Source organism: Vigna unguiculata, chromosome 3 (genome assembly GCF_037176805.1).
Source record: "Vigna unguiculata cultivar grain cowpea cultivar isolate G323 ecotype 2 chromosome 3, ASM3717680v1, whole genome shotgun sequence".
Classification (NCBI taxonomy): Eukaryota; Viridiplantae; Streptophyta; class Magnoliopsida; order Fabales; family Fabaceae; genus Vigna; species Vigna unguiculata.
The window spans coordinates 43,485,709-43,607,604 of NC_140794.1; the positions used below are offsets into that span (position 1 = coordinate 43,485,709).

General features: G+C 31.3%; 9 protein-coding genes, 1 long non-coding RNA gene and 1 pseudogene across 13 annotated transcripts; 5 read left to right on the forward strand and 6 right to left on the reverse strand.

The window, feature by feature from the left end:
• Positions 1-17,842: 17,842 nt before the first annotated feature.
• Positions 17,843-19,846, reverse strand: LOC114177229 (protein TORNADO 2-like). Its single transcript, XM_028062496.2, has 2 exons — positions 19,250-19,846; positions 17,843-18,393 (listed from the first exon to the last, which is right to left on the reverse strand). Exons 1-2 carry the CDS (start codon positions 19,745-19,747, stop codon positions 18,082-18,084), a joined length of 810 nt encoding a protein of 269 aa, XP_027918297.1. The 5' UTR covers positions 19,748-19,846; the 3' UTR covers positions 17,843-18,081.
• A 5,270-nt stretch (positions 19,847-25,116) lies between these two features.
• Positions 25,117-26,390, forward strand: LOC146887888 (uncharacterized). Its single transcript, XM_085670732.1, has 3 exons — positions 25,117-25,178; positions 25,277-25,534; positions 25,608-26,390. The coding sequence occupies exons 1-3, from the start codon at positions 25,117-25,119 to the stop codon at positions 26,305-26,307; spliced, it is 1,020 nt and encodes a 339-aa protein (XP_085526858.1). The 3' UTR covers positions 26,308-26,390.
• Positions 26,391-37,098: 10,708 nt separating this feature from the next.
• On the forward strand, positions 37,099-38,851 carry LOC114176645 (RING-H2 finger protein ATL52-like). The gene has a single exon (XM_028061755.2). The coding sequence runs from the start codon at positions 37,603-37,605 to the stop codon at positions 38,680-38,682; it is 1,080 nt and encodes a 359-aa protein (XP_027917556.1). The 5' UTR covers positions 37,099-37,602; the 3' UTR covers positions 38,683-38,851.
• A 14,261-nt stretch (positions 38,852-53,112) lies between these two features.
• On the reverse strand, positions 53,113-55,321 carry LOC114179643 (transcription factor bHLH71-like). The gene is made up of 3 exons (XM_028066057.2): positions 54,469-55,321; positions 53,625-54,035; positions 53,113-53,472 (listed from the first exon to the last, which is right to left on the reverse strand). Exons 1-3 carry the CDS (start codon positions 54,865-54,867, stop codon positions 53,374-53,376), a joined length of 909 nt encoding a protein of 302 aa, XP_027921858.1. The 5' UTR covers positions 54,868-55,321; the 3' UTR covers positions 53,113-53,373.
• A 1,226-nt stretch (positions 55,322-56,547) lies between these two features.
• LOC114179642 (transferases, transferring acyl groups) lies at positions 56,548-61,453 on the reverse strand. Of its 3 annotated transcripts, none has more exons than XM_085671268.1 (16): positions 61,259-61,453; positions 61,106-61,169; positions 60,978-61,023; positions 60,378-60,499; positions 60,128-60,201; positions 59,923-59,998; positions 59,750-59,839; positions 58,993-59,066; positions 58,609-58,696; positions 58,016-58,138; positions 57,828-57,924; positions 57,580-57,706; positions 57,412-57,463; positions 57,279-57,323; positions 56,872-56,970; positions 56,548-56,782 (listed from the first exon to the last, which is right to left on the reverse strand). In XM_085671268.1, the coding sequence occupies exons 1-16, from the start codon at positions 61,312-61,314 to the stop codon at positions 56,630-56,632; spliced, it is 1,386 nt and encodes a 461-aa protein (XP_085527394.1). In that variant the 5' UTR covers positions 61,315-61,453; the 3' UTR covers positions 56,548-56,629. The 3 variants fall into 3 exon arrangements, with proteins under 3 accessions (XP_085527394.1, XP_027921855.1, XP_027921856.1); XM_028066054.2 differs by having other exon boundaries at positions 57,828-57,932; positions 58,012-58,138; XM_028066055.2 differs by lacking the exon at positions 61,259-61,453 and having other exon boundaries at positions 57,828-57,932; positions 58,012-58,138; positions 60,461-60,499; positions 61,106-61,175.
• Positions 61,454-74,956: 13,503 nt separating this feature from the next.
• On the reverse strand, positions 74,957-76,773 carry LOC114177613 (uncharacterized). Its single transcript, XM_028063031.2, is given in 3 exon segments — positions 74,957-75,521; positions 75,709-76,395; positions 76,398-76,773. Coding segments are annotated over 3 exon segments (1,101 nt in total). The 3' UTR covers positions 74,957-75,483.
• LOC146887889 (RING/U-box superfamily protein) lies at positions 74,957-78,765 on the reverse strand. Its single transcript, XM_085670896.1, has one exon. It carries the CDS (start codon positions 78,435-78,437, stop codon positions 77,493-77,495), a length of 945 nt encoding a protein of 314 aa, XP_085527022.1. The 5' UTR covers positions 78,438-78,765; the 3' UTR covers positions 74,957-77,492.
• A 1,296-nt stretch (positions 78,766-80,061) lies between these two features.
• On the reverse strand, positions 80,062-83,967 carry LOC114178851 (Zinc finger (CCCH-type) family protein). Of its 2 annotated transcripts, XM_028064973.2 has the most exons (5): positions 83,816-83,967; positions 83,619-83,667; positions 83,380-83,522; positions 82,425-83,268; positions 80,062-80,760 (listed from the first exon to the last, which is right to left on the reverse strand). In XM_028064973.2, the coding sequence occupies exons 4-5, from the start codon at positions 83,245-83,247 to the stop codon at positions 80,480-80,482; spliced, it is 1,104 nt and encodes a 367-aa protein (XP_027920774.1). In that variant the 5' UTR covers positions 83,248-83,268; positions 83,380-83,522; positions 83,619-83,667; positions 83,816-83,967; the 3' UTR covers positions 80,062-80,479. The 2 variants fall into 2 exon arrangements, with proteins under 2 accessions (XP_027920774.1, XP_027920775.1); XM_028064974.2 differs by lacking the exon at positions 83,619-83,667 and having other exon boundaries at positions 82,425-83,522; positions 83,711-83,824.
• A 1,700-nt stretch (positions 83,968-85,667) lies between these two features.
• Positions 85,668-94,202, forward strand: LOC146887890 (uncharacterized; annotated as a pseudogene).
• Positions 94,203-98,060: 3,858 nt separating this feature from the next.
• Positions 98,061-99,743, forward strand: LOC114175741 (uncharacterized). Its single transcript, XR_003602899.1, has 3 exons — positions 98,061-98,151; positions 98,265-98,342; positions 99,486-99,743. It is a non-coding gene; the product is annotated as an uncharacterized LOC114175741 (long non-coding RNA).
• A 20,129-nt stretch (positions 99,744-119,872) lies between these two features.
• On the forward strand, positions 119,873-121,655 carry ITPK1 (Inositol 1,3,4-trisphosphate 5/6-kinase family protein). Its single transcript, XM_028060547.2, has one exon. The coding sequence runs from the start codon at positions 120,244-120,246 to the stop codon at positions 121,267-121,269; it is 1,026 nt and encodes a 341-aa protein (XP_027916348.1). The 5' UTR covers positions 119,873-120,243; the 3' UTR covers positions 121,270-121,655.
• The last annotated feature ends 241 nt before the right edge of the window (positions 121,656-121,896 follow it).

A 121,896-nucleotide genomic window follows, 5' to 3' on the forward strand; every position in this document is an offset into this window, starting at 1 on the left:
CGTAAAAATAATATATGATTATTGATTATAATAAGAAGAAAAAAAACCACCATGAGGAATCTTAATAATCTTTGTGAATATTAACAATTAAAAGAAAAACAAATTATATAATAACAAAGCAAAAAGAAGAAGGTTTTTTAAAAAATTAATAGAACAGCGAAGATGATAAATTATTTAGGTTAACCATGAATGTTTCAGAATATGTTTGATTATTTAATTAAGAAAATAAAAAATGACAGAAGATTGCGAACCTCACATGTTCAATGAGGAGAAATGGTTTTATAAAATGACTTCTCCGTACTAGCGTTTGGCTTTTTCAACTTTCTTTCCAAATTTACCTCTTAACGCAAAGTCCATTCATTCACCGCGCTTTGGGTGTCCTACTTTTTTATTTTGACCTGCTTTCTCATTTTTGGGAATCAGATTTTACTATTTTTTACCTCAAGGCTCAATCCACCAACCAAGTGGTGTTCGTACTTGAAACAAGGGTTTAAGGAAAACACAATCTTGCAAGTGGTTTTCCATGAAAGCTACTTTTGTTTTTTCCTTGACCAGATTCATAATGAATGTAACAGTGTCACGCCACGATATCATTTTTATTTTATTTTTATGTTAAGACAGGCGTGATCGTGGCCTTATTATATTTTTTTATACCCTTTTATAGATATGTGCTAGATTTTATTTTTTTATAAAAATGAAATAATTAAATATATGTTTTATTAAAGGTATGTCGTAAGAAAAATAATAATTATACGTAATATGTGAGTAGTTACTTTTTTTCTCAAATTTAGGCGAGAGTTTCTTTCTATTATTAGTTAGTTATCTTCTTTCCTACTTTTTCTGTTACCTAATATTATTTATTTATTTATTATTTTATTTTTCTTTTTTACATTGATGTCATTGTAAATTTTATGAAATCTTTTTTTTTTCTCTACTACTGAATTAATATTATCTTCTCAAAATTATGAATAAATAACATTAAAATTATATTTTGAGATAATATTATCTTATGTTTATAAGTATTATCCAATTAACTATTTAAAAAATGATTTTATTTAAATTTTATAAAAGGACTTTAATCTTATTTTAAAATTTAATTTGATGATAATAGTATGATGTTTATTCCTTATTTGCAACTGCATCCTCATGCAAGATTGGTATTAGAAAGTTTCAATGTTTTAATGAAATGTAGTTATTTTAGTTGCCACTATGTCATCATCATCTAGTTAGAGAATGGTCATTGGTGATATTGAAGTGGGGGGTGGTTTTGTACTTTCCATATCTCACAAGTATTCTTATACTGGGAAAGAATCTAACCCTAAGTTCAGTTTCAGAAAAGTAAAATGGTGACAACATGTTCTTGAGAATAGACACATGAGAAAAAACATTAATGGAAGTGTTTGGAGAAAATGTAATTCATTTCCAATTAACAACATCTGCATAAATAGTTAGCAAGATACTTTCCTTATATATTTATTTAAACTATATATATAATTATAGTTCTGCTAATTTCCATTTTTTTTCTTTTTTTTATATTGGTAATTCTTACTAAATATAAAGAAACAGTTTTATTAAATATAAAACTCGTTAGTTGGTTGTTATTTTTAATGATTAATTAATAAAAACTTTGATTATGATTGGTATTAATTAAGCAGTTGACTCATGCAATATTGCCGTTCTTAAATTTGATTAAAATCTTAGAAATAAACTAACCCTATTCTCTGTCCCTTGGTGTGTTTGTGACTGTTACAAATCTATGCCACAACATGTGAAATAAAGTTTGAGAGTGAGAGATAACCAAACACAGCGTGTTTCAGTTGCAAGAGTCAAATAAAACCATGTTAGTTCCACAATTCCTAACTAAAAACCGTCACAAATCAGTTCACACTTTTCCTGTTAAGTGATTCTTTTTATGTGGATTGAACTTAGGCTTTGTTCATTGTCCAAAGTCATAACAATAATATTCGGAAAAAGAAGAGTTAATAAAAGACAATTTCTCCACTCACAGGATTATATATATATGCTTAAAAAACCCATCTTACTATCTATTTATGTTATGTCTTATGGGATTAACAAAAGTAAAAGCTTAAAAACGTGATTTCACACGTCAATAATATAGATGCAAAAGTTTCTTATGTATCATATAACTAATGTACTTTGTAGTAAAATTAACGTGCTTATATTTATGGATTTTCTCTTACCCTCGTTCCCTGTAATGGAAAGTTGCTGCTCTGCTGCAAAATTCAGATGTTTAATGTTTTATAGGAATTTTCATTGTTGAATTTGAATTACTATTATAATACAAAAAGGAGAATATATAGGAATGCTTCTATTGGGGAATTACAACCTACATTTTTCTTTTAATTTTAAAATACACCACTTTTTGTTCTTTAAATTATTTAAATAACGTTCCATAAAATAATAAATATTTTAGAGGAATTAAAAAAAATTGTAAAATTATACAAAAAGAAAAATAACAGACAAATTTGAAATTAATAATGATAGGTTTTTAGACATATTTTATCCGTATATTTTAATGTAATAAAAAATTTGTAATGAAATTAGGTAGTCTTTTTCCTCATATTTATTTAGAAATCAAAAAGCCGAATCCATAAATTATTTGCATGGTTCACAAAATTTAGATTCACTTCATTGTAGTTATGAGATAATTTATACTTTTTGGATGTACAAAGAAACTCTTTTTACAGAGTAATTGAAAATAGCTTCTAAATGGGTTAATATGTTTGATAAGAAAGAATATTTTAATTCTGCATAGACCCAGTTCAAAGTAAAAGAAAATATTTTCGAAGTAGACTAAAGAAAGTATTAATACTAAATTTTCTAAAACAAGAATTTCTAAAAGAGTCCAATAAGTTTTAAAAGTCTTTTTGTGAATAGTGAATGAATTAAGTGGGTTAATTTTTATTGGTGTTATATTGATTTACTTTTTTTCATCTATGTATTTATTTAATTTTTTTATAATAAATATTTTTTGCCTATGTTTAATATATATTTTATCATAGGTTTGGTATCATTCCCATGTTTTTGTTTTTTTTTTCAATAAAATCTTGTTATAACACTCGTGCGTGAGTTTATCAGGTAAAATTATACATATTTAAATAGAAAATTCTGTGTATTAATATTTTAGAAGTTTCACACCTCTTAAAACGTTTTTCAAAAGTAAAATTATTAAAAAGACACGAGACTCTAAAAATAACAATACTTTGAATGGAGTCACGAAGTGGAATGATGTTACTTTAACAAACTTGACATCGGAAGAAATAGTAAATATGAGCAATGGTGAATAAGAGGAAAATGTGGTTAGAAGACGAATTAAAAGTTAAATCATGGAAGAAATATTCCTTGATGATTATGGATGTGCCCAAAAAGAGAACCTTCAAATAATGAAAAATGCAAGCATTTCACATTATGTGGCATATGCGAAGAATAATCTCCACTCCAATTATTTTTTTTCTTTTTTCTACCAAGTATGTGTTGGCAGCCTCGTAAAAGAGCACATTATTAGAGTACCAAAGTAGTGGGTTGATGGATATTTGTATATCTCACAATCCACCTTCTACACTTCCCTACTACTATTAGGATCATAATCTATAACCTTTTTTTTTTCTCTCTCTCTCTCTCTCAAAAGTGTTCCCCAACTTTGCACAACTTATTTACCATCCCCATAACCTTTTGTCTTCTTTTTCCTTTAGAAAGAAAAATACTTTGAGAGTGTGACATGGAATTGCATTTCTCTACCATGGTGTGCTACCCAAATATGAACCCTTGGTTAAAAGATAAAGACCTAATTTTTTTAAGGTGGGTCCTACTCCTTAATCAAATTGCTTAAGCCATGATGTCATTCATTTACTAACTCTTAAAATATGAACATGGTGGGTAAAGCAAAAGAAAAGAAAAAAAGAAAAAAAAAAGCCTCTTTCATGGCCACACCATTATCTTATATTTATTCATCATCCTTGTGTGGGTCCCTACTTTGTGTTTTCTAGCTATGATTGGTTGTTCTTGTTTCAGGTTGCCAACAACACTCACTTTACTATATACATAGATTACTATCAAAACTGCGTACATATTTGAAAATCCTCGGTGTAGTCATTTTCCATGACACGTTTCTGACATTATATATACACAGTTCTATACCATTGAAATTTTTCTGTGAACTTCTCCACTGATTAATTAAAAGCAATTAACAAGAGCCAAAATCAATATTCTATAACCCAGATGCTTATTGTGAACATCAACATGATGTGGACGCTTCGTTGAGTGTTTCATAATTCATTATGATAGGTCCCTTTATATTATTCTATAGTTAGGTTGCATTTTCTTCCTTCTTTACTTTAATTCCATCCACAACTGGGTTAATGTGTAGTTAGACGTATTATTGAGTTAGTTAATGTATGTGCATTATTTATATTACCCAAATGATGTAACATTATATACTATTTTTTTAATACATACATGTAAAGTAAATTACTTCTTTTTCTTCTAAAGATATGAGAATTATTCTCTTCCGTAATAAGTTATAAAATAATGTAATAAAAAATATATTTTTAAATTTTTTAAAATATAACTTTAGTTTAAGTATATAATAAAATGTTTTTATTTATGAATGTATCACCGATAGAGATATTTATGTATTAGATTCAATTTTAGTTTGATAGAGATATTTATTTTAAAAAGAAAGTAAAAGATTTATTTATTTTGTATATATAAATTAAAAAATTAATTATTTAGTTATATAATGGCCAATTTAGATACCAATTTACAAAACTAAAATTATTGATTATTAAATAGTGACTATTATAAATAAAAAAATATAATTGATCACTAAATTAGTCACTAATTAATTAGAGACCAATTAAACAACTAAGTCATTTTGGTAGTCAAAATTTAGATAACTAACTTTTAGTGACCATCTTTTTGTGTAGCCAAATTTATGATAGCTAATTTTAAAAAATAATATAGGGACCAATTATAAGTTTTTATTCATAATGGTGACTCTTTTAATAACTAATAATTTTTAGTTTAGTAAATTGGTATCTAAATTAATTACTATAGTTACTAATAATTATAAGTCATTAAAATTAATCATTATTTAGAAGTTTTCTAATAATGAATTTTGACATAGTTAGAATTTCAATAAAGTAGGGTAGGGTTTTCTTTTTTCTTGTATCTCAAATTTATTTTTCTTGATTTGCTTGCACGCAGAAGGTTTTGTTACCTTACGTAAGACCAAAGTCGAATGAATGAAATTTTGCTAGACTAGATTCATAATGATATGTTGAGTTTGTAAATATGGAAGAAGTTAGGACTTATTTATCTTTTCTAAGATTTTAGAGCAATTAGTTACAAAACACAAGATTTGGAGGATTGTATTAATAACTATTGATTTTATAATTTGTTGTTGATAATTGCCTCTTGAAATAGTCATATTTGAATCTTCTAAACATATTATAACGGGTGCTTTAGTTAAATTGATTTATGATAAATGATAGCATGTTTAAGCTACTTGAGTTATGATCAAGTTGTATGGTTTTTGGGTTTGTATAGTCATTTTAAGCTAGATCAGTTATATAAGTTTTGAAACATTAGTACGATGCGTATTTAACTTAATTAAACCAATATCCAAGAATCTCCAAATAACTTGGATATATGAGACATATTATTTCCTATAGAATTTAATTATTTTAATAAAATTGTCATAATGGATATATGTTAACGTTGTAGTATTAATCATATTGGTGACATATATAGAAAGTTGTGGAACAGAGATTTTTTTTTTTTTTTTTTTGTGAAAAAATGGAGATGTGGACATAACTTGTTTCTTGGGATAGTAGAGAATAATTAATTTATATATTTGCAAGGAAACAAAGTAGTTGAAAGAAGTTTAGAATGGATAAAGAAAGAAAATGTAAACTGAAGTGGATAAGAAGGCGAGTAACTATCATGCATTTGCTTGGCCCAACAACTCTTTGGTGACACATTGGCCCCAAAACATAAAATCATTCAAGCAAATTCAAGCACGCAACTCAAACAACACTTCCACTCGTTACTGTTGCTTTCACAACTTTTGTCGTCACAATATATATCCAATACTTAATTAATGTTAGCTACGCTTCCACAAAACTCTTAGCAATCGCCATTTCAGCCTCCACAAACTTCTCAAACCAGTTTAAGACTTCACATCAATACTTAATTTAAGACTTTTGTTTCTGTTATGATCGGCTTTTTAGAGCAAGGAGCAAAAAATTTCATGGAGAGGTTTCATATGCTGATGAAAAATATGTTGTGTTTTTAGATATGTTTTCTTGGGTATATTCAGTTTTTCATTTTTGTTCTTGTATTTTGTCGTTATGGTTCTTGTAAGGTCCAAAATTGCTGTTTTTTTTTTTGTTCTGATACAAAAGTACATAAGTAACTCTTCCATCCCATGTTGTCATTACGAAAATAGTTACGATGAAGTCAGGTTTTTCACTAACAGAAAACGATAAAAAAAGAAAAAGAAAAGAGAGGAAAGGGTAGTTTGGATATTCAGAAATCATAAACATATTTTTCCAAGGACAAAAATCGAAAATTTGGTATATTGTTAAGGACATAAAACCTATATAACTATTGAACTTTGAACATTATCGTTTCATTTTTACCATTCCCATAAATGAATGTTGATTTGTCTGAATTTTGAGTGAAATCTTTTAATATATTAGAAAAAAAAAGTTAAATATATTAATTATGGTTGAGAATCTAAATATAAGTCTAAATTATACATTAAATAAAATTTAAACACCGTATCAAGACAAAAAATCATAAATTTATTGTCTTTTTCTCGATTTTTCTTTCTTGTAAGATCAAAAGGCTTCCAAGTACTTATTCTGTACCCCACGCTCACGCTTGCGGAATGGATCAGAACTGAAAATAATGCTGAGTGCAGTTTGCACTGAAGAAAAGTTCTGCAAGTTGATAGATATGCTCATGAATAATCAGTTCTCCAATAAATTGATTAGAGTTTAGATCAACCAACTATATAAAAAAATGATAAAACGATGATGAATATTTCAATAGGAAAAAAGTTATACTTTTCAGGACCTTTAATGGCAATAGGTTTAGACTAAGGTACCAAAAACTGATGTTCTAATTGGATTGAATGAAAATATTTAATTGTTAATAGTTGTCAATAGAATAAATATAAAATGTTTTTTTAGTTATTGTGGTTGTTACTTAATGCTGATGTTGGCTTGGAGGATAAGTACAAAATAGTAAAACAAAATGAATGCAAAAATCAAGCTATAAATGTAGCATTAAAAAAGTTTATAAGTCTAGGAAAACCTAACCCAAAAATTCTGTATGTCCCCTTCTCCCTCTCCATTTTCTTTTATTATGCAAAAATGAATATGGGTCTTGGTGTTATGTTAATGTAAACTTTATCCAAAAATATTGGGTAGGCAAGATTCTTTTGTATGAATGAAAAAGCTTTACAGATAAGTTTTGAATAATATAGGTCATTTTTATTGTTCTTAAGTGAATTTTAATATAAGTGTCAATTGATTTTTATAAAAGAAAGATATTGATATGATCAACTTTAGAAAGAAAATGTATACAAATATGGTTAAAGGTTATCATAGAAAATTATTGTGAACCAATATCTGCCTAATGATTGTACTCATATATATCATCATGTTTGCACACTATCACTTTCCCTGCTTTAAAAGCATAAAGTACACCATTAAAAAGTCATTGATGATATAATAACAAATGGTAATTTATAGTAATTGTTTTGGTGTATATATTTTCATTTTTTTAATTACTTTTTTCATAATTTTATTTAAATTCTCTAAATCCTTTATATAGAATATTATACCACACTACAAGCCCTCTTTTTATTTATTGTTTAATTGTTTTCTCGTTAACTTTTTAAAATATATAGAGTTATTTGGTGCCTATTTTTCACCGATATTCTATATAAAAAAAATCTAAATACAAATCTTAATATATAAATTTATTATTTGTAAGCAAGTTATGTATCAAACATTTCTAGTAAAATTCTGTCTAGGCCGCTTCCTTGCTGTGCTGCTCAAAATAAAATAATGATATATTTATGTTCGGTAGTGTCATTTATTTTTATTAACGTTGATATAAAATATTTATGTTTATATATTTCTATGATAATAAAAGTAAATGAATTCAATTAAAATGTTTTATTTATCTATTGTTACAATAAAATGTAATTACTAAAAACATAAAAGTAAAAGTGTGATGAAATATGTATAGAAAAATAGTTACAAAAAAAAATTCTTACTAATTGTTTTAATTATAAAATAAAATACTTTAAATTTTTTATTATTGAATATCTTTTAATTTATAAGAATTAAAAAATTAATTAACCTAATATAGGTACAATGTTAAAAAAAAGATAAAAAAAATAATGTATACGAAAAAATAGTTACCAAAATTAATCATGCTATATGCAATTATTTTTTATATTATTTTTTATAATTATTATTTTCACAAGGACCAACACTGATACGAATTAAGGTTATGAGTTTGCTTTTCTACACACCAAAGTTAATATAAATTTGCCTTGGTAACCTGTTTTGAAAGGACAATATATATTATCAAAAGTCTTTCTACTAGGATTTTGGGCAAGTATATTCTATTATGGTAAATATTGCTATAATTAATAATTACCTTTTTAAGTATCATGGTCAATGTTTTCCTTTGAAAGGAAGTTTATTCAGGTGGAAGGAACTCAAAATTTTAAAGATGTTTAAAAATTTAAATATGAGGTTAAATCTTACATACGAAAGTTAATAATATGTAAGAAGAAAAACTACACAAATTTATTGTCTTAAGAATTTTGATCGAGGATGTTTGATCTCTCCTATAAATTTATTCATGATTCATTTGTGTAAGGTCCTGTTTTTCTGCTGCCTTAATTTTTAAGGGTTGCCCCAAAGTTAGTTGGGCCTAGGGCTGGCCCAAAAAGGAAACCAAACCCTAAGTATGTCCTAATCTAATCCATTCACTTCACTCCGCAAAAAACGCAACCGTCAAGTTCCCTATCTTCTTCCCCAGAGCTTTGCTAGGGTTTAACCCATATCTCGATCTAGTGAGCTCAGTTCATCTTCTTGATTCGTGTAAGTACTCTACGACTCATACATCCCTTTTCCGTTCGTATGTTCATTTTTCTAGCTAGGGTTTCGTTGTGAGCTTGTGTTAAGACTCGTTCCACTTTTCTTTTCTAGCTCGTTCATCTATTCCTGGAATTGTTATGTCCCGCTGTTGAAGTTGAACTCTCTTTCTAGCTAGTTCCAAGTAAGGGAAGCTAGGACTCGTTGTTTTATTCGATTTTCTAGGGTTTTGGTTCTGTTCATTGTTTGGAAATGCTTGGTTACTGTTATAATGGAGTGGAAAACTGTTTAAACCTTGTTTGATTCGAATACCTGACTGTGCCTACGCGAACACTGGAGGGTTTTGGTCTTCTCGCCCGAGCGAGCCTGTCTCGCTAGGCGAGATTAGCAGGAACTCGCCCAATTTTCTGCTCGAGCGCTCGCCCAGGCGAGGGGCTGTGTTTTTGAGCGACAAACTGTCTCGCTCAGGCGAGGCAGCCTCGCCTAAGCGAGAGCTCGCGAAACTTTCAGGGATACTGTTGCAATCTCGCCTAAGTAGCTTGAGCGAGAGCACTCCTCTCGCCTGAGCGAAGGCTCCCAGCTTAAGCGAGACCTAGCTTGGGTTCCTGCCGTGCTTCATTTCATGAATGTTGTTGGTTGTTTGATTGGTTGATTCACCGATTTATTATATAAAGGGAGTGAATATGCATGTACTATGTATGTTATGGGTGAGAACTAATAAGTTGGTAATGAGCTTGGCATGAGATAGGATTGATGGTTGGTTATTTATACTAAATGACATGTTAATGGTATGCATAGGAACTTCATGATTGATTGATAAGGTATGAGTAAGGTTTGAGTAGGACGTAATCCCATGACCCTTGTAGCGGGGGCTCGTGGTGGTGCCTCATCATATGGATATAATTATGTGGGCCCTCCTAGGGGGAGTCCATGGTGGTGCCTCATCTATTAGACTTAATTCCATGAACTTTGAGGTGAGAGTTCATGATGGTGCCTCAATATCAGGACGCAATTCCACGAGGGTAATGTGGTGGTGCCTCAAGGCGAGGATGTAATTCCACGAAGGCCTTGTGGTGGTGCCTCATGTAAGGATGTAATTCCGCGAAGGCCTCGTGGTGATGCCTCACTGCTAGGATGTAATTCCACAATCTTGTGGTGGTGCCTCATTGTACGTATCCAGATAGTCAAGTCTAAGAGTCTCAAGTGGTTTGGGTATAGCATGTGTGGATGTCTACCATTTATGTTTGATTTTGAACTTACATGTTGAGTGTTATGATATAAGGATCTTTTACACTAGCTTACCCTTTCGCTTACTTGTATGTTGTGTGTGGCTTTCTCCATTGCAATGATCATCAATTTTATTGATGTGAGCAGATGTGAGAACCCCTGACAGTGGTAATGATAGTAGAGATGCTGCAGCTTGATGGTTATGGACGGGTAATGGGCTCACTATGGAGCCTACAGCTGAAGGAGATTTAATAGTTTACGATTCTCTTGTCCTGGACAGGATCTTATACTACCTTTAGAACTATTGTATTTATGTTAGGCAGTGTGGTGCCCTTTTTCTTTTGTTATGAATAGGTTTGGGGTACTCTGTACCTTCATATCCACATTTCTGTGCTCTCTGGATATTTATGTATGTGACGTGTTATTAAATTGAATTTATCTATTTAATTGGGATGTTACAATTTGTTTTAAACTTTCTAGATATATTGCCTACAAAATGATTGAACATAAAATTGAGATATTGTATATTCTGATGTGCATGCATTGTGACCTGCATTACGTATTAAATGTCAAGATCTTTTTATTTTATTTAATTTTTCGTTTATAAATGTTTTATTTGTACATTTTCTTACCCATTTTTTTGTTATATCATTAGATTACCTTAATTTCTACTTTTTGCAATATTGCTTTCCATAGTACTTGTCTTGTAAGCGAATGTCTTTGTGGTGGAACATTACTCTCTTTTATTCTCATAACTTTGCTCTAGTTTGTGTGTGAGTGGAGATCATTTAATCATGTTGATCCTGTTTGAGTTCTCTATAACGAGTGTTTTCTCTAGTCCATAAATATCTTTGATTTCCCATTTTTTTCTTATCTCGTGTTTAGTTAAACTTTTACTAGTTGTTTAACCTTGGTATAGGCCTATAGGGCTTGTGAGACATAACACTGATAAGTTTTTAAAGGAAGTTCTCAATCCCGCTCAAGAACAAATATTGATCGTGTTATTATGTACATGTAATTATAATATTGTGTGAAAATAAAAAATTTAATTTATTATGATAAATCGTCGAGAATCAACTAACCCCATTAATGTCATTGCATTATGATTGACCGACAATAATGACTATAACTAAAAAAAAACTTCACCGAGAGAAAAATAGACTCATACAACTGAGGTATACTTGATAAACACAATTAAGACATGATTAAAAATAATTGAGTCATGGACTATTGCAAGAAAGACTTTTTATATTGGTTAAAAAAATCTTTCTATATCCGTTATAGATCTATTGATGTTTCAATGCAATTTATTTTATAACAAGCATACTAAATAGTTTGCGATACAATAAATTTCGTATCCATAGAAATTTGATATACACAGTGTTGAAACTGGTTTGATTTGAATAAAATAGTGGTTGGATTGTGCAACAAGTATGTAAACATATTTGTCATAAAAAGTTGAATAAATTGTAGTCTATACTACCCTTAAATAGTTTAACCTAAATTTTTACTTTGCTCGTGAAAGTCACTATTGTCTCCCATTGCTGTTAATGCAAACTTTTCCTCCTTCGCCACGAAAGACAAGCTTTTCTCTCTTCTTCTCCTTACTTTTGTTTGGTATCACCCCATTGCCTTCCTTTCAAGTTTTTGTATCATTCCTTCTCATTTTCTTCCTCTTTCAATTGTTTTTCTCCACTCGCATAACCCTAAACCCTTGTTTGTGTTTAACTATTTTTGCCATTGTGACCCCACACATTGTTTCTATGCTTTTGTGTAGTTGTATTGCTTCAAACATTGTTGTTGCTCAAGCACACTCCTAGGATTGCATTCCTCTTTTCAACTATTGTAATGCATTTTAAAAAAATTATATGATAATATTTTTGTTATTACCTGAATTATTATGTGTTATTTAGATAATATATTGTTTTAAATGTTGTTTAGTATAATTATACTATAATTGGTTTATCGTATGTATAAATTTAATTTGTTTTATGTAGAGATTAAGTTGGTGTGGGTCTATTCTAGTGTTATTTCTATCCAGATTGCTTAATTAGGAGTAGAAAAACTAAAAGGAAACAAATATAAAAAAATTCAAAAGGATAATTGTCCTACTGATTTTATGTACAAGTAAAAGTAAGTTCTTAAAAATAATGTTGAACCACACTTGAAGAAATTTTATTTATGTTAACAGCCACAAATTCTGATTTTATCTCGAAAATTTTAATAATTTGCCGGCAGAGGAATTTAATATGATAATCTGCCTATAAAAGAAGTAGGGACTACAACAGAAAAAAAAATAAAAAATCATAACTAGTTATAGCTACACCTATATTATTGGGAGTCACAATTGCTTGGCATATATAGGGAAATAGAGAGACAAAGATGATGACATCGCCTCTACAAGTTGCTAATTTGACAATTGACAACGCATGAGTCAATTTATAACACAGTGATTCCTTTCTCGCATTTCCACTTTCTTCCATAAGGATAACACAGTTCCACAAATAAACCTTTCACTGTTTCCAACCATCAACCAAACCAAAATATCGTTGCCCTAATACACTTTCAACATTACCTTCTTCAAACCTTTTGACTTCACCTTTATACAAACAATTGTTAATCGAAACTAAAAATACGACATAGGCTTAGTTTCTTAGTATTTTTCTAATAAAAGTTGGAACCAAAGAAAATAATATGCAGATATATATGTTGCAGAGTGGACGTGGAAGGTTTTGTCGTACTCAAAAACAAACAATGAGAGTTGAAGATGACCTCTAAGGCAATGCGAGAGTGGCATGTTCAAGTCATTGGTTAATTAATGGGATGATGAGGTCACAGGCACAATTATTCTAACCTAGTTAACGTAACGTAAGAGAAGAAGGAAAGTGTGGGCTATGGCTTCGAGTCAACTCTCTTCAATATATATATCAATGAATGATTTGTTTTTGTTGCTTTGTTTAGATACTTGTCAAGGTCCTTCCCACGGGCCACGCCACTAAGATTCCAATAATCATCATCCACTTTTAGGGCTCTCACCCTACCACACGTCCTACAATTTTCCTTTCAACCTTCCAACCTTCCAACCATGTGATTCATGGGACAATTTACGCGTATCCCTTCAATCAAGAGACTTAAACAAAGCATTTAAATTTTGTTTTGGTGTCTTAAAGTTTAGTGAGTGTCCCACATGACTTGAAGTGACCATGGGATTGTTGAACCTAAATTTTGTAGGGCCACGACAAGTTCACACACTTACGCGTGAAATAGAAAAGGGTTCCCGAGAGGTTTCATTTTTTGGTGTCTCCACTTGAAACTTTAGAAATGACTTGTATCTGATTTCCATGTTAAGCATTCCTATTCACATCATTTATGTCGCTCTTTTGTCAGGGAAAAGCGAAACTCAACATATGTACTCACACTCATTAATTTTTTTGTTACTAATCACAATTTTTTATTTAAATAACTTTAATTAATTTGATACTAATTCATTCATTAATTGTGCCTACACAAAATTTAATTACATGTCACATTTCGCTGGTTTTTCAGGGAAATGTTGTGCTTAGAATAGAGAAATGTACAAATATAGTGAAATAATTAGACAGGGAAAGGATACAGTGACCTGAGTTTTCATGTGATGAGGCCAATAGCACAGTTCCTTTGGTCAACACATATTAAATATTTTGGATAATATTGTTCTATTTCCCCCTTCTTCACACTTCTCCAAAGTTGAAAATTAATGTACAAAATTATTTTATGTATTCCCAAAACTGATTTTCAAAATATAAAAATGATAACAAAAGGTGAAAAACGAGCGAAATGGAATTACCCATGAAAAAGGAGAAAAATTTAAAGTGTTATGAGTAAAATTCTTCCCTTTTTTCTTTAGCTGTCACTAATTTTTTAACAAGAAATTTCAAAATGGACAAGTCTAATTATTTAGTCCCGTTTCGTCCATAGAAAATGAGTTACCAAACGTAACTTGTCTCGTCCGACGGATTTACCCATAGAAAACTACATTGTTTATTTTATAAAAGTAATGTAAATATATATATATATATATATATATATATATATATATATATATATATATATATATATAATTTAGTCTAAAGAATGTAAGTTTTTTAAAATAAATTACAATTACCAAGAATATATTTCATTTTTCTTTAATGTTCATTTTTACTTTTTATTTATTTTATAAAAGGAAATATCGATTATTAGGCAATATGTAGGTAATTTCATATATAAGACCATTAAAAAGGACTGTACCAACTGATTTGGCAGCCTTAGTTTTCATTTAAATAAAGTGGGTTGGGCTTTGACAAAAACTAGTATGGGCTCATGACCAGCTAGAACTGGTAACTATTCTCAATAACAAGATTTTCCTCAAAACCGAATTGGAAACTAGTTTCTGCACCCCTATCATTTTCTTCTTGTACCCATCATTTCTAGAATTTATTTTCTGGGAATAAATAATTTTGGAATTTTCTTTTTAGAAGTCAAACATCCCCTACTTCTACGGAAAGTATTTTTTGGAAGTTTTTGATGGGGTGAGAATTTATCTAGTTGTTTAATGTTCGATTGATATGATCTGTCATTGGAGCTACTCAAAACCAGTACACGGGATGAATTTGGATTTTTATCGGGATATTTTATGCTGTTTTTTTTATTGTGTCTTTAAAGATAAATTTGGATTTCATCTGATTTGTTTTACGCTATTTCTTTTTATTATATCTTTAAAATATATTGATTTACAGTAATTTTGATATTTTAAAATATATTAAAAAAATTATAATATTCTATCGTCAGTATAGTTTTAATGCATATAAGATAACACTAAAAAATCTCAATAAAAAATGTAGACTCAAACCGGACTAGTTTGCCTCCAAACCGCTGCTTAAGACAAAAACAATACGGATATAGTGGGGGCGTAATGGTTATCTATATTTCAAATTACACATTTAATCGCAAATATGATTAATTTTCTTATATGATTAACTATTATTTGACATTTCAACAGTCCTATAACATTATTAATTACTTACGAGATATAAGATTTTATCAGTACATATTTTAATAACATCAAAATATTTGACTTGATTACTAATAAGCCGCATAAATGTTTTGGTTCAATTACAATAGTTTACTATTAGTTAATTAGGAAGCAAATCTAACCATATTCACATATAATTAATTAGTTATTATTTTATGGCTTTACCACAACTAAATTATCTTAATAATTTCATGATTGTAATATTTATACATTGATAATTATACAAACTCCTTAAGAAAAACCTTTTATATTGGTTATTTGAGACATTTTAGAAAGAGTATTTATTAATGTGCATGTCTTTCGGTTATTATCAAAGATTTATTTTTTTAAATCCATTCAAACAGTTATTGTTATGCTCATTAAACAAGAGTCACTCATTCAATTTTAAGTTATTGGTCTTTAACATGTAATGACGTGAAAGAGTTTGCTTAAGCCTCCAATTAGCAACAAGTGAGAGGCATCGACACAAATATACCTCTGAGGGAAGCTCCATGACTGTGAACATTGAAAGTAGAAGTATGTAATAGGGATGTTAATTAGTTTATTCACAAGGACAAGATAAAGGGGCGAATTTTCCTTGGTTATTTTAAATAATTTTCCATGTTAGTTATTTAATTATCGGATTAAAAAAATTAATAAACGTTTACAAATTTGTCATTGTCAACTTAGAAGTTTGACTTACCTTATTTTTTAATAGTGTTAATAATAAAATAAAATGTTGGATTAATACACATTTTCTTATCCACACATATTAATGTCACATGTAATGATATTCATCTTAACAATTAACGACCTTCTTAGAAAGAAATTTGTGACTTTAGCTCTAATATTAAATATTGAAATGAATGCTTATTAGTAGACCAAAATCTATAACTTATAATTAGAGTGCAATTATTGTTATCTATAACTTGATAAACTTTTAAATAGTATGTACATGGGCAATCCACCCTTATCCAACAATTCAAAATTCCTTTGTTTCTTTAACATGTCATTTGTTTATATTTACTAGAATTCCTTCATGCATTTGCACAACTAGTTAAGAACAATAAAAGAAAAAGCAGACAATCAAGAGTTCTTGAAGAAGGATAATCAATCATGGTTATTGATAAGTGAGAAAAGAAAAAGTGATTATGTTCATATAAGTTTTTAAGGTTTTGTAGGAGAATGTCCCTACATGTGTGGTCCTTTGGTCTCCTAGGGAAGCTATAAAGTTGGAGGTACATGAAGAGCAAAATCAGTTGATTGAAAATGTAAGCACGAGATACCTTTTTCTAAATAGAGCATATATCACTATAACTTAATTGGATGTGAGTGTAATGTCAATGTACTAGTTTGACTTAATGTTTGTTTTGGTCTATCTCTAATATATCATTTGCGTTATAAGTTTATTGAAACTGTAGGCTTAACTTTGTTCAGCTCTAATCCTTCTATAATATAGTTATCTAATTTAATCCTACTATAATCCTTTCCTTTATAGTTGTTATTATGAGACCAAGACGTACTTTCTAAATTTACTTAATGTCCTAGTATCTAGTTGTTGGCTGATCTTTTATTGTTTCAATGATTCTTTGAGGACGGTGCAGGGGTGCCTGCAAAAGATACTCTGATACTTAAGTTAGTACTGGTGATGTCAAGGATTCAAAGAATATTTTAATGCATAATCAGAGTATCTTTTGCAGGCATAGAACAATGTGTTATTTATATCTTTTTTACCTGTGAGTCTTACCTAGAATGGGAAATGGGCTTTTAGGTCCAAATACCTCTTTTAACTGCTTCTGGATCCAGTGACAATTGGTGAAATTATCAGGGGATCCCTCGATAATTACTGGTAGACGACTGAGTTGATAATGCCAAATACCGCATACTCCATGGGGTATTCTGAGTATGCAATACCCAGTAAGCGGTCATGTGGGTTTGAGTTGTTGGGTACTTCATGGGTTGCCTAGTCACTTGAGTAGTTATAATTGGATGTGGGGTCGCTTACTCTATACTAAGGACTTCGTTAGTACATAGTAGGTGGCCTAAGAGGATCGTTATTGGTTGCTTACTCTGTACTAAGAGATTCCTTAGTACAGAGTAAGCGGTTTAAGAGTGTCGTTGATGGCCGCTTACTCTGTATTAAGAGATTCCTTAGTACAAAGTAAGCGGCCTAAGAGTGTTGTTGATGGTCGTATGCTATATACTAAGGGATTCCTTAGTACAGAGTAAGCAGCCTAGGGGGTTGTTGATGGCTGTATATTATATACTAAGGGATTCTTTAATACAGAGTAAACGGTCTTGGGGGTTGCTGATGGCTGTATACTATATACTAAGAAATTCTTTAGTGCAAAGTAAGCGGCCTAAGAGGTTGCCGATGACCGTATTTTGTATATTGTGTGCAATTGCCCTTGGTTCGAGATATGGTTGAGACAATAGTGTCTTGAACATACTCAAAAGTTAAATGGAAAAACAAAAGTCTTGTAAAATTTAACATCAAAGCAAATAACACAAATCAATACATTTTACGGATTTCTTCGTTTCTCTAGAATAAAAAAAAAAATCCAATAATTAAGAGAACACAAAATGACCCAGTTCCACTCTCCACCCCAATCAACATTTAGTGTTCATTATCTAACCCTAAGATTTCCTCAAATTATGAAACATATTGGATGTTCTGAATCAAGAGTAACCTTGCTTGTATTTGCGAAAGAGGTCATCCGTTTTGGTATTCCTAAAAGCAAAGCAGCCAACCAAATACAGTGCAATTAAAGCAACAAGAGTAACGATCAATATCACATTGGCCCTTCTCCACTCCACCCTTAGGGTTGCCAACAAACCAGCTTTGCAGGAGTCACAGTTGTAGCAAAGTTGTGCTTGGTCGTTGCTCCATTTCGTGCAATCCATGTCTTCTGCCATGTTGATGGGGCTAATCCAATACGTTGGGTTCACAAACGTGTAACCACATTTTGTTGGGGGCTTGCAGCACCCTGACTGCATCAGATCAAAGTGCAAAATAATAAAGCTCAAACATGAATAACATGCAAGGGGGCAAAAGCTGAAAGAACAACACGTGGTTGAGGAATCCCCGTTAATTTATTCTTTTAACCTTTTCGTTCTCTCGTTTTTCCTTTTTATCAGAAAACCAGATGGTTACTTCAGAGCTTGCTATGCTTCGTGAAGAAGATTGTGTTTGAGGGGAATATAAACGGTTTAATGCTATATAAATGCGAGGGTACCGAACTTTAAACTATGCAGTTGCATGTTTCTAGAGAAATTATGTTAGAGATCCAACCTTGAGATAAGACAATTTTATATGAATGAGTACCAATCTCATCTTACAAATTAGTTTTGTAGGATTGAGTTAAACTTAAAATTCACTTCTTAACATGTTATTAGAGTCATAAATGTAAATCTATCTAACAAAATTTATCATTTATTAAGTTTATCATATCAATCGCTATATAACTACCCATTAATATTAAGTCTTATATATGAGATGTGTTGAAAATTACACATAATTAAAAATAATACAATTTCTTAATATATAATATATAAATAGGTGTAAATCTTATTTTAGAAACTGATTTTATACAATTAAATCAAACTTCACGATTGAATTAGAATTAAAGTTAAAATTGAATGTCCTATTAGAAGAAAAAAATTACAAAAAGGCAAGGATATATATGGAGGATATATATGGAACTATTTTAACCCAGAAAATCATGCTTGCTGTATAATTCAGAAAAGGTTTAGTACTAATAACTGAATTAACTAGTTCTTTAATTACAACGAATTAGTGAACTGGGATGTCATTGGAAAATGAGAGTTCGTTTATTTAGTTAATTACCTGAATGGGGTTTAGGTGTGCGTTGAAGAAGTCCTGCGCCGTTCGGTAGCGTTGATCCAACTCAGCACATATCTTTGACGACATAAGACAGCTTCTAACGTTGTCCCATCTGTTGGAGCTTCGTACTCTTCGGCGAAGCCAAAGTGAGAAATCATCGATACGATATTCCAAGTAAGAACGATTGGGTTCAATGTTGCCATGGCCTCTAAGGGTGACAGCATAGGTGAAAACGACCAAGCTAAGAAGCAAGACAATAAGGAGGAACATGGCAACGAGGTAGAAGACGAGAAGCGAAGGGATTCTCCAGAAGGCTCCTACAAACCCTGCCAGAGCCACCAGAAGTATGAGAACCCCCAAGATTATGACAGGCCATTGAAGGATTTTGACGCAGGAATCTGCTGGCTCTGTTGTTAGCCAGATCCCTGCAGCAATGATCGGAATTGAGAGAAGCACCGCGACGAAGTTGATGGCCCCTATCACGTTGTTGCTGAGTGCCATTATGGTTATAATTACGAGGATGTTATTTGGTGGTTGATCTGAGGTTTAATTAGATACCGATATAGATGAGTCATGGTTACTAATTAACCCCACGTGAATTTGTTCCTTACCTTCGATTCTTGCATGCTTCTTTGGCAAAGTTATGGCATTTTAATAATTGGGTTTTTTCATGTTAGGTCATATTCTAGGAAGACTTTTGGGAAAGGAATAGCTTGTACATTAGTGCAAAGGAGAAAGAAAGTAGAGAGGCATGAGAGCAATGTAGGTCTTTTTTGGACAAATATAAGAAGAAAGAATCCACTCGTCATCGTGCCTTTGCAGCAGCAGCATGGGTCTAGCTATTCTATCACTTTTGGTATTAATATTTTATTTCAACTTTTTCAGCAGCATTACTGTCGAAATTTTAAGTGTTAGGTTAAGTTACACATCGTTCTTCAAAATTTAAATCTCATTACTTGTCAATCCTTTGAGGCATTGCGACTTTGCCCCTTCTTTAGAGAATTTGAAACTCATGTTGCATTATTTCATTTGAAATAATTTTATATGTTATTTTATTTATTTTTAATAACGAGTTAAATGTAATTTTGGTTTATGAAAATCTTCATATTCCACAAGGATATTGTTTATCTTTCATATTCTTTTTTTCTGTACAACTTCCAACGTCATGTTTACCTTCGTATTTATAAGAGAATTAGTGACACGTGTTCTGAAGATTTCACATAAAGCATAGTACGTACTAGAGGTATATGAAAGTATATCATTGAATTGAATGAATGGAGTAGATATACAAGGTTGTTGTTAGTGTAAGTTGTTATTGAACCCGAACCTAAGCGTGACCTATTTTTCTATTACAAGTCTTTTTTATGACTTAGCTTGGTATATTTAATATTCTGGCCTTGAAAACATATGTAAGGAATGTGTTTTATAAGAAGGATTATAAATAAGTCAACAAAAATAAGAGAAATTTAATAAACAATACGTTTTTATGTAAATAAATAAATAAATATTCATAAGTTTTCATCTTATTACATGATAAAAAAAATGAGAAAATTTTTATAAGTAAAAATAATTAAAATAATATATAAAATAAAAAATATTTAATGAAAATATCAAACCTATGTAACCTTCCGTTATTAACAACTAGATATATGATTACATACTCTCAAAATTAATAATTTTTTTTTTAATTTTTTTTTTAAATTATAGTAACTAAATTAATTCAAAAGAAACTGAATTTAATTTTATAAAGTGCAATATCAAATTTGAGCTTTATAAATTACAGATATAATTTTAAAAAGCTGGTTAAAAGTAATAAATTATGTACAAACGAGAAAATATTTCTTATAAATTATTATATAAAATAAATTTATTAATTTTTAAAATTATTATCTTTAAATGTGTAATAATAATTTATAATTGAATAATAGTATAAAAAAAATACGGTTCCATTTCTTTTTATATTTTGCTTCTTTTTATTAGTTATTTTATTTCTTCGTTATATATATGTGATATTTATATCAAATAATTTAATAAATTATATTACCTCTAAGAAAGGTGGAAATACAAGTCATTAGTAGCGAGAGCATGAGTCAATTAATAATTAGCTTAAAACTTTAAAATTATATTCAAGTAGTTATGATGCACAGATACGATACGTGTATCAGTGTATCAGATACGTATCCGATACATCAATACGTTTATTTTTAAAATACTAAAAGTTACGATACGTGATATATGAATATTGAAAAGTATACAATAATTTTTACAAACATAATAAATATATGATTGTTAATGTGTGAATCTAAATTTTCTAAGACCAATTATTTGGGGAGCCAAAACCTGGTAGCTAATGTTAGTTACCAATTTAAAAACCAATTAATAATTGAAATTATTTTAATTATCAATCCAAAGACCAATTATAATTTTTTGGAACTATTTTAGTTGTCAATTTGGTCACTATATAGTGAATAATTATTTTTTGTCACTACAATTGGTCATTATTCAAAGATTTTTTTTTAGTGTACTATGACTTTATAAATTAGATACTTCATTGATAAATATCGTTAAAGTATCCTAAAGTATCGGACACGATACATGTCGAACACGGATATATATATATATATATATATATATATATATATATATATATATATATATATATATATATATATATATATATATATATATATATATGGTATAATTAGTCGTATAGTACCCAATTTGGTGCTGGAGTTTCTAATTGGTACCCGGTTTAAAAAAAGTGTCAATTACGTACCCAAATTAGTTTAAGTGCACCAATTGAGTCCATTTAAGTTGACGTCGTTAGAAAGGTTAACGTTGACTGATACTGGTTGATCTCTGAATTAAATTTGGAACACGTGGAGATTAATTTTTAATGACGTGGAAAGCTGGGGAAGAAAATTAAATATGTCTTGTAATGAAAAATTAAAAAAAAGAAAAGAACGAAAATTTAAAAAAAAGGGCGATGAAGTTAAAAAAGAAGTCGCAGAAGCATGTGATAAAAACGTGAAATTGGGGAAAGGTGACGCAGGAGAGACGAACTGGTGGAGGATTCTTCGCGAAGTGGTGGAGAAATTGAAGGCAACTTTCGAACACTAAAGTGGAGACTTGAGAGCGACTTGCGGGCCATTGATAACGAAAGGTTGGTATTATGTTTTTTTTTTGATTTAGTGATTAGGGTTTTGATGTTACGGTTGATTTTTGTGAAGTTTTGTTGATTTATGTGTTTAGGCGCAGTGTATTTGAAGCTTTTTTAGTTTCAATGTTGTCTTTTTTGTTGCCTTTGAGTCAGTATTACTTTATTGGTTTGTCCCCCATGATATGTGACGGTGACGGTGTTGAGTATGTGGTGTGGTCCCTTTTTCTTAATTATTGTCGGTGTGTTGGTTTGTTAGTGGTATTGAGTGTAAATTGTGTGTTATTGTTTGGGTTTTTTGTCTATTTGGCAGGGATATAAAGTTAGGCATATAATAGTTGCCATGAACGACGCAAATTTTGAAGTAGTGTTTCACCATGGGGGAAGGTTTGTCAATGAGGGGTCACTGAAATACGGGGGAGATAGTAGTACTTTGTTGTGTGATCCTAACAGATGTAGTTTCTTTGAGATTATGTCAATTTTGAGGGAGATGGGTTATGTGAATGTGAAGGAATTGTGGTATTCAGTGGGTGGGGGTCTGTGTTGGAAGGAAGGTTGGAGTTGCTCAATGATGATAGAGGTGCGTGTCATATGGTGAACATAGCCACCCTGAATGGTCAAGTGCACCTTTATGTGGTCCACTTTGTTTGTGAACCTCAAGTAGTTCATATGATAGAGGACCAACCTGTTGTGGAGGGGGATGGTGGGGTTGCTGGGGAAGAAGTTGCTGTCTAAAGTGAAAATGAATCAACTGATGGGGATATTGGAGAACAGGTTGTTGTTGAGTGCGAGGATGGAGTGGCTAATGAAGATGTTTGTGTTGGGGATGGTGAAGAGGAGTTGGTTGATAAGGAGAATGGTGTGGGTAATGAAGAAGGTGTTGGGGATGGTGAAGAGGAGTTAGCTGATAAGGTGAATAGTGTGGCTAATGAAGAAGTTTGTGTTGGGGATGGTGAGGAGGCCTTGGCTGATAAGGTGAATACAGAAGACCATGTTGAGGCTGAAGACATTGTTGGGGATGGTGAGGATGAAGTTGGTGGAGAGACGGACAGTGAAGAGGATGATGAGTACGAGGTTAGTAGTTGGACTGAGTATGAAGGTGATGTCATGAATGAGGACGAATTATATGATGTCAGGATTGATAGAGATGATATGGAGGACGAACTACATGAGGTTAGTGTTGGATGCCATGAAGTGCCTGGGCCAAGTGGTAGTACTCGAACAATGTCACAGGATACAAATGTGTATGCCAGAGGGATTTCTGATAATGAGTGGGAGTCTGAAACATTAGATAGTGGTGACCATAGTGATTCAACAGATGACGATAGAGACAACTATGATCACTTTGGGACTTTTTCAATGCCTAAAAGCATGGAAGACTACAAGTGGGAAGTTGGGACCTATTTTGCTAAAAAGTAAGAATTTACAGATGCAATAAGAACTTATGGTGTCCATAGTGGGAGGAAACTTAAAATATTTAGAAATGACAAAAGAAGAATATGTGTGAAGTGTTTAGGTGCCAAAGGTAAGTGTAAATGGTATGCGTATTGTGCTTATAAGGCTGCACAAAGTACATGGCAACTTAGGAAGATTATCAACACCCACACATGTTGTAGAGAATTTAATGTACGTTTAATGACTTCTAAGTGGTTAAGTGGGAGACTAGAAAAGACATTAAAAGAGAACCCAAATATTAAGCTAACTGATCTGAAGAACAAAATAGGGAGGAAATGGAATATTTGTGTTTCGAGGTCTACAACCTTTAGGGCTAAGAGTATGGCATATGCCAACATTGATGGATCATTCAGAGAACAATATAAGTGAGTCTATGATTACGCTCATGAACTTCTAAGGTCAAATCCAGGTTCAACAGTTAAAGTTCATGTGGATGAGAATGAAGGCAATCCCATATTCAAGCGGTTGTATAATTGTCTTAAAGCTGCCAAGGATAGCTTCATTTCTTGTAGACCTATAATCAAAGTGGATGGGTGTTTCTTAAAGGGAAAATATGAAGGGGAATTGTTAACGGTAGTGGGCAGAGATGGCAACGATCAGATGCTACCATTAGCATATGCGGTAGTTGATGTAGAAAATAAAGAGAGTTGGACTTGGTTTCTTGAATTGCTCATAGAAGACCTTGGTCGGCCAAATGAAAAGAAAATGCAACAAAGATGAAATGCAAATGTAGCTTGGAGAAGAAGCTTGATTATAGACCATGTGATGTAGTAGATGATTCTAGATGGTGCCAAGTGGCATATCACACTCTCCTTGCCCAAGTCACACGCACCATGCTTCCATCACATGCTCCTTGCTTAGTTCATGCTTTGCTTGCATCCAAAAGGAGAGCCACTCTAGTAACTCTCAGCCAATGGTAGCACATTGGGCTCGGCCCAAATGATCCCAACAAGTGTTCTAGCTTTTATTGAAAGCAAAGCCTAAACAATGGCCCAATTTAAATCTAGACTACTTCCTTCATGCATCATCTCATATTTTAGAGATTTCTTTAGCCCATGTAAATAATGTAAAAAGCCCATGATTGACTTGATCATCTTGTGAGAGGCCCATGTGAATCTTTCTCATCATGCTTCTAGTGATTGGGCCTTGATATGGGCTTGGGCTTGTTGATGCACTTGAACTTGGGCTTGTTGGGGTCACATCACGGTTACTATGGAAAGCAGCATATTGCACACACCCTCAAGCATGGGAGGCTGTCATGAGGGAGATTAAAGAATTGAATTTAGATGCTTTTAAGCACCTGATCCATATTCCCCCTAGGCAAGTGTATAAAATACATGTTATCATTTTCTATTTGCTAATGGTATTATCATTTTGTCTTATTGCTTATGGTGTTATCATTTTGTTTTTGCAACTAGATTTTGGTCGAGATCCAAGTTTGTATCAAGACCAGCTTGTGATACTGTTGTGAACAACATGTCTGAGGGTTTCAATAGCACAATAGTGGATGCAAGGAGTAAGCCCATCATAACCATGATAGAAGAAATACGGATTTATCTCGTGAAAAGATGGGCATCAAATAGAAAGAAGATAGCTGCAGTTGAAGGTCCCATTTGCCCAAAAATTAAAAACAGACTAGACAAGGAGATTAAAAAAACTAAGTATTGGATACCAAGGTAAGATCTGCATTGTTTATTTTTCATTTTTCGTTTGTGCATGAATTTCATTTTGTTTTTTGTTGATTGGCAGTTGGTCTGGGGAAAAGCTGTTTGAGGTCAGTCATACTTGCATGACTGGGGAAAAGTTTGTAGTAGACATAGATAAACGAGAATGTAGCTGCTGGAAATGGAGCATAACAACAATTCCCTACTGTCACGCTTTGACTGCCATGAGATTCCTAAATTTGAATGGAGAGGATTACTTGCCACATTATTTTCTGAAGTCAACCTATGAAGAGACTTATTTGTCAATGATATACCCCGTCAATGGTCCTCACCTATGGGAAATGACATCATATTGTGATGTATTACCTCCTACCAAAAGAATCCTTCCTGGAAGACCAAAAAAGAAACGCATGTTGGAGTCTTGGGAGCTGAGGAAGGATGACACACAAGTAAGACAGGGTGGCACACGTAAAATGTGTGCCATATGCAGACAACTTGGACACAAACAAAATAATTGTCCCCAAGCACCTCCACCCCAGCAGCAACCAAACCCAACTCCATCTACTACACAACAAGGAGGCACACAACCAACTGAAACTCAGGCTACTCAAGCCCACCAAGGGCAACCAGTGCAACCCACTAAATCTCAGCCAAGACAACCACTTGAAGCACAACAGGGAACTGGAAGTGCGCCTATTCTACCATCACAACCACAACAGGCTACTCAATCACAGATTACTGGAAGTGCGCCTATTCTGCCATCACAACCACAACAGGGAACTTAAATACCTATGCAAAGTCAACCAACTCAAATTTCTTCATGCAATGTCATTGACCCACCAACAAGGCCCACCTTCAGAGAAAAATTATCATATAGGAGGGATCCAATTTTGAAGCAATGAGTTTAATGTGTAATTGCAGCAACTTTTTGGAAGAACATGGCTATTTATTTTGGTGTAGGGGTTATGTATTTTCAAGAACATGGTTATTTTGTTTGTTAAGTTTAATGTGTAATTACAGTACCTTTTTAGAAGAACAGGGTTATTTATTTTGGTGTAGGGGTTATGTATTTTCAAGAACATGGTTATTTTGTTTGTTAAGTTTAATGTGTAATTGCAACAGCTTTTTGGAAGAACAGGGTTATGTATTTTGGTGTAGGGGTTATGTATTTTGAAGAACATGGTTATTTTGGATTAATACCATTTTGGATTACTTATATGGTTCATTCGTTTCTGTTCTGAAGATGGTTCATTTTGGATTACTTATATGGTTCATTTGGATTACAAACATGGTTCATTATAAATCTATAATACAAGACAAACAAAATAAAATTCATTACTCAAACTTCTCATCCATTTAAAAACACTTCATTACAAAAGCAAACTACAAAATACAGACCAATTACATAACTTCTTATTCACTACATAACTTCCAAACCAATATTACATTAATCAAACCCAAACAAATTATAATCCTACTTAAAAACCTAACCCACTTGCCAGAAATTACAAGTGACTTTTCCATATGGTATATCTTTCTCCTTTGTCTAGCAATGGTAGCATCTTTTTATCCCCATTATCTTCGTTCAACCATTTGAAGTAATTGCACCCTTTAAATACATCATTGCCACCACTCCGCTGCTTACAAAATAAAAACAAAAACACACAGCCTCTGATTACAATCCACCATTGTAGCATGAATAAAAAAGAAATTAAAATCAATATACAAACCTTGAAGTTGGTGCAGCCCCAAAACTCTTTTCCAACATTCCTAATAGTTTTTGTCACTCTCAACACAGCTACCTCCCCACAATAACACATTGGTCTTTCACCCAAACCCCTATTCCAACCACCAGGGGAGGAGACGCTCTGCTACTATGAACCCCACGAAGAACACGAACACCCTTCTTTACGAGACATTGTGGAATTGAAAAACGAGAGGAAGAACAAACTGAATTAGGGCAGAACAAACTGTCCGGATATTGATGAAGAAGAAACTGGATTAGGGCAGAAGATACGAGAGGAAGAAGACAATGAAAATGAGGGAAAATCTTCTTTAAATGTAAATACCACGTGGAACACTGTACAATTATAATTTCAACCAGTCATGTGTTATTATTTGACACGTATCCCTTCTACACTGCCACCTCACCACTTTCTAAACGTCGTTTGGGAAAATTTAATGGTATGGACTCAATTGGTGCACTTAAACTAATTTGGGTACGTAATTGACACTTTTTTTAAACCGGGTACCAATTAGAAACTCCAGCATCAAACTGGGTACTATATGACTAATTATACATATATATATATATATATATATATATATATATATATATATTATATAAAATACTTAATTACATAAATATGTTGGTGAGGCTTTTTTGAAAACTTACAAGTGTGAGTAATTTTAGTTTAAATGACATTTTAAAAACGTTTAATTTTAGCCTTTACATGTGTCATTTCCAAATTATAAATGATTAGAACTAGGGGTGTCAAAACGGGCCAGCCCGACCCGTTTTGACCAGGCCCGTTTTTGGCCCGTTATAAATGGGCCAGACCAGGATGGCCCGTAAGTGAAAAACGGGTTCGTTTATTCAACCCGTCCCGCGGACTGGCGGGTTGACAAGCTGGCGGGTTAGCTTTGACTTCTTTTAAAAAAAAAATTTGGAGGTCCAATCATTTTTTATCAAATCATTTTTTTCATCAATTATTTGTGTTAACAATGTTGATTTTAATTAATGTAACGACAAAATCTGAGATAGTAATAAAGATAGACCTACATGCTTTTAGATATGGAAATGTTTACCGCAAAAACAAAAAAAAAAAACTTGAAAATAGTTCTACCCAATATTTAGTGTAGGAAAAACATTACAATCATTTAATAAATATGTAAAACTTAAGAAGATTCATACTACAAAAACAAAAAGCAAAACAAAAAAAAAAACTTTTGTTATGATTGTTGGTCAGTGTAGATAAAATACTAAAAAACTTATACTTGAATTGAATGTTGTAGTTGTGTACATATATAACTCCAAATGAAAGGTATTCCTAAATTTAATTGGCATAAATGAATATTTATGACATTTTTTTGCCCTTTAGCATAGAGTGTTCTTTCTTTGAACCACATGTTGCATGTGCACTTTTTTTTAACTTAAAAGGCCCGCGGATTGGCCCGTCGGCTTAACGAGTTCTATTTTTTTAACTCGGCCCACTTTTTTTTTATGGACCAACGGGCCCGTCAAGCCTGACCCGTTTCGACAACCCTAATTAGAATGGATAAAAATCAACTTTTTTTTTTTAATTTTTGATAGAATTAACATGCTCGTTACTTTTATGTTATTTGTTCTGGATTTTGAAATTCGTTTTTTAAAAGTATTTTTCAGATTTTGAAAATTATAGAAAAAAAAAGTTAGTAGTCATTAGATTTGAAAATCTGATAAAGAAAAACATCAAATTTAAGAATCATGTTAATTAACCCATCCGATTTAGGAACTCAACAAATTTTGAAATTAGGTTTAGAAACTCTTCTTATTTTAAAACTCGATTTAGGAATTCTCCGTATTTTAATATATATATATATATATATATATATATATATATATATATATATATATATATATATATATATATATATATATATATATATATATATATATACATATATATATATATATAATATTGTTTTAAAAAATTTAATTAATTTTATTTATTTTGTGTATTCTTGTTTTGCTTTTTTATTATATTTAAATTTCTTTATATGTTTGGTGGTTAGATTGTAATGTTTGTTTGAAAAACAAATAACTAAAATTAAAGAGAATAAATAAACAAAACAAAAACACAAAAAAAAAAACCATAAGCCTTTAAATCTAAATTAAAACAAAGATATAAAAAATAATCCAGTAGAGTATGTAATTGGATTTTGAAATAAGCTTAACCAGATTTCAAAATTCGTTAGAAAACTTAACTAGATTTCAAAATCATTTCAAAATCTGAATAAAAGTTTAATTGGATTTCGAAATTCGATAGAAAATTTAACCAAATTTTGAAATCCGGTTAAGACTTGTTTTGAATTTTGAAATTTGTTGTCTTACTACCAAATCTAATAGCGCCAACACCAAAATTTGAAATTTGGTAAACTGGATTTTGAAATCCCATTTTAACCCTCCAAATCCGGTACCTTTGCTTGAGATCACACCTCCTACTACAGATTTTTAAATCCGTTTCAACTATCAATCCTATGAAATTTGATAGCTCGTACATCGAAATTTGAAATTCGGTAGCCTCCTAAACCGGATTTCGCAATCCGCTTTTAACCCTCCAAATCTGGTGCTTTTGCTCGAGATCTCACCTCCTACTACGAATTTTTAAATCTGTTTCGACTATCAACCAAAACTAACCATTTTAACCGTTAGATTTAAAAGTTTTCGAATTCTGTTCGTTAACAAATTATTTCCAAATTATAATAAAAAAAGTTAAAAAAAATAAAAAATCAACTTACTTCGTTGCTGCGCTAATAAGACAATGCGTGGGGGAGAAGGGTTGTAATTGTGGAGTGCAATGTTATAAAGTGAATGAAAGGGTTATGCGACGTTAGGGAAAGAGGGTTGATGAAAGAGAACAAATAAAAAGAGAGAAGTGAGGAGAAGAAATAAAGAGATGTGACCCTAGGCTAAGGTTGTGTTCTTTTGAGAGGAAGGATTAGAGTGAGAGAAAGAGGAAGAGATTGAAAGGATTAGAGGGTGAAATTGATATTGTTCTTTTTAAGGGATTAGGAGGTGATTTTAGAGTAGATTAGAGAGTGAAATTGGTGAAAGTTTGAGATTGAATTGAGTGATGTGACAAATTAAAAAAACTTTTAATAGATAAAAAAATGAGATTACCAAAATATCCCTAATGTTAAAATTAATATAAAATACTATATAAATAATTTAAAACAATTTAAAATAATTTATTTAATTTGTATTGATTGTTTGAAATAATAATAAATTTATTTTTTAAAAATGAATAATAAATTTTATTTTATTTAGGAATATGCTATGTGTAGTGCTATGGGGTTTGTATGTTTTGCTCTTGCTTGGATTGAATAGCCATCTTGGTGAGGAAGTTATTAATTTCCATGTGCAGTGTGCAGAAAATATAAAATAATCAAAGGGTAATTATGTAAATATGCATGTGATCCCTTCCAATCTCTTTATGTGCAGTGTGATTGTATTTTTAACGTATCCCACTGATCATCGCCTATCATCACCGCTTATCACCTTTAAACGAACGTAAAAATAACCTTTCAATCATCGCTCACACTTTCTTCTAAACAATAATTCCATTCATAAGAACACGGCGTAAATGTAAAGAGACGAGGGTTGGTGAGGGAATAAAAAAGTGAGAGAAAGTAATTATGTTTTTGCCAAGGCCTTCAAAGTCAAAGGGGAGTCCAATACATGGATTTAGGAAAGTTTGTGTTGCAGGAAGAAAAATTCGAGGTGCAGGAAGAAAGCTTTATGATTTTTAACCTAGATAAGTTCAACTGGACTAGAAAAAGTTTATATTCGCACCACGTAGAAATACTAATTCTATTTCTCATCTGTCATCTCCGAAAGACGGATTTTTATTTTGGGTTACCAATGCCCAAATTTAGATTTATGATCTTAAAGCCCATCTTAAGAAGCATGAAATGTAGATTGCAAACAAAATCAAACAAGTTTATTTAAAAAAAAATATATTATTTAATTTTTTTATGTGAAAGAAATACAAATTTCATAAAATAAAATTCAACTAAAGGATATATTCTTATAAGATGAGAATTAGTTTAATAGTGTAGGCACTGACAGATCTTTAACCAATATTTTGGAGTGTCAAAATTTTAATTCAATTGCTCTTTTGTTCCATTTTTTTGTTCAAAAGTGTCAATTTGATCCCGATTTTTTTTAAAATTGATACAATTTGATCTTTTTCGTTAAATTTCTTGAAGCGGAGCACTGATTTTTCATAAAAATTGATCCTTTGATTACGTCAATTACACCAATAAAGCAACACATCCTTATTCACAACTTTATTTTTTGATGAAAAAAATCTTGATCTGATTCAATAAATTTAATGAAAAAAGACAAAATTGTATCATTTTTTCAAAAATCGGGACCAAAACTGCAAAACTAACTTGATATTTTTGAACGAAAACAAGAAAAAAAAAAGTAATTCCAAAATTTTTATATAAACTATTAAAAAATTGTATTTACTTTTTTTATGATAATAAAAAATAACAAAATTATAATTATTGTTATTATTATTATTATAATTATAAAATTAAACATAAATAATTTTTATAATTTTATTATAATTAATTTTCATTTATAATGATTAATTTAAAAAAAATTAAATAAAAAAAATTAAATTAAACAAATAATCATTTAAAAGATAATATTAATAAAATAATTTTTTTTATATATAAAATATTTAAAAGATAAAATTGAAAAATAAATATAGACAAAAAAACCTTTTCTTATATATAAATATAAATGTATAAAAATTTATTAAAATATCAAATATATCAAATATTAAAAATATTAAATTTTGAAAAAATATATTTGAAATTATATAAATATAAAAAAACAATTGGGGGCCAATATGAAGGTCCGCCGTTCGTCCAAAGGTGATGCTACAAGGCTGTCGTAACAAGGAAGTGTAATATTATTAAAATATATAGGATTTTAAGTATGTTTCACATCAATTCAATTAATAGAAAATCTAGAATACAGTATATTTGATCTCATTTTAAATTTATGTAGCATGGCAAAAATGTTAATTTTAAAAACGTTACGAATTGTTTTTTCATAACAGTTATGTTAAAACTAGGTAAAACATCACTATAAAAGGACATTTTTTTTTTCACTAGTGGTGACAACAAATAAAAATATTGAAAATACAAGTGGGACTCTTGAAAAAAAAAATATTTGAGACAAATGAAAAAAATAAGGTCTAAAAAGGATTATGAATATAATTAATTATTTAATTCGTTTCAGGTTGAATTAATTGTCATATGGAAAAAAGATGATATTCATAATCAGATTGCTATGTTTGAATAGAAATAATTACTTGTAACTATTAATTATAATATTTTTTTATTTTTTTTGGGCTAATACTTAGTATCAATTAAGAGTTGATTATATAACGTTCCAATTAAATGGATAAAATCAATTTAAATAAGACGCTACATATAAAATTATCCAGAGAATATAGAAATTTGGAATATGACGTACACCGTATCCCAACATGTTCATAACAAAAAGTAAAAGGCTCCACATGGCCTAAACGAAGTACAGAGTCTCATCAAATGCGAGATAAACTACTACTACTAAACTCCAAAGCTGTGGGTCCCCAAAGTGAGCCCGATAGACGTCCAGGATTTCATCAAACTGCGGCATCTCTATTATCGTTATCACTGCCAGAGGTTCTCACGTCTGCTCACATCAATAAGGTTGATGATCATCGCAAAGGAGGAAACCACACACAATCATACAAACAAGCAAAAGGTAAGCTAGTGAAAAAGTCTTCACATCATACACTCAACATACAATTACATATTCAAGCATAAGTATTGGGAAACCACACGTGATATATCGAACCAGTTAAAACTCCAATACTAGACTATCCGAATACCCTTAATGAGGCACCACCACGAGACAGTGGAATTATGTCCTAGTAGTGAGGCGTCACCACGAGGACTTCACGGAATTACACCCCTACAAGAGGCACCACCACGTGGTCTTCGTGGAATTACGTCTTGGCCTTTAGGCACCACCACGTTACCCTCATGGAATTACGTCCTGATCTCGAGGCATCACCGTGAACTCTCACCTCGAGGTTCATGGAATTAGGTCCAATAGCTGAGGCACCACCGTGGACTCCCCCTAGAAGGGCCCACGAAATTATGTCCATAAGATGATGCACCACCACAAACCCTGCTACAAGGGTCATGGAATTACATCCTACTCCAACATTACTCATACATTATCACCCAATCATGAAGTTCCTATGCATACTATTAACATGTCATTTAGTATGAATGATCAACCATCAATCATATCTCATGCCAAGCTCATTATCAATTCATTTGTTTCCACCCATAACATACATAATACATGCATATCCACCCCCTTCATATAATAAATCAATGAACCAACCCATCAAACAACCAACAACATTCATGAAACGAAAATAGCAAAAACCCAAACGAGGTCTCGCTCAAGCAGGGAGTCCTCGCTCAGGCGAGAGGGGTGCTCTCGCTCAAGCTGCAGACTCTCGCTTAGGCGAGACTACAACAGTGGCCCTGGAGAATTTCGTGAGCTCTCGCTTAGGCGAGGCTGTCTCGCCTGAGCGAGACAGTTCGTCGCTAAAAAACATAGCCCATCGCCTGGGCGAGCGCTCGAGCAGAAAAACTAGGCGAGTTCTTGCTATTCTCGCCTAGGCGAGACGAGCTCGCTTGGGTGAGAATATCAGTTCTCTCCCACTGTTCCGCGCGTGTTCAACCAGGAACCCATTCACAACAACACCAAATGCATTTGTACAGTATCCTAATCAGTACACTATCACCAGAAACATGAAACAGAATTGAAAGCATGCAAAAAGTGAATTAAAACATGAATCATAGCTTCCCTTACCCGAAACTAGCTAGAACGAGGTTCAACTCCAACAGCGGGACGCAACAGTACTAGGAAGAGGTGAGCGAGATGAATCAAGAAGATGAACTGAGCTCACTGGATTGAGATTGAGTAAACCCTAGCAGAGCTCTGAGGATGGGTTAAGGACTTGACGGCTGCGTTTTCTACGAATCAAGAGAAAAGATTAGGCTAGGGCAGACTTAGGGTATGGTTCTCCTTTTTGGGCCAGCCCTAGGCCCGACCAACTTTGGGGCAGCCCTTAAGGATTTAGGCAGAAAATAAATGGGTCTTACAGATTATCAATAAAACAATAATCGGGAGGAAAATACTTCCAATTATATCAAGCCTTTCCGTTTAAATATTATTTATACCTTTTTGACATATGGAATTAAGGTAAGAATTAAAAGTATGTGACAAAATATCAAAGCCATTAAAACCATATAGCAAGAAAGAAAGCTTCTTATACAAAGAAATAAAAATGTGAAATATCATTTTTGTAAAAGTGATGATAAGATTGTTTGATCAACTTGGATAGGTTAATTGATTTTGTTGTATGAGTGTTCAAACTAAACCGATCCAAAAATTTGAGAATAGATTAAAATAAAAAATAGGTGGATTTAAATAATTTTTCTCATAACCAAATGACTTGTTTTTGAGTATGTGTTTTGACACTTTGAAACCAATTCAAACAAAACCAAAAACAATTATTTAAGTATTATTATATTATTGATTATTTCACTTACATACAAGATATGTGTGTGCGAGGAAAATACTTAATGTATTTATCTTAATTTATGCTTATAAATATGTGACAAAAGAATGACAAAGAATCTTTAATATAGAAACGAGGTACAGTAAACATTCGTTTAAATTCGTATTTTGATCTTGAAAGTTTTATATGGATTTAATTGAAATATAGATTTATGAAATTTTAAGAGTCATATTATCGTATGAAATATTATTGGTTATATAATTTCAGAATGAAATATTATGAGTGTTGAGAATTTTAGATATTGTAAGAGAAATATAACATAATATAAAGTCAATGTGATTTTTTTTTTAAAATAAAGTCATAAAATTATTTATCTGAAAATTTTTTCTTTTTAATTGTGAATTTAGGGAAATACGGACTCGATGAAGAATTATATGTTAACTCTATATTATTAACATTGGGAAGAAAAGTAAAAACGTATGGAATCCCTAATAGAAGGTTTTGTACTACATGGTGGAAGTTTCACCTTCAATTGAAGTTCAATTTTGCGCTCTGACTGTTGTAGTGGGAAAGTAGGGTTAAGAGTTTCGAATTCGAGGTGGGCTTGAGGATGGGCTTGGACGTGTTTCAGATTAAGGTTTATCAGGCCCAAAGATTTCACTTTTTTAATACACAACCCAAAGTTATAATTATTTATTATATTTCTCGTCTTTACCACTGATACGTTTTTTTCACCCTGCTAAAGATACCCGAACAGATATATTCACGAAAAAGAAAGAAGCAGCTTATAATGGACATGAAACAGAGGATCTCTTTTTAAATTGATCTGCAACATACTCAAAAAGGGCTCATATCAAGAATTTCTTGGTTTTTGTGCACATCATTGGGCTACTCGTTTCTAACGACGGCTGGTTATAGCATCAGGATGACACACATTTCTAACAAAGTAACACTTCAAAACTATATCTATCTATCTATATATAGATACATAGTACAACTTCATTTCATCTAACGGAAATCCGTACAAGTCTTACTGTATTATACATGGACATTTTTCTGAGAAACCAATGTTCTGCTTTTTTAAGAACAAAATCATGTCGACATATTTCATCCAATTATATCATTGAGACAATGTTTGTACTAACACCAAGTAGATCTTCTTTCATGAAGTGTGACATAATGAAGAGTTAAATGCAGTGAAAGAAGATAAGATCATACGTGATATTTAACCACAAAATACCGTGACTTCCCAGATTGAAAAAGGAGAAAATTTATAGGGTCCCTTGTTTTAGAGCAAATGGTTGGTTAAGTGCTTATTGAAAGAAAAGTGAAAATTATAATTGATCACAAGCTTTAAAACAGACCATAATTTTACCCTTTTTTTTTTCTTACTGCACCTTTATTCCGTCATGAATATATGCATCATGATGTCAAATGAAGCAGCAATATAATTAGGTTACCAAATGAGTAAAGGATTTGTTGTCGTGTAACACAAGGTTTGGTTTATCGTTATCTGTATGTGTTTTAGATGATAGGGTACCGTTGAAGATTACACATTTTAATATTGGAATATTTCCTTACAAAGAAGTTAATCAGTTGTTCAGAAGTTATGGAAAAAAAGATATTTACTGAGGAGAAAGAATATACATATGCAAAGTAAAATAGGATATAGTCATAGATATAAAGTTCCCCAAAGGAAATATGATGAATAGAGAAAAGACAGTGGAGCACCATGTCTTATTAAATAGAAAAAGTGCAATTGTTCCCAGCAAAATAGATTCGTTGCTACTTTTTGTGAAGTCTTTTTTAAAGAACACTGTGATTTTTGCTTACATTCAAGTAAGTATTCACCACAGAAGCAGCAAGTTTCTTTGTGTTTTTTTACAGGGCTTATGCTTAATAGGCTGAGTGATAAACAAGTTAAGAAATTTATAGCATAACCCCACTTCCATGTGAGGTACAACTAACTTGGCGGCCAAATTATCTCCTCCCATAGCTGTAGGCATTAATGAACTCTTGTTAATCTATAAGGTTTTTGCTTCACAATTCATGAAGAATTTAAATCTCATTCAATTGGATGCTACTATAGGACAAAAAGAAAAATGAAAAAGCATTCATCATTTTAATAAATTCCCAACCAACATCACCACCCGTACTTCTCTCTCTTGGTCAACAAAACAATTTCAACCAAGATATATAAACTAGAGGAAAAAAAGAAGCTATGAACAGCAAAAGAAAAAGAAGTGGGAAAAAGAAAAGAAAAGTTAAAGTCTTCCTTCCAACCAGAGACCTCCAATTTTCCTTATCGTTCCCTTGCTTTCCATCTAAAAGCATTTGGCCTCTCATTCACGTTTTCTCTTGTCTTCAACCAGACGTGAGTTCTGCTATCTCTCTCTCTCTCTTTCTCTGCATTCTCTTCTTTCCCTTTCTCTACCACTCATAAGCATTTCCCTTTATTTTGTACCTATATGCTTCTTTTCATTGTTTTGACATAAAACTTTTTCACCCATTAATTTTCCTTCCTTATAATGTAATGTACAAGTCTCTTCTGCTTCCTGCTATGTTATTTAAGTCGTGTTCTTTCGTCCTCAGAGCTGTTAAACTGTCATTAATATAGCATCTTTCTCTTGTCGGAAAATGAAAACCATGATTCCTAGATAATTCATGAGTTAGTATATACTCTTTATAGTTAGTGTGTGTGTGTGTGTGTCCATGGCCGCTGTTGGAAACCCCAGAACGTGGATTCCATATATGAACAGCAAAGACTGTTCTCAAGGATTTTGCAGCTTGTACTGTCCACAGTGGTGTTACATAGTGTATCCTCCTCCTCCACCTTTTGAGTACCCTGATGATGATTCAAGCCCAAATTTCTCCCCTCTTGTCATTGCAATCATTGGTATTTTGGCCACTGCTTTTCTTCTGGTGAGTTACTACACTCTCATATCCAAGTACTGTGGCCCCAGAGGGTCTGCACGCAGAGACTCAAACGACGACTTCCAACCCACTCACAACCCCCCTCTCCAAGAACCATGGAACGCTTCAACCACGGGTCTTGACGAGGCTCTCATCAAATCCATTGCAGTTTTCAAGTACAAGAAAGGGGATGCAGGTTCTGTTGGAGTCACGGATTGTTCAGTTTGTCTCAGCGAGTTCGAAGACGACGAAAGTGTTCGACTTTTGCCAAAGTGCAGCCACGTTTTCCATGCCCCTTGCATCGACACTTGGCTCAAGTCTCACTCTAGCTGCCCCTTGTGTCGTGCTGCCATATTCACTTTCAACGCTTCTGTTCCTCGGGCTCACGCCCCAGAAGAAGATGCCCCTTCTTCGAGGAATGAAACTTCTTCTGAGAATGAAAGTGTTGGAAACGAGTACGGAGTGGTGGTGATGTTGGAAGAAGAAAGCATACACCATTCTCGGGCTTATCCAAAGCCTGCATTGCGTGCTTTCAGTGACTTGAGTAGTTTCCAGGGCAGACACAGAGTGATTGAGATAAGAGACGAAGTTTGTGAGTGTGAATCCGTTGGAAGGTCAGTGTCCATGGATCATTCGTTTCAAAGTGGTGTTTCTGTTGCTGATGTGTTGCGAATGCATGAAGAGGAAGATTCCCAAGTTGAAGGGTGTGGTTCTTCTTCTACTGAAGCTGGTCCATCAAAGAGATCACGCGGAGAGAGGTACAAAACAAGGGTTTTGCATTGTGTGTTGAGTCCAATTGCAATGAAGAGATCGTTTTCCAGCGACAGATTCTCAGTTACCAAAAGTAGCAGAGCAAGACAGGGAACTATACCCATCTGAGAATTTCGTTTCTGTAAGACGAGTTTCATCAAGTTTCTGCATAACAGAGGTGATTAATCTGCTTTGGAACGTGATAATTTACAGTAATATCTTTTTGGATCCTTGAATTAACAAATAACGATTTTCATTAAAGATATCAAATGCCATGTTTTCCTGTTTGTTTACATAAGCTCTGTCGAGTTAGAATGTTCTTAAAATGTTAACGGAAGGTTATTTTCCGTGGGAATTCAACGTGATATATAGAAAATTTACATAACTACCTTAGTTAGACTCGTTGAAAAGTGTAGCACCCTAAATAAAATACTTCAACCTTATAAATATACACTCCCTCTACTCAAAATAAAATAATTTCATATGGTATATCATACAAAAACAGATAAATATCAATATTAAATGCATCCTCTTTTGTATCAATATTCAAAAATCATCGTGATAACAACTTTTCTTAAGACTTGACTTTGCTCTCCAAGTCCAACATTTCATGCCACATTCCACACACCTCACACTCACATCACAAAGATATTTTGTATTTGCCATGTTGTCATCCTCTTCGACACTCATAAAGCCATTGAACACTAACTTTTTATTGATTGGACAATTTTTATAACTTAGAAACTCAATTTTGTTCATCATAAGAATCTTGATTAACTATCATCAATTGATATTTTTCTATATGATTCTAGTGGATAATAAAATTAGTCGATATCCCAAAGTAAATGCATTTACTACTACACATTACATATTATTGCCTCCTTCATAAATATATGATTATATCACATCTCAACACTTAATTCATCCCCAATTACACTTCACAAGTCATCCATCACAACTATATTTTCTACACATCATAATTCATTTAATAAAATTAAACAATTCAATTTTTAATGTATAACTCAATATTTTCTATAAAAATATATAAATAGCAATCATATTCATTTAACAAAAGAAATACCTTTTCAAAATTTCTAAATTAGTTTCTTTAAGCTATTTTAGCTAAATTAAAAATTGCCTTTATTTGAATGCAAAACTCTCATTTGAGAGAAAATTGACTAGAGACCAAGTTTATTGTAAGATTTAAGACTTAATTTTTGTTTAAGCAAGATGTGTTTCCTAGAGTGAAAATTTAGTTGAGAGCACGTTTAATTTATTATCTAATTTTTTTTCTTAAGCAAGATATATATCGCTTAAGTAAAAATTAGATCGAGTGCAAACCCAACTCATTATCACAACTTTACTTAAGTGATATATGTCTTGTTTGAGTGAAAATTCTTGCACAACCTGATTATACGACAATACCAACTCATTTATATATTTCATGCTCAAATTATTTTAATCTAATTTGATCAAATAAAATTTAATACATTCTTAATCCTTCACCATTTAAACCAATCTTCCTTCCATCAACAATACAACCACATCTATCACTACAAGAAAATTCATTATCAACAATTAATTTTAGTAACCAAAAATTGTTAGTCATTATAGTGACCAATTTAGATACCAATTTATAAAATAAAAAATTATTGGTTACTAAAATAGTCACTAAAATAACATGTGACAGTTACTATTTACTACCGTTAGTTATTTAAACAACATTAGCAAAAAAAGACCAAATTAAATAAAATTGATGAAAATTGAGACCTATTTGAAAGAAAAAAATAATATTATAACTAAAATGACAAAATTGAACGTAAATATGGATCAAATATATATTTTAAACTAGCATAAATTAATCTTTACTCGTCAAATCACAAATTCAAACACCTATTTCAATTCTCCATACAAATAAATTATCCTTTCCAAATTCTTTATCCAAACATTATATAAGGTTACTCATTTGCATAATTTTTTGGAATAAATAATTATTTTCAAAAGTAACCATTTGTAAAACTAAGTTTATTTTCCCAAATGAGCATATTCAAAAATTAAAAACGTGGTTCTTATCCAAAACCATACAATGCTAGCCAGCAAGAATAACAAAACAACAGGTAAATGTATAATTATCTTTTAGTATAGAACATTATGACAAGTAGACGAAATAAAATAGACAAGACACACTGGTAATGTATTGTAATTTGTTGTGATAACAAATTATTAACGTGACCTTATTTGGAAAGTATTATAGAGTATCATAAGGAAATTGGATTTCAATTTCAAGTGCTTCATATCTAGAGAAGGAGTTGGTAATTTCAAAACGATCATGCTAAGAAGGAATGATGAGTAGATAATGAAAATCATGTTGGATTTGAGATACGTCTTAAATTAAATATGTCACATTAGTAATAATAAAATTATGTTTATTATTATTTATTTTATTGTCATATTTATTGATATCATATGATAAGGTCATTGATTAAAATTGAAGACATGTTATTATAATAGACATTATAACAATGAGAAATAAGTCTTATATCATTTTAATTTAAATTGTTTTTTATCATAGGATTATTGAGGATAAAACATCATTAATCTATCAATATATGCAGTGATCTTTACCGGATAAAGATCAAAATATCTCATTTTTTTTTTAAATTACAGGTATAAAGATATGATCATTGAACTGACTCTAAAGGAGAATTCCTAATAGCTAATATTACCTTTAAATTGTTAATGGAAAGTTCTTTTGAAGAAAAAAAATTAAACTTTCCTTAGATTTGAGATGATCATGTAATTAACAAGTTATTTATTATATTTTGATATCGAACATCTAACATTTCATTATGTTGGTTGAATGATTATTAGATATGATTAAATTATTGTGGGATTAGTGATTAATTAAGAAAAGATCCATTAACTATTAGTCATGAGTTTGAGTTATATAGAAATAAAGTTCTTGGTCAGGGTGGGTGTTATGAATAAATAAATAATGAAGTTTCTTAAATCATTCATTATATAACTTATTAGAATTTAAAGATTATACCATATTCTAGAGTTAACTTAAGAGTAAAAAGATGGAAGAAAATAATATATATATATATATATTTTTTTTTTCTGATTCTAAAGTAAAAGATACTTCATGTTATACGACTATTAAAGAGTGTTGCTAGATATCCTTGATTAATGAATTAATTAATCTATTTATTACCGGTTTAGTAATGAACATGCATATCACACACAAACAATGTTGAATAAGAAAATATTTTCATCAAATAGATTTTAATTTTATATATTTTCTTTAAGTTTAATATTATTATATTTTTTACTAGTAAAAAAAAATAATTAATATAAAATTTGAGAATTTGTAAAATTGATTAAGACAGAATCAATTAAGTTAGTAAGGAAGTAAATATTTTTGTTTAAAAGCGATTTAATGTTGTAGTAAAACAACATACTTGAAAAAGAAACCAATGCAATGAGAATATATATATATATATATATATATATATATATATATAATCTCACATATTTAAATTTTTTATTGATTAATTAATACTTTTAATTGGATAAATTAAAATATTATTATATTTACCTATTAAATTATTTTATTATAATTAATAGGACATTTGGTTCTATTTTTGTTGTTTTTATTTAATTTAGTTTCTATTTTCGTTTTATGTTCAATTAGATCTTCATTTTCGTTAAATTGTGGTCAATTTGTTCATTTTCATTAACAGTGTTTAAATAGTTAACGTTTTTTAACAATAAATGTCATGTGTCAATTCCTGGTTTTTTTATTTTCTTTTTAATTTTCTTTTTAATTTTTTTTAATTTTTTAATTTCAAAATATTGTCCACGTGTCAAGGCATCATTGTGCCACGTGTCAATACTAGTGTCACGTGTCAGTTTGTGATTGTATTATTTTTTTTGTTCAATTTAGTTCCGATATTCGTTATTTTTGTTCAATTTAGAGTCAATTTGAAAGGGACAAAATTGATTTATTTTAACAAAAATTACAACTAAATTGAACAAAAATAACGAATATAGGGACTAAATTGAACAAAAAAATAATAATACTACCACAAACTGACACGTGACACTAGGATTGACACGTGGCACAATTGTGACTTGACACGGAAACACTTTTTTTAAAATTAAAAAAATTTTAAAAAAAAATTAAAAAAACCAGGAGCTAACACGTGACTTGTATTGTTCAAAAACGTTAACTATTTAAACACCGTTAGTGAAAAGGACCAAATTGACCAAAATTTGACCAAAATGAAAACCTAATTGAACACAAAACGAAAATAGAGACTAAATTGAATAAAAACAACAAAAATAGAGACCAAATGTATATTTAAGCCTAATTAATAATTAAAACTTAATATTTAAGTATTAATGATTTAATTTATAATAGTATCATATATTTACATTTTATATATAATTAATTAATCTTTTTAATTATTATTTTTTATTTTAAAAAAGAAAACAAAAAAAAAACAGTTTGGTGGGATAAACAAACTGAGCCATAACATATTGATGAATTGAAATTTTCAACTTGATTGGCACTATTTTAGTAAGGTGTCAAATTGACTAGTGGATCAGAACCCGATTAACTTGTCCTAATATTGGTAATAAATTTGTGAAACTCGTACAACCACACTCATGTCATGTCCTCCGATTGATGATCGATATGGGAAGTAGAATGTTGAGATTAAAATACACTCGAAATGCTTAACAATTTACCGTGACAGGTCAATGATCTATAACTATGTAAAAAAAGTATCACAACTAAGATACTATACTATCCTATTAATTAAGTCAATTTGATATTGTCTTTCATTCAAACCGTTAACACACAATAATTTCTTCCTCTGATATCTGGTGTAGTTTTTAAGAAAATTGTACAAATTTTCTAACGTCGTTATCATACTTTTCACTTATTCCACTTAAATTCATTCTTTTATTTTTTAAATTGTGACCACATGTTTATAATTAGAAAGAAATTATTTCATACTTCATTAAATTATGTCTTGTTTTAAATTTTGATGAAATTTCAAATATATTTTACATTGATATTCAAATACATGACAAAAATAAAATAAAATCAAACCATTACACGAAAAGAAGTGGAGATCAAACCCTACAATTCAGTATGTAGTCAAAAGGACACATGACGTTTTATATACCAAAATTTTATTAAAATTTAATATGAAAAAATAACCTTAAAATATTAGTGTAGTAGATAAATATTATCTTTCCCAAGAATTCAAGATTCAAGAAAAAAATATTTAATTAAACTATTATATTAAATTTCAAAAAAAGTTAAGATAATTCACAATACCTAAAGATCTTGAATATCTAAGAAAGATTTAGTAAATTTTCTTTTATTTCGAGACTTTTCACATATCAAAATAAAATTACGATAATATTAGATCAAACAAAATTAACATATGCATATTTATAATGAGACCAATGCAGAGTTTAAACTAACCAGCCACATAACATCACTATAGTTAACTAAATAACAGAAGTCGTATATTAATTCAATGGTTTTAAATTTCTAACATAATTAAACTTACTATATCATGTTTCTAAAGATGATAAAGGTGGAAGCCACAAATTAAAACAGAGTTCAAACTTTTCTACGAATATTTAAAAGTTATAAATTTGTAATTTTAAAAAAATGAATAATATTTAGATAAAAAATATTTCTAAATTCAATCAAGTTTTAGATACATTATGTTAGACCAATCAACTTCATTATATTAATAGTAATTAATTAAATCTTACTATAATTTAATATTTAATTTGTAAATAATAAAAAAATTATAATTATAATTATTATTAAAAGATATATACAAGCTTCCATGGAAAAGTGACACGAGTGAGAAAAGGGCCTTTGAATACATGGCAGCGATGGAGGACGTGGAGTACGTGGCGTGAGAATAAGATGTCATGTGACAGCAACAACTTTGAGAAAGGAAGACAGAGACATATTCGTTCGTAATGAGAGAAAGAAGAAAATGACCACATACATTGTCTTTGCATCTAAACCTCATTACATACAACATCAACTATTGCTAAATTTAATGTAACATGTATTTTTACTCACTTAGCATATTATTTACTACGATAATTAAATGTTTATCTTAATGATGTAACTAGTGTTATGTTTCTACACAAAAATATATGAAGATAAAATTAGTCCAACCTCTATTAGCATCTATTTATATTGAATCCATTTAACAGAGAACTTTGTCTCTGTGTCTGTGTTGTATAAATTGAGAGATACCAAAAGATTTGAATGATTGGCGATGCCAGAATTGCAATTATGTCCCACACCGCTTTCATTATCACCTTAGCTCGTGGAACATGTTTTCCTTCGCCCATCCACCTCTTCTCAGGCCAATTCTTTTTTCCGAAAAAACATAAACATAGCATGTATAAAGTGAAATCTTTTCATGGAGAAACTGCTATATATAGAATATTCATGACTATTTCATGTTTCTAATTTAGTATTTGAGAAGTTATAAACCATCTTCTCACCCACATATATTCTTTTAAACTCTTAAGTATTATAAAAGGTATATAGTCTCATTATTTAGATTCACTATTTTGAAGAATTTGTTTATCAAAATATAAAGTGGGTAACAAAAGAGGTAAGTTTTGGAAATTACGAAGTCGCCGCTCTCATTCAAAATTCTTTTACTATTGAGATTTTTTTTCCCTTTAATTAATAAAAACCTTAAGCCTTATTTGGATTATTTTTTATATATTTTGGCTTTGGGAATGTGGGTTTACTAAATGGGTCTTGTATCTTAACTTTATTTAACCAAGATTGTGAGAATATTTGTGACTATGTAGATCAAGTTTTCACTTTTTATATTTTTATAAAAGGTGCCTCATTTCTATTCCAAAACATACATTCACTTATTCCGAATTCTTCACTTTTACGAGTTTACTTCCTAGTTTTGTATTATATGATAATATAGAAGGTCTTGGATGAATACTGCAAATAAGTTCTAAAGAAAATATTATCCACGGTTCAAAATATAATTTTGTTTGTGTTCTCAAGCAACCTATGACAAGCATTACAATAACAATAAAGATAAATTATTTAATAAGTCTTAGAGATAATTAAACTTGAATGAATGTTCAAAAGAAATATATCTAGCACAAACTCAAAAATATAAAGGACTACTAAAAAAAATAATTATCGGCAATCAGGTTTATAGGTAATGTCCAAAAATCTGTTAATAAATCAAAATTTCAGTAATAAATCAAAATTTCAGACAGATTATTAATGACAAAAAATTGTGTCAGTATATTTTATCATGAATTTTTCATAATCATCGATAATTACCAATGCTCAAAACTCTGTTGGTAATTCATAAATATACTTTGGTAAATTCCGCAATTTGATTACTCATTTTCTTTCTTGATGTTTCAATGCAATCAATTTCTCAGCAAGTAGTCTGAATAATTTGTAGCAAAACAAGTGTCATATCTACATAGATTTGGTAAAATATGCAATGTTTAAACGAGTTTGATTTGAATAAATTTGGGTTGTGTAACAAGTATATATAGAACAAATTTGCTATAATAAAAAGTTGTACAAAAACGTGCTGAAATATATTCAATTAAAAAGGTTGATTTTAATATAATAAAGACGTGTTGAAGCTAGACTTCACTTGTACCAATCTAATTATTATTTACAAATGCGTAATTGTTAATGTTTTGGAAGTACTCTTAATGTAACTCTAGGTCTCCTAACATAGAGCCTAAGATCATCACATTTCAGTATGATTTCTTAGTGACTACTTGAACGAATCACCTCCATTAAGATTTGGACTATGTAGCTAATTAGAACGTTAGATCTATTCCTAGCATCTAAAAGCAGGAGAAGAATCAGTTGGACCACAACTTGGAACCAATTCTCACTCAATTCCAAGCCAGTAAAATAAGATAAGTGATCAATTCATCTAACGAAGAGCACAAACTAATTCACAAACATGTAAACAAAAACAAACTTTAATAAATAGAACAGTACCAGTACAAGAGAGTTTCAAAGGATTACATCTTAACCTAAACACAAGAGACTTGGCTCCTCATAATGGATGCAAACACTACAATAGTCACGTCCTCTTATGTTCTCTAAGAATGTTCAAAAAGAAAAGGTGTTTACAAAAGCTCCCTAAAAAGTATCTAAATGGTCTCTTAAAAAAGTTTGTCTAAAATAGGAGTACAACTCTATTTTTATAAACTGTCAAGGGCAGTGCTCAACAGTGCACTTGTGACTTGCTTTGATGACCCAGCCTCGTGCTCTAATGCTTAACTTTTGAGATAACTTTCTTGAGAAGGAATCTTCATGGCTTAGCCTCAGGTTTGGTGCTTGAGGTTTCTTCTTCGAAAGGATTTGTTCTTTGTGGCTCAACCTCAATTCTGTTGTTCAACCGCATCAATCAAGTTTGTCAAAAATTGTTTGAAATTCATCTAGTTTCACTATATTTCCACTTTGACTCTTTTCCGGTGCTGGAAACTCCAAAAGTATCTAAATAGGGATGAGATTAACAAAAACTTAACATAATAAAAAACAAGATAAGTGAACATTTCAAATTTAACTCAAATTAGACACTTATCCTCCTCCTAATTATAATTTATGACGCATTTATCAACAAATATTTCTTTCAGAGTTTTACCTATAAAAAAGATTTGCTAATAATAAAACTTTTAATTTATTGATAAATTTTATATATATATTTTTTTTATTGAAAATTGAAATTCTTCGTTGATAAAATTTGTTGATGATTGAAATTTAACAAAAAAATTATTTTCATCAGTAAATTTCTATCAATAATTCTGAAAATCTTATAATATATATACACATCAATCAATCTTAGCTTAATCTTAACTTAATGATATAATGATATATAGCATACTTATCTACACCACAATATCCAGTTAAGTGGTATTGGGGCAACACTTATCATAATCCTTTATCACATGATAGGAAACAGTTATGAGTGATTTGATACAATAAGTATAATACTTTTCTACTATCAACTTCTTAAACCTACTTCTAAACTTAAAATTCCAGTTATATCTTTAACATTACACAAGAAACATATAAATTCAGTCCCATAATTTTGACTTAATTCTAAAATTTTGCTAAATTATTTATCCTACTAAACTTTTACAGTTGGACAAAAATCCTCACCTTTGAGATTTGTTCATACGCCAAACTATCTACCTTTTGTCGTGAACTAGATATTAAATAGCAAGTTTAAGTTGATTCATGATTGACTACTAATCTAGTTTATTTTTACAAATTAATATATATATATATATATATATATATATATATATATATTATGTATGATTTTTAACTTAAAAGAAAATATAGAAAAAGCGGAATTAAAGATGCAGAAATTTCTGTGACATCTACTTTAATTCATTGTGTTTAACGTGAAGTCTTCCCTAGTGGTTGAATAGCGACAATTAAACATTGAATAGTATAAAACAAACAGAAAAGAAAATTGCTAAGAAAAGCTTATGGGACCAAATATTTTTCCCTTCTTCAATGAAAATCAGATAAAAGTTCAAGACAACTTACTGACATTTAAGCAAATTCAAATAAAAGTTGTTTACTAAAAGACAAAAATGGATTTAGTAGGAGTTAGCTTCTCTAAAACTTAGGGAATTAGGTTTTGAATTTTCTAGAAAGCATGTTCGCCTTTAACATCGCATCATCAAATAAAATTAGTTTCACAAGATAATGGAAAAAAAAAATCACTACAATTACTTGTCAAATATTTCTAGAAATAGTTGTTGGACCACTTCCATTTTTCTATTAGTCCATGCCTAAATTTATATCAACACATGAGTATCATCATTTAATTTTTGAGAAACAAATATTATTAATATTATTTTTTAATTTTATGAAATGATATCAACTTAGGTTTTCATCATATAGAAAAAGGAGCGATTTTTTTTCTCTCGAGAAATGGACAAATAAAAGAATATGCTGCACCATATGTATACATAACTTATGTAAACTAAGATTATGTTATGAAAAACAATGTTATTCAAGTCATAAATACATTTATAATATTGGGAAGTAACTCAACCAACACACTAACATATAACAATTTTCTTTTTATTTTATTTTTTAAAATATTTTAAAATTATAAAAAATCATTCTTTGATATACACGTCTAGTTAAGCATATCATAAATAATTTCAAGAAACATATTTTTTTAAGTTGATTTTTTACTCGTAAACCAAAATTATATATTGAAAAAAGAAACATTATATTATATCAATTTGTATAGTTTGTCGAACTAAAATGTTGTAATTTTTTTTTTCCTTATTTTGAATCCAATTTATATTTTTTTTAAACTTTAACTTCATATTAACCTTAATTTGAATTTCTATTTATTGTGAGACTTTCTTTGTCTTCACCTAGGATAAAGGAAGTACAACATTAAAAAAGATGATATAGAGCAATAGCTCATAATATAACTTAACTAAAGTTAGCTACACAGTTTCAAGGTTTCTATAAGCCACTATTGCCTATTTTGTTCAAAAGCAATCAAATAGCTTACTAGGATAGGAGTTATGGAAAATCATAATAAAGAAGTGAGTCCGTATTATATTATTCAATAAAAAAAGCTCACTCTAATGTCTCAAGAAAGATAATAATCTAAATTTAAACTTAACTTATGAAAAGATAATGATCTAAATTTAAACTTAGCTTATGAAAATATAATGATCTAAATTCAAACTTAACTTACGACTAATATTAATACAACTTATTAGATATAGATCTAGTTCAATCGTTAAGAATTTTTAAGTAGGAAAATCAAGACTAAAATTGTTATCAATATCAATTTATTGCAATCTTTATGCACTATAATATATGTAATTAAGTAAGTTCAAAAGTTTTGTGTTTGTGCAAAAATGAGCATTCTTTTCCCTTATCACCATTCATTATTTGGCTTCTGTCTTAATTTTTTCCTCTTCCTTTTTCTACAAATCTTAATTGAATTATAAAATTTGTTACCGACCATGTATTATATACTTGGATTATAAAATATGTGATATTATAAAATATATATCATACTTGAATTATAAATTATAGTTTTAGAAAATTTATTTGAGTGTTAATTTTGAGGTTTCAAATGATACATTGATTTTTTAGTGTGGTTAATTGATCTAGTGATTGAGAGTTTGTATGCTTTGAATATTTGATTTTAGGATAAGTTATTCTTAATTTAAGGCTAAACAAATGATAATTTTTCGGAGGTTGAAGAAATTGTTATATTTTGTATTATTAAGGAATTAGTACTGTTGCTAAAACTCTGACTGTTAAAGTAATGCCAACTCTTCAACATCAGTTTGGTGGAATAATTAGTCTTAGGTTCAATTAAGATCGAAAATGAACCAAACCAAATCAATTATATGTATTTATTGACCAGTTGAATTTGGTTCATAAACTAAATGATCTAGGTTCAAGTTAATTTGTGAGTCTAGAAATGAATTTAACTTTGATTATATACGATAGGAAAATGATATTTTGATAAAAATAATTATTTTAACAAAAGTTAGACAAAATTTATTTTTTAACACCCACCAAATATTTTTCTTTTCTTTTCAAATCATATTAAATCCTCTTTTTATTTATTTATCACGTGTATATTATAAAAATTTATCAACAAAATTTTGTTAAAAAATAATTTTTTTTTTATATAATATGACTCAATTGTTCAGTTATATATATATATATATATATATATATATATATATATATATATATATATATATATATATATATATATATATATATATATATATATATATATATATATCATATCGAGGTTTGTGCAGTGGTGATAATATCTTTAGAATTGAAGAAACCAGGTTGATTGGTTGAAGACATTACCTTCTCCTCGATCTTATCTATCCACTGCAAGAAGTTTTCAATGGATGGAAAACGTTAAGATTGCATAAATAATACGCCCACAGTTTTCATTGTAATGAATAGATGCCTAAGTTTTCACTTCGCAACCTTTATATAAAGCTCCACCTAACAAAATTTATCTACAAACACAAACACTTCTTTATCTACAAACTCAAACAAGTGTGACAAAATTCAGAAATCGACATTTTCTTTATAGTAATCTATGTTTCCATAATATTCACGAATCAATCATATATGTTATCTATCACCTAGTTCCCCCAATACTAGCTTATTCAAATCCACCACCTATTTGTTTCGTATACTTATAATATTTTGATCATGTATATTATTAACCTCTCAAAAAATAAAATAAAATAATTAGAAACAAAAGTATACTTTTAATCAATGTCTTTTGGGGATAGGAAAGGTAAAACATGCAGATACATTTTTTTTACATATTGGTTTCTGTCTTATTATATTTAAACTACTTACTTCAATAAATATTTTTACATTTTAACAGGTAAGCTTAACCATTACCAACTTTTTCCGCATGAAATAGTTTCGTGTATCCTTTTAAGTTCTTGAGCGCTTTGTTTTAGGTAAATTTTGTAAAGGTTGACTATGACAACCGAATTGGATAAACCAAACACTGTTAGGGTCCCATTGGTCCCACAAGGACCATGCTTTCTGCATTACTATACTCTACTTTTTCAGTTCTTTCTTATTATCTTGTCTCTCTTTGCCTTCATATATACTTTTCTTCTTATCTCTATTGTGTAATATAATAATTCACACAGAGACGAGGCATCGTTTGAATCGAAATTAGTTATAAATAACAAAACAATTAGTTTTTTATAATAATTACACTTTGAAATATATAAAAAAGTAGTAACATTTGATTAGCGAATAATTAATAATACGAAGAAAAAGCATTGAGTGACACAAGGTGGTGTAGAGTTGCAGAGAGAGCCTTGAAAGGCGTCCCCACAGAGCAGAGGGCACAGAGATGTGTGTATAGAAAGAAGAAAGAGCAAAGGGGTAATGCAGTTGAATTTGTTTTATGGATCTTCCATGCATGTCCATTTCTCTGATTCTTGCTTACACTAACGGACACAACCTCTTAATGAGGATATTGATCTATCGATCACACACAACCAAACAAATCTGAAACCCTTTTCATTTACAACAACAGTAAAATCAAATGAAAAAACCCATCACAAACCCCAAGGTCATGAAAATGACTCATACCATCAAATTTACTTACTATGGCTTTGGCAATGGAGACCACTAGTTCATATCAATCAACTCCAAAAAATGTTTTCCTTTATACTCTTTTCTACCACATTACTTTTGATTTTTCCTATCACAATTAACTTGCACAAAATTCCCAATCCCATGTTTGGCTTGCAAGTGCATCACAATAGGGTAAAAGCACCAAAATGGTGCAATCTTACCTTCAAAATTACCGAAATGATATAATTTTGAAGAAGACGTGTAGGGTACGATTTCAATCTATTCTAATTTTTCTTTTCTAGTTTTAGTAGAAAATAGACCGATATATATTAATTGAAATTTTGTTAACTTGACTTCACTTGAGTGTACTGTGTTTAAATTCAAACTTTGTCGGTATAATATAACTTCACTTTGCAATAATTTTTTTTTTAATTTTAATTAAGATTGTATTAGTTTGGTACGATTTTGAACGAATTTGTATACGAATTCAAACTTACACCGTTAGTAATTTTGAAGACAAAATTAAATTATTTTAGTGTTTTTTCTCATAATTCAATTGGCTATGACAGCTTATATATTTTTTTTTAATAAAGAAAAGTTACCGACCATTCTAGTGCTATTGCCTCATAATTCAATTGGCTATGACAGTTTATGTTTCTTCTTTACTTAAGAAAAGTTACGGGACATTTCAGTGGTTTTGCCTCATAATTCAATTGGCTATGACAGTTTATGTTTCTTTTTTTACTTAAGAAAAGTTTAGGGTGGGGAGAAGCTCTTCCTTCCTTTCATGTGAAGAGTCGTCAGAAAGTATCGTTCATGATTAAATTTTATATTGAGGAAACTAATCAGAACCAAGATATCAGGTCAACCATTTATCTTTTCTTATCTTAATTATCAATGTTCCTAAGTAATGTTCGTAATGAGGGTAACCACGAACCCCACTTGCAAGTTACAACCTCACGTAAATCCAAAATGATTGTCTATAAAACTAACCTCACATACATTTGCATTATATTATCTTGTGGCAAATATGGCTCCATAAGTCTTACAGGTTCACTATCTCTCATCCATAACTGAAAAAAGAACAAAATTTATAAATGTAGCCACGGCACCAACATGGGCTAATTTTGTTTTCTTTTACCTTCCCCTTATATAGGATAGACTCTTCTTTAAGTGTGTTGACACTCAAATGCATTTTCGTCCAAACAAGTATTAATCCACGACTGTGCGTGATCGTTCTAAAGTAGAAACATGATGGTGAAAGTTTGGCTCGTGTTTGCCTAAAATAATTTGGTTAAGCATTCAAAAGGATCGATCCCTTAGTAACATAAGAGATGTTTCAAAAATAAACAGTAAAATTTTGTCATGAAGATAAACTGTATCAACATTTTTTTCATTAGTCTGTCGAAACTTTGTGAAAATTATTCCCGATCAAGTTGTACTTGAAGAAGCAACCTAAAAAAACATCATCTACTGCGACTATGTTTTAGCATGAACACATCAGTTGGACATAAAACAAAAACAAAAACTACAGCAATCGGCATATATTCCTTTTTCTCTCTCTTGAGAAGGGTGATTTGGTCGTTTCACTAAAATCTCGTGCTCCCATATGAACCTGATCAACAGCAAAGCAAAGCCTCATCTTCGATTCTTGCAAGCAAATGATGAACTGCCGATGCAATACCATCTACCGAACCAAGTTGGAATCCTTCTTCAACCTACATAAAAAAAATGCTAATATTTCAGCTAAGCAATCTCTCGAAACTTTCAGGACATTATACAAGGCATCATGATTTTATAACTGAAAGAATATGGAGTTGAGGAAGGTGGAAAATGGAAGACAGTAGTGAATGAATAGTTAATGACATACCTTAGCACTGATGGAATAGAAGACCAAAGGGTCTATGGTGGTGACATTAAGATGTAGGACAGTGAGGTAGAGAGTTTGGAAACCAGATACTAACTTGGTTAGTTGGACGGGGCTTTTCCTAGTGAGAATTCGAAGATTTGCATGGGTCTCGATTAGAGTGACCTCGATATCAGCTATGGCAGCTTTGGTCTTGGATGTGTATTTGTTAGGACTCTGGGACCATGTGTACTGAGGATACAAAAAAAATTGTGCAAAAGGGGGTTGCATGAGTTTGGAAATGGCCGTATTTTCATTGGTTTGCACCGCTTCTTGCTGCAAAAGTTGCAGCTTTCTTGCTTCCAGTGTTTGCAGGAGGTGCTCCAGCTCCTTCACAAACTCTATGGCACCACCCACTATAGAGGCCTGGTCACCCTAAAACATCAAAATTTCATCTTCAAAAAGTTAGTTGCATTTAGCACGACTTTAGTTTATACATAAAGTAAGTACATGGAGTGACCTAAGTGCAGAAAATGTTATATTTCGAAGTTTCAATTATTTGGCAGCACTAGTAGCGGATTACAATTTAGGCACAGTACTGCTTCTTTTGATTCACCTTACAGTGAGAAGTCAAAAAAGCAGTGTAAAGAACATTATCTTTGATTCTGCATAGTTTAGATTATTGGGTTTAGTTTTTAGCTTTGTCCTGCTTAGCATTATCGATAAAAGAGAATCTCGTCATCTCTACTATAATGGGACCATAACATAGTAGTGATTTTGAGAAAAATCCCAACTACATTTGTTATGAGAAAGAAAGAGGAACTAGATAGAGACTGAAAAAGAAAAAAACAAGAAAGAAAAAACAAACCCTCTGGACGTAGGACTCAGGCATGAGTGAACGAAGAACAGCAAGATGCTCATTCATCTGCTTTCGGCGGTTTCTTTCCACTGTAATGTGAGTGATTCTTTGTGTCTCGGCCTCTTCCTTGTTTTTGCAAACCCTTGGCCTTCTTCTCCTCTTCTTCCTACCTTGCACCCCCGCCACATTCTGCTTCCTGCTGCCGATGGCTTCTGGTGGCTCGCTGGCTTGGCGCTTTCGGGTCCTCATTGAGCTATCATTCAATGAAGGGTTGTGTTCCTGACAGTTCACAAAACTTTCCAAGAAACTAGTCTCTGAAGAGTCATGGCTGCTAAATGGAGTTGCAGAGATAGTGTCGTAGACGATGAAGTTGGAAAACTCGTTGGATGGAAGAGTTTCTAAAGCCATTGTTATTCTCTATTGAACTGAAGTTCCCTACTTGGTGAGAAAAGTAAGTGACGACCAAAGGTTTCATGCGTTTCTCATAGACATGAGAGGCATATATAGAAAATCTCACTAACTTGGTTGAGGCAGTTTGAGTGACAGAGGAAGAGGAAGCTGAGAGTTAAATATGGGAGAATGAGTTAATTTAGATTAGAGGATACGCAGCACGTGAGAAGGGCAGAAAAGGTGTTGTGCTTTTCAGGAATCAGAAAGGTGTAGTAAAAGGAAACAGGCTCCTCACACATCCATGCTTTGGTTTCCTTCCCAATTTCATAGATGCTGTCAAAGACTGGCACAGCTTATGCCAATGAAGAGTAGAGTGGGGGACCCAAATCTATATAGAAATAAGCATAAAAACAACAGAACAAGCTGTGCAATAGCTACCCATCACATTCAAATCTGTGTTGGGCTTTGCAGGAAATGAATGCCTCACGCACCCGAGATTCCTATATAAATAATTTCGACATAGACTATGCATGTATTTGACAATCCACCGGTACAACATTCTACATGTCAAACCCATACCAACCTTGTGTTGTAGACCAAAATCTTATGGTACATATTATTATTCCAGGTTACGGACTAAACAGTATCTAAAATCGTTGTGTAGTTAGATCTTCATCATTATATTCTACAAAATTATTACTTACCTAAAAAACCATTTTAACGTCATCTATAAATCATTCTATGAAAATAGTGTTTGCTATAACTTAATTTCTTATAAAGCAAACGCATTCGTTATTAATTACTTGTATTGTACAATGGGGCTACACTGGATGTCATACGGTATACAAAAAGTGAGAATGTCCAGGACCACCACGAGAAACTTGGCAAGGAATATCTTTCATGTCGCCCCTCTTTCAAATACAGGAATTATAAAGTTGTAGACGTAAGTGCATAAAACTAAGCAAGGCTTAGGACGCAGAAGTTTATAGTTTATGACAATTACCACAATATTAATATCCTTGTGGCCATAGTCTAGACCTCGATGTGCATGTTTTTGTAAAGATCAGAACTTTAGCCATATGCGCTGATGAGGACACACGAAAGGACAGAGGTGGAGCTAGGAGCGTGGTCCAAGTTGTCAGAGTCTGCTGCATTAACCATGTGACTGTAAGCTACCCTTCTCGAAAAAGTACATCATCTGCAGGTCCACATCACATAGGCTACATTCAAATCCCCAGAAGTCAGTTTCAACCTTTCTTTTTCCATTGTATATACTGTCTAGGAAGATTTATGCATCATTTTACCACACTATTTCACTGTGCAATCATGTATAAAAACTACCAAGGGTTTGCCAAATCAAGATGCATGAAAATGAAGCATGGGAACACAAAAGCATCCAAGTATGAGTTGTAGGTTGCATTTGCTCAGTGGTCAATTGGTATCTATGCCGAGATACCATACAATTGCATGTGCAGGAAAATGGCTATCCTTTTTTCGGGTCAACTAAATGGCCGTCAGTAAGTGCCATAAAGATCACCTTTGTCCAGTCTTCGTCATTTCGTCATTTATAGAGTACATATGCATTCCTAAATCTTATGCTTGTTAACCCAGACCGAGTTCAACGGCAGTAGAATTTTCATAGTGTATACCTTTACAAATAAACCACAACTGCCGCATGATTTTTATAAAAAAAATCAATTGATGATTAAAAGAAAGAATTCTTATTTGAAAATAAATAATAACACTAATAGAACAGACTAGAGCATAGCAATTGACTGCTTCACCAAAATTTTAATTTAATACCAAAATAATCTAGAATACCAATTACAATTGATAAAATATAAGCATAGACCAACAAGATAATAAGGGCTTTGATTGATGACGCAGACAGGGTATCGACAGACAAGTTTACCAACCCTGTGAGAATATTTGCCTGCACAAAATTGTCCAGAAAAATTATAACTGATGATGTCTAGAGAGAGAAAGCATAATGTTTGTAAGCAAGGAATATCTTGTTTTCACCAGTAGAAATGTAGCCAGTAAGTTCCGACTGAACGCTTCTTCTAGTACTGAAGTTTTCCTTCCAGGAACAAGATCAGCCAGCATTAGAACTGATAACAACTGAAAAATGGGTAAATATTCAGATTAAATTGCTAAATCCGTGATTAGATTTCAAATTAAAAAAATACAATGTCAACTATAACTCAAAAATACTTTGCTGTGGAATTAGAAATTGAGACACCATAAGCTGCATTTGATATAAACTAGATAAAAAAATTTAATTGCATAAATAAAATTCATACGCACTACCAACCACGATAGAACCTAAAAAATTTTAAAATGTAGCAACTGCAATACAAACTACAAAGTCAATATGTCCTATCATATGTTAGACACCGATCCATATAATAGAACTCAGTAAGAATGACCTGTAGATTGTCAGCCAATACCATAGTAACATATGGAAGGTTGCACTGCACAAAAACATCAACAGTTAGTTTCCAGCATTGGTGTTAAAGAATGCCACCTCTAATTAAGAAACTGCAATATAGCCCGACATACTGTTCTCCGTGAAACTCTTTCAACATGCCTGTCCAGTAGTACAGTTAATAACCTGACATGGGCATAAAAAAAAAGGAATAAGCTTAAAGCTATAGGCAGAATAAACACATCTAGGATCAAAACAAGATTGCTTAGTGCAGGATAAACAGGTTTTGGATCAAGCTTTACCAAAACAGTATGGAGAGAGCCCAAACCCTCATCCGTACCCATCTGCTACTTCTAAATCCAGAGGAATGGCTCCCAAAGATAAGAGAGTTTCCTATATAAACACCCAGAAGATACATACCCCAGTATCCTGGAGACAATAACATTGCTTAACCAACTTTTATACATAAAAAATAAAACGGCTAGATGTACTAGTCAACAAAATGATAGCCTTAAAATCAAGACTGAACAATGTGGGGTGCAATTCTCACCAAATATGCTAAAAATTCCCTCCTTGTTTTGACTTAAAATATCCACTCCTCTTTCATCAGAAAGTAAGTAATGGTTTAAACCTTGCACCAAGCAGAACTGGTACCCTTGGAAACAGAAATTAAACTATATAAGAAAATCAGATTTCAAAGACAAAGCGTAAGAATAATGCAAATAAAAATGTACCTACTAGTAGAAGTGAACCAATAACTCCACAATATTGAGGAGAAATATTAATAAAAGAAGTAAGGATTGACACAGCAGCAAGTGTGAAGAAGAAATTCCAATGAACACCATATTCACCGACATGTACCTATAAAAAGGAAAATTGAGAATGTTTTCACTCTTGGATTAGAAAATTATTACTCAAAAACAATAATGAAAACCACAAAATGATTACCGCCTACCTTAAGAAATTAGATTCTATAAATAGGTCAGAACACATACAAACACCAGTCATAATCTTAATTAAAGATAGGAGGAAATGAAACAATCCTGCATACTGCAATCAATAACATTAAATTTCATTTAGAGGTCACGTTTCCAGAAAAAACTTTACCACCCACATTCCACGGCCTTCCAAGTTTTCAGGCTTATGGGCTAACAAAAACCCTAGGATTTGACATAAGTCATACTATCTAAAAGATTATTATCCATAATCTTCATTTCATGCATCAAAAACATATAGGTGACTAGCCTTGTTAAAGCTTTAGATATGCAAGACAAGTTAATCCATTTGAGTTGTCACAGATCATTCTAAGAATACCAATGAAAAAGTCTCACCTGATAATCCACACCAGTTGTTGTAACAAGACGGAGAAATCCTAATAGAATCAGTGGACTAGTTGAAACTACTGCAGTCTTCCAGCTTCTGTAGCATTAGAAAAGATGACATAATCAGGGAAATACAGAGTGCCTATATCTGAGCAAGAATATTTAAAAAAACACCAATGTTATTATAGACCAGATAAATAGAATGAGAAAAGGAGAAACTTAGTTTTAAGAGATTGTCATTGTCAGCAAGGTTCATTTTGTTCACATTGCTTCAGTCATTATTATGATTGTCAGAGAAGTTCTCTAAGTCATTCAAGTATCACACTAAAAAACAAATTTACATCTTACAAACAAAAACTAATTTCCAATGGGTCATAGCAATAAATGACTCACACTAATGCAATATTCCGTGCTTGCCGAGAAACTAGTGAATTTGCTAAAACAAATGCTCCAACTCCAAGATCCATCTAGAATACAAAATAATCTCAAATCATAACAGAGAAATCAAATTATTGAAGATACTGAGTGTTAGAAATATTGTGAAACAAAAATTTAGGGGTCAAGACGACAATAAAATAAATAGCTGAACTGAGAGAGAGAGAGATCAAAATTTACAACTTAATGTAATCCGGATGAGAATTAATTTATATGTTGAATTAAAAAGCCCATTTTCTCCAACTCCACACCCACACAAACTCTGAATCTACTCTAGCCATAAATCACCCAGGTGATAAGTAATATAGTAACATATTACCATTATAAGGGAGGAAAAGAAATCCTCCTCAATCGAACAAAATACACATAATTTGTTTGGATAAAGTTCTCTATAAGAACTTATAGGAGAGGAAAATAAAAAGACCAAAAAAACTGGGTTTCTCCGATAAGCTAAATTCAACTTATGTACTTCAGCTTTTGAAGATGTGCGAGAAGTGTTGGGCTAGGAAGTATAAGAATCATCTTAAATGAAATCTCTTTTCCTGTATTCTTATTTGTAAAACATTTGTTTCATTGTCATAGAATCATATCAGAATTGCAGAAGAATCATACCAAACTTCCATAGGTTAAACGAAATCTCTTTTCCTGTATTCTTATTTGTAAAACATTTGTTTCATTCTCAAAGAATTATATTAGAATTGCAGAAGAATCATACCAAACTTGTTCCATAGGTTTCAGTCTTCGCATATCTTCTAGGAAATATTTTGAAGTCAACAGCCAAGATGCACAGGAATGTTATAATCATCTGCCAAAAATAACTTCAATCAACATGAAAGCAAAAAGACAATCAGAGCAACGGGATAAAGAATTCTATATGGCACTTCATACCACAAGAACCCGGTAAGAAGTCACGTATGCCCTAAGAGAATTGGGTTCTCCTTCAAAAGAAGATGAGCCACCAGACCTGCAGTTATGTGTACAGAATCAGCCATTATCTACTTTGGTTCATTTGAAACTTTCGGCCTTAATTTTCTGTTTCATAAAAAAAATAATATCCCTTAAGAAAGTTACCCATACAAGATTGCAAAATTACCTCTTGGTTGAAATAAATAGTAATGTCAAGATAGTCAACGAACATGCAATGATATAGGTCCAGTTTGCAAGTACCTATCAGCAAGTTCATTGTAGTAATTACAAAATAAACAATGAGGGGAACTTGCAAAAAGGTTTGTTACTACAGAGTAGAGCTACACATAAACAAGCTGTCACAACTTTCAAGCCACAAGTTTTCAATTTGTTGGAAAAACATCAGATGCTATTGGTGCTAGGGAGGGAGCACTTACGGTGAAGAATAAAAGCATAGGAACAACAATAACAAGAAAGTCCAGAGTCAATGTGGCTAAGTATGATTTGAAATTCCTTTTACCAGAAGGTGCATCGTCATTTTTCTTCTTCAGGGAGGCACCTATAATTAATAAAAATAAAAAAGAAAATCAAGCAATTAGTACGAATATAATAACGAGCTTGCATTGAAGCAAACAACAGAAACATAGACCAGAGATTATAAAAACATAAAGATATATAATACCATTTGGGTCCTTAAAAGGTGTATACCAGTGTTAAATTGATCTTTGAAGCTAAGAAAAATCTATGTAAGTCCTGAAATTTCTAGGCGTAGAAGTCCATAAACTTGACCATTTATTATCATTCTGAACACTGAACATATGTTAACATTATACTTCTCTTTTCTAATTCTAGACTAAAGTGTCATGCGGATTAATTGTACTTTACGAGACTTCGTTTAATTTTCATATTTTCAAACACTAATGAGACAGCCTTATACACTAACAGTAACCCAAGTTCTGCCCCCAAAATATAACTATTAAGAAAAAGAGAATATACAAATTTAAAATTTTTAAATTGAAGTGTTGTAAGGAACTGACCGGCAATGGAAATGGACGAGATGGAGTGACGAATAAGAACCAGAACCTGTAATGGGAGCACAAAACAACCACGACGGCGTCACATTGAAGCTGGTATGAATGGGCATGCAAATGGGAGAGTCACTCACCGGAACAGACACTGTAAGTGCCACGATTTCGGGCATAGAAGATCCGGTCAAGTTGCTGACAAATCTGCGAAATTGAGAGAAAGGAAATACGAGATCAGAGGTGAAAAATCGAGTATTATTGTTACAGGTGAGAAAGGTAAAGAAAAGAGTAACTGTTCTTTGAGATGCTTGTTGGGGTTGAGGGAGGGTTTAGTCATAGGAAGATCCATCGATGAAATCCGACGGAGAATCACACCAACTGAGAACGGAACTGGGGAACAGTAATCACACTACCTCCCCTCAGAGACCCATTCGTTCGGCCGTTTCTTTCTTGCTTCAGTCCGGTTCGGCTCAACCTATTAGGGGTCGGTAATTCAGTAGGTCTGTTAATTAAATGCGTTGATTTACCGTTCACTTATTTAAAAAAATTAAATTAAAATTTAAACAAATTTCAATAAAATTCAAATACAATATAAAAGGACGTTAAATACAAACTATATAAAAATACTAATGTGTTGATTAAAAAAAATAATCTAACCTGACGTAAATATAAAACTCAACATAATAAAAAATATTTGTATAATAATTTATTTACGGGTTGGTGAACCAATCTGACTCACCACAAGTTCAACTTAAGTCAGATTTTAAGTAGACCGGATAAAAAATAAACATGTATACCAAATCAAAAATAAACTCAAACTAAAATTTGTAAAAAAAATTTCAACTCAATCCAACCCGAACCCGTGGTAGACTCGCGGATTCCAACCCCAAGAATTTTTTATTTTTATTTTACAAAGGTAATAAACTCAATTAAAAGTAACAATTTTGAAATTTAAAGAATAAAATAAGATAATAATTTATAGAAATAAAAGTGGTATATATATATATATATATATATATATATATATATATATATATATATATATATATATATATATATATAAAAGCAGACTAAAAAATAATTATTTTCACTAATAATTGTAGATATATTAAATTTTATTTTATTTATTTTATTCTTTTCGATACTTACCGTTACTGATTAAAAATTAAAGATAAAATTGTAAAATTAAAAATTACAACAATTTGAATATCACATATACATGTGCGTGATATAGTCTTACTACATTAATAGAAAATCTTTTTAAGCAATTATCTTCTTATATAATTGATTGTCTTCATCCATTTATAGTGTATTTGGTTATGCTTTAGAGAATATTTAGAGAATAGAATGTGTGATTGAATCGATCATTGATGGAGATTGTTGATTCTCTTTAAACGTGAATTTTTGACATTCAAAATAATTTTGAAACTAAATATACAATGATTCTATGGTAAAAAAATTAATTCTACGTCAAAATGAAGCGAAACCAAGCACACACTTATGTTCGTCTCAACTCTCATTATCATGTCATCTTCATCTCTTTTAGTCATGACACCTTACCTTTTCACCTCCAACAACTGCCTTTCTCAATGTAGGTCCACAAAAACATCCTCCACGAGTAGCAACTTCTTTCAAACGAAACTTCACAAACCACAACTTACTTGCATTTCGCAAAAACAACAACCAACTTTGTCAAGGAAAAGCAAAAGTGTGAAGCTCTACCAGGTGCATTCACTAGTATTTGATGGAGTTTTCAAATGCTTATTTACCATGGTCAAAAGATTTTTTCAAGAATCTCTACATGCATGAACAATATCCAAACCATGAATATCTCTCATGCATAGTGTAAATTGAAAGATATTTTTGTTTTCTTAAGCAGTGACAGATCTTGACCAACATCATTGGGGGAGCCAAAATAATACATCCAAAATTTATATATTTAATTATTGTCACTAATACAATAAAAATGAATACATAACTTAGTATAACGATAACTAAAAAAGAAATCACACATATCTAAAAGATTGTCATTCGTTCCTTCAGATCCCTGAACTCATCAATAATTGAATCAGACCTAAAAATTTCAGCTATTTCTTTTTCAGTGTAAATAATCATATTGTCAGCAAGAAATTCATCTTCCATTTTATTCTGCAATGTTGTTTTGATAATCTTCATTGTAGAAAATGATATTTCTGTTGTAGCTATAGAGACAGGAAGAGTTAAAATAAGAGGAATTAAACGATCAATCAAGTAGAATGTCCTTGACTTTCCTATTCTTGCCAAAGATTGACATAATTCAAGCATGGTTGATAAATTCTTCAAATGTGGATGGTTAGGAGCATCAATAATAAAATGGCGAAGTTGAAATTTTAAACTAATCTTCTCTTGCTCACTAAAATCTAAAGTATAATATTTGTTCACAAGAGTGTATATATCCTCAATGTTATTAGCTTTATAAGCATCCTTAGGAACTAAAGCATTGCTTAGAGTTAAAAGTTCCATTGTTTACTCACTAAACCTGTCATTTAATTATTGCAACTGCTTGTCCACTGTAACAAGAAATATGTTCACCCTAAAATGATGTTCCTTAGTGACTTGATCTTTTTTATATCGAGAATGACCATGACGTGCAACATAAGTAGAATTAAAATCAGGAATATCAATGTCATGTTGTTCACAAAAGAATACCACACATTTCAATAGATTTTGCCAACCATCCTCCCTCAACTTTTGAATCAAAATTTTAGTAGAACAAACCAATTGCATAGCATTCAGTATATCCTCATATTGTTTCTGCAAAGCTTGGCAAAGACCGACAATAATTCTCATAATCTTTTTCATCATGTGTAAAATTAATATGAACTCAAATGAAGACAACATATTAAATGCAGCATCAGCATCAGCATCACCCCTTTGAGAATAAGTTGATCAATCAACAATAATTTTTTGAAGAACCAGACAAGATGCATTATATAGCTTCATCATACTACAAATGGAATAAAAATGCAAGCTCCAACGAGTATCACCAACTCGTTTTAAAGTGTCAATTTGATTTTTTCCTTTACCAATTTCAAGTTCACCCATTTCTAACAAGTGAGTTATTCCATCTAATTCAACAGTTTTTAACTCATCATGACGTTTACTAGAGGAACACACAACATTTACAATAAAAGCCAAATTTGAAAAAAGTTGATGAAATGGAATAACCTCTCTTGAAGCAACCACCAAAGCAAGTTGTAGTCTATAAGCAAAACAATGCATATAATAAGCATAAGGATTATCATTGAGAAATAATGCTTGCAATCCATTCCACTCTCCCCTCATATTACTAGCATCATCATACCCTTGACCGCAGATATTGGAAACATCAAGATTATGCCTAGAGAGAACGACACTCAATTCTTGTTTTAAAGTGGCGATTGTTGTATCCTCAACATGCACAATATCAAAAAATCGTTCTTTTACATTACCATCCTTATCTACAAACCTCAAAACAATAGCCATTTGATCTTTTTTTGATTTATCATGTGCTTCACCAACAATTATGCAAAATTTAGAATCTTCAATTTCTTCTCGAATGTGACTTCTTACTTTTCTAAAGAAAATGTGCAAGATTTCTTTCTAAATATGATGAGAAGTATACTTAGGATTATACGGAGCATTTTCTAACACAACTTGTGCCACTTTATCATTATATGATGCTAGAAGTTTAATCAGTTCAAGAAAGTTACCTCTATTACTTGACTCTGGTGTTTCCTCGTGGCCTCTAAATGCACAAGCTTGAAATGCTAGCCAACGAATCGTGTCAATAGAGGTTTTGAGCCGTAAACGATTCTTGTAGACTTGCTCTGAACTTTGAATATTTATAATGTTATTAATGTGCATAGATTGATTCAACAAGTCTTCAGAAGCTTTCATTGCATTATTATGCGGTAAGCAAGGACTATCTCCAATGTGGTTGAGAAATGCACATCTTTTTCCTACATTAACCTTTTTCCATGATCTAAAACCTTGTTTAGTAAACACATCTTACCCAAAACAACCATCTGGCTTTGAACTAAATAGATGACATGCCAAACAATAAGTTTCATCATTAGCCAGAGAATACTCTAGTCAAGAAGGAAACATTTTAAACCAATTAGATTGAATTCTCGTTAGATGTTTTTCCTTAGAATAAGGATAGTTTTCAAGTTGAATTTGATATGGACCCCATTTTAAATAAGCTCTTCGAATCTCATCTCTTTGGTTCATTAGATATTCTCATATTTGAAGACGTTTTCCTAGATCACATTCCAAAAAATTAATATGAAACTCCTCACCTATAATCCTTTGAACCTTAAAAAGGGACTCCTCTGATTGAACAATTGGATCATTAGTATCATGTTTCAGAATATTTGGAAGAGGATCACTTCTAAAAAATGAATATATTCTTTTATTCTTTATCTATATACCTATTTAAAAAAAAGACTAAAAAATAATTTATCATAATCTAATAAAAAATTGAGAGATATAAATACCAAAAGAAAATTCGACGATAATCAAACCACACTTAAAATCCAATTATAAAAAACACACAGTACAATCCTTTTTTTCTTCTATGTTCATAAAATAAAAAATTAATATAAAAGAGACTCATTAAATAAATTATTAAACTAATATTTCACAATCAAGTAAGACAAAAGAGAATTACCTTCTTTATTTCTTCGAGAATGGAAGACAAAAATTGAGAGATGAAAGCAAAAATAATTTTTCTTTTTCTTTTCAGAAACAAAAGAAAATAGGTAAGAATGGAAGATGAGAACAATTTGTAAAAAACTCAAGGCATAGACATATAATAGAACCACAATTAAAATATGGTTATAAAAAACACATAGTATAATATTTGTTCTTCTATGTTCATAAAATAAATAAAAAAATATAAAAGAGGCTCATTAAATAAATTATTGAATTAATATTTCACCATCAAGTGAAATGAAAGAATTACCTTATTCTTTACTTCCTCGACAATGGAAAAGAACAAAAGAGAAATAAGAGAAAAAATAATAGATTTTTTTTTCTTCAAAAAGAAAAGAAAACAGATGAAAATGAATTATGAGAACAATTTATGAGAAACACAAACTATAATGAAAACAAATAATAAAAAATATCTTGATAAATCTTTTTAATCTTTATTTTTTATTATATTTTATTTTATATTTTATTATTTATTAGCATTAATTATTATGTTTATAAAAGAAATAAAATATTTGATTTAATATCTATAATAAAAAAGGCTTAAATATACATTCGGTCCCTATTTTTATTGATTTTATTCAATTTGGTCCCTATTTTCGTTTTATGTTCAATTAAGGTCCTCATTGTCGTCAAATTGTGGTCAATTTGGTCCTTTTCACTAACGGTGTTTAAATAGTTAACGTTTTTGAACAGTACATGCCATGTGTCAGCTCCTGATTTTTTTTTTAATTTTTTTTAATTTTTTTTAATTTTTTAATTTATTTTTTTAATTTTTTTTAATTTCAAAAAAAGTGTCCACGTGTCAAGTCACAATTGTGCCATGTGTCAATGCTAGTGCCATGTGTCAGTTTGTAGTTGTATTATTTATTTTTGTTCAATTTAGTCCCAATATTCGTTATTTTTGTTCAATTCAGTCCCTATATTCGTTATTTTTGTTTAATTTAGTCCCAAATTTTGTTAAAAAAAACCATTTAATTTTTAAAATTGACATTATTATTAGTTATTTTTTAAATTTAATTATAAATTATAATATTTAATTATTAATTGACTATAATTCTTAGATTCAATTGTTAAATAGAATATAATTATTTAAATATTATTAAAATATAATTATTAAAATTTTAAAAATATATATTAACATTTGTAAAATTCACATTTAAATTTAAAATATTTAATATTTTTTTGCATTTTAGATATTAAAATCTAAAATATTTTATATGTAAATGTTAATTTTACAAATATTAGTTTATTTTTCTAAAATATTTTGAATATTTAAAATATTTATATATATATATATATATATATATATATATATATATCAATTTTAAAAATATTTTAGAATATAAATATTAAAAAAATAATTATATTCTTATAATATTTTAAATAATTATATTCTATTTAGCAATTAAATATAAGAATTTATTCAATTTATAATTATATTTAATAATTTATAATTGAATTTAAAAAATAATAAATTCAAAGGTTAATTTTAGAAAAGATATTAATATAATTTGTATAAAAGATATTAAATTTAGTGTCAATTTGAAAGGGACAAAATTGATTTATTTTAACAAAAAATGGGACTAAATTGAACAAAAATAACGAATATAGGGACTAAATTGAACAAAAAAAATAATACTACCACAAACTGCACATGGTACTAGCATTGACACGTGGCACAATTGTGACTTGAAATCACACACAAGATCATGGGAAGGAAAAAAATGAAAAGAAGAGAAGAGAATAACAAAGCATAAAAGAGAAGGTTAGGGAAACCATCCACTACATCTAACCTCCATTTCTTGTTCATCCTTTTATTTATATTTCATATTATTCAACTCCATGAATGACTAAATCTTCTTTTGTTGGCGTTAGATGTAGTCATCAAATTCTCTTGTATATTTTTATTATATTTATATACAATGTTGTATTACTCTTTTTCATTTACGTTTAATCTTTATGTTTATTATTTATTGTGGCTTGATCAACCATAAACCAGTTGAAGTTTATAAGAGGTTGAAAAATCCTTTGAGTTCTTAAACTAAGATAAGACAATCAATAAATCATTTTTCTGGAGATGAAAAATGACTTATTGATCGTCTTTAAGTCCTCAACCTTTATGCGAATTTATTTTATTGAGTTGACAATAAATTGTAATTTAATAAGATAACTTTTCATGATAAGAATTAATGATAAAGTAAAGAAAAATCTCCATTTTCAAAATTAATGAAACAAGAGATTGAGGTGGTAAATTATAATCCTAGCAATATCTATATCATATATTTCTATCCAACTAGATTTCTCATTTGAAAAATACCAAAATATTGTAGTGTTTAGTTTTAACTTCTTTTAAGTTTTATTATATAATCTCACTTCATGCTTTGTATTTTATGTCTTGTAGTATAAAGCTATTGTGGTTTACACCAAGTCATTGTGAATTTGACACCCTTACTTTTAAAATTATTGTCGACAATGGTACACTTGTCAGAAAGTCAACAAGATAAATTTTATTGAAGTTACCCTAAAACCTCATCCCCAAATATCATTTGTGATTGGAAGGTTGTGTAAGTCTCATTTCAACTTCTAAAGTAGTTGGTCACTATGATTCGAGAGTTGTATCAAATTAACGTAGCTAAACCTCATCATTAAGTATAGCTTGAAATTAGAGGATTGTGTATCATTTAGTATGATGCTTATCTATAAAGCCTTTGGAAGTTTTATACCAATTCATAATATTTAAAAGTATATTCAAACTACAAGACAACACTAAGGACATGTAAGATAAGAGAAGTTTGAAGTAATTTCTTAAAGGAAAATGATTTTTTGACTACTAAATTTTGACAACTTTCTCTTACAATCTTAGGTGTCATCTTTTAAGTGGTTTTTCATTTTTTCTTTTTCTCATTTTCAATATTCAAAAATCACTTAAAAGATGACACCCCATGTTGTAAGAGAAAGTTGTCAAAATTTAGTAGTCAAAATATCATTTTCTTTTCTTAAATATAGATGTAAGTTGAAACAGTTTCCTAAAAAGTAGTGATATCTTAAAGAAGAAAAAGATAAGACTTCAACACTTCACCCTGAAAAGGTGGTTAGCAAATTAAGGATTTAAAAAGACCAAAACTTATAATGGTTAGCAAACAAATGAATGTTTTATCTTAAGTCTTGGAAGTCATTCACAGGCTTAAGCTAGAACAAAAGCAAACACCATGAGTGATCAAATTGTAGTTCGATTGTAATCTTCGACATATTTGAAGCCACAATCATACAATAGTTTGGAATCTTGCTACAACAATGTAATCATACCAACTTTCAAAAAGGATATTGTGAAACAAACAAAAGTATGGTAGTTGGTGTTGTTCCTCCTTGTCCATATTGAGAAGTAAATCATTTTCATCTTCTAAGTAACTTCGCTTAGACATATCTTTACAAATTATTGAAATGAAGTTTTACTTTTATTTTTTTTATCATAAAATAACATATAACAGTTATAAAAAAGGAACATTGAAAGGTTCTAACTTGGAAAAAACTAGACATCTTAACTTCCATAAAACGATACGAAGCAGGACACATGAAACCATATAATAAAATCTACAAATGGAGTTTTTTGTAATGATAAGGTTGAGTTATTAAATTTTTTCATTTTTTTTAAGTTGAAATTGTAGAGGATAAAATGTAAAGAGGCAGTTCTTTCACCAAAATGGTGTAGTTTTGCACTATATTTACGAAAATAGAAATTTTTTTAAAAATATGAATTTTAATAAGTCATCCTTGAGTAAAATGACTTCACTAGAAGAAATCCTGTTGCATGCACACAATTTCACTTTAAAAATGAATTTTTGGGTCATAAAAATTGTAGCCTTTTTTTTTTCTCGAAGGTTATGGTTATCTATTTCAACCATAGTCTATCCCCTTTATCCATTTCTAAATATATTTTGAATGGTATTTTAGGCGATTATATACAAAAACAGTAGTTTATAGCTCTCTTTGAAAATGGTTATAGGTGACAGTTATCTGATGGAACCATAGTCTATTATGTATTATATGTTATAGTTTATAACTCTTCATTTTTTTAATACGTTTGAATATACAATAGTTTATAAAGTGTAGTTTAATATCAAAATTAATTGTAGTCATATCCATTTGTTGCACTACTGTAATAAAAAAATATAAGTTAAAGTGAAGAAATTGTATTTTTTACATACAATTTATATAGTAAAAATATTGAAAAGTTAAAAGTTGTAAATAATATAAAATTGAAAGTCGGGATCTGAAGAAAAAATTGTAAATCATATAAGGAGCGCATGATTTACTAAAATCGTGCTAATGATACATGTTTGCTCACAACTTCTTTTAATGAAGTTGTATTATCGAACACAACTTATCTAAAATTCGTAATTTTTTTAAATTTGTCCATTTTTGTAAATGTTGTTGAAAACTACACTGTAATGGTAAAATACAGTAAAAGGTTGATTATATAGTTAACAATAAATTGGTTTAGTTGCAAGTGAAGATTTAATCTGGAAGGGTTGATTATAAGCCACAAGGATGAAAGAGCTAGCATAAGAACATTATTTTTAATGGTGGTAATTGCAGAAATAACATAGTACATAAAATAATACATATAATTTTAACATGTAAATTAAAAAAAGAGTTTCTACATTATTAAATAATTTTTATAATATATTATACTAAATTTATAATAAATATTTACAATATATGGAATATGCTCAAAATATGCATATAAATATAAAAGTAATTTAAATTATGGCATAAAAATATTTCAATAATTGGTGAAAGAGATGAAACCAAGATTATATACACATAAAAAATGGTCATTTGAAATGATTGAAAAAACAATTTTTGATTCCTCGTAATAATAGATAATATTTAAAAATACACATAAAATCAAAGGAGAAACAAATATTTAAAATATTTAATTATATAGTGAAACAATATCTAAATTATGTAGTTATTTGTTATAATGGTACATGTTACTCGAATTCTCTAAATATAAAAAATTTTTGTCAAGCAAGTGTTAAAAAACAAAAATATTAGAAAAGTCCTACTAACCTTCAATTAATTATTAGTGAAAGAATTACAAGAGAGTCCAAATGAAGTTTGGAACTTCTTCATAGCAGCTTAACCCATATTAGACTGCATGGTTCCTCATAGTTGAAACGTAGGGGGAAGAAAACCAGCAAGGTGCTTGGTAGAAGAACGTGATAACAGAATGGTGATTAGAAAGAGCAAAAGCATAGAAAAAGATCTCTTATTACTGGTGTAAGTGAAAGACGGATACAGATCGATATCGTTTTAGAGGTACGAAGTTCCTTATATACATAGAAGACAAAAAGAAGTAACTGTAGAATAGAAAAACAGAAAAACTGTTTTAAAACATATTAACAGATTTTAACATATTCTAAGACCCCCCCGCAAGCTGGCAATATATATTAAGATTGCCAAGCTTGGAGTTGAGCTGAGTGAAGAGTTCAGGAGGAAGAGCCTTTGTCATAATGTCGGCAAGTTGATGATTGGTTCTGACAGGAAGGAGTTTGACCAAGCCTTGGTGAATCTTTTCTCTTATAGTGTGGCAATCGATCTCTATGTGCTTAGTATGCTCATGGAAAACAGGGTTATTGGCAATTTTGATGGCAGAAGTGTTGTCGCAGTAAATGGTTGCAGATTGTGCCATTGTGATATTCAGATCGTGCAACATATGAGTAAGCCACTGAACTTCACATACAGTTTGTGCTAGAGCCCGATATTCTGCTTCAGAGGAGCTCCTAGATATGGTGGCCTGTTTCTTTGATTTCCATGCTATGAGGGTGTTCCCTAGATAGACCAGAAAGCCTGTTACCGATCGTCGTGTGTCGGTGCACCCAGCCCAGTCAGAATCACTATAGGATTTGAGATGAATATCACTCTTTGCATCAAGAAAGATCCCTTGTCCGATGGACCCCTTTAGATAACGAAGGATTCTGAACACCGCTTGATGATGATCCATAGTTGGTGCAGAGACATATTGACTAAGATGGTTGACAGCATAAGTGATGTCGGGTCTTATGTTGGTCAAGTAGATAAGTTTCCCAATGAGTCTACGATAGGTTGTGGGATCAGGAAGGGCTTCACCATCTGCATGATACTTGACAGAGAAATTCATAGGAATGCTCACAGGAGAGCAATTTAACATGCCAGTTTCAGATAACAAGTCGATGGTGTATTTTCTTTGAGAAAGAATTATTCCTTTATTGCCTCGGGCAATTTCAAAGCCAAGAAAGTAGTTCAGATTTCCCAAGTTCTTCAGTTTAAAACGTTGATCAAGTAAAGCAGTTATACGATGGGTATTTTCCACATTATATCCTGTGACAATTATGTCATCAACATAAACTAAGAGAAGTGTGATTTTACCTTGATTATTATGAATGAATAAGGAGTGGTCAGCATATGATTGTTTAAAATTGTGACTAAGAAGAAAAGATGATAGCTGAGCATACCACTGACGGCTAGCTTGTCGGAGGCTATGTAGAGATTTGTGTAAAAGGCATACCTGCTGAGGATCTGTTTTCGTCATTCCAGGAGGCATATCCATATATATATATATATATATATATATATATATATATATATATATATATATATAGTTTCATCTAACTCTCCGTGCAAGAACGCATTATTGACGTCAAGCTGGATCAATTGCCAATTTTTAATGGCAGCCACAACAAGTATCATGCGTACTGTTGTAAGTCTGGCCACAGGCGCAAAGGTGTCATGAAAGTCCATTCCTTCGAGTTGAGTGAATCCTTTTGCGACTAAGCGGGCTTTATATCTCTCTATAGAACCATCAACTTTATGTTTCAACTTGTAGACCCATTTACAACCTATAGAAGAGCAGTTGGTAGGGAGCTTGACTAACGTCCATGTCTTGTTTTGTTCAAGAGCTTTTAACTCCGTATCCATGGCATTTCTCCAATTAGAGTCTTGAACAGCTTCGTTGAAGGATTTTGGCTCACTGTGACTATCAATGTTGAGAGTGACCTATTGGAAATGAGAAGATAACCTAGATAGAGAAACATATGATTGAATGGGATATTTTGAAGACTTGACACAGGCTAAATCTGTATGATAATCTTTCAAATATGCAGGAATATTTTTAGTTCTGTGAGATCTTCTATGACTAATGTCAAAAGTACTAGATTGTTCAGGGTTGTTAACTTGGGTAATGATTTCAGAATGTGCAGACGTGTTAATTTGTTCACTGATATCAGATTGCTCAACACCAACAGTATCACTATATGCATTATCGGGCTGATCAAAAGTAGAGTTGTATGATTGATTAACAAACAAGCATATATCAGTTTTGCTAACAGTAGAATCATCAATGTTAATGCAGCTAGGAAAAACATCTTCATAGAACAAGACATTACAAGACACTTTGATATCATGATGTTTCAAATCAAACACTATGTACCCTTTTGTATTAGTTGGGAAACCAAGAAAAATGCCAGGTTTTGCACGAGGATCAAACTTAGAACGTTTAGCAGATATAGTTTGCATAAAACACAAACATCCAAACACTTTAAGATTTTTAAAATTATAAGAATCACCATGTAATTTTTCATAGGGGGTGGAATTTTGGAGGAAAGGAGTAGGGGTTATATTAATCAAGAAAGCAGCATGAGTGAGTGCATAAGACCAAAAATGTGTTGATATTTTAGATTGAAAAAGTAAAGCCCTAGTTACATTGAGCAAGTGTTGGTGCTTTCTCTCGGCAATCCCATTCTGTTCGGGAGTCTCTACACAGCTGGTTTGGTGTATAATGCCCTTAGAGCTAAAGAACTCATCCATTTTAAATTCATGGCCATTGTCACTCCTAATCACTTTCACTTTGGTTTCAAACTGATTTTCAACAAAGTTAATGAAATTAGTGAGATGTGTTCTGGTTTCAGATTTATTATGCATGAGATATATCCAAGAGTACCTACTAAAATCATCAATGACAGTTAAGAAGTAGCGATGACCATGTAAAGAAGGAGTGGGTGCAAGACCCCATATGTCAACATGGATGAGATTGAAACATTTATCAGCACGAGATTGACTATTGGAAAAAGAAAGTTTCTTTTGTTTTACCATATGGCATACATCACAGTGTTCATTTCTGATATCTATATAATCATGTTTACTTTTCAAGATGTGTAACCTTTAATCAGATAAGTGGCCTAGCCTTCTGTGCCACGTATTACTACAAGCAGAATTAACAGAATTCTTGGAGTCAGACAAAATGTATAGTCCTTCATGAAAGCTAACTGAACCAATCATCTTTTTGCTCACTTGGTCCTGAATGAGGCAGCCAGAGTTAGTGAAAACAACATGTACTTGAGAATCTACTACTAATTTTGAAATAGATATCAGGTTATAGTTGAAATCGGGTATAAAGAGAACATTATGCAGCATAATACCATTATTCAACTTGATATCTCCTTTGTGAGTGGCACTAATACAAGTACCATTGGGAAGGTTTATTTTGACATGATTAATCCTTTTATATGAAGTAAAAGAATCAAGGTTTATGGCAACATGATCTGTAGCCCCTGAATCTATAATCCATTTCTCATTATTATGAAAGAAACTACGACAATTAAAGATATTACCTGGCTCAATGTTAAGACTTTGGCAAGTGTACCAAGTCGTGCAAGTAGTAACCGGTAAGACCGGGATATCGTTTCCCAAGAGACTCGTGTATACTAATTAATTGCGTAATTAGTGACTAATTTAAACTAACGAATAAATCCATATTTTGAGTTTTAATGTATGAAATTAAACTTTGCATAAATAATTAAAATTGAGCTTTGGAAGTTAAAGGCACTTAGTGAGTGGAAAAGATTAGAAATGATATGACTTGATATTGCCGGGGTTAGAATTCACCAACTATGCTCTCATGCAACTACAATTTAACATCCTCTTCATTAATATGCTAATGCCAACCCACAATATTACTCAAACCCTAATTCCTTAATAGATTGAGCCTAAATTTCCTTATTAAAAGTCAATTCCTTGAACTCTTAATAAGCAAATTTGCTTTATGCACAAAGGTTTTAATGCAACCCATGGGTCAAGCCCCATTCCTAGGTACAAGCTCCATTGAGTTTTCTTATTTCAAATCTAGGTTTCAAAAGATGTTTCCACACCCAATGAACCAAAAATCATGCAAGAGATGGCTAAATCAATGCAAGCTTTAAGTGAAGAAATAAGAAGACTAGCAATTAATGAAAGAGTCATATATATAATCAAAACATTTGCATTTACACAAGAGTTTCGTGGCTACATCTAACCCCAACAAAAATGGGTTTAGCTCTCCATTGCCATGGAGAGCTCAAGCTTAAAAATGGAAGAGATGGAAGAGAAAGAGATACAAAGAGGAAGATGGAGCTGTTCCCACAAGCCCTAGCACTCCTCCAAGCTCTCCAAAATGTGTTCTTCGTGCCTCCAAAATGCCAAAGATAAGTTTCCTTCCGCGAAAACAGAAGAAAAAGGGTCACTTGACACATCAGCGAAAACAGGCGCCTGGCGGAAGGGTCTCACCGCCAGGCGCAAGCCACCAAACAGGGGGCAAGTCTTGCCGCTACCGCCCGGCGGTGTCCAGTTACCGCCAGGCGGTTCGTAACAGAGGCGCCTGTCTGGCGCTTGGTTGGCGCTTGACTGGCGGTCTGTTCCGCCTGGCGCTTGCTTCGTGTCGCCAAGCGCTTCCTGTTGACATTTTCCTTCTTCTCCTTGCTATTTCGGGTCACTCATTAATCTGGATTTTTGGACAAAGCTTCCCATCTACAAAAAGGACACAAAAAATGGGGATTAGTGGTATATTTAGATAAATGTAACCCAAAATGTATTTATTTACAAAAGTAAGGTAAAATTGAGGATTAAGTAGGTTAAAAGCTTTGGAAGAGATGATTTTGCTAATGAAATATAGCTTGTTAACATTATCACTCAACAGTGTTAGAGGAGATGCTACCAACGTGACTTTGTTTATGAGTGGTGTTGTCAGAATCACCCTCAGGTTTGATTAAAGCCATCAAAGCTTGATACTGTTGTTGAGTAAATTTCACCTCCTGGTCATCTTCATCATTCTTGGGTTCGTTGGATTTGGCTTTAGTAGTGAAGGTTTTATGACCGGTAGGTGGGAATCCATGCTTCCTATAACAAACATCCACAATGTGGCCATTTTTACCACAATGGGTGCAGACACGCTTTCCCCCTTTATTATTAGGAAACCCATTCTTTTTGTAACAAACGGATTCAACATGACCGCTTTTCCCGCAAAAGGAGCATGTGGTTGCTGAATTATTTGCAGCGGCCACAATTTTATTCTCTTGATTACCAATCATATGATTCCCGAGCAATTGTCTTTCTTGCTACATCACATAGGAAAAAATTTTCGAAATAGGAGGTAAAGGATCCATTAATAGAACGTGAGATTTGATATTACCGTACTGCTCATTCAAGCCTCTCAGAAACTGCATCGCACGATCCTCAGATTTCCTCTGGATGACTAATTTTGAAACCTTGCAAAGGTCTTTGCAGCTACAAATGGGATCCGGACGAAAGTTCTCAAGTTCATCCCAGATGACCCTTAATTTTGTGAAATAATCACTAACAGTTTGGTCCCCTTGTTTTAACTGTGACGCGTCTGATTAAAGGTCGAAATGCGGAGTAGATCATCTTGAAAGAACCGAACCTTGAGATCTTTCCATATTTCTTCAGCATTCTCAATCCACAGAATAGATTGCCTAATTTGAGGTGAAACAGAGTGCACAAGCCAAGAAACTACCATATTATTGCATCTTATCCAGGCATTATGTGAAGGATCACCTTTTTCTGGTTCTGTAGCGACCCCGTTTATGAACTGTAGTTTGTTCTTGGCACTCAAAGCTGTTAACATAGACCAGCTCCATGAATGGTAATTTCCAGGATCTAATACTGGCAACACAAGAGCAATCGCTGGACTTTCTCCAGGATGTAGGTAAAGATGACTTTCACTGGTGATAGACATTTTTTCAGAAATCTCTTCTTTAGTCATAGTGATGAAAGAAGGAAGATAAAATCGTGAAAGAAAAAAAAGGAAAGAACAGCAAGACAGATGAAAGAATCAGAGTAAGCAAACCGGGCGCAGCAGAGCTCTTCAATCGAAGAGCTCTGATACCATATTAGACTGCATGGTTCCTCATAGCTAAAACGTAGAGGGAAGAAAACCAGCAAGGTACTTGGTAGAAGAACGTGATAGCAGAATGGTGATCAGAAAGAGCAAAAGCATAGAAAAAGATCTCTTATTACCGGTGTAAGTGAAAGACGGATACAGATCGATATCGTTTTAGAGGAACGAAGTTCCTTATATACAGAGAAGATAAAAAGAAGTAACTGTAGAATAGAAAAACAAAAAAAACTGTTTTAAAACAGATTAACAGATTTTAACAGATTGTAAGAACCCATGACGAGACTTTCACAAGGTATAGTGTGAAACAAACAACAGTATGGTTTCCCTTCATATCCATGGAGGAAGTTAAGTTATTTCACTGAAATGGCTCCCAACTTTGCAAAAACCAGACATCCTAGTTTTGGTCAAAGATAGAGCAGAAACACATGAAAACCTTCCAACTCAATAAATATATGGCTTACCATAATGCACAATGTACCTATATCTACTCTACAACAAACCATTTACCTCAAACTATCGCATTCTATCTCAGATTACATATGCAGCAAACAGAAGAGAAAACTCTAAATTTTAAGATGCAGTGTTCAAGATCTCTGAGTATGAGTTGGGGAGGAGGAGCAACAGGGTGATGGGGGTTGAACAAACCCACAATTACTGCAAGGTACAGGAGGAGCATCAAGCTTGGTCATATCCTTAAAACTCGCACAGCTCCTCGAAGAATTATGCTTGCCGTTCACTCTCAAAACATGCTCCGGCAATCTCAACGTGTACTTGTCATCATAGTCCTTTCCCTCATCAACCCCCTCCCCTCTAATCATAACTATGGAGTGCCCCGTGGAATGCGACCGTACAAACATCTGTTCCTCGTGTTCATCGACCACCTCGTCATGTTCCAGTCCACGACCACGTTCAGGTTCATGTTGTTCGTGTTGTTCATGTTGATGTTGATGTTGTTGTTGTTGTTGTTGTTCGTGGTTGCCATCACAAACATGTTGAGGAACTTCTTCTTCTCTGACATCAACGCGTATCTCGCCGCTGTGCGAGGAAACGACGACGTCGCCGGGTTTGAGAGGTTGGTCGAGGTCTCGGCGACAAACGGGGCAGGTTTTGTGAGAGCAGAGCCAGAGGTCGATGCAGTCCTGGTGGAAGACATGGCAGCAGAGGGTCAAGAGGCGGAGCAAGCTGTCATCCTCAAACTCCACCAAACAGATGGCGCATTCCAAGCTGTACTTCTGATCCTTCCGGAGCTCCTTCACGGAGGAGTAGGGGAAGGTGGGGAAGACCTCCAGCAACGAAGGGTCAAGGCCTCTCGGAGGAGATCTATGGGGCGTGAGACGAATGATGGAACCCGAAGCGGTGCGTTGAAAGGCCCAGGTTTGGACCACGCTGGAGAAACAGTATTTGCACAAGTAAACGATGCTGAACGCCACGAAGCACACCACCAGCACACCCAGCGTGAAGGCGATCAGCGCTGGTGGGGTGTTGTACGGCGGCGCCACCGGCGCCGGGTCGTACTCCAGCGAAGACATTGCCCGGAGGAGGAGAGGGTGGTTGAGTTCGCCGGAGAGTGGGTTATTCCGGGCCTTCTGTTCTTGGTCGTTTGCATGGATGAGAGAAGTTGGAGACCATGCAAGGCCTGGAAAACGAACTTTCCGATCGTAAGGTAAGGGCTCAGATATTTTTTTGTTTTCGCTGTTTGATTTTTTTTGTTCTTTTTTTTTTTTTTTTGAAGGACAAAATCTAAATGGAGAATAAATGAATGAGTGGTTTTAGTTTTGTAGGAGAAGATACGCAGAGGTGATGAGAGAAGGTGGAAAGGGTTGGTTTTGAGCGAGTCCTTATGAGAAGGACGAAAGGACTAGTGTCCGAACATCATTTCCTCTTTACTTATAGACATAAGCAAAATAAAACAAATGATAATTATTTTATATGATTCAGGAAATAATTTTTTACTTATTGTAATGCTGAATGTATTTAACAGTATTTTTTTAATGAGTTCTTAAATACAGGAGAATTAGAAGTCCTAGATATCCTCCGTGTGAGATTTTTTTTATTTTTCTATACATGTAACTGATATAAAAAAAATATATTTATTAAAATCAAACCAAATCAGCTGGGACTCAGTGGATATAGAGGCTGATGTTGATTCCACAAATAAATTCAATACGGTTTGACTTCATTGGGTCAATAAAAAAACTCAGTGGCCTATTTTCTCCTCTGTTTTTCAACATATATATTCCTTTGAATTTATTTATGAAATTTTATTATTACATTTTTGTTTATGGTTTTATGTTGCTATTAAAAAATTATTTTGAATATTAGTTATTTTATTACAATGATGTTTTAAAAATTGAATAATGGAATCATGATGTCTTAAATTTTATTTATTAGTTCATTTATTAATATTTCATTATAATATAAAATGAAATTTTAGATTAAAGTTATTAAATTATGTTATATATATTAATAAAATAAAACCTTTTAGTAAAATTCAATAAAAAATATTCTGAATTTATAAATTAGGTCAACCAATCCATAAGAAATTCAAAGAGTCAAATTACTAATCCATCGATTTAATATACCCACCATCGATTTTCACAACACTAGCGACGAATATTTTGCTAGCAATAAATTCACATTAAAAATTGCTAGGTTAACTGTCACTATAAAAATTATTTTTAATGAATAATTTGATATATATTTTTCATTTTTCCATAATAAAATAATTAGTAGTACCTCTTTATATCTTTTAAATACATTAAAAAAAGGCTAGAAATAAAAGAGAAAACAAATTGATATCAAGTATACCATTTTACTTTAAATTATAAAAATTTGTAAAGAAAACATTGATAATCTATAAAGTCATTTTGAATTATTTTCCTGTAACATTATATATTTTGTGAAAGCTTGAAATATGTTTTAAAGAATAAATACTATAAATTATTTCTTTACCCATCGTGTGAGCACCTATATCAAACACTTATTTTTCAGCAAAACATGTACACAATCAAAAACAGTGTGGATATCTCACACTGCATGGAAAAATTCTGTCTGAGAAACATCAGTTACATCACATTACCAGGAATTTGATTAATCTTCTTTCCGGAACTGAAATGGTCTCACACCAGAAAAAAAAAAAAGATAGTAAGAATATGGTATGAACTACTCAAAATTTTAGTGAGTTCAGTTAACAGAACTATTGTCTGGAAAATTCTAAAATGGTTTTTCATTACATCTGAACAAGGCAAGCAAAACAATCCTAATGAACAAGATCTATCTAAAATAAGAACTATGCCATACTATCTGATGCAAATACATAGAAGCTGCTGCCACATTCAGACACCAGAGAACCAGCGTATTAAGGAAGGTGAATACACCACCAAACATAATCGTACAAGACAGTTATCCGTGAAACAACTAAACTGTTTTTCCGTTACAAGTTAAGGATCATAAGAGAAATTAGCTAATAAAAATATAACATGGGAATGAAAAATCATTGCGTATTCACTTTTCTTCATGGTACATAAGCCCTCATCAGTGGTTTCTTCCATCCATGACTGGGATTGTAACTCTATTCAATGTCATCAATCCAATCACCGTATATCCTACTGATTTTATCTGGACCTTTCCACTTCTGATGAGTTCTCTGCCCTGGCCTCTGAATCACAATGGAAGGCCTTTGTGAAGGGACTCCAATATGGTACACATCAGAATGGGCGACAGGAGTAACAGCAGCAACAACGTTGTCAGCAGAAGCTTTTGTTGCTGCTCCTTTGTTCGTGTCACTGCCAACCACAGAAGCAGCATCTCTGCTTTCTCCTTCCATAAGCCCCCCTCCATATCTGTGCAACTCTGTCATCACAATATCAGAGTAAGATGAGTGTGAAAATCGATTACTAGTTACTACTAAATACATATCTGATAGATAATCAATTCAAGCCAACAACACACTTGTATGTGCCAAGAGATGAGGACAATTTTTTTGTCCTTTTTATGAGAAACACAGAACCATTTCCAAATGTTTTATTATTAATTTTTTTTTTATACTCTTAGTGTATTGGAGAGTCTATTAATGAGATATGCACTCATTTCCCATAAGTGTGGATGCATTTATTGAGTTATCAACAAAAATAATAACTCCCATTGGTTCAGAAAACTTATTTCTTGAATTCTGAGTAAAATCATTGAATATAACCAAACACTTGAGTCATTTAATTCTATACATGTTTCTAGAATACATCTTAAATTTCTGACGTTATTAATTAAAATTAACTAACTTAACTATGTTTACCGTTTCTGATGAGTTAGGTATATTTTTGTATACATAGAACCAGAGGTGGTATATACTAAATTACTACGTGAATTGGAAGACATATTCTATGATACCTAAATATATTAGGACTTTGGTACAATTGTCCCGTCCAACAGTTGAATGGATTTCGGCAAACCAGAGAAAGAGGGAGTGAGAGTTTCTCGAAAACATTACCAAAGCCTTTAAATTTCAGAAAGCACAATTGAATTCCTCTAATTATAACCTTCACAAGTGCTTCCAATTTTTTATGTCATGTCATTAAATTGTATAAAATCAGAAAGCAACACAAACAAAATTGATTGACATGGAAGCTAAGAATGTATTTCAATAGAATATGTATGGTCCCTAAATATGCTGATTCAGGTGGAATCTAGGTTGCCCATAAATTATTCATTGCAAAAAGTTGCATCTTAGATTTTTTTTTTTTCTTCAACTCCATCTACAACACTGTATCTCTGAGAGTTACAAAGATGTAAAGCAGCACCCTTTCTTCATTTTGAACTTGCTAGCTAAGAACCTATACCTTTCTGATCTCTCATTTATTTTAGTAAAAGGAAACCTTAGATATTGAAGCACACAAGGACAGAAAAAGTATCAATAATCTCAAATATGGGAACACATAGTTAATGAAAGATACTTCGGAAAAAGAGGGCGAAAAAGAGGGCCAAATTTTCACACTTCAAAACTCAAAAGTTCTCTCTTGCTGTAGAGTTTGAGTTGTTTGTTATGCCTTTCATTGTGCAGAAGTAAAAGGAACCATGCATTTCCCTGTGCACAAGCGTGATTTTCTGACATGCAATCATGCTGGAACAAAATATTGCAAGGATGACTCCAGCTGCCACACACACTTTAATGATATGCTTGATACAACACTTGGATCTCAAATTATCAATAATTGACACAAGTATTTATGCCATACTCAAAATAAGAACAGCATGAACTATAGCTACAAAAACCACATAACACGAATAAATAAAATCCAAGATCGAATAATACATAAACACAAAAGCAATCTAACATCAAGTGCCATCAGCACAGATCCTATATCCAAATAACATGAACACACTCATAATGAGAAACGACAGCAACAATCCAAAATATTTCCAATTCTAGAAGCAGTTTATACAGCACACAACGATCTCTCAATTATCGCAGAAAAAGGAAAAGAAGATCGTAAAAACAGCGAAAGGAAACAGGGTCGTACCTGTGGCACCGTGAGCAAAATGGCATTTGTTGCCAAAGGGGCAATACCCTGTCATCTCCCATTTATTGCAAATCCTGGTTTTCCAATTAGAGGGCTTCGAATTAGCTCCATTCCCAGCAGCATTAGCACCACCACTACCACCACCACCACCATTTCCACTTCCACCGCCAGCACCACTACCACCGGCACCGCTTCCGCCACCACCACCAGCATAACCCCCCGGGCCTAAACTTATAGCAACACTCTCTCGGTTCTTTGATTGTTCATCATGAAGGAAGGTGCAACTATCCCCATAGGGACACCCTTCCTCAGTGTAAAACTTCTTACAATGCCTTCCCTTGTAGGACCTCTGCATCGTATCCCCTGCAAATGTGGAAGACCCCACAGTGGGAATCTGAAACTCCTCCCTTGGCTCTGCCATCACTGCCTTCTCCTCCTCGTGTGCCGCCACAATCTCCTGCCAATTTGGTGGCGGGCGGCGGAGCTCCTCAATGCTGTGGGCAAAATTGCAGTTGGTGATGTAAGGGCAGGTTCCTGCCCTGAACTTGCAGCACAGTTTCGTCTTGAAGAACATTTTCCCTATAGCCTTTGACCGGTTTGAGCTCCCATCCTGCGAATTCCGGGACTTTTTGCTAGGCGGCTCCGACCGCGATTCGTAATTCGAGTTCGACGGCGTCGATTCCGCGTCTCCGTTGTTGTTGTTGTTCCAATACCGGTACTCATCCTCCGTTGCCCAATCAGCTTGATCGCCGGACCAGCTCTCTCCTCCTCCGCCACCGCCCGTGATTATTTGAACCACGTTCCCATCTCGAGCGTAATCCATTGTCACAAACGAGGCAAAACCCTAACCAGATTTTGACCTCAGAGTTCTGTTCTATCTCTGTATTGTTCGTCTTCGGAAATGGAGATTATAGAAAATTTGAGAAAATGGTGATTCACGGAAACTAACACCTACCTAGGAGTGACCCCAACACAGCTGCAGCTGAGGAAATGGAATCAATGGTTTCTTTTCTAGTTCTAACAAGACAATCTTGTTTCTTCTTCGAGACAATCTTTTTCAAAGTTTTCAAGATAACCTTGTTTATGTTCGAGACAATCCTGTTCAAGACATCTCGAAACATCAGACAGATCTTGTAGATAGGATGACGAGAAAAATACAATTGTAAGAAAAAAATGTCTGTAACAAAGACTCACTTAATCCCTGCAAAGATAGTTTAATTTATGGCACCAACTGAAACTAGATCTGTGAGAACAGGAAAAATGAAAACAAAAAAACTGTCATAAACCTGATACGGAGATTAGTTTGAACATTTGTAAGCAAGAAAGATTCTCAAAGCAATGCAATCTAGGAGACTGATTTGAACTAGGATGAGTTTCAGAACTTTGGGTACCTGGTTAGAATTTCGTGTGAACCAACAGGAACTGGAGGAACTCAGTACTTTTTTATTTATTTTTTCTAAGGCTAAGATTGTCTCTCTAACCATGAAATGAGTTTGAGTTGACGACTTTGTCAGTATTCCGCTGATCAATGTTTATTTGTACATTCATATCTATATACATCTGCTTCTACTTATGCACATTAAATTTCAAATATTAAATAATGTTATATCAATTAATTCTTCTGAAGATTATTAATTCTAGTTATGCATTAGTTTAGTTACGTGTGTAATTCTTTTAGTTATCTGCATATTCACTAAAAAATATTAATTAATATAATTGTAAAGTAGAATAAAGATTCCGGAAATTCTCGTAAATATTAGTTTAAATTTGTAAATGGAGCGTTTTTTTTAGATCATCAATATATGAAAAATACCTTGTAGACATTATTTACTTTTAATATTATTAAAAAAGTTATTAAGTATTTTACAGACACTAAGGAGTTTTTGGCTTCTCTTTTCTTATAAATGTAGGACATTCTTCTCCATCTATTAACTTTTCCTCCGCATAATTTGTTTGTGAAGTAGAGAGTTGTGGTGAACCGTGGTGGTTGTAAGAAAAAGCAAGAGAGGTAGGTGATGATTATGATAATACAATCAGAGTCATAACCATATTAGTTAAAAATAATTAATATATATTATAAATATTATACATGTATTTAATATTTTATTTAATATTCACGAATAAAATTTAAAAACTAATTATTAATGTTGTTAAAAATTAAACATAAGAAAGTTTAAATCAATAGAAAAATTAACAAAAAAAATAATATTAAACATTTAAAAATTAAAAAAAAACAACATAAGAAATTATAAATTAACAGAAAAACTAACAAAAGAAATAATATTAAACATATAAAAATGTTATAAAAAAAATAATTAAAGTGTCAATTTGAAACTTAATTGAATTTTTTTTCTTTTTAGTAGATAACTTACAAATTCTAAAATCTTTGTTTTATAATAATAAGTTATTGTTTAAAAATTTAAAAGGGTATCTTTGTCTTTATAAAATTTATTATGTGCATTTATACTATTTTAATTACTGTATTTTATTATTTCAACTTTTAATGTAAAAATAATAATATCAAAGCACATTTATTATTCCTTAACCGGTGCTCTTAAGGCATTGGTTAGCGTTCTCTATAATATAATAATGAATTAACAAGAACTTTTTTTCTTTAATTAGTTATCAAATTGTATTTCATCTTTCTATGAAAGTAGTATCAATTTTATCTCTTAATATTAAAAAATAATATAAAATGTCTTTCAAAATTATCGTGTTAGAGTCTTTTTTTTTTTCCTTTTCACAATTCTTTCTCCTTACTTCAACTTTCCTTCTAGTGGTGGCGTAGATAGCAATGGTTCCGGAGGATATTAGGATTAATGATACAATAATTGGTGGTAACACAGGTAAACATGAAACGCACTTGCAATATCAAGTAAATTTAACAACATTTGATTAAAAAAAATTAAATTCATGTATTTTTTAAGTTGAGAAATTAAAGTAGACTAAAATTTTAAAAAAGACTAATTGCAATTTTTAGTGAGTGAAAGTTAAAGAATCATAGATATATTTAACCTATATAAGTAGGCTTAAATACACATTTGGTCCCTATTTTTGTCAAAATTATTCAATTTGGTCCCTATTTTCGTTGTTTGTTCAATTTGGTCCTCGTTTTGGTAAAATCGCATTCAATTGAGTCTTTTTGGCAAACGGAGTTAAAATTGTTAACGGCACAGTGACACGGTGTCACTGTTTGGGCTACGTGTCAGTTTTTGGGCTGTGACGTTGGCACAGTGAACTTTTATGGCCGTTGGAAGTTTAAAAGTTAGGGAAATTGATTTGGGGAAGAAATTAGGGTTTGAGAGGTTTGAAGCAAAACTGTGGCTAATCCAGTTGGGGAAGAATCTAGTTGGTGATTCGAATTTGGCGTTTGAGAGGTATGTCTCGTCACCATTCGTCTTCCTCCTCTTGGTGTAATAGTTGGGGGCAACTAAGTTGCGGTGGGTCTCATATTCGTGGTTCCAAGGGTATGGGTTTAATCCCCATTTGCAAATGTGGAGAAGTTGTAGTGCTTCGAGTGGCAAGAACTTTGAAGAATAATGGTAGATAATTTTTGGGTTGTTCTAAGTTCAAGAGTGCTGCTTCCAGTGATAATGTGTGGTGTAACTACTTCAAGTGGTGTGATGGAGAATTTTCTGATGAAAGAAATGGTATTATAGCCCAGCAAAGGATGAAGATTTCTGAACTGGAGATTTCTGTGAGGGCTATGAAGAAAACGAATCAATTTTTCTTAGGATTAGTTATTGTTGTTGTTGTAATCTTTGTAGTCGTGGTGCCAGTAATGTTAAAAATTCAATGTGTGTAGGTGAGGATGATGTTTTCTGGGTGTTGAAGTTATGAATGTAAAAAACCAGGGTTGTAAGTTATGAATGTTGTGTGTGTTGGTGATGAAGCAGGGTTGAGTAATGTGTATTTTGTTCTGCATGAATGAATCTTTATGTTGGTTTACGTTGTTTAATTCCATCCCAACTCTTGTTTAAAAAAGTCCATTTAAGTCCATATTTTCGTTTAAAATGTGCAATTTGGTCCCTATTTTAAGTTTAAATGTTCAATTTGGTCCCTATTTTATGTTTAAAATGTTTAATTTGGTCCTTGTTTTAAGTTTAAACTGTTGAATAGAGTCCCTGTTTTATAACACAACCTGCCAATCAGAAGTGCAAAATATACCAAAATATAATTGAATCCATATTGAACATACAAAATCTGCCAATCACACAAGTCCAAATGCGAATCACAACTCCACTATTGGAGACCAATATTCATTCAAGTGCAATCAAAATCTGTTAAAGTTATGCAATTTAGATGTTAAACAAAAGTGTGCTGGACAAAAAAAGTTAACAAACAGAGTACCAATTACTACAAAATTACTACAAAACAGGCCTAAATGTCCAACCGCAATGTCGAAGCCTAACTAATGTTGTCTCCAATCGCAAAAACCCTAATTTTCCCCTTTCTGACCAACCCTAGTTTTCGCGATCTCTCGAATGCTCTCCACCCTCTCCAATGATAAATTTCAATTCTTCACTCAATTGATTGCTCTCCACAGTTATCACTTCTCGCTGCAGTAAAACCACATTTGATTCCCTAAGTTCATTGTGCTCGAAGTTTTAATTGTTTTTCACTTTACCATTTTTAACTTTTCAATTTATTTAACTTTTTTCCCCAATTTTTATTTAACGATACACTGTGCCGACATGTGCCATCACGTATTCAAAAAACTGACACGTAGCCCAAACAGTTACACCGTGTCACTGTGCCGTTAAAAATTTTAACTCCGTTTGCCAAAAGGACTCAATTGAATGCGATTTTATCAAAACGAGGACCAAATTGAACAAACAACGAAAATAGGGACCAAATTGAATAATTTTGACAAAAATAGGGACCAAATGTATATTTAAACCATATAAGTAAATATAAAGAGCAAACTGAGTGGAAAATGAAAAATCCTTTACATCTATGAACTATACTGAGCCTTGACTAGACGAGCTTTAGTCTTTTAGCTAAAAAAGATTGAGTTTATGTTTAGTTTGTTTTATTTTATACTTCCTATTTAAGAAACCATGTTATAATTTTTCTATTTCAACTCTATCAAAATAAATACTAAAAACATAGTATAATATTTAATAATAAAAATACGATATTAAACCGACTTTTTATGCAAACAATTTGCAATTTGATCATTGTTTAGGTAGAAATTTTAATAATATTACAACACACAATTAATACATCTTTTTTATGTTACATTGTTCAAAAGGATGAATTTTGAATTTTAGAGATGAAAAATAAATTTAATAATATTTAAAGACAATTTTATTTCAAAACAATCTTATTCAACGATATTTTTTATGTTGTAGACAATTTGTTCATGACATTCCAAATATCAAGCAAGTTGGTATTCAAAAATTCAAGCTAGGTAGATGCGGAGAAATAAAATTACAACAAATGTCAATAATAAATATCCATATATAATTTGCAAATAGGGATGACAATTTGGGGTAGACTTGGTCCTTAGGCTCGCAGAATAAGATGTAAGACAAGTTGATATGTTGAACCCGCTGGTTTGCATAGGCTCGTCTTACATAGGTTTGTAGCTCGCATAGGCTAAAGACTAGGGATGGCAATGTGGGCCGACCCGGCCCGTTTAGGACTGGCCTGCACAACGCGGGCTGGCCCGCCCCGCCCCACACACTTTATGCGGGCTGCAAACACTGGCCCGTGGGCTAGCCCGCTTTATTCTTTAATTTTTTTTAATTTTTATGATAAAACTTTCAATATTTAAAAATTGAGAAACTTTAAAAAGTTCACAAAATTAAGTAAAGACTTTGGAGAATTAGATGATAAATTGATAATTCAACATTTTCATCATATTCATACTATGACATAGACAATGTATTCTTTAAATTTTAGCACATTAAAAAATACATAATACTTGTCTTTTCGAGTTATACAAAAACTTGAAATGTTAATGCAAGAGTCCATAAAAAAAGTAATTAATATACAAATGTAAAAAAAAATGAAATTTGGTATGGTATAATGATTTAGATTGGTTGAAATGGTATCATTGTATTGTTGCCGCATCTTTTTCACAACGAACTAAATGTAATATTGTAATAACAAATTAATAAGATAATTTTTAAATGTATATTATTTTACAATAAGATAAGATTATATATAAAGTAAAAAATTGTCAAAATATTATTAGACTTAAATCAATTAGGAATTTTAGGTTTTCTATTTCAAATTATCTAATTTGACTCAATTTAAAAAAAATAAAAATACCTTTTAAAAAGTTTATATTATATTAATAAAATTAATATTAACTTTAAATAGGATATTTGATATATAAATTATAAATCAACAGGTAGGGATAACAATACGGGCATACCGACCTTCAGGAAAAAGTGCAGGGCGCATAAGTTAAGTTCTTGGTTTACTAGTTCGTCCTGCATAACCCACAACCCGCGCGTGCCAACGACAGGGCAGGATCAACCATCCACTTAACCCGCATAAATTTAAATTGCAATATAGTATATATATATATATATATATATATATATATATATATATATATATATATATATATATATATATATATATATATATAATATTAATTGGAAAGACAAACATTGCCTGACATAACAAGGATGATTTGTAATAATTAGGTGTGTATAAGTATAAGAGTTATTAATTAAGCATTCAAACAAATGTGTGAACCTAACTATTATGATTAATAATACACATAATTTCAATAAAAAAAAATCTTATTAGCCACAACTGGAAAAATCAAGATTCAAAAAGTATAATTGTTGTTTTGTTTTCAATGAATAGTTAGTTACGTTTAAACTTTGTTTTTTTTTTCTTCTTCTTTTGAAACAATGCATTATGTTATTGTAAGCTAGTCTGCAAGTCCGTAAGCTAGATGTCATTATAAGAAAAAGGTGGTATTACCTACTATAAAAATCCATAGGTAACATGATAAATTCGTAGGTAAATTTATTCACCTACAAATTATGTATGGACAAACTCGTAAGTAAATTGGTCATAGAAAAATTACCTATGAAAATATCACTAGATAATTACTTACAAATAATCCATAAGTAATTATCTATTGATATATTTGTAGGTAAATTGCATGTTGATATATTCGTAGGTAAATTGCATGTTAACTAATTTAGTCTCTATATTTGTTATTTTGTCTCAATTTAGTCCAAATTTTTTTAACTGAAGCAGTTTCATCCCTCCTCAAATTAAGACCAAATTTAACCTTTCTATAAATGTTATAATGATATTTTAACAAGATTAAGTTTATATTCTATATTAGACTTTATTTAAATTTTGTTTTAAAATTTAATATATTTATTTTTAATTGTTATAAATCTATTTTAGAATTTTACATTTGAATTTATAAAGTTGTTATTTTAAAACTAACTCTAACATTTGTACAAAAATTATTGATATATAAATATTTGAAACAAAATTTAAACAAGGTTCAATGTAAAATATAAATTTAAATAAACTTAATGTTAATAAAAATATAAATTTTAATAAAATATCATTTTAACATTTATATAAAAGTTAAATTTAATCTCAATACGGAAAGGGGTGAGATTGCTCCGACTCAAACAAATGGGATTAAATTGAGACAAAATAACAATTAGAAGAACTAAATTGAGATTTTTCACATGACACTTTGTCTCAACAATGACACGTGACATTGTCACTGTTACATCACACAACCTCTACCACATGGTAGGACCCTCAATTGACACATAACAATTTTTTTAAAATTTTATATAAAATTAAAAAAAATAATGAACCAACACGTGCAATATCATTTAATGTCGTTAATACTGTACTAACAAAAATAACCAAATTACAAGAATATTAAAAAATAAAAATCAAATTAAAATTAAAAAAAATATGATGACCTAATTAAAATTTTCATATAAAAACGAAGACCAAGCTAAAGTTTAAACCAAATAATAAATATATTCATCATTTATATTATATTGTGTGGTTCTATCTTTACATTGTAAGAATAACTCATTATGTGTACTATGATTGGTAGACTCTTTAACACTCAAAGTGTTTTTAATTTATAAGTATAATGTCAAATTTAAGATATTACCCGATAACTTAACATTTTTTAAAAAAAAACATTATTGTGTCTTCTATAATATATTGGAGATTGATGTATATTTAGTGGTATTCCACATTGACTGAATTATAACTTGTCAAATTTTTTAACTTGCTTTAAGTGATTGTCCATCACTTTTTTCCTAAGATCTTAGGCCGTGGGACAGTTATAATGCACATTATTTTATTATTCCTTTGTGTATAATTAGCGTAAAATTTAAATATGCATAATATATATATTAGTAGGTGATAATATTATAATATTATTAAATTAATATAAAAACAAATTTATATTTATAAAAAACAAAGTAAAATGAACGAGAAAAGATAAAAAAAATAATTTTTGATAAATAAAAAAAAAAGATAAACAATTTTACAGAAAACATGAAAAAATAACTTTGATCTTTAAAAAAAAAATAATTATATTATAAATGATAAAATTAGAATTATAAAATATGGACACAAAAGATAATTCTCTTTATATATATTATAGATTATGGATTTTTTTATAGTTTTTTACCACTGTGATCTTGTAAATTTTTTTGGACTTAGGTACATATACCAAGTTTTAGTTTAAATGCTTATTTATTGGGAAAAAAAATAATCATGAATAGCATAAACTTCAAATGTGGATAAAAATCACTACTATTGTCTAAAAACAACTAGATAACATTGTATGAAAATTTGTACGACATATAAATAACATTCTCAAATTCTTTGACCCCAAATACATCAACAATCTTCAAAGCAAAAGTTTAACATATAGTTCATAAAACTCTACTACAACAACATAAGAAAAGTCAAATACAAGGTTAAAATATTTTTGACTTGGTGCAATAAATACAATAGACTTAGAGCCTATTATCATGCACTCTCTTGCTTATTCTAGATGATGTAAGTCTTTCCAAAATATATTGTTGAAAGTTCTACCTCGACTAGAGATAAAACAATTTCATAGTATATAAGTAGATCCAAACTTCACCTTGCAAGTTTGTTCTGTAGAATTGAGTTAAACTTAAATCATCTTTTTAACATATTTTTATCGGTCCAACACTATTTGAGATATTATTTTTTATTCGTTACCATTTAAGTTACCAATTTTATATCCTCTTTTCATGCTTTCAAAAATTTAAAAGAGTTTCTAACAAATTCCAAATAACCTTACTTTAACTGTATTATTTTGTTAAACACCCGAAAGAAAAAAAAGAAAAGAAATAAAATTCAAAACTATTTACCTAAATAAAAAATGTGATTAGTTAGATTTCATCCTCCCTTTATTCCCTATTAAAAACAAAACGTGATGATAGTACAACAGATTCTTTTATTGTTTTCTAACTCCAAAAGAATGTAAAGAAAATGTAATGTAATGAGATAGAATTCTAACCACGTATCAGATTTGATCTCCCATTTAATAAGGTAAATATCAAATAATTTTCTGTTATTATTTTCCCTTACATTTTTATAAGATAGAAATATAAAAAAATAGCATTAAAAACATATATTATTTTCAGGAATTATTTGTTAATTCAAGGGTCCAACAGCATCAAGTGAATTATGCTATTTAAACTAGTGTCCCACAACTTTGTCTCTTTTTCTTATACACTCCCTTTATCTTTTCAAAACGAAAGTTAAAGGTTATAGTGCAAATGAATAAAATAGTCACCACTTTTCACGTCCGTATCTAGAATCATGTAAGATATATCTTAGAAGAAAAATAAAAAATAAAAAGGAATACAAATAAATTGGATATGATTCGTAATGTTCAAAAGTATCTAAGGAACATCTTATAAAATTTTAAAAGTAAATAAAAAAAATGATACCCTTTTAAATATAGTTCTTGAAATATTTGATAAGTATCAGTATCTAATAATACGGGTATGTTCACTAATACTTTTTTTCACTTTTTGAGTATATGGTCTTCATTGGTGATTAATGATTTTATTACTAGGTGCTTTCGTTTTTTGTGTTTAAGTACAATTGCTTTCCATTCAAATTATGGATTATGGTGAATCTTAGTTTTGTTTTTCCATATTTAGCGATGATTTATTATGTATTAATTGTTATATTCAATCTTGAATGGTTGGATTCGATAGGATAAATTATTGTTTATTGATATGTTGGTTTTCAACCAAACAAATATGCTAAATGGTAATGGAAAGTATATTAAAAGAAAAAGAATCAAATCAAAAGCCCACAACAGCACAATCAAGCTTGCAGCCCCTGCAACCCATTTAGAAATATTTAGTTATATGCATAACGGTTTCTTTTGTCTGTTTCTACAGTTGTATTTTGTAGTACATAGGAGATGATTCTTAAAACAAATAAGGTGTACCACCTTTGTGCTATATATATTCACTGTCATTGCTTTTGTCAAGATCACCAATAAGAAAAATTATTCTCTCTTTTTCTCTCTGTTTCAAGCCTTTACTGCTTTTGGCTATTTTTCTTTTATGGTATCAGAGCTCCTCTGGGAGCTCTGCTAATACCTTCTCCTTTTATCATGTCCGAAGTTCACTCTCCGTCTACTGGTTCTAATACGGACCCTAATCTTAATCCCTCCAGTCCTTATTACATACATCCCAGTGAAGGACCTAATTCCTTCAACATCACCCATGTTCTCACCGGCCCTAACTATGCTTCTTGGTCTCGTGCCATTCGTATGGCTTTAATTTCTAAAAATAAGATGGGCTTTCTCACTGGTGCCATTATTGAACCCCCATATTCAGATCCTTTGCATACCACCTGGGAACGTTGTAATACATTAATCATGTCTTGGCTCCTTAATTCTTTATCTCCACCCATTGTCAAAGTGTCATTTTTTTCGAGAGTGCAACCGCCATATGGAATGATATCAGAGATCGTTTTTCTCAGAGTGACCTTCTTTGTATTGTAGAGCTCCAAGAAACAATATATGGCCTCAAGCAAGGTTCACTTTCTGTCTTCGAATACTACACTTCTCTCAAATCTCATTGGGAAGAACTTGATAATTATCGCCCATTCCCTGAATGCGAATGTTCTGCCAAGACCTATCACCAACAGGATTTTATTATTCGTTTTCTCAAAGGACTGGCGGATGGGTTTTCTGTCGTTCGTTCCCAAATCTTACTCATGGACCCTTTGTCTCCGATTTCTCGCGTGTTCTCCATGGTTGTGCAACAAGAGCGCCAACACTCTCTTCCCCCTGTCGCAGAAGAATCAAATATTTTTGTCAACTCGGGGTCCACATCTTCTGGAAAGGGACGCGGTGGTGGCAGTGGTGGCCCTCTCAGCGTTTCCTCAAGTGCTCACATGCGCAATACTTCTAACAAAAAGTGTGCATACTGTCACCGCACTGGTCACACCGTTGAGACGTGCTATGCTAAACACGATTATCCACCAGGTCATCCACGATACCCAGGTCGTCCTCGCTTCAATCCACGTGATGGTACTGTCTCTATGAACAATGCCGCTCAAGAGGTCAGCAACCATGGCTCTAATACTTTCGCTGGATCTTCCTCTGATTTTGGATTTCACATGACCCAGGCCCAATATCAAACCCTAATCAACCTCCTACAGTCACAACCTCTTGATACTGATGGTACAAGCTCTGCCCAACCATCACGGGCCAACCTCACTCAAGTCACTCAACAAAGCCCACAATAATTTTCTAACTCTAAGTCTGGTACTTCGTTTGTTTTTTGCACCACCTCACTCACACAACCACATAATTATCACTTTCTGTCCAACACACACCGTCCCTGTCACAGACTCACCTGTCACACACTCACCAAACAACATTTCATGGATTATTGATTCTGGGGCAACTGATCATATTGCCTCCTCTTTGAACCTTTTTCTTCATTACTCTAAAATCAAACCTGTCCAAATAAAATTACCCAATGGAAATGTTGTTTTTTCACATTTCTCTGGTTAAGTTCAATTCTCCCCTGAATTTGTTCTTCATGATGTCCTTTACGTTTCTGATTTTACTTTTAATTTACTATCAATTTCCAAACTCATTTCTTGTCTCAATTATTTTTTAACCTTTTCTGGTGTCAATTGTTACATACAGGAGATGGGATCTTTGAAGATGATTGGTTTGGGTAAATTAAAACAAGGCCTTTATCACTTGGGTAAATTAAAACAAGTGCAATGCACATTGCTGCCAACCCAGTTTTTCATGAAAGGACGAAGCATTTAGAAATTGACTGCCATATTGTCCGTAAAAAATTACTTGCTGGTCTCATGCATCTCTTACCAGTTTCATCATCACATCAATTAGCAGACATCTTCACTACAACTCTTCCTCCACGTCTATTTCACTCCAATTTATCCAAGCTTGAGCTTCTTTATATCTTCAAATCTCCAGCTTGTGAGGGGCTAAAAGAAAAAGAATCAAATCAAAAGCCCACAACAGCACAATCAAGCTTGCAGCCCCTGCAGCCCATTTAGAAATATTTAGCCCTATGCATAACGGTTTCTTTTGTCTGTTTCTACAGCTGTATTTTGTAGTACATAAGAGATGATTCTTAAAACAAATGAGGTGTACCACCTCTGTGCTATATATATTCACTGTCATTGCTTTTGTCAAGATCACCAATAAGAAAAATTATTCTCTCTTTTTCTCTTTGTTTCAAGCCTTTACTGCTTTTGGCTATTTTTCTTTTATATATGATGTAAAACGTATTGGTATTTTCAACCAAACAAATATGCTATGCTAATTTTTTTTCATAACAAAATTTATAAGTATTTTTCACAAAAAAAAAATAATAAAAAATAAGAGTTTTTTTAGTAGTGTATCAAGCATTGATATGTTAGGGTTGATTTTTGAGGTATCTTCATTATTTTCAGTAGTCATAGGAACCCTAGAATTGCCCATATCTCCTATCCTTGCATTCATGATCTTTGATGACAAGATCAGTGGAGTGAAGGTCATGGCCTAGCTGTTAGCTATATGGGGCTTTCTGTCCTACATGTATCAACATTTTCTCGATGGTTGAAGTGCCAAGCAAGATCATAGTTATGGCCTTAAGGTTTCAAAGGGAGAAGTTGAAATTTAGTGATGGAATTAATGGATCATGAAAATCTGAATTAAGGATTTCAATTTAGGTCTTAGTTTGTAAGAAGTGCAGATTTTTTTTTTCCAAATAGGTTAATGTTAATTAGAACAATTAAACTACTTTTAAAAGTAGAAATTTAAGCTTATGTAGAACAAAAAAAACATTAACATTATTTTGATTTTAGCAGAAAAGATTTTAGTTTTTCTCTCATCCTTTAATAAATCAACTTCTTCATATTCAATCTATGTAACATTAAAAGTTTGGTCAAGATCATCTGGTTTAAGATTGACCAAAAACAATATTTGTGATACGAAATGGATTTAAAAAATATGCAAGCAAACTATAATTACCATAAAGCCTGAATATTCAAATTATGTTTGAGTTCAAGCAATACAAGGAAGATTCAATATTAATGAACTATAAATATTATATATACAACAGATTAAGATACTAATTAACTTCAATTCAAAATATCAGAAATAAATGAATTTATAAGTTGTTTTTTAATATATTACTCATCTTACTTATTTAAACTTTTGTTTGGATAGAAAATATCTTGACTTTTAAAGTCATTTAAATATATTGAATTTATGTTGGTGACCTTTTAAATTGTTTCATTCTTAAAATGTTTTATTTGGAACTAGCAATTCAAATTTAATTTCTGGGAATTTTTATTCTCTTCAAATTAATTTGCAGAAATTATTCAAATTTCCTAGGTTAGGTTCGTCACAACCTATTTGTAGAAGTTTATGACGATGCTAGATTGTTACTCAATTTATATTATGGAGATTTATAACATTTACAAAATAACTTCCACACTGAATAATAATTCTTTTTAGTGTTTTTTATTATTGATATTGGTGGATGGTATTTTTTGGTCAAAGTTCGTATAGATATTTTAACAAATACTTGCACCATTTTTTCTGATTGGCATTAATCAAAATTGTTTTAATTGATATCGAGCACAATTAAATTCAAAGAAAAAGTTTTAGTGCATTCCCTCCATATTCAACGAATATAAATAGAAAAAAATATATAATGGATGAAAAGGTAAATATGTATAAAATGAATGTGAACGGAAGAAATGAATATAAAATAAGAAGAAAAGAAGAAGAATATGGATGAAAGATAACAGAAGAAAAATATGGATGAAATAAAGTAAAATATATTTAACCCTTAATAAGATTACAAAATTATTTATAGAACATTTAAAAATATTTGAATTTAACTTGTAAATAAGTCAATGTTTTTTTCATCTTACTTTTCCCATCTAAAAGTTTGTATAAGAAACTTTTTCCAAATATATCCATTATCATTATTTTAGAAAATACATTTCGGAACATATATACAATCACTATTTTATACAGTAATTTCTCGGAACATTAATATGTTTGTCAATATTCTCGCAGGTACTTCAAACATCATAATAAAACCAACGACAGTTCTATAAAGTACTTTTAAAATAGAAAAAAAAAAGTGTCCACAAATATTTTTTTCTTTTCTAAAAAGTGATTCTGTTTAATTTTTTTCCCTTTACAAATGTTCTTCTTTAACCTTTTCATATTCGTGTTTCTTGGAAGTGTGAAGTGATGAACGTTGGAAAGGGTTTTGTTGACGAGCTTGCCACTTCACAGGTTTTGAAAGTAGTGTATTTAGTAAAGGAGGTGAGTATAAATAGAATATTTAAATTGAAATGTTAGACCCTAGAGAATAAAGCCCAAGGATCCAAAACATTAGGGCCCATAAAATAAAAACTAACAACAATCGAATCAGTCTGCACAGAAAACTAATTGAAAATGATGAAAAGTTAGATTCGATTTGAAGCATGATGATTTATGAAGACTAAAAATAATAATAATTTTGTACTAAATATGATGAACTATAATACTCAGTATTAAATTAAAATAATGAAAATTCAATTTTGAGTATTGTAATAAAATTCAAAAAGTATTGTTCAGTATCATATTATACTAATATATTAAAAAACCAGTACTTTGTAAATATTATATGTATTAATATACTAAATATTAAAGTTTAATATTGAGTATAATATAGAAATATTCTAATAATAATATACTATCAATAAAAATATATTAAATTGGTTTTCATAATATTTTATTTTAACAAAAGTAATGTTTTTATTATGCATCTTTGAGTATAAAAAATTATTAAGTAAAGTATATCGTACGTTTTCTAAAATTAAATTTAAAATATTTATAGTCCCTCAAATTTTATATAAATTTAGTTTTTCTTCCAATTTTAAAATTAATTTTTATTCTTGTAAATAGAAAATTGTTTGTTTTAATCTTAACTACAAATATGTTAAAGATGAACTCAGAGGAATTGTAAGCCCCTTTTCAGTGCTATAAAGTTTTGGGCCTGGCCTTTCCGGAAGCCCAAGGCCAGCCCTTCAGTAGGACCCCTAACCCTTCATTTCTGTTCCATTTTCAGAAACCAGCTTCTGTTCCCTCTCTTCATCTCAAGCCAAGTTCTCTACTAGGGCTCTCCATCCTCACGTCTCTGAGCTAGCAAAACTCTCCCCTTTTTTCCAGGTAAGCTGACCTTTAGAGCTCAGGGTTCGTTCCTTCTCCTCTTTACTCTGTTTAAAACGCGTGGGTCAGGTTAGGGTTAAGACTCTTAACTTCGTTTTGTCCTCTTTTTCCAGTTTCAGCTTACTGTCATAGTTCTTGGAGCTGTTGTGCTACATAGTTAGGGTCTGGTTGTTTTTGGTGCTCAAACGAAGGTAAGGGAAGCTAGATTCATCGATCTCGAACTATTCTTGGCTGTTTTTGGTCGTTTTTACTTTTATATGCGTGCATAGTGTGCTTTTGTGGGATGAAATTGAGTTGCATGTGTACTTGGGCGATGATCTGAGCCATTCTCGCTGTTGCTTGTGTGCTGACAGTGGTGAGATCTGTTATTCTCGCCCAAGCGAGCTCGTCTCGCCTAGGCGAGAGTATCAGAGTGCTCACTGCCACGAGAACTCGCCTAGGCGACCCATTCCCGTTTTGAGCGACGCATAGTCTCGCTCAGGCGAGAAGGCCTCGCCTGAGCGAGAATTCGTGAAGCCTCCACTGGAGCGCGTCTCGCCTGGGCGAGAATCCGCTGCGTCAGTGAGGCCAGCGTCTCGCCTGAGCGAGTTTGCGAATGTGTGCTATGTTTCGTTGACTGTTTGGATGATTTGTTGCATATATTGTTTGGATCATTCTTCCTAAATATGATGTACGTGAATATGCTTGGGTGTTTGGATTTTTATGAATGAAATTGGCATGCTTGGTATGAGATTGATCATGGGGTTGTGGTTTCGTGATGTTTTAACATGAGAATTGTATGTATGAGATCAAAGTGGTGGTTATGGTATGAGAGACATGAAATTTGTATGTGATTGACGTAATTCCATGAGTCTCGTGGGGAGATCTCATGGTGGTGTGTAGTGTGTATGTTAAGATATGGATTCAAGTAAGGATCGCATCCCGAAACTCTAAAGGGTCAGTGAGTCTCAAGTAGAGCAAGCTGACCCAAGTGGTGAGAGTAGCGGGAGGTCCTAGTCTATGGCAGGATAATGACCTTAGACGTTTAAAGGCTAACCTTGTGCGTGGTAGGGTGAAACCCATTGGAAATGGCTCTGCAGAGCAGTAGAGGCCACCACAAGTGCAAGCGTCCAGTGAATCCGATCTTAATATATTTATCCGGATAATTGAGTCATAGTGTCCTGTTTGTTTGCTATAACATGATGTTTTGTGCCGGTTGTGTTGCATGTTAAGGAATGTTTAAGTACTTGTCTGTTGGATCATGATAAGATTAAATTGCACTAGCTTACCCTTGCATTTTGTGTTGTTTCTGTTATGTTTTCTCTTTTGCGATGATCACCTTCTGGTGGGAGCAGATGAGAGGGAGGTTCGAGATGGATCCGGGAGACGCAGCGGTGCGGCCTAGATTTCCTTGCTTGGATGTCTTAGGAGTAGTTCGTGGCCATGAGGCCTTTTTGTATTAGTTGCCTTGAGGGCAACCCTTTTGCAAGACTGTTAAACTTTTAGAATTGTGTTTTCTTATGGCATGGTTGTATGCCCAGGTTTTCCTCTAAGTACTCCTATGGATGACTGTAATAGTTACTTTTCGTACGTTTCATGTTAATCTGATTGGTTCTCGGTATCAAAATTTTGTGATGCTTTATTTGGTAGAGTAATCTATTAAAATGGGACGTCACAGGAATAACTACTACCAACTATTTATATAACAATTTATTTTAATTTTACATTCTTATTATCATATACATAATATCTTTCTTCTTCTCAAATAGATATTTTGACAATTTAAGAACACAACGTTGGGGCATAAATATGAAAATAATTTTTCTACAAATTATATAAACTAAAAATATGAATATTAAATTATAAAGACTGAAATAAAATTTAAAAACATATTTAAGTCTAATTTTTTTAAAATTATTTTTAATATTTTATTATCATAAAGATAATCCCGTCTAGAAGTTATATTGTGACTAAATTATAAATGTCTTACAAAATTATAGAAATTATATTTTGGTGAAAATAATGTTTTAATATAAAAAATAAATAAATGGTTATAAATGTATAATTAAGTTTATTAACTTATTATTATATTTAATATATGATTTTAATACAAATATAAATATGGTGATAAAAATATAAGTATAAATATAGATAAAACAAAGAATAAAAGTGATCTTTTCCTAATATATAAGAGATAAAAATAACGATTTTAAAATTGTGAAAAAAAATGAATGTTATTTAAAAGCTCTTGTAATTTCACATGATTAAATCATTTGTTTTTTTCTTGTAAATAATATTTAATTTTTAAATTTTAAAACTTGAATTTTTTAAATTTTCAATATTTTTAAATTATATATTTTTTTAATAGAATATCTAGAAGAATTGGTGATATGAGCGTCTTTCAAAAATTAGAAGAATATGATTATTATTGATTAAATATTAGAAAAGAGAAGTATTTATTTTATAACTTCTAAAATAAATATTATCCACCAAATATTAATTTAAAATGACTTTTAAACTCCAAACATACATTTTTAAATATATATTTTAAAAAATTTATAATTATGTGAAATTTAATTAATTTGTCTATTTTTTAAAAAACTTTTGGTGCAATAAGTCATTCCATCTGTAACAGTCAAGATGTGTTCAAATTATTTTCTGCATTCAATGCAAGTTCAACAGCAATGCAACTTTGGTTGAATTTGAAATAAGAAACTTTGTTTCTTACAAATTCTGATGCTATTTCATTTTGAAATCCAAAACTTGTCATCATCATAAAATTACATTTTTTATTATGATGTCTATCCATTCCTCCACCCCCATTGGCTGCAATTGATTCCTTCTTCAAAACGAATTTTGACCCTGTTATCATCATCAATCATGCTTCATTATTCATTATGTTAGCCTTATCCTTTTATACAAAACAAAGTATGGTATTAATTATTGAAAATTTTGTAGATTAAATCAATTAACTATTAAAAATATATATTTGTGTTTTGAAATTTTATATTAAATATATAATTACTGTTGTTTTACTTTTTGTTTAAGAAATAATGGTGAGGGATATTATGTGTGTTATTTTTTTTTTCAAATAACTTCATCTTAAATATTACTATAAATTTTGATATGACATTCAAAGTCCATTAATAATTTATTATTACATAAAATTTTATTAAAATAAAATAAATAAATATAAAGTATGAAAGATTATAGTTCATTAAATATATATGGAGGGAAAAAAATTTACTCAGAATTTTTTATAAATAAACATTAAATTAACTAGTTTATGATCATAATATTTTTTATCAAAAAAGACATAAAAAGGTCAGTATATATTTAAAAACATGCAAGTATTGATACTATTTCCTTCTAAGACTCTGAAATTTATCTCTCGTTGTTTGGCAAAATGTGAAATAAAAATTCTTATTATTTTTCATAAATTTTATGTTGAATGAGTTATGTTCTACATGAAGCATCTTTCATTATTGAGATTGATTCTTATAATATAAACTATCTTTCATTCATCTTATCATCATGATGGGTCAAATGCGTATATATGATTATGTTTGACCTTAGAAACAGTGTTTGAGGAACAGTTTTTTTTTTTATGTAGTTTTTATTCCAATAAATTGGGGAAAATTCGTAGCAAGATATATTTTAAGTAATTTGCAAATTTTTTTTGAAATTCCATTTTAAGAGAGAAACATTTAAAAAAAAAATTATATATTTTTCTCCTTCTGTCCTATAATATTTATTAAACATGTATTCTATTCCTTATAAATACACAGCTTATTATGATGTTTAATTTTGAACAAGAAAAGAAGAAGGAAGACACGTGTTCGCAACTAATAAAACTAGATAAAGTTTTACTTATAGTTTTTTGTTTTGACTTATATCTTATGTGTCAATAATTGTATTGTTTGTTGTAGATTACCACAATATTGAAAGTCTTTTCAGAAAAAGTTAAATTAGAAATCAAGAAAATGTTGTTTCCTTTTTATAGTAGCTAAGCTAACACATCTTAACACGTAATCAAAAGTTTATGTGGAAACATGTTTGATATAGAAAAAGAGAATAATCGAATATATATATAGTCTAAAATTAATGGACCCAGCTCTTTCAAGGATTTTAATACAAATAATAGGTTCAAACTTTGTAGTGAAAATTAACATAGATTATTTTTGAAACCTTAATGCATTTCTTTATATATTCATGGAACTATTTCCATTCTAACTTTATGTTGGATCATGTAATATGTATATTTTTAATTTTTATGTTACTCTTTATTACAATACATAAGGGACTTGACTATTATTTAATGTATTAATATTTTTAGCATCAAGTAAATTAGAAAATTATTTATAAGCAAATAAAAATATTTTTTATAAGTAGGTAAAGTCATGTATATAAAATTAGTCACCAATATTTTTGTTACTAACATTCAAATACAATTTTTAAGCATCGAAATATATTGATCACTAAATATTTAGTTTTTTGTCACCGATTAACCACCAAAATATGTTATAGTAGCTAAATGTTTTTACTTGTTATCATCGATTTAGTCACCAAAATTATTTTAATCAAAATAAAAAATATATCCATTAGCGCTCAAAACCTATGTGTTGCTATATTATCATATATCTATGATTGAATTAGCGATCATTTTTTTTTTCAATTTTAATAAAATTTTGACAAAAAGGGGTTCGATATATTTTTCTTTTATGATCAAACATATTAATATATTTTATTCACTAATTAGTCCCTTATATTTGAAGGTGACTAATTCTTTATTGATCGATTAACAATCAAAATTTCGATGGTTGTTTAGCAACTGAATTAAACATTAATTGTTTACTGTTTTGTGACTAAGATTTTTGCTAGAGGTGTTTAAGACCAATTGAAGCCTTTTATTTACCAAAAAGAAATGGCCGCTAAAATACACTTTTATTTATGCAGTGATATTTTAACATAGCATATGTTCTTCTTACCTTATATACATGAGACATTTTTATTATAAAAATTGAATTAAATATAAGATAATAACACATGGCACTGACGCATGACACTAATATTGTCACGTGACACAAATATTACCACGTGACATAACGCTCACTTGACAAATAAACATTTTTTTAAATTAAGAAAAATTTAAAAAATAACAAAAAAGATCATGATTTGATACCAAGATCACATGACTTTAACTATTTGACCCGTTACAAAAAAGACAATTAACGAAAAATGAAGCTTCATTAAAAAACATATTAAAACTAATACATCTCTCATGTATACCGTATATACATGAGACATTTTTAATATATAAATTGAACTAAATATAAGATAATGACACATCTAACGTGTGATACTAATATGATCACGTGACACGATACTAACTTGACAAATAAATAATTTTTTAAAATTAAAAAAAACAAAATAACAAAAAAACCACAAACTAATATTCAATTGATGTGACTTTAACTATTTGACCGGTTATCAAAATGACTAAATTTACGAAAAATGAAACTTCATTAAAAGAATATTAAAACTACATTAAATAAACTCAACAAAATAAAGATTAAATTAATATTTAAATCTTTATTTTATTTTTAACCACCAGTAATAATACCCAATGCACAATACTTTAAACTAAAAATATAATTAAAATAATTTATTTATAAATAAAAAAGTTACGTAAGAATTTAAAATTCATCCAAAATATAAATAAAGACTAAATTAGTATTTAAATCTTCATTTTATTTTTGAACACCAGTAGTAATGCCCAATCTACAGTTCTTGAAACTAAAAATATAATTAAAATAATTTATTTATAGTAAAAAAATTACGTAAGAGTTTAAAACTCATCCAAAATATAAATTATAAATATTCTGAGAAGAATGAATAAAACAAGATTAAAATTATATAAAGTTTATATATATATATATATATATATATATATATATATATATATATATATATATATATATATATATATATAAAAGCATTTTTGTTTTTGTTGACATTTGTCACAATCTCAATAAATAATTTTGTCTAATGCGAGCAAACTAATTAATATTTTTCAAGAATCAACCAACCTTTTATAACACCTTTTTTAGCTTTTGATTAGTTTTTCAACAGTTTTTTATTATACATAATTTAAATTTAATGGGTTTATAAAACACGAATATGCATCAAAGATAATTTCACACAGCAGTAAACAAAATATAGGATTGATTAAAGTAAATTTTCCATCAAATAACTCACATATTAGGGATAGAAATATGAAAGACTGTTTGATAGAGTTTTTAAATTAACTAACATGATTTTTTTTTCGAAAATAAAATAAACACAACTTTTGAAAAAAAAAAACTATTTAATTAAAGAGGATTTTGGACAAATCGAAAGTTTTTAAATTTATAAAAAAATTTATTTGCATAAATAAAAATAATATTTTTCATTGTTATTATTATTCATAATCTATATCCTTATGGAGTTAAATCTATGTAGAATCCAATTTCCGAGAAAGAAAAGTACGTTAACGGTTAAGAAAAGAAAGGGTGGAATTTGGAAACGGTGCACAGGTAGAGTTGGCACCAGTTGGTCATATATTGATTTTCCACACCAAAAACATACACAACTTGCTTCCTCACTTTCACTTTCACTTTTTTCAGTTTTGATGCTTGCATTCATGCTAACCACCCAATGCGGTTTCCCAGTCCCACACCTATATCCATCAATACCTTACATATTTTTTATCTTATTCATGCAATATTTGATTGAAGTATACCACTTTTTAGATATTTTCAAGGTGGGGATTCACAGATACTCAAATATACATAATTATTTATAATTTTTTATGGATCTCGGGAATATACATTATGAATCATGAATGAGATATAAGTTTAATTTAGATCGATAACATATATACGTAAATGTATACAATTATTTATAATTCTTTCATGAATCTTAAAAAGATACAATATTAATGGAACATAAGTTCAATCCAAATTGACATCATCTCTAATTCAAAACTTTAAGACAATGAATTTATGTGTAAGATCCACTTCTTTTATCTGCCCTTTTTATCTTAAAGGCTGCCCCAAACCTTTGGGCCTTAGGGCTGACCCAAAGGGGAAAACAGACCCTAAGTCTGCCCTAACCACTCATTCCTCTCATTTTGCTGAAACAAATCTCCTACCCCTTTGAGTAGCCGCAATCATCTCCGCTAGGGTTCAGTCTTTGGCCTCCGTCGCGCTTGTTTGAGCCAGTTTCGTCCCGCGTAAGTTGCCTCTCATCCCATACTTCTCTTGTTTAGCACTGTTGTTTCGAGTTCCAACTGGGATCGTGCTAGGTAGCTTCGTTTCATAATGTTCATTTTGTTTCCAGCTCGCTAAACTACTCTAGAAGCTGCCGTATTTCTCTGTTCGTACCCAAGGACCCAGCTGTTAGCCCTTTTCTAGGTAAGGGAAGCTAGGGTTTCGAGTTTTTACGTTATGTTTGGCCTGTGTTTGAGTATATTTACCGTTGCATGGATTGTACGCTGTTTTGAACTTGTGGGGTACCTTGTGGGGGTGTTTGGATGCAAAAACGTGCTTGCTGCAGATGAGATCAAGGGCGGGAGCTAATAATCTTGCCCAGGCGAGTCAGGCTCGCCTAAGCGAGGCTGGCAGAGACTCGCCCACACTATTTGCATGAACCGTCGCCTAGGCGGGTGGTTTGTGTTTTGAGCGAGAGATTGCCTCGCTCAGGCGAAGGGAACTCGCCTAAGCGAGATAGTGCGAATGGCCCTGTCCCAAATTGTTGAATTCTCGCCTAAGCGAGGGGAGCTCGCCTGAGTGAGAGTCCCTCTCGCCTGAGCGAAACCTCGCGGCCTGAGCGAGAATTGGGCGAGATGAGGCGGGGGTGTTGTTTCCATCTTTGTTTGTGGGTGTTTAATACATGTTGGGTTGGATTGCTATGTCAAAACTATGAATGAGTGGATTTGCATGAATAAGGGTGTGTGTGGGTTGTAAATGATGAATCTGGATAAATCTTGGCATGTGATTTCAATGAGATGGTTGGTATCAATATGACATGGTATTGGTGTGAGAGGAAGTACTTTATATATGGTTGGGAATAACGAGTTGGCATTGATTTGACCTGTGATAAATGAGGGTTGGTTACAGAAGTTGGAATGAGAATTTCTAAACAAGATGTATGTATTATTGCCTGGCTGTTTGTGTATATAATTGGTATGGAGTCAGTACGTAATTCCTTGAAGTCTCTAGGTGGGACTTTAGGGTCGTGCTTCAGTGGTCGGGACGTAATCCCATGGTCCCTGTTAGTGGGTGTTCATGGTGGTGCCCCATCTATATAACTTGGTAAGGATTCAAGGTAAGGATCGCATCCTGACACTCTAAGGAGTCAGTTAGTCTCACTTTGAGCGGACTGACTCCTGTGGTGAGAGTAGCAGGAGGCTTGAAATTCATTAAGGGCTAACCTTGTGATGAGGGAAATTGATTCATTGTAACACTTGTAACACATAGCTCGGGGGTGAGCAGAGGTATCCACCACAAGTGCAAGCGTCCGCTAAATCCGACTAGGTTATATGTATCCGGATGAGTCGAGTCTTAGTGTATTGTTTGGAAGGTCTTAACATGCTTGTGTGATATTAGTGAAATGGACTGTGAATATGTATCTGATTATTTTTGATGAACTGATTTTGGCTCTAGCTTACCCTTTGCTTGTTTATTTGCTCTGTATGTTGTCCTTCTACTCTTGCGATGATCATCACTTTGTTGATGGGAGCAGATGCGAGAGGCACTCATGGTCAGCAGAGGAGAGATGACCCCGCTACGTAGTCTTTTGGGCTGGACTTCACGTTCCTTTGGTTTTGTTAGGGCTAGGGCCCATGTATTGTTTGACTCTTTAATACTCTATTCCTCCGGTTAGACTTTTATCTAGTTCCCTTGACATCGTGGTGTGCCTATAATTGTAGGGGTTGTGTATGAGACCCCAGGACTACGCTATTGATCTATCCGCATGTGACGTTTCTTTTAATTTTGCTTAATAATTAAATGGGACGTTACATTATGTGTTTTTTTTATATAACACTCAACTTTCTCATTTACGACTTAAACTTTATATTTGGATTTCTAACAATTTTTAATATTAGAGATCTCATATTGATTAGAGATAAATTACTGACAAATATTTTTGTCAATAAGATTTGTTAGTAAACTAAAATTTGTATTATCAACAAAAATATTTGTAGGTAAATTAAAATTTGTATTATCAACAAAAATATTTGTAGGTAACGCATCTGAAGGTTAATTCCTTTGGTAAATTATATTTCTAATTTCTCATAGATTTTTTTATCGGTAAATTCCTCGATAAATTGAGTGACAAATTTTTTGTCATATCTGATGAAGATTTTTATATATTAAGACAAGATGGATGAGAAGAAGAAGAGGATGAGGAGAGGTGGAGGAGGAGAAGGAGGTCGAAGTTGGTGGTGGTATTAAAGACGCGACGGTGACAAGGACGACAACTTAGTGTGACGAGCCGGAGGTGCAATATAGGTGCAATGTGGTTGTCGAAAGGTGGAGGAGGAAAAGGAAGAGAATAGAAAAAGAGGACGAAGGGGGAGGAGATGATGAACTGAGGTGACAATGGTTGACACAACAATGATGGTGGGACAAGGAGAAGAGGAAGAGAAGAAGAGGAAGTATGTGATTTTTTTATCCTAGTAAATTTGTAATTTAAGTTATTGTCTTGTTGGATAATACAAAAAATTACGAATTAATAGATATAAAAATTTACAACTAATAGATATGTAAAGATTAAAATAGTTTTATCCTTTCAATTGTTATTGTATTTTTTAGTGATAATATATAATTTCAGTTTTATATATATATATATATATATATATATATATATATATATATATATATATATATATATATATATATATATAGATAAATTTCACGTGTCGAATTAATAAATGCAAAAGGAGTTAGATTTTTGGTGATGTGTACAACTCATAAAACCCTAACAATTTCAACCATGTATTTTTAAGCCACTAATTTCGAGTATACCCTGCCTAACACAAAATATGGTGGAGTGAGATAAATTAACTAGTTGACCTAATATTTTAATAAAATCAAAGTTTAATTAAGTAATTTGGTTTAAAATGTTTACCGTTTAACTTATTACTTTTTTAGTATTCTTAAAGAAAAATCAAATCTATGTTATTACTTTATTTTATTACCCAATTTCTTTAGTAAGAATATTACATTCAAATGAAATTTAGTCTACATTATTAATATATTTTAAGTTTTTTTTACTATTTTTTAATTTAAATAACTTTCAGGAAGTAAAAGAATATTTCTTATTTCTCTTCTTTCTTTTTCAACTTTTTAGTTGGTATCATAAATGAGATAGATTAATATTTTTAGTTTGTTTGGTTTGATGTGTTAAAATAGCTACGAATAGCCTAGTTTGTGTTATCTCAATCAAACTATTTCACTAATTAAATGATTTTAAAGATGTGTATTATTAGGATTGCACTCCCATTTTTCACACTTTTCAAATATTTTATTTTATTCATGTATGTCACATTATCATTGTATGCAAGTGACAAATAAACACTTGTGTCTTTCTTCTTATTATGTCATTTGTTAGTGTGATACATTGGTCACACAATTGAAATAATTAAGAGATCTAATTCACTTAATCAATACCAAAAGCTCATAATTGCAATATTAGGGAGATTAAGGGCGTGTTCGTACGAGTGAATCCAGCCAATGAACTGAATTGTGAAGATTACAAAAAGAATTTGTGTTCGTTTTGAGATATTAACACAGATGAATTTGCGGGATAAAGATAAAAGTTCATTCCTCCACTACAGAGAAGATTTGAGAGGATCAATGCAAAATTTACCCATATAACCTCATTTTATTCAAAGCCAACCGTATAAGTCTTGTCTTATCTATATATATATATATATATATATATCTCTCTCTCTCTCTATATATATATATATATATATATATATATATATATATGATAATAATAATTATTAGTAATAATATTAATAATAATTTGAAGTGATAGTAATTATTAAATAATAATAATAATTTAATATAATTTATTTTTATTAAAATTTATTAAATAATAGTTTTTAAAATATAATATTTTTAATTAATTTAAGAATGATCTTGTATAATTTTATTATAGAGGGTATTTTAGTAATTTTTAAATTTTATTTATTATAATTTTTTATTTAATCTATCACATCACTCAAATCATTCACCTACTTTCACAAAATTCATTTCTAAATCCACTCATTTTACCTTCTAAATCCTCTAAAAAAACACACATATTCATCCACTCAAATCTACACAAATCAATCACCACACTCTCTCTCAAATCCATCTTCTCAAGCGAACACAACCTAAGGGTGTGTTCTTATGTGAGTGATGATTTGAGGGAAAGAAAGATTATTGATTTGGGTTGATTAGAATGTGAGGTTTATGTTGTTCTTTTTTAAGGATTTGGGGGTGATAGTAGAGTGTATTTGAGAGTAATTTTTGTAAAAGTTTGTGAATGATTTGACTGATGCAATTAATAAAAAATTAAATTTAATAGATTAAAATATAAAATTATCTAATTGTCTTTGATGTTAAAATTAATATAAAGTGGTATTTCAATGAGTTATAAATATTTTAGTAAATTTATTTTTTAATAATAAAGTTTAAAAAAATTGTTAATCAAAATAAAAAAGAATAAAACATATTTGACATAAAAAATTAAATATTTTAATTTTAAACACTAAAAATGAAAAAAAAAACTATTAGAATCAGTTTCAACCACAGTAGTACCAATTCCATCTCCCTTCAACCACAACAGAATTTGTTCCCAAAAAAAAGATCTGATTCCCCAGAGCATTATGTCCATGGTGGCTGCATCATTTCATGCGTGATAATATGAAAATAAAGCAAAGCTATTTGTGTATAATGACTTTGTCCACTCTCAAATGCTCTTCAACCTAGCGGAATCCCCTCAAAACATTAATTTCGCAATTTCGTACTTCACATCGTCTCCAAATTGATCCAAAAGAACATATCTCACATCGTAAATTAGCGCTTGATAATTTGTTTGAATAATAAATGAATGTAAAAGTACGTTGTCTAAAAGTACATTTAATTTTTATATTTAAACATAATTTAAAGTGGTCAACGTCTCAATTTCAATTTCAGTTCCAAACAGTCGGTTTATATCACATATGTAGTGTTAATACTTTATTTACACACGAATCAATTTTTGAATTTGATGTTATATATTACTACTTTTCTCTAACTTCCGTAATGTCATTTTTGTTCAATATAACTTAATTTTTGCGAAGTAAGTACGAGAAAGTTATTGTTTACTTGCATTCTTTTAGAGACACTTATCATGTCCTAATTGCGTATATTGAGCATTTAATTTTAATTATTATTTTCTAAATATACTCTTTAATCGTAATTTAATTTGAGTTGATAACTAGCTAAAAAGAATACTATCCTTTCACTACAAGAATATCACTGTTTAGCTTCCAAAAATGGCGTCAGCCATATTGAGAAGCAAAAGGGCGTGGACTTAACCTACGCACAACCCACTCTATAGTATTTATAAAAAAAAAAATAAGAGTAATTGTTTTTATCGTCGGCTTGGCCGACGCATGATATAAAATTCAATCGACGCATATGGATTCAATAATTAGCGTCGGCTGGCCCACGCATATATCTCTTAAATAAAAAAAAATATTTAATTTTAGTTTATGTTTCGCGGTGCCCTTTTTCTTAATTTCATTTTGGCTCCACCATTTGGTTTCTCTAACGTAAACCCTTTGTCCCCTCTTCCGCAACAGTGTGCCACAACCATAACCATTGCATCATTTCTCAATATTAGCCATCTCTTTTCTACAGTGAGTGCGAGATGAGAAGGTTTGGAATTGGTTTAGCGGAATCGGGGGTTCCTGTGAAGGCGACTTCGTTCCCTAATCTATCATAAAGAGCGTCTGTGACTGTGGGGAGTTGGTTCTGCATTCACTGTAAGGGCTTCCTCATTCTGCACTCTTTCAGGATCTATCGCACACTGCATTGGTCCGAAAGCATCGCTTCCGTGCTCAGCTTCAAAGCTCCTTCCAACAACACTCTTGCTTCTCCGTTCCAGTCACCCTACGAGCCAACAACGGGAGCAAAGAGATTTCAGTTTCCATTTTCAATTTCCCGTAACTCCTTATCCCTCTCTTTCTTAATTTTGGGTTTTTCCGATTAGGGTTTCTTTGTTGTGTGTGTTGGGATGATTAAATTGGATTGATTTTGTGTCATTCTTGCTTTTTATATCTGCGTGATGCACATTCTGGGAGGCAGGTTCGGGGAGGCTTTGTTGATGTTTAAGAGATGTTTTTCAATTGCAGCTCTTTAATTTGAACACCAAGAGTGAAGGCTGCATTATCCAGTGAAGGCTGCATTATCCAGTGAAGATTCAGAACTGGTTGGTGTTGGTCATTAAGCGTTTTAAGTGGAGGTAAATAACTTTTGGAGAGTTAAAATATTGAATTGTGTGTTTGCTGCTATTCTTTGAGACATTAGCATAGTAGGTGCTTCACAATCTCACATTTTACTGATATGGAAACTTGATGGCAGAGGGACTCACTAATTAGGACTCACACATGTAGTATTATTGCACTGCAGTAATTTCTGAGTTTTTTTTCATTGTAAGTTTTCTCTTATTCTGAGTTTTTGGTTTATTTCACATTGTGATTAGAATAAAGATTAATCCACACATTAGCTGTTGCAGATGGATGAAGCTGAATTTTAAGAATATATATATATATATATATATATATATATATATATATATATATATATATATATGTATATATATGTATGTATATGTATGTATATATACATACATATACATACATATATACATATATATATATATATATACATATGTATATATATGTATATGTATATATATATATATGTATATATATATATATATACATATATATATATATACATATATATATATATATATACATGTATATACATATATATATATATATGTATATACATGTATATATATATATATATATATGTATATATATATATATATACATATATATATATATATATATATATATATATATTTCTACTGTTTTCACACACCCTGTTATGCATTTCTGGTTTATCCATAAGAAATATATATTTGCGTACTGGAAAACTTTATGAAGATTATTTTTAAGTACATACTTTTTTCTGGTTTGCACATACTTTTTACAGATTTTTTCTAAGTACATACTTTTTTTTGGTTTGCACATACTTTTTACTACCAAGTGGCTTCATCAATCACAGATCACTGGAACAGGGGGTGTCTTTGTTTAAGTCACACTTAACTCCCATAATCATGTATTGGATTAGTTAATTATGCTTTAAACACATAATTATAATATTTATTCTAAAGTGAACTTTGTAAGCGAAAGTAAAGTGAAAAGAGAGAATTACATAATAGACATTAGAAAAAGAGAGGTTCAAAGATTACTATTGATAAACGTTGTTAGAATTATTATACGTATTCAAAGTTGGTATAATGTGAGATATTGTTATTAGAACTTAGAATTGGTATAACTTTCTTAAAGTTCACAACTTTTTATGCTTGATTAATTAGTGACAAATAGGATAAAACATAATGACTTTACTATTTATGGCTTAGATCTAACATCGAATGGTGTGGAAAAACTTTTAAATTTAAGAGGTTTTCTTGGTGTGTCATCCCTCACTCATTCATCATGGTGTGTCATCCCTGGGGACTTGGTTGCAAACATTCATCATGGTGTGTCATCCCTCACTCAACCTTCTACTTTAGCCCACACAATTCATCCAAGACCAGGACAGTTGATTGAGACAGAGAGGCTTCTAGAAGAAGTAAAACAAGCCACTATGAGAGCTGATGAAACTGATAAAAAATATGCTCTTGTTCAAGAAGAATTGAGTTTGATCAAGCAACAATTAGCCATGATGTTGGAGAAACAGGGTGGAGGCAGTTCAACAGGCACCAGTCGCGTGCATCCGCATTATGATGAGGACTTGGATGATCATCCAGTTCCTTGAAGATGGTACATATTTATTTTTGTTCAAATTGTGTATACATTTTCTAAAAATTTACTTTCTTAATTATATTATAGGATACTCATAAAGTGACTTTAGAGATTAATGTCTTACATTTTAGTTTTTCATTTTTCAAGTTTTCTTGTATCATTCTCTTTTCCATTGCGGATGGTGGCTTGGATGTGGATGCTAGTAGGTTTTGCTGCAAATAACTAGTTAGGCTTAGTATAGGCTAAGTAGGAAAACATAGAATGAAATGTTAGTGGGAGTGTAATGCCAATATTGGCACTTTTTGTCTGACTGTAATCTGATCTTAGAATGCTAGTGGGATTGTACTGCCAATATTGGCACTTTTTGTTTGACTATAATCTGATCTTAGACTCCAGGATTTTTGTGAAACTCACAACTAACTTTATGTTTGCAATTTCAATTGTAAATGAATGAAATCATATGTTTGATTTCTGGATTGAATGAATGAAATCATATTCTGGATTGCTAGATTGATTAGATTGTTTGAAATGTGTCTGGATATGTATTAGATGGAGGTTGAGGAATCGATTAGGCTTCTGGGATCCGCTTGGAAACATATTGGTCATTTCAAATTATACACTAATTTGCGTAGGCTTAGCCCACGCAAGGCCGACGCTAACAATTGAATTTCTAATTGTTTGCATCGGCCAGACCCACGAAAATAACCTATTTCAGCTTCTATTTTTGTATTTCGTGGGCTTAACCCACGCATAGCCCACGCAAAAGTCAGAACATTGCGTTGAAATCTTCCTATTGGCGTCGTATTGACCGACGAAAATTATTTGAATTTCTAATTTTTCGTGGGCTTAACCCACGCATAGAAAATTATTATTATATTGGTTATTCATTGTCGTCGGTTAAGCCGATGAGAAATTCGCAGAAATAGTGCGTCCCCATTTAGCTGACGCAAATGACCTTTGCATCCAGGAAATGGACGTGGGTCACGTTGCCGTCGCTTGACCGACGCCAAGTGCATATTATCGTCGGCTTTTTCGTTGTAGCGTAGGTTTTTAGCCGACGAAAAAATCAAAAATTCTTGTAGTGTTTTATATCTTTATTTATGTTGGAAGTCTCACGTCGACTAGATATAAGACTAATTCATAATTCATAATATATAAATGAGGTGCAAACTTCACCTTATAAACCAGTTTTGTGGGGTTGAGTTAGGCTTAAAACTCACTTCTAACATGTTATCAGAATCACGTTAAAACCTATTCTAGCAAACTTTCTTGGACATTCTATTCCACCCGATATCGAACCACTAACGGACCACCCACTAATTTCTTGTCCACGCACGAGATGAATATACCTCGGCATGAGAGGGTGTGTTGGAAGTCCCACATCGACTAGAGATAAGGCTAGTTCATAATATATAATACAAGCCAATTTTGTAAGGTTGAGTTAGACTTAAAGCCCACTTCTAACAATTTATCTCAATATTTATTTTTCTCAAGTGCTTATCCAATTATGTTTATTCTTTTCCTTCTTGTTTTTAAATTGAATTTTTAATATTTAAAAATAAATCACCTAATAATTAACTTAATTTTTTACCACAATATGTAGACTATTTATTATACATGCAATATTAAATAAAAACACGTATACTATAGATAAATTATAAAAACTAATATTAAATAAAAAAATAATTCTTTTATATTTTTTATAAAACATGGGTCTTATTCAAAAGAAAAAGAGATTACATTATCAAAACACAAATCTTAATCAGAGCAAAATTATTGCTGCTGCGTTAGCACGTGTTTCTCGAGTCAAGAAGAATCCAAATTTAAAAAAAGGTTGTGGGGGTAACAGCTGGAGAAACTTTAGAAACACAATGATGTATACATAACCATAAAAAATACTATAATTAGTTTACATTTTGGCTTGTAAAAGAAAGGAAGAAAATCATATTCAACGTGTTCTAGATTATTTTAAAACTAAATAAACTTTTTAACAAAATATTAATTAAAAGTTTACCATGGAACCGACAAAAGCAAATTCAAAGACAATTTATTCTGTATAAACTATATTAAACACCTAATAATATAATTATAGTAATGACATAAAATGTGCTTTTCTGTATCAAAATTTGTTGCTAGTCTGTTAAAAAAAATTATTTTCCAATTTTCAAATTTCAAAATAAATCATTTTTTGATAATTTTTTGTACATAATGTGCTTATTTGGTAACTCGTTGGATAAAAATATCAATTAAGAAAAATAAAATAAGATTAAGTGGACATTTATATTCAATATTTAATTTATATAATTGTTGGATTGATTAATATGATATATTTCGAAAAATTTCACATTGTCTAGTATAAGTTAGAGAGTGGACATTAGTTAGCATTGATGCAGGGAATATGGTAAATTTATGCACAAACATTAGCTAATATTTATGCAAAGTGTATGAGGATTATACGCGTGCATTGGTTAGCAGTGATGCATGGTGCATGAAAATTCTTGAAATAGTTTAATTCTAAGTGAATATATATACTATCTATGGTGGAGTATGATTGTTGGTATATGCATTGGAGATGTGTTTATTTTAACCAATGTGAAGATTGTTGAACTGATGAAAAATAATACATGTCTTAGGAAATCTCACATCGTCTAGGATAGGTTAGAGAGTATGTGTTGATGACTAATGGACTCTATGTCCATGGTATTTCTTGCCGTAGTAAAAAACACTTTAAGTTTATATTTGACTTTTCTTCTATTTTTGTAGTAGAGTATTGTGTGGTTTAAGTTAAATTTTTACTTTGGAGAGTGTGAATATACTTGGGGTTAAATGTATGAGAAAATGGTCTATGTATTGTACAAATTTTAACATAGTGTTATTCTGTAAACAATGTATGTGATTTTTTTATCCGGTTCTTGAGTTTCATGTTATATCTTTGTTTATCTTTTTTTTATTTATTTATCAGTTAGTAGGGTGGTTTTTGGAAATAAAGACAATAATATTTTTTAATTGTGACACATTTTTCCCAACAATAATTTACCAAATCCCATTTTTTTATTAGTTAAAGTATTATGAATTAAAGTTTATAATTAGCTATTTTAAAATTTCATTATTAATATAGAAAAGAAAAAGAAAATATTCAATCTATCTTTTGACACAACTAACATCAAATAATATTTGAATGATTTTAATTTTGAAAGAACCACGTTAAATAATATTATAAATATTACGGTGTATATTTTAAAAACATGCCTAATAAAGGAATATAATATACTTTAATATTGTTTTTTTAATCAGCATATACTTTAATATTGTAGTTGAGTGTGAAATATTTCTAAAATATCTGATAAAGGTGTTCGGCAAAAATATTTATGGAAATATAAGAGAGGTGTTCCATCTTCCAAACCACTTCAAAAACAAGAGTCTATAATTTCAACGAAACGACAACATGTTTTCTACAAGATCTCTCCATATTCATCTTTCAGTTGAAATTGCTACATTTCACTCAACATGACGATGCTTCCACAACTTCTCAATCTCCAAAACTAGAAATAGTTTGTGGGCAAAGTCAACAACAAAATGATGAACTTTAACATCATCTTTTGACAAAGAATATTGTTGTTGTTATTATGCTCCAAATTTGATCAAAAGATAAGGTGTCATGTACATTAACGAATTTAGATTCTCAATATTAATATTTTTTTATTGTGTCTTCCTAATACATCGATTATTATTAATTTTAATATTTTAAAATAAATAAATAAAATATTTAAAATATATTTAAAATATTTAAAATATTAATATATTGATTATCACATTTTAGTGTTAAGCAGAATACAATAAAAAAATATCAGTAAAAATAATTGGACTCTACATTGCCCCTTTTTGACCTTTTACAACTACAACCCCATGTAACTACCATCATTACCACCAATTGGACCCGCGCCTCAACCACCTTGGCTACCTCCTCACGTCTCAAATTCATGTCTTTTCCTTGTCCATTCCTTTTGTCAAGCCAAAAGAGGATATGAGAATGTTTTGGAGAAATTTAGATGTTTATAAAAAATGTTACAAAAATAAATCACAGTTGAATTGGGATTCTAAAATCTATTTTGAAACAATTATTTATCATATATATATATATATATATATATATATTAATAAAAATCATTAATTAAAGAAAAATTAAAATTTGTATACTTGTTTGTTTTTTTTTATTACTGAGATTAAGTTTAAGTAGTTGTAAATCACCGAATTTTACTTTAACATAGATGTTGTAAATATTATTTTTATAAATAATTTCAAATATTATTCTAATTGTTTCATTATATATTCAATATTCTTTTATATAAGTCTCTTTTAAATTATTATTCATTTATTCATTTGCATATTGTTTTAAAGTTGAATACTAGCAAAAAAAACACTAGTATTTTCTTTCCAAGGTATACTTGATAGATCTAAGTTTAACAAACCATTTATTTGGTTTTGATTGCATGTTTAAATAATTAATTGTAAAACGTAATTCAGGCGTACTAGATTATTTTAGACATAAATTACTAGTTTAGTATAAGAAATGCAAGTTGTGTTGTTGAATAAATGGTTATGCAAGCATGGTTTAAAACGTGTTTCGTCTAAACAATCAAGTGTTATGCACGTACATTATTTGAAAACTTTTTCTTCAACAAATAATAAATAGGAAAATGATATTTTAACTCACTTTTTTTGACCAACTTTTAACTCATCGCTTCAATCATCGTTAAATCATCTTTTATTTTTTTTAGTAATGTGATGTGATGATCTAATGGTGATTGAAGTGGTGGGTTAAAAGTGGGTAAAAAAAAGGTTAAAGTATCATTGTCCTAATAAATATACTTCGTTTGACATATATATGCAAGCCTTAAGCATTTTATGCTTGTAAGAATTGTACACTTCTTCTTTATTTCAAGAAGATCTCACGACATCTTGTCAACATCCATATCTTTAAAAAACATGCTGAAAGTTGTTTTAGGCAAACATCTTCTTTGAAAAAAGAGAGGCTAATATCAATGCTACAAAGTTAGTCAATCGTATCAATCCTTGGCTTTGTTCAAAATATGGAGAAAATCCACATACACGTCTCTAAAGCTTTGCCTTGTTCCAAAGGTGTTGCAAAAGAAGTTACATGAATTCAATGTATATGTCTTAAAGCTTCAAAGCATGCTCAAACACAAGAACAAGTAGTAGCAAAGGAAGACCCTGACAATTGTGATTGTTGGAAGTCTCACATCGATTAGAGATAAAACAATTTCATAGTATATAAGTGGGGTGCAAACTTTAATTTACAATTCGGTTTTGTGAGGTTGAGTTGGGCTTGAAGCTCACTCCTAATATGGTATCAAAACTTAAAAGAAAAAACCTATCATAACGAGCTTTTTTGGACATTTTGTTTCACCCGCTATTGAGTTGCTAACGGACTACCCATTAATTTCTAGCCGAGTTTGTAGGGTTAAGTTAGACTTAAAGCTAATTTCTGACAGCTCCAAAGGATTTTCAACAACTAAAACCTTATATATAGAAGATCTCTATTGAGAAGGTAAGTTGACAAAAGTCTTACAAAAATATTTCTTTCTTGTTAAAATTGAAATTTGAAAATCTTTGAAAAAAAATTTTATTTCACCTTTTTTTATTTATCATTAACTAAAAACATTTTTTTATATAGTTTTTAAAAATATATTTATTTATCTGAACAAGATTGGGTGTTGACATTACTCACAAGTGATTATGATAAAAAAATATTAAATAATGACTAATTTTAGTAACCAAAAATATGTTAGAGACTATTTTCCTAATTAGAGACCAATTTATAAACAATTATTTTGGTAGCCAAAACCTTGGTAACTAATGTTAGTGATTAATTTAGAAACCAACTATTTTGGTAGTCAACATCTTGTTAGTTAATGTTAATGACAAATTTAAAAATCAATTTATAATAAAAATTATTTTAATTATCAATTTTGAAACTAATTATAATTTTTTGGAACTATTTTAGTTACCAATAATTGTAATTTTTAAATTGATATTTAAATTAGTCTTTAAATTTGTCACTATACAATAACTAATTATTTTTGTTACTAAAATTGATCATTATTCAAAAAAATTTTTATACTATACTATAATTTTATAAATCACAGATATGTATCAAACACAGATACATGATGCATAAAGTATCGGTACATCATTCTATGACCTGATATTTATAATCTTATACAAAAAGTAGATGAAATACTTACGTGTATTACGATTAAATGCGTATTTTTAAGCTTTAATTATTTTTCCTTAATATATAATAATATTTAAGTATTAATTTATTTTATATGTAATTTTAAATAAATATAAATGAATAAAATATACAAGGTCGATTTGGGAAGTGTGAAGTATGATTTTGATGCAATAGATGGTTAAAAAAGTGTAAGTTTTTGGCCAATATCTCACCATGTCTGGTGTTTCCTTTTACCTTGCTTCTTCATCTGTTATTTAATAAAGAAAGGGTACATATGATTGAAATTGAAAAGAGAAAGACTGAAAGGTCAAAAGAAGGTCTTAAGGGGGAGTGGGGAATCGTTTTTGTAAATTGCCCAAACACCCACCCAATCTTATCACGTTTTGACTTTCCCCATTCCCAGTATCACCACATTTGCACACGCGCTGCATAAAGCGGCGCCATACCGCAACCCAATCCCCAGAATATGCCACGTCACACCTTCTCCATCAAAACCCAGTCACCCTATCATTCCCCTTCTTCCTCACCAACCCTAGTCTAAGCTATATATATCCCCATCCCGTTAACCTCATTTCTCTCTCCCCTTTTCTCTTTTCTCTTTCGCTCGCCCTCATCCGTTCCGTTCGTTTTTTTCCCTCTGCAAAATTCTCTTCTCGACCAACAAAACCCAGGCCCTCCAAATTAGGGTTTCTCCCCGGGAATGTGATTCAGCGCGCGGCACGCAGAGCGAACATCAATGGCGGAGAAGACATTCGGCGGCGTGATAGGGTATGCCCTGGCGCCGAAGAAGCAGAACAGCTTCATCCGCGACTCATTGGTGAGTCTAGCGAAATCGCGAGGGATCGAACTCGTGCGCGTCGACTCGGACAAGCCCCTCGCGGATCAGGGCCCCTTCGATTGCGTCCTCCACAAGCTCTACGGCGACGATTGGAAACGCCAACTTCGAGAATTCCAGTCTCGCTTCCCAAATGCGGTTATCCTCGACGCGCCCGAAGCGATCGAACGCCTCCACAACCGAATCTCGATGCTGCAGGTCGTGTCGGAACTCCAAATCCAGGACCGAACCGAGACCTTTGGGATCCCGAAGCAGATTGTGATATACGACAAGGCCACGCTAATGGACCCCCAGGCCGGGGAGAGTCTCAAGTTTCCGGTGATTGCGAAGCCGCTTGTGGCCGACGGCAGTGCTAAGTCGCACAAGATGGCGCTTGTGTTCACGCGTGACGCGCTCGATAAGCTGAAGCCCCCGATCGTGCTGCAGGAGTTTGTCAACCACGGCGGCGTGATCTTCAAGGTTTACGTGGTGGGCGAGCACGTGCGGTGCGTGAAGCGCAAGTCCCTCCCCGATGTGTCGGAGGAGAAGACGGTGGGCGTTTCGGAGAACCTTCTGTCGTTTTCGCAGGTCTCCAACCTGGCTAACCACGACGCTGGAAACGACAGCGATGGCTATTACCGGCTGATGCATTTGGAGGACACCGAGATGCCCCCGAATGCCTTCGTCGTCGACATCGCTAGGGGCCTCAGGCGGGCTCTCAAGTTGAATCTCTTCAATTTCGACGTCATAAGGGACGCTCGATATGGCAACCGATACCTCATCATCGATATCAATTATTTCCCTGGCTACGCCAAAATGCCTGGATACGAGGCCGTTTTGACCCAGTTTTTCTGCGAGGTCATGTTGAAGAAAGAGCAAGAAGAACAACAGGGGGAGAGTCACGTTCCCGTTTCTACCAAGGACAATGAGGAATCTTTTCAGGTCTGAGATAATTTTGTCACACAGCTCAAATGTGTTTCTCCTTCTGTACTTGTCGTTGGTTGGTGGCTTTTGGGTAACCATACTTTCCCCAGTGGACCCATTGGCCTCATTGGTTGGTACTTGGTAATGGTAGGCACGAGTTACACATTTCCATTTAGGGTGCAGTTGGTACAGTAGGGTTGGTTGTGGCTAGTTTTTAACCTCTTAACATGTATATTCCTTCCACCATTGCTTTGTGGAGATAGGTACCTTTTCAAATACCCTCAACATTTAGGAAAGTTGTATTTTGCGGCTTAAGATACTAAGCTAGAAACTGTTTTACCTTGTGCCCTTTTTTCCACTCAATAACTTTTTTTTTTTCCTATTTTGCCAAATTCTATTCTCATTTTGCATATCTTGCTTTGGTTTACATATTCTGTCTACTATTTTCTTGTGCAGTTATCTGTTCCTTCGATATTTTTCAGTGTCAAGGTCCTTAATTGTTATTATGCTAATGAATATTCCTTAAAGATGATCAGTAGAATAAGGTGGAACATGATAAATCGTTATGCCGCTTTTGGATCTATCTTTAAATATCTGAAGTATTTGAACTATTGATTGAGTAAAAGGCTTAAACAATGATTGTATTGTTTA

Bases quoted from the DNA above. Each gene is read 5' to 3' on its own strand.
- LOC114179642 (XM_028066054.2), bottom strand. From the start codon at position 61,314: ATGGATCTTCCTATGACTAAACCCTCCCTCAACCCCAACAAGCATCTC. The intron at 59,067-59,749 runs GTATGATTCTTC...TTTGTATTCTAG, and splicing joins AAACCTATGGAACAAGTTTG to ATGGATCTTGGAGTTGGAGC. The intron at 57,707-57,827 runs GTGAGAATTGCA...TATTGTCTCCAG, and splicing joins GGGAATTTTTAGCATATTTG to GATACTGGGGTATGTATCTT.
- LOC114177229 (XM_028062496.2), bottom strand. From the start codon at position 19,747: ATGGCACTCAGCAACAACGTGATAGGGGCCATCAACTTCGTCGCGGTG. The intron at 18,394-19,249 runs GTAATTAACTAA...GATCTGATGCAG, and splicing joins CACACCTAAACCCCATTCAG to TCAGGGTGCTGCAAGCCCCC.
- LOC114178851 (XM_028064973.2), bottom strand. From the start codon at position 83,247: ATGGATTACGCTCGAGATGGGAACGTGGTTCAAATAATCACGGGCGGT. The intron at 80,761-82,424 runs GTACGACCCTGT...TTGTGATGACAG, and splicing joins TTTTGCTCACGGTGCCACAG to AGTTGCACAGATATGGAGGG.
- LOC114176645 (XM_028061755.2), top strand. From the start codon at position 37,603: ATGGCCGCTGTTGGAAACCCCAGAACGTGGATTCCATATATGAACAGC.
- LOC146887888 (XM_085670732.1), top strand. From the start codon at position 25,117: ATGAGGGAGATTAAAGAATTGAATTTAGATGCTTTTAAGCACCTGATC. The intron at 25,179-25,276 runs GCAAGTGTATAA...TTTTGCAACTAG, and splicing joins CTGATCCATATTCCCCCTAG to ATTTTGGTCGAGATCCAAGT. The intron at 25,535-25,607 runs GTAAGATCTGCA...GTTGATTGGCAG, and splicing joins ACTAAGTATTGGATACCAAG to TTGGTCTGGGGAAAAGCTGT.
- LOC146887889 (XM_085670896.1), bottom strand. From the start codon at position 78,437: ATGTCTTCGCTGGAGTACGACCCGGCGCCGGTGGCGCCGCCGTACAAC.
- ITPK1 (XM_028060547.2), top strand. From the start codon at position 120,244: ATGGCGGAGAAGACATTCGGCGGCGTGATAGGGTATGCCCTGGCGCCG.
- LOC114179643 (XM_028066057.2), bottom strand. From the start codon at position 54,867: ATGGCTTTAGAAACTCTTCCATCCAACGAGTTTTCCAACTTCATCGTC. The intron at 54,036-54,468 runs GTTTGTTTTTTC...TTGATGTTTTAG, and splicing joins CTGAGTCCTACGTCCAGAGG to GGTGACCAGGCCTCTATAGT. The intron at 53,473-53,624 runs GTATGTCATTAA...TTTTTTATGTAG, and splicing joins TCTATTCCATCAGTGCTAAG to GTTGAAGAAGGATTCCAACT.